Consider the following 144,179-nt stretch of genomic DNA (forward strand, 5'->3'; position numbering starts at 1 on the left):
AGTTCTGTTATTAGAGGCTCATTTCTTTAGCTTAATCCCTATTCATGGTAGACTGGGAATATGTGTCCCTTTCAGATCAATGATTTCCAATACATGCTACTCTTCATTTTTTTGTTTGTTTTGTTTTTCGTAGTGCTGGGGATCCAATTCAGTGCATGCTAGGCAAGTGCTCTAGCAATGAGCAACATCCAGGTGGGAAATACTCAAAGCACTTGGCTACTCTGGTGGAAGTGGTGTCATTGCACTCTGTACCCTCTGGACCCGCCTCCTCATCATCTGGAAAACTAAAGCAGGACTGGTCTTTCACTTTTTTATAAAAGCTAAGATCTGATTGCACATTGCATCAATTAGCTTAACCCTAAGTGAGACTTGGAAGTCAGGAGTGAGTCTATCTTTCTGCTCTTCCTTCTGTTTTCTGCTGGGGGGCACAGTGAAGGCTCAGGGGTGCAGTACTGAAAGGCAATTGGGGCAGTATCAGTGGCCACCCCATGGATCATTGATGACTGCATCAACGAAACTTTCCTTATGTCCACAGTTTAGGTGAATGAGGGTGTAACAGATGTGCATAAGGGAGCCTGCCGGGGAGAGGGGATAGAGGCCTGGGAGGGAATGGAATTTCTTACCAGGGAAGGAGCTCTCAAACTCAGAGAAAAAACTAAAGTTCCCAAAGTACACTGAGCCACTTCAAAGTGACCGAAAGATGCTTCCTTGAAGCCTGTGGCTTGCAGAAGAGTTCACTGGCATTCCTCATAAATAAAATAAGCACCATCCATGTCTCCCAGCCAGGTGATAAACAAATCTAGTTGCCATCACATAATGCCTTAATATTCTTTATTCTTCCATTTCTACTTACTTTGACCCCTTCCTATTTTAATAAAAGTGTAAGACTACAAGGGGCTTCAGAGATGTTCTAGTTACATGTCATTACTGTCTAAAAACACAAAGGCCAAATCAGTAGAATGACCTTCCCAATATGATCTATATATGAACTAATGACTATATATGATTTAACTTTGCCCCACACATAGTAGGGTTTATGTTTAGATGTGGTATCCCCCAAAAGCTCACGTGTGAGACATTGCAAGAAGGTTCAGAGGACAAATGATTGGGTTGTAAGAGTCTTAACCCAATCAGTGACTTAATCCCCTGATAGGGATTAACTGAGTGGTAACTGAAGTGCTGGGATGTGGCTGGAGGAGGTGGGTATTGGGCAGTGGCTTTGGGGTATATATTTGTATCTGGCCAGTGGACTCCCTCCCTGCTTCCTGATCATGATGTGAGCTGCTTCCCTCTGCCAAACTCTCCCGCCATGATGTTCAGCCTCGAAGAATGGAGCCAGCCTTCTATAGACTAGGATCTCTGAAACTGTGAGCCTTCAAATAAACTTTTCCTCCTCTACATTTGTTCTGGTAAGATCTTTTAGTCACAGCAGAAAAAAAAAAAAAAAGCCGACTAAAACAGTAGGACTGCGGAAAAGAAAAAATAAAAGCCAGAGGGCTAGTGTAGCTATTCATGCTCAACATACATGGCAGAAGTAGGAATAAGTTTCTCAGCAACCTCCCCCTTATCCTGCCTCTTGACCTAAAGCAATCTGGCATCTCCATCTTTCCACAGAGAAGAGGAAGGATTTCCTCATGGTATTCTGGGCAGTGAGATCTTAAATTCTGAGACAGACAAAAGGATGGAGTCATTCCCAGGGTTTATCAAAAATGAAGAAGGAAAAGAAGAAAACCATCATTCTCTAACCTGGACTTTTTGCTCAGTCCTTGGACTCCACAGGCAGCCTTGTTCACCATGTTTTCATTTAACTGGAGGTTTTCTGCCAATGGTACTTACTGGTGCTAAGAAGAAATTAGGCATTGATTACTTAAGTGTGTTAAACTACTGCTTACAAGTACACCGAGGACAATTGGCCCCAAGTGTGAGGGTCTTCAAATAGCCTCTTAAGATCCTCTAGGGTCTATGATGCCACAGTAATTTTGCAATACAGAAATCCATTTAATATCTGAACAATTAAAATCTGATTAATTTCACCCCAGCCCCCTGGACCAGTTGCATATATGCCAGGAATTGAAAACACTATTTCTACTTGAGAGCTCAGAGGCCTATTAACCAGGGACATTCTCTTCCTAAGATTGCAGCTTGGATCACTGACCCACTTCACCATTACCATACCTCCTGAAAGAAACTACAAAGACCCCCCACTCACCAGGTGCCACTTGGTTAGTGACCTAAATAACTGACATCGCCATCACAACAATTCATCACTGACATCCTGACCAGTATCAGGTTCCCACTCAATGTCAACAGCTCTTCACTCACACACAGATCGAACTTGTTTGCTTGTTCTATTTGTTTTCCCGGGCACAAATTGGTTGAAGCAATTGTTACAAAAGACCATGAAGTTCCTGACCACTACTCATAAGCACTCACTCAGTATCTATTTGCTCTGTCTACACATTATTCTGACAACATGTGCTTCCGTTCTCTTAAGTAGATTAATTAAGCAGATGTCCAAAAAGTCCCCTTTTTGTACTCCTTGACCAGTATTTACAACTCAGTGCCTGGAGGCTCTTTGTGGCTATACTATCCCACTAAGCTTAGCTTCTGTTTTTGTTGTGGTTTGGTTATTTTTTTTCACTATATACCAAATGAAAATGGAAGTAAGATGGCTGCTAAAACATTACAATGATGCCAGAGAGAAATGAAATAGAATAATCATAAAATTACATAGATATTAGACCTCAATAAGAAAGCCTGGTATCACCTACTTTGGGGCTATTAGACCTACATGTCTTATATCCCTTGACAGCAGTACTATATTAGTGCCCAACACACTAAATGATATTCTTGTGATGGTGACAATAAATTATAAAGAAAAGATGGAAGTTTGTTCAGTTTATTCTTTTTAAGAAGGTCGAGAAGTGTGCAATGCCTTTTTCCTAATTTTCCATAATTTGTAAGTTGATAGAATTTGGCACCTGAAGGGGGACATTTTAGTTATAATGATAGTCACAGCCACCACTCTGAAGTGCCTCTTCCTTTGTAGGCAATGTGCCAGTGTTAATATATATGGTCATTAATCCTGCAGGGCAGTTAGGCTGCAACATGGCCAGGCACATATCTGAGAGGGTTGGAGACAGCAGATTCATTCTGTTGTGGCTTTGGCAACTGGTTTTATTTTGAGATTTAAAGACTTTATAGATTGTCTTCTTCTTCAGAAGGTGGAAGAGTATGTAATGATTTTATTTAATTCATTGTATTAAGCTGATGTAACTTGGCCCTTGAAAGGATAAGCTTTTTTTATAATAATAAGAGCCACAACTCTTAAGTATCTACTCCCGGCCAAGCAATGTGACAGGTGTTTTAGCATAAAATGTCTTTAATCATGCCATGTAGTTATTATTATAATTCAATCTTACATGTTGAGAAACTATAGCTCAGGCAGATTATGATTGGCTCAAGGAGAGTAAATGAATAGTAGAGCCAAGACTCAATTCCAGCTTCATAAGACCCTAAAGCCATATTCTTCACGGTCCCATTCAGACTCCATTTATATAGGAAATCCCCTTATATGCAATTTACTGTTCCTGGCAAAGCCCATAAAGAAGTCATCTCTGTAATGAGTTTGCTGGTACAGTGAGAAGTTTCCTATTTCTATCTCTCTCATTCCATGGAACAGAGTTCCTAGCCAGAAAAAGAAAAGTCATTCTGGGTCCAGTAAGTCTGAGCCAAGGGAGAATTTTAATCATGTTAGAGAAGCCCATCCTGAGTGATTCCTTGACGTCACCCACTGAGTCCATCCTACCTCTCAGAATGACCAGCCTGGCCCTTGTCCACCATACTCAGCTCTTTCCTGGCAGCTGAAGCCACCCTAAAAATATCTTCTGGACCTTGGAAGGAACATCTCCTAGTGCCTACAGCAAAGAAGGTGCCTTTGGGGTTGAGAAGAGCAGTCCCTTGGGCAATAGTTGGCTCCACGCTACAAGAAAGAGAGACCAGGAGAACCCCTCAGACACTGTCTGTCATTCCTTCCATAATAAACACCTTTCTCATTCCTGGTCTGTCCGAAACCTCACTGACTTAGTGCCTATGTTTCTAAGTAGTTGGGCTTATGTGATGGCAAACTTTGCACTCCCCACCCTGACTCGAGTTTCACCAGAGAGGTATACACCAAGTTTGACACCAGTTGGTTACCCATCTCCCCTTCTTCTGCAGCATTTCTGAACAGGGATTATCAAAAGGATACAAAAAAAATCTCAACCCTTAAAAAAAAAGATAACCCAATCAATAAATGGACAATTGAACTGAACAGACCTTTCTCAAAAGAACAAACTGCCAACAATTATATGAGAACATGGTCAACATCTTTAGCCACCAGGGACTTGCAAGATTTTATCTCATTCCATCAGAATGGCAATCATCAAGAATACAAATAGCTATAAATTCTGGTGAGGATGTGGGAAGAAGGAACTCTTACACAATGTTGGTGGGAATGTAGAGTAGTATAGCCACTATGGATATCAGTGTGGAGATTCCTCAAAAAGCTTAAAATAGAATTGCTATATGATTTAATTATAACACTCCTTGTTATTTATCCAAAAGAATTAAAGAGATACATGCATACCCATGTTTACTGAAGCATAATTTACAATAACCAAATTGGATTAGCTGAGGTGTCCATCAGGAGATAAATGGATTTATAAAATGTGGTATCTATACACAATGGAGTTTTATTCAGACATAAAGAAATATAAAATAATATTTTTGCAGGAAAGTAGGTAGAACTGGAGATGATAATTTTGAGCAAAATAAGTCAGACTCAGGGCTAGGGATGTGGCTCATTGATGGAGCACTTGCCTAGCATGTGTGAGGCACTGGATTTGATCCTCAGAACCACATAAAAAGAAATAAATTAAATAAAGGTATTGTGTCCACCTACAACTAAAACATGATAATAAGTCAGGCTCAGAAAATATTACATATTTTCTCTCATATATGGTAGCTATAGGGAAAACAGAAAGAAGAGAGATGCTATGAACATAGAAGGAAAAACATTCAAATAGAGGTAGATATCAGGAAGATGAGGAGGGGAAGATAGGAAGGCTTAGGGGAGTAAAACTGATCAAATTACATTTGTATGTATATACAAATAAGGCACTATGAAATCCACCATTCTATATAAACAATATCAATCAATAAAAATAGTTTAAAAAAAGGAACACATAACAAATTGGAAGGTGGTAGAAGACGAACATCTTATACATGAGATTCCCATGATTTATAGACATGATCACCTGAACGGTGAATGCAGACAACCATATATAGGACACATTCAGCAGGGCTCCCCTCCCAGCAGGAAAGACACAGAGGGTGTCACCTGATCTAAAGAAGAGTGGTCTTGTCTCCTCACCTTCTGCCCCACTCCCCATAGATGTGCTTCCTCTTCAGAGACTGTTGTTTTCCCTCAGTTTAGCCACTTTCTGCCTCTGGCCTCACCTTCTCCAGGAGGCTTAAGTGTTCCAGCTAATAGAAGCCTCTTTCTATAAGCTCTCACCAATCCTTCCCAACCAGTCCTTGCCTCTCAGCAGTGCACACACTTATTATGGTAAGAAGAATAATGGCCTCCCCAAAATGTCCACACCCTAATCCCTGATGAGATTAATAAAATGGGACTTTGTAGATGTGATTAAATTAAAGACCTTGATATAGAAAGATCATCCAGGATTATCTAGGAGTTGGTTCCAATGTAATCATAGGGTCCTATCTATTGGAAGAGAGAAGAAGATGAGGGGGTCAAAGTGTTAATGATATAAGAAGCATTCAGTCCTAGTTTTGATGATGGAGGAAGGAGGCCACCAGGCAAGGAATGTGGTTAGACATTAGAGGCTGGCAATGGAAGGAAATGGATTCTCCCCTAGAACCTCAGAAAGAATACAGTCCTACAGACATTTCAGTTTAATAAGACCCATGAGACCCATGCTGGATGTTGGGCTTTTACAGTGTGTGAAATGATAAATTTGCATTGTTTTTTTTAAAGATTTCTTTTTTTTGATTAGACATAATACCTTTATTTTATTTGTTTATTTTAATGTGGTGCTGAGGATCGAACCCAGGGCCTCGCACATGCTAGGCGAGCACTCTACCACTGAGCCACAACCCCAGCCCAATTTGTATTCTTTTAAGTCACCAAATTTATGGTTATTTGCTACAGCAGCAATTTTTCTTTATTCTTACTTCATCTGTGGGTCATTACTCCCTAAGATACTACATATGCTTTTAATAAGCTGGTTTTATTCATTTCCTCCTTTACCTACTACAGTGACTCCTCAATACTGTTACTCCATTATCTCACTTGTTCTAGACAACTCTAACCCTCTTGACAACAATAGGATCAGGAACAACAAATGAGACAACTGGCCACCCAATTACAGCAATGTAACTTAGTTCCTAGCAGCCACCAAAGAATGAGCTCTACTATTCCCTAGTTCAGGGTCCCTTCCATGAAGGGATGGCAACAAACACAGATAGTAAGGCAACATGAGTTTGTTCATGTTCAGGTTATACCAGCAGGAGATCAAGAAGCAGGCCCAAGATGGTCTTGAACACAAAATTCGGTATGTGTATCCCTTTTATTAGCAATGAAAAGCCTTACTCCTACGATTCCACTCTTTGTCCTCTACTCACGAAGTACCCAAACCCTTCCAAGATATTGACAAAGGATGGAACTATCTGTCTGCTTCACTTGCACACAGCTTTTCTTATCACAGCATCATTAAGGAGGAGCCTAATTGGGGGAATCTGGTGGAGCCCATATTCACTGAATTTTAGTTAACTAGCTGTATATTTCCTTCTTTTGGTAACAAGGATATAAATAGTCCACACTCCACTCACTCAGATCCTCATGTATCTGACTAAATGTACTTATTGGGTTCATTATATTTTCACTAACAAACCACACAGTATATTTCCAAATATATATAGCCATATAATTAAAACTCTTCTAAACAAATGCATTTTATCTATTGATTGTATCTATTAGTTAATCTAATATATCTCCCTATGCATATTAGTTGACCTATATCCCAATCAAATTATTTCCCAAACACATCATACATTTCTTGGACTATTGGCTAGGGGTGCCTGAAGGTTAATCCCTCTGTTCATGCCTCCTCATTCAAGATTTCCACTGAGCTGATTTTTAAGGTTCCGTAAGAAGGGCTCTTTGAGTTCTAGGTGGACAGGCTGGGTAGTCACATTGCAAAGATGCTGCTAATAACTTCCAAGAAGACAGGACAGCTGGACAAGGACCAGGAGATAGCTGCAGATGGATTTTCATGAGGCAGAGGAAAACATGATGCTCCCAGTCCAGTCAACATGCTCTCTGTCTCCCCTCACAGAAGACACTATGTCATCTTTTGGTGATAAGGAGACAAAACCCAGAACATTTGTTCCCCTCTTCCTCCTATCTATTCTGAAGATTATGTGTTCCTCATATTTGGGAAGGGGTGGGGTAGTACCTTTCTGCCTGCATCACTCAACAGGAATGACATATCCTGTCTCTTTCATGTTGATCTCTGCAGCTGTTCTTTCATAAGATAGTACCTAAAGGAGCAAGTGAAAGAAGCCAAGTAGCCAATGGCCTACTGCTTTAAAAAGTACTGTAAAGACAGCATAGAGTTCACAGCATGTTATAAAAAGTCTGAGTGAGAAGGGAATCTAGGGATCTCCTAATCCAAAAACTCATGCATCAAATTGGAAACAGGCCTAAACAAATTTATCAAAGTCATACCCTCTGGGTTAGGGGCAGAAATGGAACCCTGACTCCTATCACCTCTCCCCATCCTTCACTCCATGGACAAAACAAAGCACTTTACTAAGCAAACCACAGTTCAGACAGGGTAAAGCTGCACATCATGCTAAATATATGAAGTTAAGTCATTTGGATTTGGGTTTGTTTGGTTTTTTAACTTTGAAGGGTTTTAAATTTTTATTTTATGAATATTGTCATGAATCTGATTTGGGTTTTATTCTTTAGCAATTTACTTATCTTAAGTGGTGGCACCAACATTCATTTTCCTGCTGCAAAACTGTAAATCTCCAAAAAGTTGGTTCAGGAATTAAAAATGATTTATGCCTAGTCATTGAGCCTCTCACCACAAATCACATTAACCCTGAAGCAGGCAGACATGCCCCCATATCTTCCTCTGAGTCACTGCCCAAATCCAGGGACCAGACCTCCTACCTGATGTAAAAGATAGATAAGCCATACCCTCAAAAGGAGCCCAGAAAAATACAATTAACTGAAAACAAATACTCTTAATATTCCTTTACCTATACAACAAAGATGATAATACCCATCTTATTAAACTACAGAGAATATGAAAGATAATATATGCATAGTGCATGGCACACAGATGGAACTCAACTGATGGTAGTTTTAATATTTATAATATTTTATTTTCTTCTACTTCAATATGGTTTTGTGAAACATTTCATGCATACTGCACATGCAACATCTTTCACATAACTTTATATCTAGGTTGTTAATAAAAAGCTGATGTTCTTTCCAATATTTATAGAGATTGACCCATTCTAAAGGCCTTAGCAAAATCCCCATCAGGGTTCATTTATAGTTGTCTCTCTCTTTTTAACTTCTTTTCCTTTTCATATTAAAAGTTTGTATTATTTAAGGTGTACTATGTAATATTTGCATATGCATACACAGTGCAGCCAGCTAATTAACATATATATTCCCTAAGTGGTTACCTGTGTGTGCGTGCACACATGTATGTGTTGAGAACTACCTCAAAAAATTCAAGCATTATTATTATCTGTAGTCACTATGCTATACATTAAGTCTCTAGAACTTATTTATTTCATAACTAAAAAGTTGAACCTTTTGATCATTTATCTCCCTTTCTGCCTCCCCTTAGCCCCTGGTGACCATCATTCTATTGTTTCTATGAACTGCTGAGAGCCATAGCCAAGTAGGATGCATGGCATTTTTGGTTGAAAGGTGACCCTGCTCAGGGATTAGGGTGGCTCCAGGTTTAGGGCGGATCCTGCTGGATTAGGGTGGCTCCGGGTTTAGGGTGGATCCTGCTGGGAATAGGGCGTATCCTGCTGCCTCAGGCGTCCACTCCTTGAGTTCCCGTTGAGTTCTCGCAGGGTTCTGAGAGTATTGGTAAGCGGAGCCCAGTGGAGGCAGTGTATTTTTCCCAGAACATGCGTGTAGAGTGCCGGTGAGAGTTCGGGAATAAAGAGTTGCTGTTTGAATCTACAAGGCTTTTGTGGTGGCTCGGTTACTTTGTGCCCAGCCAGACTGCGGCAATGAACTCCATCTTTTTAAGATAGCACATATAAGTTTGATAATGCAGTATTTATCATTTTGTGCCTGACTTATTTCACTGAACATAGATATATCCTCCAGTAGTAAATACAGTAGTGGGGCTGGAGTTGTAGCTCAGTGGTAGAGTGCCTACCTGGCATGTGTGAGGCACTGGGTTCAATTCTTAGCACCACATATAAATAAACAAACAAATAAGATAAAGGTCCAATAACAACTTAAAAAAATTTAAATAAAAAAAAGAAAATACAGTAATGCTATTGTTGAGAGTAATGCATACTCCCAACAGTAAGCATATAGTTTCAAATGACAGGAGTTCTTGTTTTTATAAGACTGAATAATATTCCATTGTGTATATACATGCACCACATTTTCTTTCTCTATTTATCCATCACTGAGGTTGTTTCCATATCTTCGTTATTGTGAATCTGGCAGTCACCTTGACAGCCATTTTTGCCCTTCCTCCCCTAACAGGGGCTTTATTACACTCTAAACATGTCTTAGGAAAATGATTCAGAAGTGATCACTTTTCTTCCTATGTTCTCTTCAGTAAACTCAAGGATGGAAAGCTTTGGTTTCTGCCCTTCTCTAACCAGTAAAATCAATTTTCAGTAGATCTTCTCCTGTTCATTTGATAGCTCCAATTTTCTGACAAGCTGAAGAGAAAGAGTTTAGATTCCAATACTATTGTCATTGTTGCTGCTGCAATTGATATTGTTGTGATTTTCTTCTTGTTAGCTCTGCATCATACATAAGTGTACAGAAGCAATAAATTTAACTTGAGTTCTGAACTTTGAAAGTGCTTTTTTGTTCTTTTAGGTTGTTTGTTTGCCTTACAACTGTTTGTTTAATTAACAGTTATCTTTCAGGAGCAAACCTTTTAATCACATGGAAATTGACATAAGAAGTTCCAGCCAGATTTAGTCTATTTTTATTTCTAAATCAAAGCATACAAGGAGCTGGGTATGGTGGTGCACACCTGTAATCCCAGCAGCTCAGGAGGCCAAAGCAGGAGATCTTACAGTGAAAGCCAGCCTCAGCAAATTAGTGAGACCCTGTTTCAAAATTAAAAATTAAAAAAGGCCTGGGGATGTGACTCAGTGGTTAAGCACCTCTGGATTTTGAATCCCTGATTCAAAAATAAAATAAAATACCGTACAGAATTTGATTTAAACAAATGGGAATAAACATTACAGTTGGAATTTATCACAGTGTTGTTTTCTAATCTGGTTTGTTTCAAAACTGACCCTGATCTCCAGATTTTAAGCTATGAAATAAGACAGTAAAATCAAGGGCTAAATAGTGACGTCGCTATTTTAAAGTCAGCATTTTCCTTAGCAACTTTTGCTATATCATGCTGTTCAGTACTAAATTCAAGAGAAGTTCCAGGGATAGCCCGTTGAAATCTAAGAGATTCACCCACTCAAAGTTGTAAACTTTCTTAGGTTCACACTGCATTCAGGGTGGGCTCTCAAGAGAATGGGTTTGCCTTCAGCACCAGGAGACTTTAGTCTTTAGAAGGAACCCTATCAGAAACCCTTGCCTCAGTCCTGGACACTTCCATCAGGGAACCAATTGTGCCTGGGAGAAATCTAGCTGAACAGTTTGCGCTCCCAAATTCCCCAACTTCAGACCCAGAGGAATGCAGCTGTATCTCCATCCAGATTTTTTTTTTTTTTTGTAAATTACCTTTAGAGACTGGTGAATTTGCCAGAATGAATTAATTTTCATTCATTTAACATTGGTGGAGTGTCTACTGGTGTCCCTGGCATGTTACTAATTGCAGAGGAAAATAACTTTTGCTGTTGTTGTTTGTTTTAAACCTTTGGCCACCAGCACAGTGCTGGGCACTGTGATTGACGGATAATGTCTGCCCCTCCTTTTGCTGAAGGCTACTCCAGCGCCCTCTGGAATCACCTGTGATTTGTACCTGTCAAAGATTTCATAGTGAGGAATTAGTGTCTGTTCTGAACGCTGAAGTTACATACTGCAGCCAGAGACAGCGTTGCGAACCCGCAAAGTGACATGATCAGGAAATCCGCTTCCAGAGTAGTCATTTCTTAACCGTTTTGCGGTCACCCTTGGAAAATGCACGTCAAGGACACACATCCTTACAAACGATTTCAGGAAGTTCATATCTTAGAAATATCTGGAATTTTAAAAAGGAAGTCATTTCCGCAGAAGTATTTGGCACCTGAGCGCAAGTGCGTTTCCACAACAGCCGGGAGTGGCAGTGGCCCAAGCGCTGCGCGCCATGTAGTGGCACCTCGGCCTTCGCCAATTAGTCACTAAGCTCGGCCAGGAAACCCAGGCCAGGGCTCGGAACTAAACTGCTGAAAAGCCCGAAGCCAAGAACTGGGTCTCAGGAGTGTGTGTCTGCCTCCAGGCTCCTGCGCTCTCGGTGCCTAGTGACCCGCCACCCTAAGCCCTGCCTAGCGTGCTGTCCGTGTTTCCTGGCTCTGTGCCGGACTCGCGCTGGCGTCCTGCAGGACCAGTTCTTCCTTTCCCGGGTCTCGCCGCCGCCCAACGGGAGAGCCCTGCGGAAAGGGAATCTCAGACACCGGGTCCCAGCACTGAGTTTTTATTCTCTCACAGTAGTGCTGCCCCAAAAGTTAAGGAAGAGCATCTTGGAAGTTAGGGGTTCCAGATGTCTTCTTGAGCACGGAAGCCACAAACATGCGAAGGCAAAGAAAATGTGGCGCGAGACAAGTGTGCCCTAGGAAATGCAGAAGCTTCTGGGGACTAAGAACGGGTGTGCGATGGTCATCTAACTCGGGTTAGATGCCTGGGGCCATTCGAGCAACCTTGGGGGCTAATTTCTGCTCTGCATGGAAAATACAAGAACCCTGGGTCCTTGCGTTCCCGGTCTTCCCACCCTCCCGAGCCTAGTCTCCAGATGCTGTATCACAGCATTGGCAGCGTCTTCACGGGCTGCTGCGTATTTCTCGCTGAGCGCCCAGACCTTGAAATCCCCGGGAATAGAAGTCAATCCTAATTGCGTGCGATGATGCGCGCCAGTTCTTGGGAGTGTTTGCGGATATGGTAGAAGCAGACCATAATCCTACCGGTGTGTAAATGCGACTGCATCTGAGACTTAGGCAGACTTAGGACACATTTGAGAGTGAACCCCTAAGGTTGCCTCAGAAAGCCGGTGTCTATTTTAAGTAGTGTTACTTTCCAGAGTGTGCACGTATTTGGAGACTTAGAAATTGTGTGTGTGTGTGTGTGTGTGTGTGTGTGTGAGAGAGAGAGAGAGAGAGAGAGAGAGAGAGAGAGAGAGAGAATGAGAAGTAGTATTGGCAAAGACTCCAAAGCACTCAAGCCCCCCTGCTCTTTATTCCTCCGCAATAAGGACTTTATTGCGGGTGGAGTGGGGTGCGGGGCCGGAATCAAATGCCACTGGGACATCTCAGCAAACAGCAGCCTCCGGAAGCAAAGGGGCAGCTGTGCAAATTGCTCAGACAGGCGGATTAATGAGAAGTGATGGATGGCAGGGTAGGAAGAGGGAAGGCTGGATGTCTGGATGGAGGCTTTGGGAGCATCTGTCCCTTGCACCTCTCCCCTCAGACCCAGTTGGGTATGGGAGTCCTCACGTGATGAATCTGAACAGTACCCTGGGACAGACTAAAGTGAGTCAGGGCAGCCCCACAAGGTAAGAATTCGGAAACTATCAATAGAGATCTTTCTGAATCCCCTAGGTAGACTAGGAAGCTTCTGGATCTCTGACAAGTGGAGGTTGGGCAGTGGGCTACTTTTCACAAAATTTCTTCAAGATGAGACTATGGTTCCCATTTCAAAGATGAGTACATTGAGACTCTGAAAAGTTACTTGCCCATGATCAGAGTCTGGAATGGTGCATCTGGAATTGAGCTCAGATCCCAAAAAGTTCATTTTCCCAGCTATCTCTGCTTCCCATGAGTTTTTTCCCTCTGTGGGTGATACCACCTGCAGAGTTGGGTTCTTCTTGGGCAGAGAATCCATCCTGACGCCCGTTAATCCTCCAGGCTCTGCTTGGGCAGGGGTCTAGGATCAGAATTATGTAAGCCAGGAGTCCCTGCAGTCCTGCACTCTTCCTTCTAAAATCTCACAACTGGGGTTGGAGTGGGCGGAAGTTCAAAGCCAGGAGGAAATTAAGAAGTGAAATCTATCATGACGTCAAACTGCCCTCAAATTCCCGCTCACTTTAAGGACGTTTCTCGTTCATTTCCACCATCCCCCTACTTCTATCAGTGACCTCAATGCAAATAAAAGTAGGACCGTCATACTGGATGCTCCAGGTTGGAAGCATGGGGGTGACGCAATTGGCTGGGGCACTGGACCCCTCCGCCCATTGGCTGCCTGGCCCTCAGGGACCCCTCCCGACCCACCGCGGCGGGAATAAGAGCAGCCGCTGGCGCTGGGAGTTACTGGAGCCACTGCCCAGCCCAAGTGTGGCTGCAACTTCCGCGGGGCGCTAGCTGGACGACACCGCAGCCCTCTCTGCTCCAAGTCACTGCCTTCCAGGTGAGCCGCGAGATTCCTGCTCAGGTGGTTATTGTATCTCTCCCTCCCCTCTCTTCTTCCTCCCCTCTGTCGGCATTAGTCTGTCTAGTTTATCTCCCTGCCAATCTCGGATCTCCGTCCACTTCTGTCTGGGTCTCTTGGTTAAACAGTCTGTTAGTCCGCGATTTATTCCAGGTTCTGGCCCAGTAGGACTGGACAGTGTCAGACCGGGAGCTCCTTGTTCCTCTCTCCCTGCGTGATTGCCGGCTCCGGTTTCACATTGTCCCACTGCACGTATGATATGCTAAATCTTGGGACACTTGGGCTCACCAGGCACCGCGCAAGCAGCAGGATGCAGCAGTAGCTTTCGGTAGATGGTGCGTTCGGTGATCACTTCTAATGCGTAGCGTTCTTGGGAAATTGGTTCAGAGCCTGGGCCAGAGCGAATCCGAATCCAGGGCAAATGGGCTCAACTACGGAATGGAATGGCAGCAGCCCTAAACTGCAAGCCCCAGTGGCAGGTTCTGGGAGTGCCAAGAGATGTCTTGGGTCCCAACTTTAAGACTCTGTTAAGCTTGGTTCTTGCAGGCAACAGAGTTGCCAGAGGGAGGAGCAGCTGAGCACTAGAAATGGTTCAATGTCTCAGATTGCAACTGCAGAGATATTACCTCTCTACTTATTCTCTCCCTCCCTATCTCCGGGTATGTACAAAAGCCCTATACCCCAAGACAGTTCTGGGTCTTGTTATGGGAACAGCTGTGTGGCAGAGCCCCTCCTAGAGTACACGCCAGACTTAGCCAACAGGTGTATGTGCCTGTGAGCAGCATTTGGGAAAGGTGGATAGGTCTGAGGCCTCCCCACCCATATGTCCTGCAGCTAAAATTCCTTCTCCAGCTTGCCAAACCCTGCCACATGCCCACTAGACCTCTCAGCAGTTGACTTGATTGATGAGTAAACAAAGATGAAGTGAAATATAGTGACCAGCCTGAAGCAATGCAACCAAGGAGTTGAGAAGAAGACAGGAACCAGGTCTTCTGCTTAGAAGAAGACAGGAACCAGGTCTGTGGGCTCACAGAACTTTGAATTGGTGGAACTGGTGCAGGAGATGACCTCATTCTTTCCTTGCAGGGAGTCGTCATGGGCTTCCAGAAGTTCTTCCCGATCCTGGCTCTCAGCATTTTGGTCCTGTACCAGGCAGGCAGCCTCCATGCAGTGCCATTCAGGTAAGACAGCCTGAGGACACAGCTCTACTCCCCTCCTACTTCTCCTGGAATCAAACAAATCCTTGTTTTTTTTATTGTGGTATACTAAATGTTCCTCTCTGGGGAAAATATATATAAAAGTATGTTCTCATATGTATGTATAAAATATTATACATCTTACTACTATTTAAAAATTATATGGTACACATTTTTATACCAGAAAAAGTATACATACATAAATACATACATAAATTTCCTCCAGAAAGCTGGTTTTAAGTCATTCGGTCATTATTAAATGATCATTATTAACTAGCTGCATTAACACTTAGTGCACAAAATTCCTGAAAATTTAACCATCACCTGTCTTAAACTTTTATGAACTGGCTCCAGTACACCACTGGGAGGAGGCCACACCACTGCCTGACTCCTGATGAAGACAGTGGCTTCAACCCCTGTTCATTTGGGAGTTGGAGCAGCTGCATTCTTAGGGGGAAGAATCAGAGAACCGGAAGCCTGGCTGCTTATTCCCTGGAGGAGGCAGGCAAGGGTTCAGAACCTGCACTAGGTTTGCTTCCCCTCTGCAGTTCCACCTTGGAGAGCAGCCCAGACCTGACCACACTCAGTGAAGAGGAAGCACGCCTCCTGCTGGCTGCACTGGTGCAGGACTATTTGCAGATGAAGGCCAGTGAGCTGCAGCGAGAGCAGGAGACAGAGGACTCCAGGTAAGCCTCCCCACCTGGCAAGCACAGGGCCTCTCCACCACCCCAGACATATCCAGAAAGGTGAATCCCAAGAGGTAGGAGAGAACATAATGGTCTAAATCCAGAAGTCTGTGTTCAGCAGGACCTGGGACTGTTCTCTGGCTCAGCTAAAGATAGTGGTCAGCTGGAGAGACTGTGGTTATGTCATATTTAAAAGCTCCATTTCTGAAAGTAGACAAGGTATGGAATCGCTTAACTATATGAATTTATCTTGTGATCCTAGGAAGACCTTTCAGCATAGGATGAGTTAAGACTGGTAAGGATAAAGCCTGGAGCCAAGGATGGACCTGGTATATTTCAGGAGATTTTAGAAATTCAATTTGGCCTAGTTAATCTGCATATGATGTTCTTTCACACCCACCAGGAGCCTTCATTTTATATTTGCCAGGGGAAGGCAAAGCATTTGCAGGGGGTGGGGACAGATAGAGCAGTGTCTGAGGTAGGCCTAAGGCATCTGTGGAGATATGCATGTTGTCACAGGGCCAGTAAGAGCACCCTTTCCCAGCCCCAACTCCCTGTGCACCCTAAGCCTAGAAAAGAAATCGGCCCTTGCCTAGCCCCTTGCACTGACTGAGCAGAGGAATGTGTTAACCTGCATCCACCCTGATAATCCCCCTGTCAAGCATGAAGATCTGCACAGCATGTGGAATGCCAGAAAAAGTCACCCTTCCTTACCACTGCCCTGGCCCACTGCACCTCTGAGCCCTCCTAATAGAGGAATGAGCTACCTTCCTGCCTGCATCTCCTTCCCACCTCATGGTTCCCCTGTCTGGTCTAGCCTTCTGTTGACTGCCCACGGGGGCTGCCCCTGGTGCATGGTACTGTCTGGCATGTCTTTTCCCTGCAGCCTGGACAGCCCCAGATCTAAGCGGTGTGGTAATCTGAGTACCTGCATGCTGGGCACGTACACGCAGGACCTCAACAAGTTTCACACATTCCCCCAAACTGCAATTGGGGTTGGAGCACCTGGCAAGAAAAGGGATATGACCAGCGACTTGGAGACAGAGCACCGCCCTCATGTTGGCATGCCCCAGGATGCCATCTGAACTCCCCTTCTCCTTTATAACTTTCTTTCTTGCTTTATTCCTATAACTTGATGCATGTGGTTCTTCTCTGCTTGCTCTTTAGGCTGTTAATGGTAGCTTTTCTATGGCAGAGGATGTCTGGAACCTCGGGTGGGCAGAGAGAAGGGAGAACTCACAATCTGGAAAAGAATCAACCAAGAAGATATCAGAGCAGGGGCAGTTCTCTGAGGGCCCTGGTGATTTCATAGCAAAACTTTTCAGTCCTGCTTCTGAATGTGCGGATCATTTGGGAAATAAAAATATTTTTCTAAAAAGACTTGAGCTGTGGTGGTCATTGCTCTAGCCTGCATCTCAGGTGCCATGGTGTTTAGGACCTGTGCTTAGAAGTAGTCTTAGCCCTGGGGTAACTGGACACAGGGTGTGGTGATTGGTTACTGTAACTCATCTCAAGCAGCAAGAACAAGGGCACTAAGGAGCAGGTAAGCACCTGTAGGACTGGATGCCACAACCTCTTCTCTTCTTCCAGGTAAGACCAGAGTATTTTCATTTTCCTAAGAAGGGATATTTTGTGCTGGTAACTGTGAAATGAATTCTACAGTCCTAGTGAATAGCCTTGGATATGACACTATAATTCACTCTAGTCTCATAAACCTTTGCTGATTTTTAGTCTATTTGTACAGGAAAGATTGCCTGTTACAGCCCTGTGCTCCATGACCAGTCACCCTTAGTCACCTTCGGGTTTTCTGACACTCCTGGGAATGTCTAAGGGGAGTGATCATGGCATTTTCCCTAATGGCCTTGTGATTTTCTGCTCTGATAATTATGTTTAGGAGAAACACTTTAGGTTAATTGATGCATCTCAGAGCAGCAACTTTACTATGATGGTCCCACGGGGTGGGTTCCTCCCCCAGCCCTCACTCACAGGCCTTCTTTCCTTTCTCCATTCTGCAAACCAGTGTCACTGCCCAGAAGAGAGCCTGCAACACTGCCACCTGTGTGAGCCAGCGGCTGGCAGGATTGCTGAGCAGATCAGGGGGTGTGGTAAAGGACAACTTTGTGCCCACTGATGTGGGTTCCAAAGCCTTTGGCCGGCGCCGCAGAGAACTTCGGGATTGAGCAGTTTTGAATGGACCCAGGAAGAAGGTGACTACCTCATACTGTCAGGTGGGAGGATGGATAACCATGTATTTCAAGGATGTATTCCATACTGCTAGGCTCCTTGGGCCCATATCACTGAAAAAAATCCACAAGGGAAGGTGCCCACATCAGTGTCTGGAGAAAGAACACCAAGACCCAATAGCTGAAACACTACTGAGTCCATCTTCTGTTTTTCTATTCTTTCTTTGTGACACTGAGATCATTATGCCAGGAATACACATCCTGCTTATATGCCATTAAAATTGTGCTTACTCTAGCCTTTGAGTTTGAAAGGTAAAGACATTATCCTTTTGGAGCTTATACTAAAATGCCTTGTACTTCTGAATTAAGAGCTGAGTCTTGAGTTCAAAAACTGTTGCCCTCTATTAGCTATAGGATCATGAGCCAGTCACTGACTCTCTCTGAGCCTCAGAAAGAGTAAATTGAGGGTTTAATAGAACCTACCTGTTAATATTAATATAAAGAGCAGATGAAATAATAAATGTCAAGAGCCTGACAATTAATAACTAAACTCTAGGTATTTTTTTATTTCTTGTAGGTCACAATGAAGCTAAACTCCACTTCTTTTAATGTGTAATGAAAGCAATGTATAAAAAAGTTGCCATGGAAGATATACATATTTGCATCCTTCTTGATATGGAAAACTACCTTCTTCATTTGAAAGAAACTAAAGCTGAGTGCAGAATAAGCTCATTGCAATTATCTATTGTACATCATTTTTATATTTGATTCTGTATCTAATAAACATGACAGTATGTCTCATTGGCTTATCTGATAGCAAATCTGGTCCTCATCAGCCATTCTGTTGATGTGGAAGCTCTGTTAAACCTCAGGGGGACATAAAATCAGTGCCTCTCGGGCATTTGGGGACACCTGGTAATGTTATGCCTTGATGGAACTATTTGTTTAAAGAAATGTCAGTGTTGTTGTGAACTTCATCAAAATTTAAAAAAATGTATTTTCGATACCCTTAAATGAAATTTCTGCTGCTTTTTATGCTATTGTTCCCAGGAAAGCTTCAGGGGCCTGTGAATACATTGTTGACCAGGCTGACTTCCCTGAAGCAAAGGCAACATGCTTGGGTTGGCTTCTCAGTCATGTACCCTCAGTTTTGAGTGAAACATCCATTATTCAAATTATAACCCTGTGCATATCAAAGAGAACAGCCTCAGAGGTTATCCATGTACTTTCTCTTATCTCAAGGTTTCCCTGGACCCATCTTTGTCTTTCATTCTCAGAAGAGCCCCTTCATGCACCACTTAGCCTGCAAAGCACTTTAGAAAGGATAGCTCCAAGTTCAAAATGGGGATCACAATGGCCCACCTAGAAAGATCACCAATGCCATTCAGTCCAGTTTTTTATTCTGTGAGGTACAGAAGAGTATCTTGCTTAAGGTCCTGTAATAAGTTTAACAGATACTTATTGTGCACCTGCCATATGCTAGCATTATTCTAGGCACTGGGAACTGAGCAATGAACAGATGAGACCAAACTCCTTGCTCTCATAGAGCTTACATTCTAGTCGGGGTAGATTGAGAGGATACATGCTGCAGAATCCTGGTCTCTCCATATGAGGAGGACTCTGGAATGTAATGGAGTCTCATGCCTTATTCAATGAAGTAAGTTCCCACTGTCAATATCCCTGGCATCTGGTATAATTCTAAGGTGACATGGTGGTTTCACTGGTAGACAGTCAGTTAATAGGGTTAGTTAGTTAGTCAGCCTCTTATACCACTGACTCTAATTATTTTCTCAGTATCACAGAGAATTATGTTCCTTGCGTGACCCCCTCCAGTCTGTATTCAACACGGTAGCCCACATGTCTCTGTAAAAAACCCGTCTCTCATGGGTTCAAAACACTTCAGTAACTCCCCATATCACTGAATAAACTCTTGAGGCATTGTAATGCCTCAATCAAAAGCTGACTTGATCTCTCCCCACTCACAATCCATGTTTGGCCTCATCTCCTATTTTCTCACGCACTGGCTTTCTTACTTTTCTTCAGCCTCAACCATGGCAAGTCTTTGCACTTCCAAGCACCGCTGTGTGGAACACTCTCATCTGATGGTCCCCATCTGCACCTGACCTTTACTCATATGTCACCTACCCTGGCCATCCTTTCTGAATGTACTATACCCATACAAGTACAACCTAACCCTCTTCTTTATTTTATTCTTTTTACCATTTATTACCTTCTCCATACTGTACATTTTCCCTATTTATTTTGTTAATTGTTTGTATCCTTTATCATAAATGTAAGTTTCACAATGGGCAGGGATATGGCCATTTCATTAATTGCTATACACAGAACAGTTTGCCTGGCACAAGTTAGCACTTGGTAAGTATTTATTGAATGAATGAGTGAGTGAATGAATGAAATTAAATCTTCCATTTTATGTTTGCAGTCAACTCTTAGGTTCTCTCTGGGCCTGATTTTCTTCAGTCTGAATTGCCCAATACCCTAAATCCCCAGTAGTCACTTGGATAGTGAATCCCTCAACTCTCTGAAGGCTTCAATGGTTGCCACTTTGGCAATAATTCTGTTTCCTGCCACAAGGCCTTCACACAGACTATTTCTTCATTTAGACATGTCTCTGACCCAACTCTTCCTTCTCTTGATTAATTATGACCAGGTTTTCTTTTTCTTCCCATGCAGCAAACATAAAGACAGGCAGAGAGATCTCTAGGTTTGATACCTACCCAAAATTCACATGAGCAAGAAAAATAAATATTTGTAAATATAATTAAGCCATTGACATTGAGATTGCTTTGGTGTAGTGTTGCCATGGCAATTGTTAAATAATTTATAAGATTTGGGGCAATTCTACACCAAATTCTCTGTCTCTCAGGTTCATACATTGAAGGCCTAACACCCAATGTGACTGTATTTAGAGACAGAGCCTTTGAGGAGGTAATTAGGGTTAAATGAGGTAATAAAGGTAGGACCCTAACCTGACAGGAATGGTGTCCTCATAAGAAGAGAAAGCTCTCTGTCACTGTCCATGCATACAAAGAGAAGAGGCCAGGTGAGGACACAGCGAGAAGGCTGAAACTGCAAGCCAAGACACCAATTCAAACAGCACCTTGATTTTGGACTTCAGCCTCCAGAATTGTGAGAATATACATTTCTGTTCTAAGCTGGCTAGTCTGTGGTATTCTGTTATGGCATCCTGAGCAGATTGATAGAGGAGGCATTACAGAATGGAATTATTTTTGCTACCATAGCTTGTTTTTCATCTTATTAAGATTTTGTCTCTAGATTAATTTGCTGAATGGCTAATTTGGCAAAATTTACTTGGTTCCTTTTACTAATTCATCTTAGTAACCATTTTCATTAGGTCTTCTTAAAATCATCCCAAAGGATATTCATTTTATCTCTATTCCAGCCTCCTGCTACTGATACTGAAAAATATATACTTTAGACAAATTCATTATGGTTTTTTTCATATAATGCACATATATAATACACTATACTGCATTAACATAAATGTGTATATCAATTTGTAGAAACCATACAACACTGAGTACAAAATAAAGTTAGTTGCAAAGGACACATACCAGGTTATACCATTTGTTTTGAGCTTGAAATACGCATAACAGCACTTTACATAATGTATGGATAAATATACATGTGGTAAAAATAATCATGTCATGTATAGGGGTGATACACATCACATTTAAAAGAGGGATTACCTTTGAGGGGATGGAAAGGAGATATCATGAAAAGAGATATACAGGTTGAGTTCTACCAAGGTTTTGTTTCCAAAAGTTTTAATTTCTAAGCTGTGTAGTGTGTATATGGATATTCATTATATTTGTGACTAATGGGAATAAATAAACATAGGGATGGGGCTTGTTAAAATTAAGGCAATCACCACAAAAAATAAACAATAACAAATAACTTTTAAACTAGCCATATAATCTGTTCTCTTTAATGCAACAGAGGAACTAAAGAAATAAAAAATGTATAATAAATGGACCATGAGAAAAATAATGGCAGTAATATATTTCTATATAGCTTTAAAATAACTAAATTAAAATCATCAATTAAAAATCAAGATTATTGATTTTCAAAAGGATCCAGCAATGTTTCTTTTAGTTTTTGTTTTTTTATAACTTCATTTTATTGATTAATATTTTTATGTGGTGCTGAGGATCAAATCCAGTGCCTCACACATGCTAGGCAACCACTGAGCTACAACCCCAGCCCCATGTTTTTTTTAAAAGAAACTTTTAGAACAAAAGGATTCAGAATTGATTAATTTAAAAGGATAGTAAAAGATATATGAAACAAATACAAACAAGAATAATTTGAGACAACTTCTTAGTAGGTTAAAAAAAAAAATTCAAGGCAAAATGCCCTATGGAAAAAGGATGGGTATCACATGTCAGAAAAAAGAATAGAAATAAAGGTATATTTATCATGAACACATACACACCAACAATATGACCTCAAATTACGCAAAAAAGCAACTGAAGAATTGTTCTTAGAGAATGAATGTGCCCTTCTCAAAAAGCCATATACTTCTAGAATAATCATGCCAGTGCTCTAATTCAGCTGTTTGGGATCCTTCCACAAATCCAATCCCCTATCAAAATGTCATGGTAAGAAGAAATTCCAATTCTAGGCTATTTGTGCTAGGATGGAATTGTTTTATGAGAGTTTAGTTTAAAACTCCAACTTATAGTTTCCACTTATTTCTTTTGTATCTTAATACCTATTTTCCTTTTTTATGACATTAGAGAAAGATCAAAATCTTTGATTTTAAGAATTAGTGCAATAAAATCTTCATTCATATTATTTTTTTCTAGTCTATAACAATAAAGGAATTAAATTTGCTAGAATAAAAAAAGGACTGGGGATGTGGCTCAGTGTGTTAAGCACCTCTGGATCCCCAGTACCAAAAAAAAAAAAAAAAGAAAGAAAGAGGGAAAGAAAGAAAAGAAAAGAAAGAAAGGGAACATTTTATTCTCTTTTATGTACTAAGAGTTTTTAAAGATAAATAGATATTAAATTTCTCAAAATACCTTTCAATATCTAATAAGATGATCTTCTGGCTTTTCTCCTTTGACTTATTAGTACAAGTAATACATTCCTAAATGTAGAAACCAGTAATAACAGCTAAGATTTTTGAGTTCTTACTACATGTAAGGAGCTATTCATAAATGTTTTAAGATATTAACTCATAATCTTTACAACTTTTAAAAGTAGGCACTAGTATTAGCCCCATTTATGGACTAGGAAACTGAAACAAAACTGTTAAGTGGGCTGTCTGTACAGATATTATATCAAGATGGAAATCTGATCTTAGGCTATCCAGTTCTACAGTTTGATCTTTTAAACCTTTACACTGCTGCTTGATAAACTATACTTGTTCAGATAATAGGTATAAAAATATACTACTAAATTCAATTTGTTTGTTATTTATGTAAGATTTTGTACTATTTTTGTTGGGTGTAGAATTGGAGCTATGTTAATGTTAAGAAATGAGCTGAGAAACTTTTGAAATTTTTCTGTTTTAGAATAGTGTAGATACATGGAAACTAGCTAAGTCTTAAGATTAAAATCACCTGTAAAACTTTCTGGCAGAGTGTCTGTTATTTTTTTTATTGATTTTTAAAAAATAAACAAGAGCAGAATGCATTACAATTCTTATCACACGTATACAACACAATTTTTCATATCTCTGGATGCATGTAAAGTATGTAGACATCAATTCCTGTTTTAATACATGTACTTTGGATAATGATGTCTATCACATTCCACAATCCTTGCTAATCCCCTGCCCCCTCCTTTCCCTCCCACCCCTCTACCCTGTCTAAAATTTATCTATTCTTCCCATGCTCCCCCTTCCTACTCCACTATGAGTCAGCCTCCTTATATAAGAGAAAACATTCGTCATTTGTTTTTTTGGGATTGGCTAACTTCACTTAGCATTATTTTCTCCAACACCATCCATTTACCTGCAAATGCCATGATTTTATTCTTTTATTGATGAGTAGAATTCCATTGTGTATATACCCCACATTTTTTTTATCCATTCATCCACTGAAGGGCATCTAGGTTGGCTCCACAGTTTAGCTATTGTGAATTATGCTGCTATAAACATTGATGTGGCTGTGTCCCTGTAGTATGACGTTTTTAAGTCTTTTGGGTATAGATCAAGGAGAGGGATAGCTGGGTCAAATGGTGGTTCCATTCCCAGATTTCCAAGGAATTTCCATACTGCTTTCCACATTGGCTACACCAATTTGCAGTCCCGCTAGCAATATATGAGTGTACCTTTTTCCCCACATTCTCACCAACACTTATTGTTGTTTGTCTTCATAATAGCTGCCCTGCCATTCTGACTGAAGTAAGATGATATCTTAGAGTAGTTTTGATTTGCATTTCTCTAATTGCTAGAGATGATGAACATTTTTTCATATATTTGATTGATTGTATATCCTCTTCTGAGAAGTATCTGTTCAGGTCCTTGGCCCATTTGTTGATTGGGTTATTTGTGTTTTTGGTGTTTAGGCTGTTACTTTTTAAAAAGTTCTTAAAGTTTCCAATTTCTGCCATGGTCATTTCACTTAACATTATTCTGTTTATTTTATTCTACTTTTTGCTTAGATGTATTTTTATAAAACTTGACAATTTTTTATAAAACTTGACAATTTTGACAATTTTAAATGCATTCACATGATTATACTTTTTAAATAATTTTTATAGAAGTTCCTGGAACATGGTAGTCTCTCAGTAAATATTTGTTGAGTTAACAAATAAATTATGCAACTATGAGGCTCTAATTTTATTCTCTAAGTTAATCTCTAATGTATACCATATTTAAAACATAAAGGTATCATTTAAAATAACTATAATTTTTGTTTTGACTTACATTTTAACTCAAAATTTACTTAGAAAAATGTTTTAAAATGTGAAGTGAACTTTTAAATTATCATTCAGTGATTGAGTTCCAGGATTTTTTTACAATGAGTTTTGAAAAAGTGATCACTATAGGTTTTAAATTTATTATGATCTTCTATCATGCTTATAATGTAATCTTTTCCCATAAATGTTTTAAGGTATCAGGAAAAAAGTATTTTCCCTATGATGAAAAAAAAATATCTATAGCTATCCATTTAAAAGTATCTACAAGTAGGTAATTATGGTGATTAATTATATTATTCTTGTGTTATTTTTGCCTGGATAATTAATCTTGGAAGGACTAAGAGAGAAAAATAAAGTTTCCAGGTGCTATTTTGGTTTTTCTGAATTGTTCTTTGCATTTCTAAACATTTTTAGATTATATATTTTTAATTTTTCCTTCTTTTTTAATTTTTTTAATTGTAGTTGGACACAATACCTGTATTTATTTATTTATTTTTATGTGGTGCTGAGGCCCGAACCCAGTGCCTTGCACGGCTAGGCGAGTGCTCTACTGCTGAGCCACAACTCCAGCCCCTAATTTTTCCTTCTTTTAAAGTCAGTTTTCATAAGGTACAAATGTGTACCATACAACACATACAATATCAGTACAACAAAAGTATAGAATATTTCCATCATTCCAGAATATTCTTTGTACCACTCTGAAGTCCATGTCCCCGAAATTAATACTGTATGAAATCACTAACCTGATTTCTAATACTATATATTCATTTTTAGATAGATATGGAATGTACTGTCATTTTTTTCCTTAGTCTAATGTTCATGGGACATTTATGTTGTTGGGCATATCATTATATAATTATTTGGGGGGATTAATTTGGTATTAATTCTTAAAGATGGGATGGGAAAGTTAAGTTGGAGTTATTGGATGAACACTTGAATTATTTCAAGATTTTGATTATTTTGAATGATGCTGTTATGAATTTTGACATAATCAGTCTTTCTGATAATAGTTGAAGTCATTTTTCCTGGATGAATATCTAGAAATGGTACAAAGTTCATGTAACTTAACTGTTTTCAAATAATTACACCATTTTACTCTTCTAGCAGAAATATATGATCATTTGATTTGTTCTACATATTCTTCTAATGCTTGATGTTTCAGTCTTTTTAATTTAAGCCATTCTTATAATTCTGTAGCAATATCTCATTGCATATTTTAATTTTTATGTCCTTGTTTACTAGAGATAATTGAGCATCTTTTGGTGTATTTTTTGTTTATCTTTTGTGAAGTTTCCATTTAAACATTTTGTCCATTTTTAATTGGACAACTTATCTTCATATTATTGAGCTATTGGGAACCTTTGTATATTCTACATGCCAGTGCTCCTAACTTTTATGGCATGCTTTGACTCACTTGCTCACATTTCTCTCCCTCCTGAATCACTTCCTCTGTAGCAAACCAGATTCCATGTCAGGAAACCACTCAAGTAGGCTATGGAAAGGCCCATGTGTCAAAAAATAGATGTCTCTGCCAACAGTCAGCAAGGAATGGAAGCCTGCTAATAACCATGCATGCCATCTCAGAGGTATATTGTCCAGCCCCAGTTGAGCCTTGAGATGACTAGAGCCCAGACAGAGAGTTTGACTATATCTTCACAAAAGACTGAGTCAAAACCACCCAGATGTGCATCTCCCAGTTTCCCAATCCTCAAAAACTGTGTGAGATAAGTATCTCTTGTTCCAAGCTGCTAAGTTTTGCTGTAATTTACTACAAAGCAAGAGATAACTAACAGCCATCTAAACTGTAACTCTAGCTCAATTCCCCAAATTTAGTAAGCACATCCATTGGCTTTGGATGGAGGTGCAGGTCTGAGTTCAACTTGGAGGCCATTGTTCCCAGAGGGATGTGTTATTAGATTTCTTTCTCCTGGTTCCTAAATGAAATTTAAGTGCAATGACCTAAGCTTCCTCCACTCAAGATGAAATTAAGTCCTTCTCTTCTTCTTTATTATTGTTTTTTTATTAGCACCTTCTTTCCCTTTCTGATGTCTCATTTCCTCCCCTCCTATAGCAATAGTTCATTCTTTAGGCCTCTAAGAGTCTCATGATGGGAAGAAACCCTTAGGCCATGTAGAGCAACCCACAGGATTGAATCTTCTCTATAACATCCCCTAGGTGGTATTCTAGCTTATATTTGAAATTTTTGAGGTCCATGTATCCTGAGGTAGTTCATTCTATCTTTGGATGACTCTGATTGTTAGAAAAGTCCTCCAACAGTGAGAACAATTCACTTTCTTTCCTCTCCTGCTTCATTTGGTTCTAAAGCAATTCACTTTGGGGCAGACTCTCCAGAAAGAATTGTCTATGACTGAAAAGACTTCCAAAGCAAGGATTACCTATGAATTGTCAGGAATTTAAGTAAAATCACTGTTTTTGTTTATTTGTTTGTTTACTTTGATGTCACTAGCTAGACTTCGTTTTCTATGAGCTATCTCATTGGCTGGATCCATTTTAGACTATTATCTATTTGTTCTCAAGAATGCATCTGACTGTAGGAAAATCGGGTTCTTCAATTATTTCAATCTTTACAATATCTTTGTCCTTGAAGAAATTTTTCTGAATATTCCTATATAGCCACTCCTGCATTTAAATGATGGGGCAGAGCTTAACAAATATCTTGCCCTTATCTCTGGTAGGGCCTGAGCCAAGCACTATAAATCTGGGCCTCATCTTTCCTGCTTACACTTGTCCAGGCAATGATAAGATTAATTGTTTCCATAAAGAGGGGATACTTTAGGGACTTCCTGAAGAGCTTGACTCATCTGTAGATCTAGGAAGTTGGTAGGAGTGGTTCCTTGCCTGCATAAATGTAGCCACCAATGTGTCAGGTCTTATACAAAACCCTTAATAAAGTTCATAAATCTGCATGGGATGTGCCACCTGACTATTACTACAGCCTCAATCCTTCCCATTCTGAGCCTCAGTTACAATGGTCTTCTTTCCTGCCACAGGACCTTTCCACATGATCTTGCCCTAGTCTGGAGTCCACTTATTTTCTCTATTCCCAGTTAACCCTTTACCCGTTTTTTAGATCTCAGCTAAGGGTTGCTTCCCTGGGGAGGTCTTCCCAGGCTACTGTCTCCATATCTAGGTTATATTTATTCCTTATTTGATTTCAAAGCAGGTGAACATAACTTCTTTTCAGCTCATCATTTTGGTTTTAGTTTATTTATTAGTGTGATTATTTGACTAACGTCTACTCTCTTTAGAAATTCACCCAGGAACTGCATCCGTTTTGTGCTCCGTTGTAAGACTTAACACAGTGTCAAGAATAGTTGATGCTCAGTAAGTATTTGTGGCATTAGGGAAGGAGGCAATTATAATCCACTGGGATAAATGTTATTCTTAAAGGAGGCACAGGAGGTGATGATCTAACCAAATTCAAATAGAAAAAGTTTTCTGGGAAAATGATATCATACCAAGTATCTAAAAATGCTTAGGATTCATGTGAACAAAACAACTGGAGAAGAGGTTACAGGAGACTGAATTAGCTAATCAATAATCAGATCCAAATCATGTCAAATTCTCTCCCCTCTGCAAATGAGAACGGTTGGTCATTCTATCCCCAAACAGGAGCTTTAAAATTGGATGGGAACGATCTTGTAAAGGGGTGATTGGATGTCACACAGTTCCTATGAGATAGCTAGATACCCTCCCAGAGCCTCACCAAGGAAGACCAGCTTTAGATGCTTCCTTGACAATGACTGGACTATGAGGATGGCAGAACACTCAGGGCTAGGGCTGAGGGTTCCAAAAGGAGAAGCAGTAATACCAGGTCAGCAAGGGTCCCTAAGGCTATTCATCCTTTAGTCCATTGAAGGTTGGGCCCAGTGTGGGCCCCAGGAATGCAAAGGCGACTCCACAGAACCATGGAGAAACCAGAAGACCACACACCAGACCTGGGAGCTGCCAAAGATTGTTGATCCTGCCAGGCAAGTCTGGTTTCAACCCAGGTGGTGCTAAGCTCTGCTGATTCCCAAATAATTCAGCCTCATTCATTGCCTTTCCCTGGCTCCTGAATGCTAATCACCACTCTGGGGCCAATCCAACTGTCCATGTTCCCCATGTTCATAGTCCTGACTATTCATAATTCCCTGTTCTTTGTGCCCACTTGTAGCTTATAACTTTAACCATTTGTATGGGGTCAACAGATACCAAGTGGCTCTTTCATCCTCCTTTAATCAGTATCTATTGTCATTCCTGTGGTGGCTGTTCCAATTTGTTCTCTTTGAAGTCCTCTACCACACTTTCACTCAGCAGAAGACCAGGCTTCTTACCTCTGCAAAGTGGAAATCTCAAAGAAGAAGGGACATAGGATGTATCAAGTGTCTACAGGGTACCAAACAAACACTGCTAGGAGGTGGAGATAGTGGCGAACAAGAAAAACATGGTCCCTGCACTCACAGACAGACAGGGAAGACTGACATCAAACTTAACTTCAAGTATGACTAGCAAGAGGAAAGTACCATGCAGCCTGAGATGTACCTAGGAACTAGGGAAGAAACTCTTCTAAGACATAATCTGTAATTAGAGATCTGAGATTGGAGGAAGGTGGTGGGGGGAAGGAGGGTATATAGAGAGAACTTGGACATTCAGTCACAGAGACCATGGGCATAGTCAGTATCACTAGCATGCTAAAAACCTGTTCATACCAGCTCATGGAAGCCAAGTGTTAGAATGTCTTCCCAACTCTGTATTCAGTGATATCTCATTGGTAGTTTGAAATTAGTCTTCTTGGGAGTATTCACACAGTGGAAATTAGTTAATGCTACATATCAGGGCTTTTCTTTCCAGAGAGTTGCCAGCTGTTAAACATATACAACATACAGCTGCAAATATGTTTAATAAACAGAGAATAAAGTTGGAGCACAGAGTATAAAAGATAAAATGGAAAAAGATGAGACTAAAATTAAACTTTTAGGGGTGGAGGTGGGGCCCAAACATCTGTGTTACTTGTTTACTCATTCCTTTATTCATTCACTTATTCATTCATTTATTGATTTTTGAGGTGTTGAGGATCAAACCCAGGTTCTGAAGCATGCTAGGGAAGAACTCTACCATGTCAATGTTTTTATTCATTTTTTTTTTTTTGCAATCAAGTGTAAAAACAATTGCATTAAATTTAGAGGGCATTTAAACCACAGTAAGAGGTTGGTATATGTTTTAAGATTAAAGGTGGAGGGGTGGCAATCTGTGACAAGCCATTGCCAAGTGTCTGCATGAATATAAAGGGTAAAAGTCAAGATGCAGACAAGGGGTCTATCAATCAAGTTTCTTCCAGAGAAACCATATGTGCTAGAGGATGGGGTTCTCAGGAGATTCCTTAGAATTCTGCCTAATGGAATCCACTCGTTGATCCCCAATGATTCACACACTGCCTATAAGCAAAGGTTCCAAAAGACTTATTCCACTATAATGTCAGTTCAAAGTTCAAATTTTCATCTTCTAAGTCAGTTTGGGGTACAGATTAGGCTCCAGGATGTAGCTCATTAAATGTAACTCCTTGGCACAATTTCTTTCCATCTGTGGACCTGTGAATCTAAAGAAACAGAATATTTGTCCCAACATGATGAGATGGTCATAGAATACCAGCTAGAAACATGCTGGTCTGAAAGGGGCAAAGTATGAAACGTCAAAAAACAGTAACTAATCTATGTCGATTCTGAATTTCAGCTGGGCAAACATCTCTTGACTGGGTGTCACGCCTGAGAATATTCCTCCCTGGCTCTCAGCTCCACCCTCTGAATCACTGTTCTATTTTCATAAAAGGTAGTACCTGTCTACAGTTTTGTCAGCCTTCCTCTAACCAATAGTTCTGAGGGTTCCAGAGCCTCCTTAATTTTGTGCTTTCCCAGTCCCTGCTGAGATGCCTGAGGAACAATGCTCTAAGTCTCCCAGAGACCCTCTGCTCTGATTAAAAGAACTTGAAGCACACGCTGAACCACTTAAAAGGAGCCAAACACAGACCCTTTTAGTATATAATGGAATACTTGGGTCTTAGTGGAATCAATGTGACGAACACTCTGATCTTTTGTCTTTATGAGATTTTAGCAAAATGTATTATAGCAAGTTCAGCTTTTTTCTCTAAAGCATGCTTTCCTGAGAATAAATCTTTTGATTTTTATATCTTTTACTATCTAGAGAGACTGAGAATTTTTAAAAGCATTAGGTCCTATTTCCTTTTTATTCAACATTTCCCCCTCAATTTCCCTCTTACATTTACTGTAAATGACAGGAAGAAACTGAATGGCACCTTCAATGATGTGCTTGGAAATCTCCTTAGCTATAAACATATGTTCATCACTTATGATTTCTGCTTCCTACCTAACTTCAGGAGACAATTTTGCTGAGTTTCTGTCATTTCATATCGAGGATATCCCTTCCTCTAATTTCCAAAATTGTCTTCCTCCCTTCCTTCTTAACACTTAACAGCAATGTCCTTAAAGTCCAGATTTCTACTAAGAGTCTGTTCAAGGCAATATAAACTCTCTCATGAATATTTTCCAAAATTCTTCTAGCTGCCCTCTGTCAGACTGCTACCATATTTTTAGGTATTTGTTAAGAAATCATCTCATTTCCAGATATCAAAATCTGTGTTAGTTATCTAATTACTACAGAATGAATTACCACAAATTTAGCAGCTTAAAATAAGATCCATTCTGACCACATTGCCTTACCTCCAGTCCTTATTCATTCCATGCCAAAATTATGGCAATTAACTCCTCCAGGCTTCTTGCTGTTGTTTGGCTTTCTCTCATCCAACCTCTCATCCAATCGACTCTCTTTATTTAAGTGAGAGGGATATGATCTAGTTGCTCCTCTGCTCAAAGAATTTCTTGAGTCCCTCTTGCTATGTTGTGTCCCTGCTGACACAGCTCAAAAGATTTCTCACGCCTATATTATTACCGTTACTTACCATTATAACTACCATTTCCCAAAATACGTTTTCTCATGCCTCTGTGTCACCATCTGTGTTATTTCCTCTTCCTGTAGATCCACCTACTTGTCCTTTCTCTCCATCCACTTGGCAAAATTCTCTGTGTCCTTCCTTGCCCACACACCACCTCTTCGGTGCTGCTTTCAATGACACTACCCCTTTGCTCAGGTAGGCAGAACATCCCTTCTTTTGTGCTCTAAAACTGCATTTTGCAAGGTGCGATCCATGCACCAGCAGCATTAACATCACCAGGTAACTCACATGCACGTCATGTTAAAATTCAAATTCTAGGTTGGGGGCAGAAATTTTGCACTTCTTACAAACTCTTCAGTGTGACAATGCTACTAATTTGAAGACCACACTTTGAGTAGCAAGATTTACAGCACAGGGCTGGGGTTGTGGATCAGCAGTAGAGCACTCACCTTGCACATGAAAGGCCCTGGATTTGATCCTCAGCACCACATAAAAATAAATAAATAAAAACAAAGGTATTGTGTCTGACTACAAATAAAAATAAATAAATATTTTTTAAAAAAGATTTACAGCATATAGCCCATTTTTATTATATTTCTAAATACATGATATTATAATGGGCTGACATTTATGTCTCTTCTTATATATTCTCAGTATCTGAAAAGCAAGGGTTGTTTTTCTTTTGTTTTCTCCATAATACCCCACACAGCACTCAGCACTTGGAAGATGATAATAGCATAATAACTATTTTACAAAAAAGAACAATGCACAGATCCCTTATAGAAGCTGATGAGTTCGGAGTGCCTTTTTGAGACTACAAATTGAAGGGCCAGGCATGGTGATGCATACCTGTAATCCCAGAAATTCAGGAGGCTGAGGCAGGAGGATCACAAGTTCGAGAATGGCCTCAGCAATTTAGTGAGGTCCTGTGTCAAATGAAAAGGATGTAGCTTAGAGGTAAAGCATCCTAGGATCAATCAGTAGTAACACACACACACACACACACACACACAGACTACATATTCAAGAAAAAGGGAATTGTACACTGAGCTTGGGAAGAAAGGACATCAGGGATCAACAGGAAAAGCGGTCTGAGGTCAGTATCTTGGAAGAAGGTGTAGAAGAGAGTCAAGATTAAAAAGCATCTTTGAGGACCAAACCAGGAGGCAGATGTATAGCCCTACAGAGGGAAGAGATAGTTCTAAAATCTCTAAAGTCACCCCTGAAGCCAGCATTCCCTTTAGGAATTCTTGCCAAAACAAACTCCTAAGAATCACTTTAGCTGGGATCTGGGCACCACCATCTTCCCACAGTATGGCCAAGCAAAGGGACTGGCACAAGCCGCTGAGTCACTAACTCAATCAAACACCATGAACACAGACTGACAACAGCCTCTTCCTGTATCTCTGTTCCTTCCTGTGTCTCTGTTCTTTCCTGTGTCACTGTGTTGTTTCTGGGAATAGACTTTGGTCATAGGTGGCTCCACCTTGGCTTAGGATTCCCAGTCTTTGCTCAGATTTCTATGGTCCCCAGGACAATGGGACTGGAGAGGCTGGAGAACCAGTGTAACTGGCTATAGCCCACACAAGGCATGCCTGAGTACTGATGGCCTTTCTCCCTGAGCAGAGTAGCCACAGATTCTCAAGCAGACACTACCACCAGAATACTTAGCAGTATACTGTATGGAAAAGAGAATCAGCCTGAGGTGCAAGCTAGGGGTCCAGGATCCTGACTTCCCAATTCTGCTCTGCTCTGGCCTCTCTGTGTGGCCTTAGTCAGGCCAGTTTCACCAGACCTCAGCTTCCCCTTATATTAAATGGGGGGATAGAGACCACGCGATTTCTAAGCCCCTTTATAGCCCATAGTGTATAAAGACAATGGCTGAATATGAAATAAAAACTTGGGTTTCTGGGATCTTTGTCCATCTCTTTTATCTTTAGATATGTCAATCGCTGTGATTTTGACCTTCTGAACTGTCATTTCCATCACAGGGTCTGAATCCTGTCTTGTCATCAGCTATTTTTATGCCAATCTCACATCTTGATCACCTTCTCTATGCAAGCACTGATGGGAAAGCTGTCCTAAATCTTAGGTATGTAAAAAGCAAAGTGTACCATCACAGAACCCCTAAAAGGCCCACTAAGAGACAACAAAGCTGGTACTGAAGCTAGAAAGACTACAGTTAGACAAAGAGGACAAACTGCCTAGAAGATTTGCAAGGAATTTTCCTTAGGGAACTTTCAAGAGAAAACAATTGAAACCCTGAGATTATTCTGGAAACTTAGTTTTGGACCAGAATGGCCTTTTTTTCTGATTCAGGAAAGGGTTTGGTGTTTAGTAATTCCCTCATTTTCTGGAGGGAGCAGAAATCCCCTTATTCCCTTACTTGTCCTTCTCCTTGTCACTAGGGCTGTTTGACCCTCTCTGGGGAACTAGAGGAATAGGGGGCAATGGAAGTCTCTGAGCCTAGGTGGGTTGAGGGAGGGAGAGCTGAAGCCAATCCCCAGCACGAAACTCTGACTTGCAAACCTTCTGGGCACCTACAGAGCTACAGCTTCAGCTGGAGGAGGCTTAGTGCCTGTGGTTACCCTCAGCTCAGCCTGGATGGAGAAATGAAGTTTCTGTGAAACAGAAGATAGACAATAATCAAGCTTTTGTAGCCTTGGCCTGCACACTAGCTGTGAGTATGAGTGAATATCTGTGCATGTGTGAGAAGATTCATCCGTGTGTGTACACAGTGAAACACAAGGCAGTGACAGAAGATCTGAGCCTTGTGCTAGTTCTTTCATGGACTCATCACTTTGGGCTTGGTAGGAGAGGCCTAAGCAAGTAACTTTGCTTCTCCAGGCTTGATCTTAATTTTATTAGTTTTTGTTTTGTTTTGTTTTTTTAAATGTGATGCTGAGGATTGAACCCAGTGCCTCACACATGCTAGGCAAGAACTCTACCGATGAGCGACAATCCCAGCCCTCCAGGTTTGATCTTAAAAACTGAAGGCACTGATTTAGCTCAGGGCTGATTATTCATGTGGGCCACAGGTGAGCTGCAAGGACTATAAATAAAAGATAGTGTTTCTCAACCATAAATACATAGGATGAATCACATGAATTACATTCAAAGGTGATGCTTTTATGCTCTTGTTTTCCTTCAAGACTGCACCCTTGTCCCATGAACCTGCAGAGGTGATGAAGAGTGGATAAAGAGGAGTAAAAACTGTGGACTTTTGAGACTAAGTAACCACTAATCCTGGTTTCAGCCTTCCAGCAAGAATGGCCATAGAGAAGAATTTGGGCATGGGATGTTAAAACTCTCTGGTAGTGAGATGTTCTTCCAGAAGATTCTGGGGTTTATTAGATCATAGAAAATTATAGGAGTAGTAAATAGTGATATTATGGCACTGGCTCATGGTGGCTTTCACGAGCTGATTACTAAGTGTTCAGAAACACTGGGCCAGTTATTAAACACTATTGAGTTATTGATAAAATTAAATTATATAAAATTACAATAAAGTTATATTTAAAATGAATACTTGAAACTCACCACTTCCTACTTATTTTACTTTTAGTTACTATCATCTGTGCTCTGGAAGCTACTTATGTCTATTATATCTGTTTGGTAGAAATATTATAGAATGGCGTGCTAATCTCTTTCCAACTTTCACTCAGCAATGTCACATTGGTAGCTTGAATTTGGTCATTAGTCATTATACCACAGAAATTAGCAAAGAGTGCCAGTCAGGGCTTGATTTTTTGTTTTATTGATTGCCTAGACTTAAGATAGTGTATCTTACAGAGACAAACCCACATAAATACAGTTATCTCATACTAGACAAAGGCATCATAAACATACATTGGAGAAAAGACAGCCTCTAAAACAAGTGGTGCTGGGAAAACTGGAAAACTGTATGCAACAAAATGAAATAAGACCCCTATCTCTCACCATGCACAAAACTCAACTATAAGTGGATCAAGGACCTTGGCATTAGACCAAAGGCCCTGCATCAACTAGAAGAAAAAGTAGGCCCAAATCTCCATTATGTCATCTGAGGAACTGAATTCCTAAACAAGACTCTGAAAGCACAAGAAGTAAAATCAATCAATAAATGGAATGGCATCAAACGAAAAAACTTCTTCACAGCAAAGGAAACAATCAAGGACATGAACAGAGGGCCTACAGAATGGGAGAAAATCTTTGCCACATGCACCTCAGATAGAGCATTAGTCTCCAGGATATATAAAGAACTCAAAAATCTTAACACCAAAACAACAAATAATTCAATCAATATGTGGGCTAAGGAACTGAACAGATACTTCACAGAAGAAGCAATACAAATGCTCAACACATATATTTAAAAAATGTTCAATATCACTAGTAATTAGAGAAATGCTAATTAAAAACTATACTGAGATTTTATTTCTCTGCAGTCAGAATGGCAATTATCAAGAATACAAGTAACAATAAATGTTGGTGAGGATGTGGGGAAAAGGGGACACTCATACATTGCTAATAGGACTGCATCTTGGTGCAATCACTCTGGAAAGCAGTATGGAGATTTGCCAGGAAACGTGGAATGGAACCATCATTTGACCCAGTTATGCCACTCCTCAGCATATACCCAAAGAACTTAAAATTAGCATACTCTAGCGATGTGGCCACATCAATGTTCATAGCAGCTCAGTTCACAATACTAAGCTATGGAATCAACCTAGATGCCCTTCAATAGATGAATGGATAAAGCAAATGTGGTACATATACATAATGGAATATTACTTAGCCCTAAAGAAGAATAATGAAATTATGGCATTTGCTGGTAAATGGATGGATCTGGAGGCAATCATGCTAAGTGAAATAAGCCAATTCAAAAAATCAAAAGCTGAATGTTCTCTCTGATATGTGGATTCTGACTCACAATAGGCAGGGGGTAGGGGGAGTGGAGGTTCACCACATTGGACAGAGGAGAATGGGGATAAGGAAGAGGAGATGGGAATAGAAAAGACAGTAGAATGAATTTGACATAACTTTCCTATGCTCATATATGAATACACAATCAGTGTAACTCCATATCATGTACAACCACAAGAATGAGAAATTATACTCCATGTATGTATGACATGTCAAAATACATTTTACTGTCAAGTATAACTTAAAAGAACAAATTAAAAAATAAAGATAATCTTGCCTAGACTTTACTATCTTCAGATAGTTTGGAAAAAATATTTAAAATGGAGATGAACTTAATGTTTCATGACAGCAGCTGATACACTGTGAATAGCATAGAAATTATGAGGAAACAGCCTTTCAGCATTTTTCATACTATTATCCAATTCAGCAAAATTACTCATGTCATTGATGAATGAATGAAGTTCAACCTGTCATCATGGTTTCACTTTTGTCTTATCTGTATAAACAAAAAATATTGACCAGTGCTTATGCCAGAATCATATTCTTTCATCAGTTACAAGTATAGATTTTCTATGGATATAAGAGTTCAGCAAAAATCAATAAATATTCTGTGAGGATCAATCGCCTACAAAATTTACAATAAATATTGTAGCATATTTCACTAATATTTGCAAATTGTATGCTACATAGCCCAAATAGCAGTGAAATTTATAATAAATTTAAATTCATAATTTTTCTTTCAGAGATCCAGTAATTGAACATTTACCAGCATACCACCAAAGTAGGGCTCTTGGGGGTCTTGGAAAATTAGAATTTCAGATGACAGGCATGAGTCATCCAGGATCAGACAGCCAGATGAAGTATTTGGTTTGAACCCATGTTAGAGGAGCTACTGATTCTTATTTTATTAATGAGTTTATGTATCTCTTTTTAGTCTGATATACAACAAAAGTTCAAGATATGTTTATCTCTGTTCCTGACCTAGACCAAGGTAAGATGTTGAACTGGCCTCAGGAGTGCTTAGAAGTAGGATCTTCAGGGCTGCCTGAGGTACTGAGGGCCCAACTCAGGATCCCCATGCTCTGAATTATGACCAATTTCTTCCTCTATTATTGTTACAACTTAGAGCAAAGTCTTTCTTGTGGTCGTGAACATGAATGCGTAAAAGGGCTGTTGCCCTAGAGATTAGTGTTCTATCTGATGTATGAGGGGTAAAAAATTGCTGCCAGGATGTAGGCTCTCTGTTCACCTCACAGATTGTTTCTTTTGCTGAGAAGAAACTTTTTAGTTTGAATCCATCCCATTTATTGATTCTTGGTTTTAATTCTTGTGCTATAGGAGTCTTATTAAGGAAGTTGGGACCTAATCCCACATGATGAAGATTAGGGCCTACTTTTTCTTCTATTAGATGCAGGGTTTCTGGTTTAATTCCTAGGTCCTTGATCCACTTCAAGTTGAGTTTTGTGCATGGTAAGAGATGGGGTTAATTTCATTTTGTTGCATATGGATTTCCAGTTTTCCCAACACCATTTGTTGAAGAGGCTATCTTTTCTCCAATGCATGTGTTTGGCACCTTTGTCTAATATAAGATAATTGCAATTTTTGGGGTTAGTCTCTGTGTCCTCTATTCTGTACCATTAGTCTACCGCCTGTTTTGGTGCCAGTACCATTCTGTTTTTGTTACTGTTGCTCTGTAGTATAGTTTAAGATCTGATATGGTAATGCCACCTGCTTCACTCTTCCTAATCTCTAGGGTATATAAAGAACTCAAAAAGCTAAACACCAAAAAAACACAAATAACCCAATCAGTAAACGGGCCAAGGACCTGAACAAACACTTCTCAGAAAAGGATATACAATCAATCACCAAAATATGAAAAATGTTATCATCTCTAGCAATTAGAGAAATGCAAATCAAAACTACTCTAAGATATCATCTCGATCCAGTCAGAATAGCAGTATATTATGCATAAAAACAATAAGTGTTGGCGAGGATGTGGGGAAAAAGGTACACTCATACATTGCTGATGGGACTGCAAATTAGTGCAATCAATATGGAAAGCAGTATGGAGATTCCTTGGAAATCTGGGAATAAAACCACCATTTGACCCAGCTATTCCTCTCCTTGGTCTATACCCAAAGGACTTAAAATCATCATACTACAGGGAACAGCCACATCAATGTTTATAGCAGCACAATTCACAATAGTTAAACTGTGGAGCCAACCTAGATCCCCTTCAGTAGATGAATGGATAAAAAAAAATGTTGAATATATACACAATGGAATTTTACTTAGCAATAAAAGAGAATAAAATCATGGCATTTGCAGGTAAATGGATGGCATTAGAGAAGATAATGCTAAGTGAAGTTAGAAAATCCCCCCCAAAACAAATGCCAAATATTTTCTCAGCTTTAAGGAGGCTGACTCATAGTGGGATAGAGAGGGGGACTATGGGAGAAATAGATGAATTCTAGATAGGGCAGAGGAGTGGGAGGGAAAGGGAGGGGCAGGGGATTAGCAAGGATGGTGGAATGTGATGAACATCATTATACAAATACATGTATGAAGACAAGAATTGGTGTCTTTACTTTATATACAACCAGAGATATGAAAAATTGTATTGTATATGCGTAATAAGAATTAAAATGCATTCCGCTGTCATTTATTTTTTTAAAAATCAATAAAAAATAAAATTAAAAAAAAATTTTAAAAAGGGCTGTTGCCATAAGGTTCCTGCTAAGGTTAAGAGAAAGGTGTGTGGAGTCTCTTACACCTAATGTCACTGCAGAAGGCAAAAGCCTCCACTCAGTTTAAGGTAAGCAGTATAAAAAGTGTTTCATCACATCTGGGTGGACACCTACAATACATATATGGTCCTGAGAAAGTACAACACTTGGACCCTCTTTATAAAGGGTCTATTTATGGTAAAATCTTCCCATTTCTTTTTTTGCTTTTTTATATTTTTCTTGTTTCTTCCTTCTCTGAAAACACACACACACACTAACAAATATAGATATTGATATTTTCCTTCAACATTTTGAAGATATTATTTTACCATTTTCTGACTTTCACTGTTGAGAAATTAGTTGTCAGTTTCATTGGCTTTTATTTGCAGGTAATCTCTCTTTTCATTCCACTGCTTTCAAGATCCCATCTTTGACATTAATCTTCAGCAATTTCATATACTTGTATCTTAGTGCTGGAATTTGTAGGGCTTCTTGAATTTAGAGTCATGAATTCTTATTAGTTCTGGAAATTTTGTATCCATTTCTCTCACCCACATCTCTTCTCCTCCTTTCTCCCTATCCTTTCCTTAATCAGTTGACATTAGATCAAGCTTCTTAACTTTTATATCATATTTTCTATTTCTTTGTTGCACTACTGAATCTGGGGAATACCTTTAAATCTGTGTTCCAGATCATGAACTTTGTGTTCAGCTTTAAAATTCTATTAGAACTACCTATTTATTTAAAAAATTTTATTGTTATTATTTGCTTCTAGAAATTTTATTTGGTTTGTTTTTTATATTGACCTGATAATTTTATAGACTTTTTGTTAGTTATACTTATGTTATAAACTAAATGTTTGTGTCCCCCAAAATTTACATGTTGAAGCACCAAGTCCCTATGTGATTATATTTGGAAAAAGAGACTATAAGGGTTAAGTGAAGTCATAAAGGTGGAGCCCAGTCCAATAAGGTTGATACCCTTATAAGAAGAGGAAAAGACACAAATGGGTTCTCTCTATTTCTCTCTCTCTCTCTCTCTCTCTCTCTCTCTCTCCTTCACCCCCTCCCTCTCTCCCTCTTTATTCTCTCTGTCATTTGAGGACACAGCATATAGGTATCCATCAGGAAACCAGGAAAAGAGACCTTGCTAAGAACCAAATCAGCTGTCACCTTGATCTTGAACCTCCTGGCCTCCAGAACCATGAGAAAATACGTTTTCCTTGTTTAAGCCACCAAGTCTGTGGTATTTTGTCATGGCAACCCAAGTTGTAACATGATTTTTTATTCATTTATAAATACTAAACAAATTTATTTAAAAATCCAATCATTTCTATGTCTGCCTTATATGTGTCTGCCTTATAAGTTAATTTACATTTGCTTCTTTCTGTCTGGGAACACTATCCATTCACAGTGACTTTAAATTGAATTCCATATTTCATTAAGAACGTTTTATGCTTATTCACATTAGCCTCTCTTTTTGAATTTGCTCATGTACCTCAAATATTGGATAATTTTTATATATTTAGATAGATAGATAGATAGATAGATAGATAGATAGATAGATAGATACTGCCAGCTTGTGCTAACATGCACCCATCATCCCAGCAACTGGAAAAGCTGAGACAAGAAAATCATAATTTGAGGTCAGCCTGGGGAACTTAGTGAAACACCCTGTCTCTGCTGTCATGTATAACTAATTAGAACAATAACAACAACAACAAAAAGTAAAAAGGGCTGGATATATAGCTCAGTGTTAGCATATCCCTGGGTTCAATCCCCAGTACCACACACACACAAAAAAAAAAAAAAAATTAAAGAATTAAAATAATGAATTAAAACCACCATAAATCTGTGTTGGAAATGTATTATATCCTAAGTAAGTCTATAGGTCATTATTTAATTTATTTTGCACTCCTGGGTGTGATGAATGAGCAAGGCACACATGCACAGGTAGATTTTCCAGAGTTGCTCCAATGTACCTTGTAAAATTAAAAATGAAGTAAAAAATTGTTTTTGAAACTATGACAGTTGAAGCTTCAGATCACACATCTTTCATTTTTTTCATGGAAGCACAGAAATCTTCCCAACCTAGGTCTTTATCATAATTCATAAAGGGAAAGAGCTCGCCAAGTAAAACCTCTGCAGGTGATATATAAAACATGATATATATCCAAATTCTCTCTACATTAAAGTTATTCATTTTCCTCTAATGGTTCTTGTATTAGAGTTATGTCTGTTCATAGCAGACAACACCTGTGAGTCGTTTGTTTAAATTTAGTGCTTGTTCACTTTCAATATTAGTGACTTGGACTTAAGGAATTTTGCAAGTCTGTCCTAAAATAGCTGTCTTTCATATTATAAAATTATAAAGTCAGAACTTTATAAGGATGAATAAAATGCTTCTCACAAAAGAAAAAAGAAGAGGAGGAAACAATGGCTCAACATGGTGCCATACTCCTCAGCCTCTGCTCTCTGATCTCTCTTCCTTTTCACTGATCTCAAGGATAGCTGCATGAGAAACCTTGTGTAACCTTATCTCTAAACCTGATACTGAAAAGGAGAATGTAATGACGATGATCAACATGTAATCACATCAATCCAGCCTGGAAAATGTTTGCCTTTATAACAAAGCAGTTGTAAGATAAAACTTTTATGGAGGGAAAACATAATGTGGCCCTGGCTTGGAAAACTTAGCTCTTCTCCATTCAAAATCTCTGTCATTCTCACCAGCATCCCAAAACTACCAAATAAATATGTGGTTAAACAATATGCTTGCTGTAGAAATGCAATTGCAAGAAGAGGAACCCAGCCTCCCTTAAAACAGTGTTGTTCCATAAGCCTCCCACAGATAGACTCTGAAGCTGCCCTTGCATTACCAGGTGAAGCTACATACAAATTTTATGTTAAAAATTTTGTAGTTATTAAATCACTTACTATGAGTAAATTGCACAGAACTAAGATCTTTATGTGTTTATTTAGATAATATGACATAACTTTGAATGTTTGAAAGAAAGAGCTCATAATGAAAATATCATTAGTCTGAGGGTGCAGCCCAGTGATATAGCACCCCTAAATTCAATCCCCAGTACCAGGAAAGAAAAATAGTGAAATTAGGCCATATTTGTTCCCACTCCTTCTCTTAAAAAATATGAATCTGGTAAAGTTTCTTTGGCATCTACATACCCTTCCACCTGCATTCTCCCTCTCCTTTCCACGACTCCTCCTTACACGATTATTTAATGAATTTATGCTGCTCAAGGGCACCACTGTCACTTAAAAAGAATCTCTCTCTCTCTCTCTCTCTCTCTCTCTCTCTCTCTCTCTCTCTCTCTCTCAGATTTTTCATTGCTGCTTCCAAAAGACCTGATGAGGACAATGTAGAGGAGGAAGAGTTTGTTTTGGCTCACAGTTACAGAGGTCTAATCCACAGCCAGCAGATTGCATAGCTCTGTGCCCAAGGTAAGGCCATATCATGGGGTAGAAGCAAGCAGCTCAGAACATGCCAAATAGGAATCAGAGAGAGATTTGCTTACTGGGGACAAAATATAAACCCCAAAGGTATGATCCCAGTAACCTACTTCCCCTAGTCACACCTTTCCTGCCAACAGTTACCACACAGTTAAACATTATCAGTGGATTAACCCACTAATTAGGTTGAAGCTCTCATAACCCAATCATTTCACCTCTCAGTCTTCTTGCATTGTCTCACACATCTAACCCATAACAGATAAATTTGTTATTTAATTATGGAGTCTGTTTTGTATTAAGCACTAGAATACAAAAATGATTAAGACCTGTCCTCTATTTGAAAAGCTCACAGTTTATACTGGATGGTTGAGAATATATTTACAATGTACAAAATTGTATGTACAAAATTCATAAAGTTATAGGGAAATAAAGAAGCTAAGTGGGAGCCAGAATCCTTAAGAGTCAAATATTTTATCTCTAAAAGGGATTTTGCACTTAAAAGGTACTCCAGGAACTTGCTTCTTTGATAACTTCACCTTCCTACAAGTCATCCATTTCTCTTTCTGGCTCCTCTCTTGGATACATCAAAAGGCTCAAGTCTCCCCTACATATCAAAAATCAAATTGCGAACTCCACACCCCCTGCTCATCATCTTTTCCATACATCTCCTATCTTTTAGTTCCAGCTCCATATTCATTGTTTTCAATTCCATACTGATCAGTTACTGCTTTGCTCACTACTTTTCAATTTACTTATGATATTTAAATCTACAAGAAAAGATGAGATTGCACAGGAAGATGTAGGGCTCATGCAATTCCTCAGAGGAAAGAGTAATTGTAAAGGGAAGGTGACCTCCGTGTGTTTCAGACAAGAGAGCAGGCCAATGTTTCTAGAGCATAGTGAACACAGTAGAGAATGGCAGGAGCTAGACCTGGTGATAAAAGCAGGATTCCCACCATAAGGGGTCTGTGGGGGCAGAGTAGAGTTGTGGTTTATTGAAAGGGCAATGAGAAATCATTGGATGAAGGCAGAAGGAGTGGGACCTTCAGCAGGCAAGAGACATAATCTAGTTGTTATTTCTAAATGATCACTTCAGTTGCAGTGTAGAGAAAAGATTCTTGGGTCCAAGGATGAAAACAGATCTTGCTATAACCCATATAAAAGATCTTGGTGCTTTGGGTTAAGCTGATAGCAGTAGAGATGGGGATAAATAAGTGGATAAGGCATTTATTTTGGAAATAGAACCAACAATTTGCTGATGAATTTCAAGGATTGATACTAAGGAAATCAAAGGAATCAAAGAAAGCTTCTAGATGTTTGTCTTCAGAATCTAAGTGAACAGTTTGGCCATTTGTTGGAATGGACAGTACTGGGCTAGACATAAGTTTGGGGGAAGGGAGATCTGCATGGATTGTACTAAACACTGACTGTCACAAAACTACCATAAGCCACACTTGGCACAGGTCTTCTTAGAAGGATACAGGAGAGGAAACCCAGTTTTCTAGCAGGGAACATTATAGGTTCCTCTTCTGCTAGAGTCATTGAAGCTGTTCAATAGCACTTCATTCAATTGCCCAGAAACCATTTTATCATCAGGTGACAGGGATTCTGTCATCGTGCAAGGATTCTGGATCTATATTGGTCAAATGCAGGGACTTCCCTAGCTTCATAGACTCATGGCATAAAGGAGTCAGTATCTCTTAACAATTTAAAGACTATAGCTTCTAATTTTCCAGGACGGTTCATGGCAATTACCATACTCAGGGCGGGTGCCAAAGCATGTTCTCCTACCAGGTTTCCTCCCACTCCTGGTAGAGATTACCATTCAGATATTATTTATACTACAAGCAATGTTATGCCTAATAACCATTTGACATTCTTACCCTTTTCCAGTTACTAGATACTAGAGTGCTGCTCTCAACAAATGGTGCTGGAAAAATTGGAAAGCCATGTGTAACAAAAAAAATTAAACCCCTATTTCTCACCATGCATGAAACTCAACTCAAAGTACATCAAAGTCTTAGGCATTAGAACACACCCTGCGCCTAATAGAAGAAGAAGTAGGCCCAGATCTTCACTATGTCTGCCTAGGAACTGATTTCCTTAACAAGACTCCTAGAGCACAAGAAGTAAAATCAAGAATCAATAAATGGGATGGTATCAAACTAAAAATCTTCTTCTCAGCAAAGGAAACAATGACATCATCAGAGAGCCTACAGAATGAGAAAAATCTTTACCACATGTACCTCAGATAGAGCATTAATCTCCAGGATATATAAAGAACTCAAAAAACGTAACACCAAAACAACAAATAACCCAATCTATAAATGTGTTAAGGAACTAAACAGATACTTCATAGAAGAAATACAAATCGTCAACAAATACATAAAAAAATGTTCAACATCACTAACAATTAGAGAAAAGCAAACTAAAAGTACAATAAGATTTCATCTCACTCCAGTCCGAATGGCAATTATCAAGAGTACAAGCAACAATAAATGTTGGCAAGCATGTGGGGGAAAAGGGATGATCATATTTTTCTGGTGGAACTGCAAATTGGTGCAATCACTCTGGAAAGCAGTGTGGAGATTTGTCAGAAAACTTGGAATGGGACCACCATTTGACCCAGCTATCACATTCCTCAGTGTATACCCAAAAGACTTAAAATCAGTATATTACAGTGACACAGCCACATCAATGTTTATAGCAGCTCAACTCACAATAGCTAAACTATGGAACCAACCTAGGTGCCCTTCAACAGATGAATGGATAAAGAAAAAGTGATATATATATATATATATATATATATATATATATATATATATATACACATACATATGCAATGGAATATTACTTAGCCATAAAGAAAAATGAAATTATGGCATTTGCCAGTAAATAGATGGAGCTGGAGAATATCATGCCCCGTGAAATAAGCCAATCCCCAAAAGCCAAAGGCTGAATGTTTTCTCTGCTGTGTGGATGCTAATTCACTACAAGGGGGGATGTCAAGGGAAGAACAGAGTTACTTTAGATTAGGTAGAGGGGAGTGAAGGGAGGGGAGGGAATATGGGTGTAAGAAGAATAGCAGAATGAATCAGACATTATTACCCTATGTACATACATAATTATATGACAATGGGATTCTACATCATGTACAACCAAAAAAATGAAATACTCCATCTATGTGTGACATATCAAAGTGCATTCTATTGTCACGTATAACTAGTTATAACAAATAGAAGAAAAGAGAGCTGCTTTGTAGGATGGAGCAGATTAGAAACTATAACTATGGCTATTATGCAAAGGATGTACCATGAACTTTGATGAGTTCTGACTTCTGACTTTCATAGCTGAATCCACTGAGTTCCTGTGAGTTCATGGGTGACCTTGGCACCTGCCCAAGCCCAGCTGGTAGTTTCAGTCTAGAAGCAGCCAAAACAAAACAAAACAACAACAAAAAAAGTCTTTTTCTTCCCCTTCTATTTCCTTTCCTTTTTATTTCTTCCTTTCCTTTCCTTTCCTTCTTTATTCCTGCTTGGTCTGGGGAGTTCACACCCAGGTTCCACTCTGCAATTGCTTAACCATCCCATCCAAAACTTAGAGTAAAATTTAATTTCTGTGGCAGAATTGGGAGGTAGGACCTTTACAAGGTGATTAAATCACGAGGGTGACACCATCATTAATTGTGGCCACTACGGCAGGAATGGGTTAATTACCATGAGAGTGATTTTGTTATAAAAATGAGTTTGGTTTCCTCATCTCTCTCTGATCCTGTCTTCTTGCTCTCTCCACTGCTCTCTTGCATGTGATGCTCTCCTCATGTATGACACATTCAGGCACTTTGGTATTTGACTCCAGAATTTAGACAAATAGATTCCATTTCTTTATATATCTGTGGCATTCTGCCCTCGCAACATAAAATGGATACTCCCTGATCCAAAACCTCTCTGCCACCACCTATATTGAGTCCTGGCCTCTGTGGTCACTATGTGGATAGTCTACTGTGGGATGCCTGGTTTCTACCTCTAGCCATCCTCAATTTGCTCTCTCCCCACCTCTTCTGCCTCATTACAGTGACTAAGCCCTCGGAAGAAGTAGTGCTATTATTGAGTTCAAGGAAACCAGCATTTTGTTCCTGTCCTTATAAACGAAGTCAGCTACATGCATTAGTACCCCCTGAGTCTTTGCAAGGTGCTCTGGGCACAGAAGCTAAGTAGGTGGAGAAACACCCACTTAGGGCATTAAATAGTGACTTCCACGGCATCTTGCTAAGATTCCTGTGGGCAGTTTGTTTTGTTTTGCTACACCATACTGGAAACAGAACCCAGGGGTGCTCTACCATTGAGCAACACCACCAGCCCTTCTTATTTTAATTTTTCATTTTGAGACAAGGTCTGGCTAAGTTACTCAGGCTGGCTTGCAATCTTCCTGACTTAGCTTCCCAAATAGTTGGGATTACAGATGTACACCATCACACCAGTTGACTCCTGTGGTTCAATTCAACACAGAGCATATGGCTTGTAGAAAAACCCAGCTCAGTGCAGGGCTGTAACAAAGTAATTTCTAAAGTCTCATCAAGGAAGGAGGGGACTAGGTGGGTAGGCAGGCTGACAAGCTTACAGGCTCTACAGGGAAATGCCTTAGTAATTTGGACTAAGAATCAGAATTCCCTTTGGAATCATTAAGACTGAAAATAAATGAAGTGCAGCAATGAAGCATGTTTGTGCTGGGTGCTTGAAGGTTGGGATTGCAGCTTTTCAGGGGCATGGTAATCATTTTAGCAGTATGAAGGAGGTGCTTTCTAGAAAAGTGGAAACAGAGACCAAGACAATAAAGGTCCAAGAGTTCATGCACTCATACACCCAAAAAACTTATTTACCATGAACCAGGTATGAGCCAGCTCTGAGCATGGAAGCTAGGGATGTAGGCAAAAGCAGTAGAAGATTCATGGCCAAAGGCTTCTTGGGGACAAATGAATTCAGCAAGGAAAGATGCATCCTGACTATAGAACTCAAAACACTCTGACCAGATTGCACAGTAGTCCTTTGGAGATGAGGGTAAAGTGTAGTAAAAGGCTTTGAAAATCTATGTTTTTTAATCCATTCCTATCCCACCCCTATCATTCAGAGCTCACCTAAAGTCTTTTATCTGAAAGCTACACTTCTGCTGTTCCTGCTGCCAGTGCACATCATCTTCATGAACCCTGATTCTCATGGTAATAAAGAAAATAAGTAGAAAAGGTGAGAATATCCATTTTACAGATGAGTAAATTGATACTTAACCAAAGTCACATGACTAAGTGCAAACAGAGTGATGATGGGAAAATTAATTGACCTGAGAACTCAAGAATTATTGGTTCTCTCTTTGTCAAACTAGCCCAGGTAGGTGATTTTCCCCTTGACTTGTTTCTTCGCCTGAGAAACTGTTCTGTAGGGTCCTTCCAGCTGATGACTATGAAATGATAAAATCTCTCCATTCCCTTTCAGATTCCTCACCTGAGGATCTTCCTAATCCTGATGCCCAGGCCACAAGCTAGAACAACTCAATCATAATCTGGGAGAGAGGGTGGAATCCAGGTATCAGCTTTTCATAATGCTCCTGGGAAATTTCTATGTACATCCAAGGTTGACACTCAGTGGGTTAGAAGACTTGGAGGAGCAGGCACAAGAGTTAGCCAGACCTGCCTTGCCCTACACCTCCCTCCTTACCTTCCATCACCAGCCCCCCAGATCCCTCCTTCGGTCTTAGAGCCAGTACTGAAGTTGCAATCAGGCCACATTCCTTAACTGTTTTTCCACAGTATTTTCTATCCTGTCCTTGTTGACAGCCTGAATGGACACTACAGATTAAACAGTGCTAGTGATCTTGAGCTGCCCTAGGATTGGCTTGTCAGGCAGTGGCAGAAGCTGCTCTGCCCCTGGTTCTAATTGAATAATTTACTGTAAATAGCCTCTATTTCCTCCAGTGCCCAGACTCATTAGCCAAATGGAAGTGAGTGAGGGTTGCCTGTAATGGGATATGGGAGGAGAAATGAGCTGTCCAAATGGAGTGGCTGTTGCAACAGCTGCTGAATTAAGTCAGAAACACTTAAGACTTCAAGCCCTTTGTATAAACTAGCCATCCCTGTGGAGGCAGAGCCAGGAGTCCTTCAGAAATAAGGCTGCAGGATTTATGAAAAGACTTTCAACTAGGAAGGAGCTCATGGAAAGTGATGGAGAGACTTGACCTAAGTCACATGACCAAGTGAAAACAGAGTGATGATGGGAAAATTCCATAACATCCATTCCCTCTTCCTTACTCATTTTCTACAACACTTTTCCTACTTATCATTCTTCTACCCCGCTTCCTCCACCCTTAATCCTGCTCTACCTTAGTATGGCAAGGGATTCCTCAGACCTTATTACTGCTCAATTTGAGAGAGAGGTCTTCACTGTTCTAAACTCTTCCTCTTGACTCTGGTTTCCTCCATCACTGTATGGGGAGGATCCAACATTAAGATGCTTGATATCCACTATCACTAGTGCATTTCTGGGATCCAGGACTTGGTGAAGAGGAGATGACATTTTCCATGAACTTTTCTATCTGGAAGGATATTACCACAGGGTTATCTTATTTATTTACCCATTATTAATTTGCTTATCCAATAAATTTATTTATTTTAACTATAAACAAGGTGAATCTTACATTTTTTCTGCAAGTTGCATGCAGCCCAGCAGCAGAGGTGAGTATGTACACATGGCAGGACACTATGGCTGCAGTTCTGATTCCACTGAATTATCACTCTCATCTTACCCAGAATGTTCATGTTCATGTTCATTTGGTTTTAGAGACCATAGCAGGTGGAGTACACTTGGGGGAGACTTCTAGAAAGGAAGTGAATTTGACTGATTGAGGTCCAAAACAATTAGATGGATTGGGGTTGTCCTTGTCAAGGTTAGAAAGCATGATAAAACTATGGCATTGAACATGGTATATAAGTACCCAGGAGTTGACTGGGCTTCAAGGACTTGGCAATCTGTAAGAAATATTGTTTGTGGGGATATGTGCTGCTGGAAACAGGGGAATCCCAAACTAGAAGCATATGTGCACATGGAGAGTGGGGACTCAAGAAGGGAATATGTAAGTATAGCTCAGAGCTGTTACAGAAGCACCTTAAGACTAAATCTCAGAAGAGAAATTATTACTTGAGAACAAGACATTGGCTCCCATTGCTCTGGACTATGAGTTGCATTTAAGCAGGCCCACCCTCACATGGATGATGATAGAGCTCCCACAGAAACACTCCTCATCCCCACTCTGTAAAGCTGAGGATCACAACCATGGTGAATCACTTTTAAATCATGTTCACTAATGGAAATGCATATTCATCAACTTTGTTGTCATAGAAAAGAAGGATAAGAATCATGGGCCTAGAAATGCATCAAGTGCATTTACTGTGGCATACAAACCCCCTAAAACCTAATTTCTCCTCCTGACAGCTTTACTGAAGCATAATTGCAACAACCAGGTTTAGCTTACCTCTTAACCAGCCTCTAACCAGCTTTTTCCATAACATCCAATCTATTTAAGAATTGTGTGATTTGAGTGAAATGAATAATCCCTTCCCCAATTGTAAGAGTAGGTGTAATAAATTTTAAATGATCGCAAATTTTTACAACTCATCCCATAAAGATGTGGGGACTTAGGCTGGGGTTGTAGTTCACTGGTAGAGCACTTGCCTAGCATGTGCAAGGCACTGGGTTCGATCCTCAGCACCACATAAAAATAAATAAATAAATAAAGGCATTGTGTCCATCTACAACTAAGACAACAACAACAAAATATTTTAAAAAAAAAGATATGGGAACTTGCTTTGACCAATACACAAGATGGCAGAAGTCCCAAGTTAAGGTCAATAGTCCTTACCACTTCTTTTCCTCACCCTTGTGGAACATTATGCTCATGTGAACAAGCCCAATCTGACTTGCTGAAGAGAACACGGAGAACCAAAGCACCCCAGATAATTAGCAGATATGTGATTGACACCATCCAGGATTAGCTAGTCTCTAGCTGATTTGCCAAGTGACCTGAAATGCATGAGTGAACCCAGTCAACACCATGTGGTAGAGATGGAGCCATCCCAGCTAATCCTAGCCCAAATTCCTGACCCAGAGAATTATAAGCAAATAAACTGCTGTGGGTTTTGAGTCACTAAATTTTGGGGTGTTTTGTGAAGTAACTGAGACTAATGGAAACAGTAGGCTAAGTCAATCAGAGTAAATCCTTTCCTCCTGCCACAGTTGTCCATGATACAGTCCTAAGCTAATCAGTGAATGCAGGAATTGGATCAGGAATGGTGAGAACTTCAAGCCTTTGGCTGGGAATACCAGGTCAAAGTTATTCTCTGCTCTGGATGGCACATTATTGAGTGGATCTTGGAACTATGGCAGCCATTTTGCTACTGTAACAAGAGCCAGCCTGAGAAGGAAATCAGTACGTGAGAACTCTACAGAATGCTGCAGAGAAATGGAGTTAGAACCTTGATCTGTGCTGTCTTAAACTGCACAAGAACTCACATCTCCTTTAGACCTTTTAAATTATATGAACAATAAATCTTCTAGGTTAGAGAAATCATTTGACCTAAGCTTTGGGTTATTTATAATTTGCAACTGATAAACTCTCAAAGCTTTATATCTGTTGTTTTTATGTTCTTTTAATGAACAAACTTTGATTTTCAAACAAAATCTTATATGCAGAAAACAAGAGATGCTATGTGCATTACAATTTAGATATGAGATATCCCCCAAAAGTTCAGGTGTGAGACAATCAAGAATGTTCAGAGGTGAAAAGATTAGATTACGAGAGATGTACCCTAATCAGTGGATTAATCCCCTGTTATGAATTAACTAGTTGTAACTGTGGGCAAGTAGGGTGTGGCTGGAGGAAACAGGTTACTGAAGACATGTGTTTGGGATTTATATTTTCTCTCTGGTTAGTCGGTTCACTCTCTCTGCTTCCTGGTTGGCATGTCCTGAGCTGCTTTCTTCCACCATGATGTTCTGTCTCACCTTGGGCCCAGAACCTTAGAGTTGGCCCACCTGGACTGAACCTCTGAAACCATGAACGAAAATAAACTCTTCTTCCTTTATGTTGATTATGTTGTTCTTTTCAAGTCTATTGGTCATTGACCAAAAACCTAACTTCAATACTGTGTTTCAAGTAGGAATAGACAACCCAGAATCCTAAAAGCCTCTTCTTAATTTCCTGTATTAGTTTCCTTAAATTGATGTCACAAACTGCCACAAACTGAAAGGTTTTAAACAACAGAAATATATTGTCTCACAGTTCTATGGGCTTGGAGACAGGAATCAAGGTGTCATGCTTGCTGGTTTGCCAGAATCTTCATCATTCCTTGACTTATGGATGCACCACTCCCAGCCTCAGTCTTCCATGGAATTCCCATGTCTCTTCACATCATTTTCCCTCTGTACATGTCTGTTTGTGTCCAAATTTCCCCTTTGTATCAGAACACCAATCATATTGTACTAGAGCCCACCCTAATAACCTCAAATTAACTTAGTTATCTCTATAAAGAACCTATTTCCAAATGAAACCACATTCTGAAGTATTGGAGGTTAAGACTTAGACATGTCTTTTTGTGATTTTGTCAAATCTAACCCATAATATTCCTTATCCTGCAGCAGTACCTGAGACAGTCATGCAGGACTATAGAGCACTGAGGGAGACAAGTCACATTTTTATTTATCTACCATTTTATCTGCCAAACCTCTTTCTAAAGTGTTCTTTCTGTTCTCTCTTATATTTCAAGGCTCAAGTTGGATGACACCTATTCTTTATGCTTTTCCTCCAAAAAAGCAAATAATCTCTCATTCTTCTATGTTTCACAAGACTTGCTCATATCTCAAATAAACCACTACCAACACTTTACTACAGTTAATGTGTGTATGTTGTGTGTGTGTATGTGTGTGTGTGTGCATGTCCCTAGCTGTACACTGTACTAGTGATCCAATGGTAGATTATCACTTGCACCTAGCTTATTACCTAGTAGATATTCAGTAAATATTGGATGAAATAATGTTATGTACCTAACACCTTGTATTTACTATTATAAGACATTATTCATTAAATAGAAAAATTAATTTTCTTTCCCATCCTTTTAAAGAATAATGACTTGGTGAAAGACTCAGGATTTGAGGCTCCAAGTTTATGATATGAAAATGATCTTGAGAATGAGTCGGGGGAGGAACAGTTTGAACATTGACAGGAAGTCAGCCTTGTCCCAGATTCCCCTCATTAGGCTTTTCCCCAATGCTGGGAATCCCATTACAAGAACCCCTAGTCATCAAGCACATCATTCTCTAATTGTTCATTGTAGTCTTTTGTGGTTTGTAATTACTGTTCATTAGTACTTCTCTAATGTTCATGTAAAGATCTGTATGAATAGAAAAACAGAAAAATTCCAATTGGCAAACATTCACTGGGTTTAATCTGTGAAATTGTCACTGTATTTGTGTGTGTGTTGGGAGAAAGGGAAGAGTCTGTATTTAACAGTGCCATGTTGCGGGAGCAGTAGTGGACATCCAGGAAGCTGAGGCAGGAGAATTGCTTGAGTCCAGGAGTTTGAGATCAGCCTGGGAAACATGGCAGGGGGTGGAACCAGGAATCTGAGAGAGTCTATCTCAAATTATTTTTTAAAAAGTGCCATATGGGAAGTAATCCTGAAGAGTGAAGCCCACAGGGGATGAGGAGGATGGAGAAGGAGAAGTGGCATCCACATGAAATTTTCCTCTACTTAAATAACAGTTCACATTATGGTTTGGCTATAAGGGCCCCTGGAAGCTCATGTGTGAAACAATGTAGGAATGTTCAAAGATGAAATGATTAGCTTCTGAGAGCTATGGCCTAATCAGTATATTAATCCATTTGATTGATTCATAATTTGAAAGGACCACTGTACTGGGTGGTAACTACAGGCAGGTAGGGTGTAATTAGAGGAAGAAGGTCACTAGGGGCATGCCTTTGGGGTTTATATTTTGTTCCCCATGCCTCAATATCCCTTCCCATCCATTCCCTTCCCTACCCTTCCTCCCTCTCTTTCTCTCTCATGTCTCTCTTTCTCTCTCATGTCTCTCTCACTCTTTGTCTCTCTCTCTCCCTCCCTCCCTCCTGATTACCATAAATTGATTACTTTCCTCCACCATGCCCTTCTTCCATGATGTTCTGTTTCACTCAGGCCCAGAGCAATGGAATTGGCCAAACAGGTACTCATCCTTTGAAACTATGAACCCAAAAATATTTTTTTTCTTCCTCTAAGTTGTATTTGTCAGATATCTGGTCATAGCATTGAAAAGATATACAGCTTACTTGTTCATTGGCTGCTCTGGGTTCATATGTACATCATTGCAGAGCTGAGCTTAAGAAATAAATTCAACTCCCTTTTAATGCCTTAACAGAATCTTCCTTCTGTCTTGCCTGTTCTCCAGCTGACTGAATGTCAGAACTATTTTACATAGTGCCTAACCCAGTAGGCTCACAGTAGGCAAATGCTCATTCATACAACAAATATTTAAAATATCTGTCCCATCTAATTGTGAGGATCAATTGGCATCATGAATTTAAAAGGTTGGTACCTAATAAGTATCCAGTGCATAGCAGATTTACATTGAATTGTTGTCACCAATTCTTCACTTCTACCCTGTAATATTTTTATATATTTAAGCTCTTTGCCATGCAACTTTTCAGTGTCTTCTACTTGGGTCAAATGTAGGACCCTGCTCTACTAACACTTGTCCATATGACTTGTTTTGGTCAATGGAATGTGAATGGATATAATACATGTCACGTCAGACCAAAGGCTTTAAATGTGCTGGAATGGTTTTCCAGGCCTCTTGAAGATTCCACCCTCCTCTATGAGAAAAGCATATCTCAAGTGATCACTGCTTCTTCTGCTTGGGTATAGAAATGGAATATTTGGAGCATCCTGAATCCAAGCCAAATTCTGGAGTTCACTCTGGCCACACAAGTAAAGATTTGATCAAACAAACCACAACCTATCTAGAGATTCATCAGGAAGAAAAATAAATGTGGTTGCCAGTCACTAAGATTTTTTGTGGTTATTTGTTATGCAGCATTATTGAAGCAACAGCTAACTAATAAAGTGGATATTATTGTTCTTGTTTCTTCCCAGTGAACATTTCAGCCTTCAAACTCCCCCTGAAGGAAGGAGTTCAGGATATCATACACTAGGAAGAGATCTGAAATTAATTGCCTGGAGTCTCACAGGTTATCCACGGACAGAACTGCAATGAGATTATGCGTCAATAGCAGCTGCCTGCCCACACATCTGTTTGCCCAGCGCTCTCCTGGTTGACACTTGTTGCCTACATAATTATTTATAGCTTCCCTTACTCCCTTAAAATGGACCTGATTTAAATAATAAATCATATGGTTACCCTACTCACTGGCTAACTTTGATAAAAGTGAGTTTGGAAATTATCAGTGAGATAATTTCAGTTGTAAATAAGAGACACCCCAACTCCAACTAGATTAAACAAAAGGGATTTACTGGATCACAAGGTAGTGTGGGAATACTTCTCTGTTCCTGTGATACTTTCGCCAAAGCCTGACACTACTTTTCTAGGGAAAAGTGAAGTTAGCTTCTGCCATGACCTGCATAGATGAACCCAAGAAATCAGTGAGGGGCATTAGAGGGTTAAGACACACAGAGAGATTGAGAGAAAGCTGGGATCCGGTGGAACACTGTGCTCTAAAGGAGAAACAGTGACTGAAGAGCTAGCCCAGTACGTTTATTTATATGGGGTTTCATAATCAAGAAGTTAAGGACTGTAGAGGAATTATTCTTTGTGCACTAGAAAGTTCCAGGGCTGGAAACATACTTGTAGCTATTTCACTGTTGATGCTTCCTAGGTGCCACAGGAAGCCCACTGTTCAAATTTCCACTAGGCAGGCAGGCTTGAAGTTTACAGTGCTGGTAAACACTGTAGTTATCTTGCTATGCTCAGAAGCCTCTATTCCTGGGAGCTGGCATTTGAACTCAAAGCTGTGAGGTAATGAATTCTGTGGCAGGCCCAGAATTCTGCCTCTTAACAGGGGTCACCATCACCTGGGCAGTTTTCAATTGGTGGCTTCCCACTAAGAGAAATTCGCAGGAGTGGTGTCACCTCTGTCCAGAGGTCAGTTCAAAGCAATTCTTCATTCCCTGTTCCTGACAAGCTTCCTCCTGTTTCCTTACCCACACCTCTGTGCTACATGCTTTCTAATTCATATTCTAAAAGAGAGGAAAGAATGTCCTTGCTAGAGGAACCAAGCATCTCTCCCAGAGGCTCAGCAAATGAATCCTTGGGACCCTTGGCCCAATTTTGCTCAAATCATGCCCATTCCTTAACCAAACTCTGGGCCCAGAGATGGGGTCACACTAGTCTGAAGTATATGTTTTGCCCCAAGTGCCAAGAATGGTTAGACAAAAATCAGAGTAACTACTAAGAGAAGGGAAAATGGATGTCAAGGAGCCACATTCTTATAGATTCACTACAAAGCTTGCCCTCTTCAAAAGACAAGTGTGATTTGCAATGAGTGTTCCATAATATAATCCCAGAGAGCAGGTTTTGCCATCCTCAGGTAGGATGATTAAATTGCACAGGAGTGCGGAAGGGCATTTTTTCTGTGCTACCATCTGGGCCTGGGAAGAACAGGAATCCCTGCATTACATACACCTGGATTTGAACCCATACCTCTGTCACTCACTACATAACCAGGTATGTTGCTTAACTTCCCTGAAAGTGTCTAATTTACACATGTAAAATAGAGGAAGATGAAGTCTACTTTAAAACATGAAGTCTTCTTTAAAACACACTACTTCATAGTGTTTTAAAGAATTTTAAAACATAAAGCATTTATATTATCCAGCTCAGTGCTGACCACAGAGATACTTAATTTCTGTTTGTGCCCTAATTGTTTAGAGAGAGAGTAGAGTCAAAACAAAGGAACAATAATAGCCTGAGGCATTCTCTCTACCAAAGACAAGAACCTGTTGGGTCTATGAGACACAGCTGAAGCCTACCTCCCACTGCCCTACTGGAAACATGTTGGCAAATTCCTTCTTTATCCTCTATTCTTTTTCTGGATTTGATTGCCACCATAGTCAGATTCTTCCCTCAATCTGTTCATTAATAATGTGAGTCTTCTAAAAGATCGATCTCTTTCAGAAACCATACTTTGATCTCTACAGATGCCTTCTCAATCGTTATACGTGAAATTTCTCATTTTATCCTAAGGTCCTGGAAAAAGCTCCCTCTAGTCTCTTAGGAACTAAAGTAATTTGTTGCGATGGACAGGATCAAATGCATTTGAGGGTGTAAAATCTTTCCATAAAATAAAAATATAGAAAATTATAATATTTAGTATATTTACATTGTGGGGAGAGAACCAAGATTTCTTGGGTTCCAAATCAGGCAAGCATCCTGCTCCTGGAAATTGTATTTCCCATAAATGGACCTGCAGCCAAACCTTGTGTGGCTTTTTTAAATTTCTTTTGTTGTTGTTTCTAAATAGACATTTACAAATGAGTTACAAAGATAGTTCCCACATAGCCTTTACCATAGTCCATTCATGAAAACTAAGAAATTAGCATTGGCATGGTAATATTAACTGAACTACAGAATTTATTCAGTTTATACTTCTTTCCACTCATGTCCTTTTTCTTTCCAGGATACCATGTGGCATTAGGTTGTCATGTTTCTTAGTCTCCTCTGATTCTTCACAGTTTCTCAGTCTTTCCTTGTTTTTCATGAATTTTTGTTTTGTTTCGGTTTTGTGGTGCTGGGGATTGAACCCAGGGCCTCACATGTGCTAGACAAGTGCTCTACCACTAGGCTGTGTCCCCAGTCCTTTTCATTTTTTGAAACAGGGTCTCACCAAGTTGCCCAGGCTGGCCTTGAACTTGCAATCCTCCTATCTCAGTCTTCTGAGTAGATTTACAGGCCTGTTCCACTATACCCAGCAATGACCTTGACATTTTTTTTAATGTACTAGGCAAACATTTTTTTAAAACTATCTTCCAATTAGAGTTATCTGATGTTTTCTCATGATTAGATTGAAATTATGGACTCGGGGAAGAATATCCGAAAGTGAGATGTCTTTCTCATTGCAACATATGAGGAAGTCCATGATGTCAATATCTGTCATTTATTAATTTTGATCACTTGTTAAGCCAGTATCTGCCAGTTTTTCCTGTTAACCAAAGTTACTGATTTTTCCTTTCCATATCGTTTGTTAGATGATACTTATGACATTAGCCCCATAGCTGGGAGCATTTGGGCACTTTCTTACTTTCTGTCACTACAAGATGCTCCAGGTTCATCTTGTATTTTGCCTGCCCCAGACCTAGAATCACCCTTTTATTCAAGCATTCTTGCCTCATTTTATTTGACAGTGGTATTTCAAAACTCAGATCTGGGTGCTAAGTATGCTGCATCTTTTCATCAGCTTAAATGTCCAAGAACATAGCTATTATCATAGCTTGGAGATGGATTCCTAATCTCTTTATTCCTGAGCTTTCCCCTGACAATTGTACCCTCCTCTCCCGGACATCCCTTTGTTCTTTCACTCACTCACTCATTGCTTCACCATCATTTATTGAGCTTCTATTGTTTGCCAGGTACTCTTATGCTCAACACTTAAATAGTCTAGATGCACACTGCCTGATGCTGCTGTCACCCAAATAATCTAGATGCACACTGTCTGAAGGGATGGCTCTGCTGAGATTTATTCCTAATGGATAGGAAATAGGTTAACAAAAGTGAAAGAGTAGTGATTGAAGAAAAATAATGGAAAATAAACATGAGCACCCCAAAGCCTGTGTCCAGCAAGACAATTAGAATTTAGGGTAGTTGTTTCTTAGTTCTGTTAATGAATTAAATAGCATTATTTTGTATTTGAGAGTAGCCCACTCTCCAGCAGCTATACTCACTCACTCATTGCAAACAAAAAACAGACTGTGGGAGGGCAGAATATGTAAGAAGGCATATGTAAGAGGGCAGGATATGTGCTCAAGGAACTGAAAGGGGAAAAATAGAATTTTTAAAGGTGGGGGGGGGGCACCAAAGGGAAGCACTGTACCTAGAGAAAAGGAGGTAGGGGAAAGAGCAACGAGAAATGAGGCTGGAGATGTGGGGAAGCACCATGTCCCAAAACTCCTTAACATCTGGGTAAGGGTTTTGGACATTATGCCAGTGGCACTGGGGAACCCTGGATGACTGTTAAATCAAGGATCAATTCAACCAGATAACCTGGCTGCAGTGGTGTGCTGGAAAGCAGTAAGGCATCAGATTTCTGTAAGACTAAGGAAGACTTGGTTTCTCTACTGCCTCACAGGATGGGGGTAAGGATTAAACAAGGGGCTACATACAAAACCCCTGGCATAGTATTTGGCATATAACAATCAAGATATGTTGGTGTGTTTTTTAGTTAAATAACTGTGATTCTTTTGATCTATTTTCCTGATCATATTTTGGAAAGAAAATTTAACAGTTATACCTGTGTTGCAATTTCTTTTTTTTTTAGAGAGAGAGAGAGAGAGAGAATGAATCTTTTTTGTAGATGGATACAACACAATGCCTTTATTTTTATGTGGTGCTGAGAATCGAACCTGGGTCCCACCCATGCTAAGCAAGCCACAATCCCAACAAAATATGAATAAGACTCTGACCCTTCCTTAAGACGAATTTGCCACAAGTAAAACATGACATGATATGAACTATGCTAATAACATGAGCCAAACATGTTATGGGGCAAGAATAGCATCCTTCGCCTCTTGGTTCTTAATGTCAGGCAAAAATATGTGGAACAGAGGAGTTCAATATAGACGTCTTCAAATGAATGCATGTTCTGGTGGCTCAGAGAAAGGAACAGGAGGTTTAGATGTGCTATAGGCTTAATATCTTAGAACTTTATACATATACATCAAGGACTGTAGCTTTCTTTCTGAATGTTTTGTTGGTTATTGTTTAGGGATTATTGTTAATATGAACTGAAATTGAAGAAGCTGCATCTATATTACAGATCCTGCAGGCTTTTTGACCTTCATTGACTAGAACATCATGATTATAGACACAGGGCATGTTATACATCAAGAGTCAAAGTTATCTTGGGCTATCTTTAGTTTCTTTCAATAGCCATTCACTATTATCCTCTGTAGCTGACATAACATTCTCATGACTACTAGGTAAACTCCTGGAATGCATCCCTAAGTTTGACATAGTCCTAGCCTCCAGTGCTAAAACTAAGAAAGTGAAAACACATTTGAAACATACAAAAGATCTCTCTTGATAAAGATAACATCTGAACCCCATAAAAGGGATTTCCCCACTTGCTGTAGGCCTACATGATTACCCTGCCGATGTATTTCAAAAACACATTGATTCATGACTTTGTTTTGTCCTGTAACTATAAAAGTTCATGTAACTTCCATCATGATGAAACACATCATTCAGGGCAACTTGAATCGATGTTCCTGGGCCATGGGCACTTGTATTTTGATCAGAACAAACTACTTTCTTATTTGTCTTGAAGTAGAGCTATTACTTTTTCATCTACACCAGTATACTTCCTTTTTTGTCTTTTATTTTTCATAAAAGTTTCTTCAGAGAGATTGTGTAATCACATTTTCAATCAAAACTTTCCTATCCTGAAACACAATAACATGAAAACATCAAATGTATACTGAGTTGCTTGGTTTGACAATATTACATTCCTAATTATCATATTTCCATCTGAATTACAGATAATATAAGAAAAGTTCAATTTCTATTACTGCCTTTTCCCACCATCTACTTTCACCCTAGCTACCTAACCTAACCCCTAACTAACATGTGTTTAGAACACCAGAGTAATTTTATCTCTAGCCTGAGCAATGTGTACCTGTGAACTGTTATGAGAATCCTGTAATATTGGATAAAGTAAATGATTATGAGGTCATACCTAACACTGGTCCTCTCTATTAACATGAGCAGTGGTCCCAGTTGCTGTGCTAATGTATTTTGTTTCTTAAGCAACTTGAAAAATGAGGTAAGTAATCATGTTGTCCACGGAAACACTTTCCATTACTGTGGGAAAGTTAAAGGCTAAAGTTGTCATACTCTTTATTTATGGTTCTTCAGATTTTTATGGTGGAATTGACCTTGATCAAACTGCTTACTTTTTCTTAAGGAGTTTTACTATTCCAGATGAACTCCATGGTTGCTTGTCATCAGATATGTTATAGTTAGTGGTTCCATGTGTCAGCTGTCATGAACAAATGTGATCATCCAGGGAAGACAGATATACTTCTAATAGCTACATATCCCTTCAGTTAAGAAATATGTTTTTAAAACACTTCATCTGAGTGTTTTTAATATATTTTTAAAACACTTCATCTGGTGCACACTTGTAATCCCAGATACCTGGGAGGCTGAGCAGAAGGATTGCAAGTTTGAGGCCAGCCTCAGCAATTTAACAAGACCTTATTTTTAAATAAAAAAATAAATAGGGCTGGGGATGTAGCTCAGTGGTAAAACTTGAAAGATATTTCTGATACTTTATAGCTAATCTGTACAAATTTGATAAACCTGAAAAGCATTTTTTATAAAATCCATACTCAAAATTTAAAAATATAGTTATATAGGAAAGAAAATATGAGTTCCTAATTCTCAATTAAATCCCATGTTCCCATGTCTTAGGGAGCAGAGTTGTTGTTAATAGTTTCTTGGGTCTCCTTCCAGAAATCTTTCTCCTTATACAACTGCATAAATGAAGTGCATGTTACACATTTTAACACACAGGTATCATCCCATACATACTGCTCCATTTTTTTCCACTTAAAATTAGATCAGAACATTTATATCCTTATCTTTTTAGTGTCTATATATCATTTTACATATAGATGTACCATAATTTATTTTACCTATTAGGGATCACATAAATTATTTCCTTTTTCTTCTCTTTTTCTTTCTTCCTCTTTTGCTAATAAAAATTGTACTACAGTGAATATCCATTTACATGTATTTTTTCCAAACTTAAGGCAATATATCCACAGCTATGATTTGGAGTTTTATGTCCCCTTCAAAATTCATGTTAAAACCTAATCCCTAAAGCAAAAGTGGAGCCTTTAGGAGGTGCATAGGCTATGAAAACTCTGCCCTCATGAAAGTTTAGTGCCTTATAAAAGGGCCTGAGGGATTGAGTGTTTCTCTTCCATCCCTTCAGCCACACGGGAACATCTGTCATCCCCTACAGAGGACACAGCTCCAGGTGCCATCTTGGAAGCAGAGAACAGCACTCAACATGCACTACACCTGCAAGTACACTGTTCTTCAACTTCCTAGTCTCCAGAGCTGTGAGAAATAAATGTCTATTGTTTACAAATTGAATAGTCAGTGATAATAAAAAAATTGAAGCACAAGTGAATTAAGATATCCATTCTATGAATGTCAGGCAGGAATCCTAGCACTCCTTTGAATAACATCCCTCAGTTTAAGTGGATACCCAGTTACTCCATCCTAACACCCCACAGGGTAAAGAAAAGTTAACATGTAGTATTGATATATACCTGCTCTAGAAAATTAGACAATGTTTTGAAATATCTATTGCTATAACAAACACTCCACAAACTTAGTGGTATAAAAAAAAATCAATCATTCATTTAGCTGAGAAATCTGCAATTTGGGCAAGGCTAGGCAGGAAAGACTTGTGTCTGCTCCACACAACATTAGCTGGAGTTGGTGTGGCAGAAGGCTAGAGGATCCATTTCTAGGTAGGCTTACTCAACTTTGGTTGCTGGCTGTTAGGTGGGAGCTTACTGGGGCTGAGAGCTGGGAACCTCAGTTTCTCTGTGCACAGGTCTCTCCATGTGTCCCAACTATCCTGGTGGCATGATTTCAAAGGCAAGAATTCTGAAAGCCAGAGCGAGGCAGAAGTTGTAATCCTGTTTATTATGACCCAGACCTGCTGCACTGTATTTATTGAGCTAGTAACAAGGGTTCATCCAGGTTTAAGAGACATAAAATCTAGCTCTTTAGAGAGCCAACAAAGCGATGTCTAAAAGCATGTTGAGTGCTGTTCTCTGCTTCCAAGATGGCACCTGGAGCTGTGTCCTCTGAAGGGGATGACAGATGTGTCCCATGTGGCTGAAGGGATGGAAGAGAAACACTCAAGAAAATGTGGCAAAATTTTCAAGAAGAATGTGAGATAAGAAATATTATTATGGCTACTGCTGGAAAATATAATCAGACACAGTAAAAAGATACCTTCTTCAATTCCAGGTAGATAGTTCTTAATATTGTTGATTTTTTTTGAAACCAGGATATCTAAGTTTTAGTGTTTTTTTTATTTGACATGACTCTGAAAAATAAATTTTACTAGAACCATAAATTTTCTTTCTTTCTGGAGATGTAATAATCAGGCTGGCCCTATGTAACTACTGAATGCTGTGGGAGTTGTATGATCACCAATATTTCTTTAATGAATAAAACAATTCATTTTGTTTTCACACTCACCTTCCATTTAGCATAGCACCTCATAACTATAACCCATTATTATTATCCAATATAAGATATTGAATCTTCGTTTTACTGAAGACATCCAGATGTAGAAAGGTGAAGCAGCTTACCTAAAATCACATTAGTGGTATAGTTGGGATTTGGATTCTATATCTTGAAGGCTATATCTGTGTTCTAAGGCTACGGTTCTTACCATTCATTAAACTTTGTAAAGCATAGGGTCAAGAATTGTGTTATGCCAAGGTCATCAATAGGAAAATCCTTAGCTGTGCCTCATCCAAGTGAGATATACTCTCCCAGGAAACTGTTTCTCAGGATCTTTCTTGACAGTGATGTGGGATACCTACACATTTGTATTTGAATATTAACATGCCCATTGTTCTGAGAGAATGCTCAAACCAATATAACAAAACAGGATCCAAAGATTCAATGTGGGGATAAACTAAATATTATGTTGCCTTTTCTCCATTCTTTTCCAAACTCATTTTCATGATTTTATAAAAATAATATTCTCTGATTAAATATCATATTAAGATAGTGGATTAGTAGATAAAAGGAACCACAGAAATTTTGCTAGTAGGTATAAGGAATAAATTACAGAAAGCTTCTTGCAGGAAGCTGATCCTGACCAGTGAGATGAAAAAAGGAGCTATGAGTTGTAAAGACTGTGACTCTTTAATGTTACATTTCAAATCTGGCTGTGCATCAGAATCACCTGGGGAGTTGGGTGTGATGGCACATGCCTATAATCCCAGTGACTTGGAAGGCTGGGGCAGGAGGATTGCAAGTTTGAGGCCAGCCTCAGCAACATAGTGAAAGCTTGTATCAAAATAAAAAATAAAAAGGGCTGGGGATATACTTCAATGTAAAGCCCCCTGGGTTCAATGCCAGTACCAAAAAAAAAAAAAAAAAAATCACCTGGGGAGCATGGTAAACCCCTGGTGATTCAGTTTAAGTCAGCATAGAGTAAGGCATAGGAGTATGTCTTTACCAGCATCCAGATGATGCTTCTTTGGGAATACATAGGTTTACAGCATGATTCAAAAGTTGTTTGGTTTTTTAACTTTAAAACTTTTTTTTAAAAAAGAAAGTTTTGATGTCATTCTCTCGTCATCAAAATTTATTTTTCTGGTGTTTGCTCTCTCTTGAATGCGCATGTGTGCACATGATTTACCCCCCCCCCCGCCACCCCGTCTTTGTGTAATACCAACAAGGCAATATCTAAATGTCTGTTCTTTAAAAAGAGCCAAAATTCTGATTCATTCTTTTGCAATTATCATATTAGGTTATTGTGATATATTTTGTGCTGAATCAGATGAAATTCTATTTTTATATTTTCATTGGAATTTTAACAATGAAATAAGACTCCTAGAATACGTAATAATAGGTTTATTGATATTTTAATATTTACATTTCCTTTAAGTATCAAAATTTATTGCCATTGAGCTATATCAGTACCTTTCTGTTGAACCTTCTTACTATAGAAATTACTAACCACTATAATAAATTTGATTTCTTTCAGTGTTGGCAACAACTTTGGAAACATGATGGATACTCCATTGACTTACCATAGGGATGATTTCTCCAAAGACTAAACTGTTATTATTTGACATTCCTACAACTTACTAGGAGTATCTAGAAGGCTTTTATCCCCCTTCCTTCTCCAATCCTAGAATGCACTAAGCAGGGTTACCTACAGCCATATTGAGAATTTTCATATTGGATTTGTGTGTATGTATATGTGTGTGTGTGTGTGTGTGTGTGTTTATTGGAGATTGAATTCAGAGGTACTTTACCACTGAGCTACATCCTCAGCCCCTTTTTAATTGAATTTTTAGACAGGGTCTCCCTAAGTTGCTGAAGCTGACCTCAAAATTAGGTCTCTTATATTCTTTGATTTGAGTAGAAAATTAATTCATTATTTAACTTTTTTTGATCATACACCATATTTTAAGCACTAGAAATACAAAGGTGATTATTACAGACAGCATTCTTGCTCTAATGGTGTTTATAGTCTGAAGTGACTCTGAAAAATAAATTTTACTTTAGAACCATAAATTTTCTTTCTTTCTGGAGATGTAATAATCAGGCTGGCCCTATGTAACTACTGAATGCTGTGGGAGTTGTATGATCACCAATATTTCTTTAATGAATAAAACAATTCATTTTGTTTTCACACTCACCTTTCATTTAGCATAGCACCTCATAACTATAACCCATTATTATTATCCAATATAAGATATTGAATCTTCGTTTTACTGATGAAGCCATCCAGATATAGAAGGGTGAAGCAACTTACCTAAAATCACATTAGTGGTGATTTTACAAAGTTTAATTATATAATCTGGCATGGCAATTGTATCAGTCAAGATAGTGCTGGACATAGAGAACCAGACAAAGAGAACCAAATATAGATACACACACACACACACACACACACACACATGTATAGATATACACACACACACACATAGACATAAGACACATGTGTACGTTTGTGTGTACATATAATACATTTCCATGTATGTGTTTATGCATATGAATATATAGATACAGGCTGAACATCCCTAATCTGAAAATCCGACATCTGGAATGTTCCCAAATCTGTAAGTTTTTGAGCCACAAGATAGTGCCATATGTAGAAAATTCCATACCTGCCCTCATAAAATAGTGGCAGTCAAAATGCAGGCACCAATATATGATGATTATATGACCTATGTACTCTACATCATATACAACTAGACTAATGAGAAGTTATACCCCATTTACATATGATATATCAAAATGCATTCTACTGTCATGTATAACTAATTAGAATTTTAAAAATATTTAAAAATGCAGGCACAATAAAAATATTATTTAAAACTATCTTTGTATGATATATATATATATATATATATATATATATATATATATATATATATATATATATATATGGTATACATAAAACAAATCAACAAATGTGTTTAAACTTGTATCCCATATCCAAGATATCTCATTACATATATACAAATATTCCAAAATCAAGAAATAAAATCTGAAACACTTCTGGACCCAAACATTCAAGATAAGGGATACTTAACCTGTATATGAATATAAAAAGATTTATTGCAAGGAATTGGCTTACAGAATTGTAGGTGCTGCCTAGGTAAGTCTAAAATCTGTAGAGCAGGCCATCAGGAAGGGAAGGCTGGAAACCCTCAGGCAGGAACTGATGCTACAGGGAGAATTTCTTCACAGAAATACCTTGGTTAGGAATGTTTACTTTGATATAAGGAGGTTGACTCATGTGGAGTAGGGAGGGGGAGCATGGGAGGAATAGATGAATTCTAGATTGGGAAGAGGGGTGGGAGGGAAAGGGAGGGGCAGGGGATTAGCAAGGATGGTGAAATGTGATGGACATCATTATCCAAAGTACATGTATGAAGACACAAATTGGGTGTCAAAATACTTTATATACAAACAGAGATATGAAAAATTGTGGTATGTATGTGTAATAAGAATTGTAATGTATTCTTCTGTCTTTTATTTATTTATTTATTTAAATCAATTTTTTTAAAAAAATGCCTAGGTTAGTGCTTGTTAACTGGGTGCTACAGCTTACCCAGTTCAAATAAAACTGAACATCATAGTAATGCTTAGAAAATTTAATGGTGAGGAAAGCATAAAACACCAAGGAAACATATCTAACATGTATTTTATAAGATAGTAAGGGCATCTATCTTAGTGTTAGTCAGATAATGTTTCCCAAGAGATGACAGTTCAGACCTGAAGAGTGAGTAGGTATTATTACCCAGATAGAAAGGTAAATAGAGAAAATCTTAGGATTTATCTATCTAAGCAAAGGCCCAGAAATCAGAGAGAGAAAGAGCACTAGAGAAGTAATTTTTGTTACCATCAGATTTTTTTCTGGCTCTTCCCCCCCCCCCCCCGCCCCTAGAACACTTTTAACAGAAGTCAAGATTTGACTTTCATCCTTCTTTCTCTCTCTCTCTCTCTCTCTCTCCCTCTCTCTCTCTCTCTCTCTCTCTCGTAATTATCTATATTAGATTATTTTAATGTTCTTAGTGCTGAATCAGATGAAATTCTATTTTCATGTTTTAATTTCCATTTCCAATTATGATTAGATGAAGCATCCTTTCATGCATTTATATGACATTCAAGTTTCTTCTCCTCCAGAATGCCTATTTGTACATTATTCTACTGAGTAATATTTTTTTTCCAGACTGATTACAGCATTTCAATGCTACTAGAAACTTGTTATGTTTATATACATTGCAGGCATATTCTCCCAAAAAATATAAGCCAAAACTGGAAGGAGCTTTTAGACTACAGTTTGCAGGTGAGAGCAAGGGGACCAAGTTAAGTCAGAGAACACTGAACAATCTGGATTCTGGGTACAAATATCACTTCTAGGACACAGCTCTTGCATTGAGCAGGAGCAATAGAAGCAATGAAAGGGGAAAAGAGCCAGCTCATCTCAGAGAGCACAGTATTTTTTAATCCTTCAAATAAATGATAGAATAGGGAGCCCTGAAGTTAGCAAAGCTAAAAAAATGTTCAGAAGTAGAGAATAAACTAGGAGTAACACACTAGTGAATCAACCAAGGATAGTGCATAAAGAGAAATAGAAAATGAGAAGAAGAAAATAAGTTAAAAATATAAAACATAAGCCCAGCATGGTGGTGCACACCTGTAATCCCAGAAGCTCAGGAGCCTGAGGCAAGAGAATCATGAGTTCAAAGCCAGCCTCAGCAATTTAGCGAGGCCCTAAGTAACTTAACAGGACCCTGTCTCAAAATAAACTGTATAAAGGAACTGGAGATGGATGTGACTCCTCTGGGTTTAAACCCTAGTACAAATATATAGTTATATTTACATATATATGATCATATTATATATAATAAAATAAATTCAAAGATGCAACAGCAATAAAAATGATGATCTTATTTTAAATTAAGCAAATTATCTGAATAGACATTTCTCAAAAGAAGACATACAAATGACCAACAATAATATGAAAAAAAATGATCAACACTGCTAATAAGAAACATTAAAATCAAACCACCAGGGACATCTCACCCCAGTTGCAATGACTTGTGGGAAACCAACTTTGCACGTGACTGAATCCCACTCCCTGGCTGGGTGCTGAGGTGCTCAGTCACAGAAATGTGGCAGAGCTTTCCCCACCCTTCTTGGGTTCAAGGGTCAGTGTCTTGTGCTTGGGTGTGTCTTGCTACAGCCCCATGGGTGAAGCTATGCTCACCTGCTTCTTTGTAATATAACCCCTTGTCCTGTTTAGGATAGAATCTTCCATGGAAGTGCCTTGTGTGTGTCCCCTTCTCTTACTGTGCCCTTGGGTGTGGCCTACCTAGGTGTCAGTCAACCTGCTGACAGTGGACATCATGAAGATAGACTCAGCCCCCTGAAACCTGACCCCTTGCCTCATTTGAATAGCTTCTCCACAATAAAAGGGGTCAGCGTGTGCTCTCACTCTCTCTCTTCCTGTGGACCCTTAAGGTCAGAGGAGCTATCACAGCGACCCCCAGAGAAAAAGGTACTTGTGTCTCTTGTGTGGTTATTTTGTGCAGCCCAGTTAGCCCAGTTTACCTGGAGTGACCCCTGAGCCTTTTAGTCCCAAGAACAGAAACCCGGCAATGACTATTACTAAAAAGGCAAAAAACAACACGCTGGCAAAAATGTCGAGAAAGGGAAATTCTCCTGCAGTGTTGGTAGGAATATAAATTAGCAAAGCCATAATGGAAAACACTGGGGAAGTTCCCCAAAATCCCTAAAACTAAAACTAGAACTACCATATTATCTAGCCATCCCACTACTGATTATATAAGTAAAGGAAAGGAAATAAGTATCGCAAAAAGATATTTGCCATGTGATTCTGCAATCTGTATATGGGGTAAAAATGGGAGCTCATAACCCACTTGAATCAAATTGTGAAATATGATATATCAAGAACTATGTAATGTTTTGAACAGCCAATAATAAAAAATTAAAAAAAAAAAAAAAGATATTTGCCCTCCCATGCCTGTGTCAGCAACTATGCACAACAGTCAAACTATTGAAACATCCAAGGTACTTATTGATGAATGAAGAAAATGTGATATGTATACACAATGGAATATTATTTGGCCACAATGGAATGAAATCCTGTCATCTGTGGCAACTTGGATGAGCTTGGAGTATATTATGTTAAGAGAAATATTCTAGGCATAGAAAGATAAATATTGCATGTTCTTGCTCATGTGTTATCAGAGGCTAGAAGATGGGGGAAGGAGGGATAGAGAAAGATTGGTTATTAGATATGAAAATACGGTTAGGTAGGAGAAATAAATCTTAGTGTTCTATAGCACAGTAGGGTAATTATAATCAATGATAATTTATTACATATAGAAAATAAGCTATGAGAGGATTTTAATATTCTCAATACAAAGAAATGATAAGTGTTTGTGGTGAGGGGTATTCTAACTATGCTGATTTAAGAATTACATATTGTACACATTTACCAAAATATCACACTGTGCTCAATAAATATGTACAATTATTATGTGTCAATTAAAAATTTTTAATCACTTTAAAAATGAAACAAATTTAAATTTGCTTTCCTTCCTTCCTATTGTACCCTATATAACTCTTCTATTAGCTTTTCTTTAAAAATCAACTTTGTGGATGTTTGGTTACATAAGATAAAATATATTCATTTTAAGTTTATAGTTTGACAAATTTTGACAAACTTACTACTTCAATCCAAAGGAAGAGAATGGAAAGGAGAAGAAAAATGGTCAAACTCAATTCATATAAAAGAAAAAAGAATGAAAGAACACAGACTGGCTGAGACAAAGACAAAATAGACAGAAGACAGAAGACAAACTCAACCATATCAGAAATTATATTAAGTGTAAATGGACTAAACACTTCAATAAAGATGGTCAGACTGTCTAAAGAAATATACCCTAATTATATGCTGTTTATAAATGTGAAAGCAAAAGAATGGATATGGCTGTAATCCCAGCAACTCAGGAGGCTGAGGCAGGAAGATCACAAGTTTGTGTGTGTGTGTGTGTGTGTGTGTGTGTGAGAGAGAGAGAGAGAGAGAGAGAGAGAGAGAGAGAGAGAGAGAGAGAGAAGGAAAAGAAAGGGGATGGGAAAAGATATGCCATGGGACTGGGGTTGTAGCTCAGTGGTAGAGCGCTCAACTAGCATGTGTGGTACACTGGGTTCTACCCTCAGCACGACATAAAAATAAACAAATAAAAATAAAGGTATTATGTCCAACTACAATTTAAAGTATATTTTTTTAAAATATGCCATGAAAATTATGAAGCATTATTAGTGATAAAGGATATTTCAAAATCTTAAAACAGTTCATATTCAATGGTGGGAAACAAATCCTAATTTTATTTATTTATTTTTAATTTTTTTTATGGACAGCATGCCGTCATTTTATTTGCTTATTTTTTTATGTAGTGCTAAGGATCAAACCCAGTGCCTCACACATGCTAGGGGAGCACTCTGCCACCAAGCCACAGTCCTGCCCACAAATCCTAATTTTAAATGCAACAAAACTGCATACCTTAAAAAAATATACAGCAGAAATATAGCACTAAAAGAAAAAAATAAATGAATTCATCTAGTTGGAGAATTCAACGCATTTTTCTCAGTAGTCAACAGAAAAAGTAGTCAAGAAATACAGTGTATACGAGATTTAACAACCCAATTAAGTAATTTAACCTAATTGACCTACATTCAACAATTATAGAATACAAAATTTTAAAAAATACACCATCAGCATTTACCAAAATAGATCACATGCTAATAATGATGCAATGCTTAGGAACTATCAAAGAATGGAAACATTAAGAGTAGTTCTCTGACCACTATGAAAATAAATTAGAAATTTAAAAAATTAGAAAATACACAAATATCTGGAAATTAAACAGTATGCTTCTAAATAACCAATGTGTCAAGGCAGTAATTCTCATGTGAATACAGAAAATATGTTGAACTGAAAATGAAAAGATAACAGATCAAAATTCATGGACTGCAGTTTTAAATGATTATAGAAAAAGGGTATAGACTTCAACACATATATTGAAAAAAATATTGAGAATATTCTGTTACCTCAGACTCCCTCTCAAATAGCAAGGAAAAAAGAACACAAATTAAATGCTAAGAAAAGAGAAAATAATAAAAAGCAGGAATCAACGAAATAGAGAGAAAATCAACAAAACCAAAAATTTATTTTTTGGAAAGATTAATACCATTCACAAGTTCCTAGCAAGACCAAGCAAGATAAAAGAAAACACAAATTATTAATACCAAGAATTAAAAGGGGGTATACCACTGAAGACTCTACAAATATTAAAAGATGATATTGTGAGTAATTTTGTGTGAAAATTTTTGTCAATTTTGATAAAATGATAAATTTCTTGAAAAAGACTAGCTAACCAAAATTTACACATTAGGAAATGGAAAATCTTAATAGTACTGCTTCTGATATGGAATTTGAATGTGCAGTTAAAATCCTTCCCACAAAGGAAACTTCAAAAAGAAGAAATAAACCAGATGCAATGGAACCTGCCTATAATTCCAGCTACTCAGTAGGCTGAGGCAGGAGGATCCCAAGTTAAAGGGCAGTGTGGGAATCTTAGGGAGATCCTGTCTCAAAATAAAATAAAAAGGGCTAGGGATGTAGCTCAGTGGTTGAGTACTTGCCTAGCATGCACAAGACCCTGGGTTCCATTTCCCAGTATAAGAAGGGTGGAGGGGGAGCTGGGGTTGTGGCTCAGTGGTAGAGTGTTTGCTTAGCACATGTAAGGCCCTGGGTTCCAATCTCAGCACCACATATAAATAAATAGAATAAAGGTCCATTTACAACTAAAATAAATATTTTTAAAAAAAAAAAAGAGAGGGAGAAAGGAAGGAAGAAAGAAATCAAAAACTTTATCAGAGAAAAGATACATTTCCCAATAAATATCACCAAAATTTATAAGGACATTACCAGCAAAGCAATTATACCTCGTGAATGTGAATGTGATGATCCTAAAAAAAAAGCAAATCCAAACCATCAATATGGGGTCAGGGTAGGTGGTGGAAATCATGGAACCAGACTATCTGGACCCTAAAGCCCAGCTTTACTACTTTCTAGTTTATGACTTTGAACAAGTCACTTAGCCTTCCTTACTTAGTTTCCTCCTGTGTACCTGGTGTTTATTCTGGGAACCAAGATTGGTCTTACATCTAAAAGTTAATGTAATTTACCACATCAATAGAATGAAGAAGAAATAGCATAGGTCATCTTGATAGATGTAGGAAAAATATTGATAAAATGGAGGACCCTTCTTGATAAAAACTCAGAAAACTAGAATAGAACTTGCTTATTCTGAAAAAATATATCTATGAAAAATGGCACAGATATCGTCATAGTTAATGGACTAATAATGAACTCTGCCCCTGAGTTTGTAAACATAACAAGAATATACACTATTGTTAGCTCTTTTCAGTATCACATTGGATAGTGGCAAATGTCCCCAAGGCTTTTCAGTATCAATTAAGCCCTAGTGATTTCACTTACTTTTCCTGTGAACTTAATAATTCAGAAATGAGAAACATTTCCATGAGTTCTAGATCCGTTGTTTTTTTTTTTTCTTTTTTACAGAATAATTGATCTTCCAGTTATAAAGAGCACTGCTCTTCTCTAGATAGTTCTCTGTTGCCACCTGGTGGCAAAGTGCTGCCTACTGGAAATTTACCACCGTAGAGAGGGAGTGGGGAAAAGCAGCCCTCAGAAGTCAAACTAACTGATCTGGAAGGAGAAATGCAAAAAGAGGAAGTCTGAAACCTCCCATCATGTTAGAGTACCTCCTGTATTCCAGCCCTCATACTAACAAGCAGCAGTGGAAGTGGTTAACAAAATGGACTGTGGAGCCAGACATCCTACCTAAAGCTCAGATCTACCACTTACTAGCTTATGACTTTAAACAAATTACTTGGTGTTCCTAGCTTCAGTTTTCTTGCCTGTAGAAGGAATAATAATGGTACCTACCCCATGGGATTGTAAGGATCATAACTGTCGGCTATTCACAATGGCACAGCATATCATCATTCCATATAATGAGAGCTATTGTTGCGTTTTGTAGGCTCAGGATAGAATATGAAAAAGTTTTGCACAAAACAGTACTTTGTAAAACAGTTTGGTAGTTTCTTATAAAGTTAAATATAGACTTATATGATACCAATAATCCCAATAATCCCTTCCTAAAGAATGCCACAGAAAACCAGAGCCCAAAGAATTGAAAACATAAATTCACACAAATATTTGTACATGAAAGTTCATAGCAGCATTATTCCTAATAGCCAAAAAGTGGAAGCAACTTGAATGTTCATCAACATATAAATGGATATACAAAACTTGATATACACAAAATGTAATATTTTTCAGTCATAAAAATAAATGAAGCTGAGCACAGTGGTGCATGCCTATAATCCCAGCTACCTGGGAGGCTGAAGCAAATGATCTCGAATTCAAGGTCAGCTCAGGCAACTAAGACTCTGTCTCAAAACAAAACAAAACAAAAAGGTCTGGGGAAGTAACTCAATGATAGAGCATCCTGGGTACAATTCCCAGTCCTAAAAAAATACATAAATAAAAGAAATTAAATGCTAATACATACTACAATGTAGATGAAACATGAAAATATAACACTGCATGAAAAAGGCAAATATAAAAAGCCACATATTTCATAATATCATTCATATTAAAAATCCAATATACACAATGCTATAGAGTCAGAAAGTAGATTTGTGGCTGCCTAATTGAAAACTTACATTTAAGCAAAAAGAATCTATAAAATGTTTTGGTGGCTTTGTTCATAATTATCTAAAACTAGAAAGATTTTATTATTTTTTATTTTATTATTTTATTTAATATTTATTATTTTATTATTTTTAAGATTTATTATAATTATCTAAAACTAGAAGAAAGCAAGATTTACTTCAACAGGCTAATGGAAAACAAACCATGGTATATACATACAATGGAGTACTATTAAGCAATAAAAATGAATGTGCTATTGGTCAGAATGTGAATGAATCTTAAATACATTTTGCTAAGTAAAGGAAGTTGGATCTGAAAGACTATGTTTATAGTTCAATTCATATACAATTATAGAAAAGCAAAAGTATACAGACAGAAAATAGAACAGTGGCTATCATGGGTTGTGAAGAAGGGAATGGTTAGCTAAGGAACATACCTGTGATATTTGAATGATTCCATCACCCTAGGGTGGTGGATATACAGCTACGCATATGACAAATCCATTGGAACTATATGTTACAAAATGTGAACTTTAAAGTATGCAAGGTGAAGGGGGAAAAAAAACAGGATGTTAGAGGATCCCAAGACTGAGCACAGACTGATCTGCTGAGCAAGCCTGCTTACCAACCAATGGGCCACAGAGGTAATAGTGTTTGTTGCAGGCTCTTTTCTGGGAAGTGATGCTGATTTTCCAGGTGGAGAAAGAAGAGCAGGCCTGTAGGTGAGAGGCTGGGGAGGTGCCTGCTCCAATGGACTCCATGATAAAGTAAAAGGGGAGGACTGTGAGTCTCTGAGGTTAAGAAAAGACAGAAGGGAGAAGCCTGCCCCATGGGATCTTCTTTAAAAGAGCTAATGGCTAAGCTTTATCACTTAACCAATTAAGTGTTTCTCCTAAACATAATTATCAAAGCAGAAGATTATAAGGGCCATTAAAGGAAATTATCAGGCCAACTTTTAAGAGCCCTTCCTAAAGAATGACACAGAAAACAAGAGCCCACTGAAATTCCTGGTTTCCGGATGGAAAGCACCTGCTTTTCCTGTCCCTTGTAGTTAGTCCCTTTGGTGCCAGTAAGAGACTGACAAAGACCAGAAGAATGTGGAAGTTACCCACAGTTCCACTCAGAGACATGCAGGGAGTCTCTAGAGGCCACAACCCAAGAATAGGCATCAAACATACTTCTACAAGAAAATGAAAAGTCTCTGAAGTCTTACCTGGAAGAGACTCAGAAAATAGAGCTAGTGCTGCCCTGTTTCAGAAATGTTTACCTGAGCTTCTGCACATCTGTTCATGCTGAGTGAATGGAGTCACAGGGGCCATCTGCCAAGTCTGAGATTGAGTAACCCCGAGCTGACACTGTTCCTAACCACACCCCCAAAACCTGAAACAAGGGCCAGAGCAATCACCACAGAAGTTGAGATACGGTTTTATAAACCAAATAACCAGAAATGAGGAACACACTAACTGGTGATTAGGAGCTGTTATCATGAATTCCACAGTCTCTTGTCCCATTTTGAAGGACCAGGCAGCCTGTCACAAGCAAAGTCTCCAATACCAGCCTCAAGAACAACCAAAGAACAACCACATGCATCAGGTTATATGAAGGAAGCAAGAATAAATGGGCCAAGGAACTGAACAGACACTTCTTAGAAGATGATATATAGTCAATCAACAAATATATGAAAAAAATGTTCAACATCTCTAGCAATTAAAGAAATGCAAATCAAAACTACTCTAAGATTTCATCTCATTCCAGTCAGAATGGCAGCTGTTAAGAATTCAAACAACAATAAGTGTTGGCAAGGATGTGGGGGAAAAGGCACATTCATACATTGCTGGTAGGACTGAAAACTGGTGCAGCCAATATGGAAAGTAGTATGGAGATTCCTTGGAAAACTGAGAATGGAACCAGCATTTGACCCACTTATCCCTCTCCTCGGTCTATACTCAAAGGACTTAAAATCAGCATACTACAGGGACACAGCCACATCAGTGTTTATAGCAGCACAATTCACAATAGCTAAACTGTGGAATCAACCTAGATGCCCTTCAGTAAGTGAATGGATAAAGAAAATGTGGTATATATACACAACGGAATATCATTCAGCATTAAAAGAGAATAAAATTATGGCACTTGTCAATGGATAGAGTTGGAGAATATAATGTTAAGTGAAGTTAGCCAATCCCCAAAAACCAAATGCTGAATGTTTTCTCTGATATAAGGATGCTGATTCATAATAGGGTTGGGGGTGGAGCATGGGAGGATTAGATGAACTCTAGATAGGACAAAGGAGTGAGAGGGGAAAGAAGGGGTATGGGGGTAGAAAAGACAGTGGAATGAGATAGATATCATTGCCCTAAGTACACGTATGAAGACACGGATGGTGTAAATATACTTTGTGTATAACCAGAGATATGAAAAATTGTGTTCTATATGTGTAATTTGAAATGTAATGCAATTCTGCTGTCATATATAACAAATTAGAATTAAAATTAATTAATTAGTTAATTAATTTTAAAAAAAGAAACCAGAAAAAATTGGGAGGAGTTTAGTTGGCATCCTGGGGCATCCTAAAGTGAAGATAGCAGTCCCAGATAGTTCTGGGAACCCGTGATGATGCAAGCTGCTAACTATGTCCTTTTCTTACCAGGTATTTCAAGTCTGAAGTTGATGCTAGAAAATGTATGAAAGCAGTTTAGGTCCTGTCATTACCTAGCCATTGTGCAGGTACATTGTTTCTATCTGGGGCTGTCTAGGCTGCAGGAAAAAAGACATTTCAGATACTGCCAAGCACCAGAGTCTGCCCCTATAGAGAGTCAGCAGGTTAGATTGCAGGGGGTACTTTGAGCTGGGGCAAGAGACACAACAGAAGGGCAGTTCATGTATCCTCTATTAGGAGAGCTCAGAGGTGCAGTGGATCAAGGATGGGAAAGAAAAGGGTGACTTTTTCTGCCATTTATATCCTGTCCAATCCTTTATGCTCAGGAAAAGGGATCTCAGGGCAGGTTCAGGGTCCTGCATGCCCTTTATGTCTCTGCCCAGGCAGTGTTAGGGCCCGACAGAGGCTGGTCTATTTTCTAGGCTTAGAGAGCACAGGAAGTTGGGGCTAGAAAGGGGTATTCTCCCTGATTCTATGACACAATGCACATCTCCACAGATGTCCCAGGTCTACCTCAGACACTGATCTACCTATCCCCACTCCTGCAAAGGCTCACCTTTACCTTACCAATGTGAAATAAAGGCTCCTTACAGGTGTGAAAGAACAGCATACAGCAAACAGGGGTTAACCAGGGACATTTCTCCACAGCCAGAGCCTCTTGAAAGATCAATGGTAGCCATTTCCTACCTTCATATTTATCTACATAATCCATCACAGTCTTACAAAAAGTTCCCCTGTGGTGAAAGGAAAATCTATATACTTCTATTTTATTTTATTTTATTTTTGGCACTAGGGATTGAAATCCAAGGGAGCCTGATGACTGAGCTACATATCCAGTTTTTATTGTTGTTGTTATTTTGTTTGTTTGAGACAGAGGCTTGCTAAATTGCTGAGGGTCTCATTAAGTTGCTGAGACTTTTCTGAAACTTGCAATCCTCCTGCCTCAGTCTCTGCAGTCTCTGGGATTACATGCATGTGCCACCACTCCAGGCAATGGTTTTTAGCAGTCTTTAAAAGCAGAAATTTCTGGTGGTCTAACCATAGCCACGCCAGCTGCAGCTCACCTTTATTTCAGTTTTCAGTGGAGCCTGAGAACAGTTAAGCTCCACATTCTGCTACACAGCACAGCTGGATGGACTACTGTACTGGGCAAGTGAATTTTTCCTGCCTCTCTGGGGTAGGTCCTTCTGGATAAGTCAGGGCCAGGTGGGGAGCCTTGCCTGGCCCTCTGTCTCCTGCTCCTTTTCCAGCTCACTGGCCTTCATCTACACATAGTCCTGAACCAGTGGACCCAGCAGGAGGTGCACTTCTTCTTCACTGAGTGTGGTCAGGTCTGGGCTGCTCTCCAAGGTGGAACTTCAGAGGGGAAGCAAACCCAGTGCAGGCTCTGAGCCCCTGCGCCCATGCCTGCCTCCTCTCCAGGATAACAGGCTTCTTGGTCCCTGCTTCTTCCTCTGATGATGTAGCCACCCTAAATCTCAAGGGTCAAGGCACAAGACCTGAGGATGGTGATTCACCAGGAGCTAAGCACTGGTGTAGTCTCTGAGGAATGGAACAGTGATCCCAGAAGCAGTGGGAGGAGTGTATGCTCCTGGCTGGGCTGTCTCACCTGAATGCTGCCATCTGGGACTGCCCATCTCCCTTAGGACCAAGATCCTGAGAGGCAGAAGGGAGAGAATTTCTGGGAGCCCATGATGACGCTATGAAAGAAGAGAATTAGGCTAGCATCAGACACAGCCAATCAATCACAAAGTGGACTCACTGTCGCACCCTTCTTCAGTTTTTTGAGAAAAAGAGGTTTCCCCTCACTTTCTAATGAATGGAGCCAGGCCAGTTATGGTTAAGTTTCCTGGAGCTAGGCAAAAAGCATTAAACCCATTTCTTTTTTTTTCTTTTTTTTTATTATTATTGGTTGTTCAAAACATTACAAAGCTCTTGACATATCATATTTCATACATGACGAGTTTCTGTCTGAATACCTGTATTCTCCCTGTGATGCCAAGCTGAACCCACCAGCCTAAAGAGGGATCGAAAAGTCCCCCTCTCTGTCCTGCAATCCTTGGAGGATGTCCTGGGTTTCCTCAACTTTCCATAGCCAAAGCAATTTTCTAGCTAGGAGTCCCCAAATTTCCTTGGGCTCCAGGTCCAATTTTCATATTTTTCCATCCATTTTTCCACCCTTTCCCCCATGAAATACCCCTCCATGCACCTTTCAGGCATCTAGAACAACATGTAGACCTGAGATGCAGGAGTGGGGTTGACCATCCTGTAGCCCGCCTTCTTTGAAAGACTTCAATCTCTGGGGTCCACTTTGTTCTGCATTTGGGTGGCTCCCTGGAGAGTTTCCTAGGGTCTGTGTCTTTAGGGACACTTCTCTAAGAGAGGGTGTGGCAGAGGACCCGCAGACCAGGTTTCCAGTGCTGCCTCAGCCTGTGTGACCAGGACAAAGTAATCAGACTCCCTCTCTAGGCCTCTTTTATCTGCACCAATGGGCTGCCTTGAAGTTCAAAGGTGCCCATGAACATAAATGGTTTGGAAGCTTGAATATGCAGGGAGGTGTGTCCAGATCTGAGGATTTGGAATTTTACTTGGGCTGGAGGGCCTCAGCAAGGTACTGGGAAATCTGGGGCTATCTTTCCTAATGCAAGTTGTTCATTTATTTCAATAACACACATTCCTAGTCCCACGGACATTCAATGACAGATCTAGAGCCTGCAGCTCTTAAAAGCAGCCAGGGGCTGGAAATGTGGCTCAAGTGGTAGCGTGCTTGCCTAGCATCTGTGAGGCACTGGGTTCAATTCTCAGCACCACATAAAAATAAAATAAAGATGTTGTGTCCACCTAAAACTAAAAAATAAAAATAAAAAATAAAAAAACAGCCAGCCTGGCTCTCAGCAGGAGCTGAGCATTGCAGCTTCACTTTAATGCTTCACTTTAACTCAGAATCAGGTTCCTCACCATCTTCCCAAGGCCAGAGTGCATGATGCACCAATCTGCTGGGGTCCCTTGCCACACTGACCTGACTTAAGGACTATGGAGCACAGTGCAGCATTAGGCCAAGTTCAAGCTTCCTCTGAACTGGGTCTCTACATGTGCAGAGGATGTCATGTACACTGCCAGTCAGATTCTGAGTGCCTTGGATACCTAGACCTGGCTTCTCCAAGGAATGAGTTTGTCTCTAAGGGAGGTAAGAACTGTGGAGAACTGAAAGGGAATGAGGGCTGACTGGAAGGATGATCAGGACCCAATTTACCCATTCAGAGGTTGACAGGCTCTGAAACAGCCCCTTCCTAATTAAAGGGGAGATCCAGACAAATGGTTGGGCTAATGACAAGACCAGGCAATAGCCCACTAGCAAGCGGACTCAAACCCACAGCTCACCTAACATTGGTACTTCCTCTCCTGAAACCAGTATTCTGCCCAGCACAGCACTCACCAGAGGGCCCTCACTGTAGCATAGACAGGCTGGCTGTCACACACACACACACACACACACACACACACACACACACTTCCATTCATCCATAACCTAGAAGATAAACCTTCACGAACCATCTGCACAACTGCCTTGAGCAGCGACCCAGTTTGCAAAGGCAAACCAGTCCAACTAGTTCACCTGGTATCCCCTCCCTGAGCTAAAGGACCACTTTCACTGCAGTCCATCTTCCAGTGCCCTCTAGCAGAATGAAGGAGGCACAAGGACCCAAAAGCAACCAGGTGGTCTCAAATAGATGCTCCTGAACTTACCCAGGCCCACGGGATTCGAAATGTATGCCCCAAAGGGCTTGACCGCCTTCCAGCCACCTGCTTGCTAACTCATTCATTGTAAAGCCCAGCAGCACTCATGCTGAGCACCCATGCATACGTCACCAGCAGAATCGGCCTTGGCATTCACGTACTGAACTCACAGACCATCGCACTGCAACACAATCGAGTCCAACGACGCTACGCAAGGTTCAGGCTCCTGCACCAAGCGAAGAGTTCGAGGGTAGTGTCTGTCCCACAGCCGCAAACTGCATCGGCGTGCCCTGTGAACCAGGAGGGAGAACTCTGGGTTTCTTAGTAAAGCCAGAGGTCCTAACATCCCCAGCTGTGCCTTGGAGTCAGCCAGTCTGGTGGTAGTCGTCCCTTTGCAGCCGGCAGGGGGCTCTATTTTGATACCTTGATGCCCCTTTCTCTCCCTGGGCTCAGAAAGTCTTTTGGAAAGCAGGTGCCCAGCGAATGCTCCCAGAAAAAGAGCAGGTGAACTGATTTCTTTCTCAGAAGATTGCTCAGCCTAAAATCCCATGTGCTGATGGTCCAGTGCTGCTTCAGACTCACAAAATAAAAGCCACCCTAGCAGGATAGTGGGCCAACAGTGAGTTCTGGGGAAACATGCCCAGATAAATTAGTTGAAATCTACCAAATTAAAGCCATTTTGTTGCTGCTAACTGGTGTAATTCCCAGCCAAGAGTAATTCCAGAACACATTTGCGTTTTATAGTTGGTCTTTCCTTAGCTGGGAAAGCAAACTGCTGGGGCAGACTCCCTTCACTTTATTTTGGTGAAGAAAACCAATTTCTAGATAGAGGTGTTCTGTAAGGCCAGAACTAGAGTGAGGCAGAGAGGCACTTATCTCCACTGCAAAGAGTGAAAGTGCCCACAATTTCATGAATCAGATTAATATATTTTTAAAATGTGTTGTTGTTATAGGTGGACCAATACTTTTTATTATTTGTTTATTTTTATGCGGAGCTGAGGATCAAACTCAGGGCCTCACATGTGCTAGGCAAGCATTCTACCATTAAGCCACAACCCCAGCCTCCAGATTAATATTTTAATGTAACGTTTTCAAAGCTAAAACTTAATACAAAAATAAATCCATGATGAACAAAAAGTCTGCACTTCAAATAAACACAGAATCTGAAAGGGTCAGAAATAGGGGAGGCAAGTGAGACAGGCTCATGTAAATGAGCCTCTGGTCATGTCTTCATTTAAAATGCTGATGTTTTGGTTCTTCATGGATTTTTGCATTAATGTTTATTTTTAAAGATATTGCTGTATTAGCCCAGTCAAGTTGGCATAAAATTAATTGCAATGTCTGAGATTTTAGTGTACCCTTAAATTTTATACCAGAGAAGTATGGCTCACTCACTCACCCTAATACGGTCCTGCTTATCAGCTTTTTCAAGCACTAATTCTTCTTCCAACTTGAAACGATTCATGTGATCCATTGCTTGTTGGAGGGGCTTCTCATCCTTTTGAATCAGTACTCTGTGGAATTTGGTTGGCTTGTGACTTTAGATCTCTACTGGGCTCAAGAAAAAAAAAAAGAATGACTATTGATTATGCAGCTTTTTCTCATTTTTAAAACAGAATGACACAGTTGTATTGCTTTCTAAATCTTGAACAGGAGCAGAATCCTTTTAACACCATTTCAATTGTTTTGAATTGTACAGTTCTGTGGCAATAAGTACATTCCCAAGGCTGAGCAACCATCACCACTATCCACTTCCAGAATTTGACATCCAAAATGGAAACTCTGTAACCATTAAATAATAACTCCCCTCTCCCTCTCTTCCTCAGTCCCTGGTAACCTTGCTCATTCTAGATGCCTCATATAAGTGAAATCATACAATATTTGCCTTTTTGTGTCTGGCTTATTTCACACAGCTTAATGTCTCTAAGATTCATCATGTTGTGGCATTATTTTTTGAAGCTGAATAATATTGCAATATATACACACACACATATATAAATATATATATACACACACTACATTTTTGTTTATTCATTCATGGTGATGAGCATTTGGATTATTTCTCCTTTTGCCTATGCTGCTGTAAAACTGGCATACAAGTATCTGAGTCATTGCTTTTAACTCTCTGGTATATCCACCTAGAAGTATCAATTTTTCCACTTGGAAATTATTTTTATTTTAAATGTCTATAAAAATTAAAATTGGGGAGAAAAATATTCTTTTACAATTACTGTACTTCTTTCCTAGATTTTATTGCCCCTGCTTTTCTATAACAATTGCATAGCATATAAAGTTCCTTGGGAAACAGACAGTTGGGGATTCCTATGCAGAAAATTGATAGGTGAATACCCCTGGGACTAACATCTGAAAAGGAGTGAAGAAAGGGGGTGGGGCAGAGAGAACAGATGAACTGTACAAGAAAGGTTTATCCCACAGAAGGCTCTAGAGCTGGGCTAGGACTTCAGAGTTGTGGAGCCTTGAGGAAAGAAGCCTGAGTCTTTAGATTTTCCTGGAATAGTGCCAGTTTCACTGACAAATGACCTAGTTAATCACACTGGGCCTCTACAGAAAAAAGAAAAGTACCATGCTTGGTTTAAAGCAATGGTGTTATTGGCTTGAAATTCTTAATATTTTTGGAACAAAGGACCCTAAATGTTTACATTTCATCAGTCCAAGCAAATTATATATCCAGTCCTGTCCATGATCATATATTTGAGGAGAATTATTTCTCCAGGATCTGGATAGACTAACCAGGTCTGGAAAGACTTTGACCAAGGCAAATCCCTCTGACTGAAAACCATTCTCACAAAATTACTCATCTGCAAACTACCAGTGACCTTTACTCCAGGGAGCTGAAGGAATGCAAGCCTCAGTTCTAAAGAGAGGTTTGGGGTCCTGCACTTCCCAGCAGCTTGGAAGGCTGAGGTAGGAGGATCGCAAGTTCAGAGTCATCCTCAGCAACCTAAAAGAGCTGTGGATGAGGCACAGTGGTTAAGCACCTCTGGATTCAATCGTTGGTATCAAAAAATAAAAGAAAAGAGAGGTTTGGGCAATATACAACAGCATCCACTACAAACAGCTTCAGCTGTGTAACATGTTTACACAGATAGAATTATGGTGCATATATAAACACCTGTCTCCTTTGCATCTAACATCACATCACAGACATTTTCCGTGATACTTTTTTGTCTTCATACTTATCCTTTTTTAACTATAATATTTCAAGGGTAGATGTGTTTTTGCCTAATAATTTCATTTCCCTCAGCTGCCATTTCTATATCTATTTCACTATTTTAACATCGTTTATTTTACTATCAGCACCTCAAATTTTCTGTGGAAACAAGGGATACAAATTTATCTAATGACATAATGTTGAATGGTTTTCTAACTTATTTCTGTGTAAATAATGTTAGAATAAATATCTTCCTTTTTGTAGAACTTTCCATGTTTGAGAGCATATTCTTGATGTAGATTTCTATAAATAAAATTATTAGATGAGACAAGTCATTTTTCTAGCTTTGGATACAAATTGTTAAATTGTTTTTCAAGAAGTATATTAATTATATACACATTGAAAAAGCAATAACCGTTTCATGGTATCATGGTGATTATTGTGTTTCTTTATTTCTTTGCTAATTATATTTTTAAATATTTATAAACTATATCTTTTTTCACGCATTCAATAGCTCATGATTTATTAATTTTCATGCTGTAAGCTTAAATAAATGGCACATCGTATTAATGAATAGCTTACTTTTTATTTTTTTTAATTGTTATAAAATATTTCTGGATCATTTAATAGGCAAAATAACATTTTTGACATGTGTTAGACAGAAATTTACTAGGAAAAACTTGAAATACTCGGAAGAGTTGAAGAAATTGTATAACAAGTGAGTACCTGTATACCCGATACCCAAACTTCAACATGGCTATCCTTGCTTTAAAACTTAAGTAGATATCTACTTACTCATCTGTACATGCAACAATGCATATTATTTTTAATATATCACAGAATAAGTTGCATTCAACAAGACACTTCACCCCTAAACACTTTAGTATGCATATCATTAAATAGAATTTGGTATTTGCTTACTGGTCTTTTTTTGAGGTAAAACTTTAATATAACGAAATGCATAAATCTTAAATGTACAATTTGATGAGGTTTGACAAATGCATATATAAATCTCTATCAAGATACAAGATGTTATTGTTCACTCTAAAAAAGTAATGTTTTATGCCCCACTTTTCATCAAACCCTGCCCCCAATACCTGCCCCTCCTCCCAAAAGCAACTACTGTTTTCAGTTTTTTAAATCAAAGTTTACTTGAGCCAATTCCAGAACTCACAAAAATGAAAGCATATACTATGTACTGTTTTGGGTAAGGGTTTTTTCACTTAGCATGTTTTTGAGATCCTCCCAGTTTGTTTCTTATAGAGCTGTTTTCCTCCCCCCTTTAAACTGCTGAGTAACATTACATTGTGTTAACATACCACAAGTATTTATTAATTCTCCTGCTGATGGACACCTGAGTTGTGTACAATTTTTACTTTTCTGTTATAAATTTCAGAGATGTTTTATTTTGAAATTTTATATGAATGAGGCTATGTGTTATCATTATGTTTCTTTACCCTTTGAATTATATATCTACTCATGGTCTTTGTATAATAATTTCTTGGAATTTCAAAGGTTTTATTATATTTAGTAGTCTTTTTAATAGTAAAGGTATTTCCTTCATAATGATCTTGTTTGATATTTGGCTATTTCCTTTTATTTGGCCAGCTATGGCCAATTCTCAAAAGTTACTTATAAAATAAAGCTTCTATTTTATATGATCTAAAACAATCTGAAAGGATTAACTGTATGTATTTTAAACAAGTCATTATTTTCCTTGGGAATTTAGTACCACTGTTGCCAGAATACACACACACACACACACACAAACACACATACACATCTGACACATTCACTCACATACAAAACCTTATAGAGAAACAATGAATAGTATATATTTCATTTTAAACTCAGATGTAAGTTCTAGGCTATGTTACTAAGTTTATAACAACACTTATTATGAAGTTCTGAAATTAATACCTCATGCAGTTAAGACACATTTTTTATAATTTTTAATTTGTTTTAATTAATTATACATGACAGTATACAATTATGCATTTTGATATACATAGATGGGATATAATTTCTCATTTTTCTGAGTGTACATGTTGCAGAGTCATATTGGTCACATAGTCACATATATTATAATATATATAATAATCTGTTTCATTCTACTATCTTTCCTATAACCACATCCCCTCCCTTCCCCTTCCTTAACTTCCCTCTACCTAATCTAAAGTAATGCTATCCTTCTCTAGTGCCCCCCCCACCTTATTGTGAATTAGGATCCACATATTAGAGAAAACATTTGGCCTTTGGTTTTTGGGGGTTGGCTTATTTTGCTTAGCATAATATTCTCCAACTCCATACATTTACTTGAAGATTCCATAATTTTTCACTCTTCTTTAAAGCTGAATAATATTCCATTGAGTATATGTACCATATTTTCTTTATCCATTCATCTATTGAAGGACACTTAGGTTGGTTCCATAGTTTAGCTATTGTGAATTGTGCTGCTATAAACATTGATGTGGCTACATTAATGTAGTATGCTGATTTTAAGTCCTTTGGGTATAAACGAGGAGTGGGATAGCTGGGTCAAATGGTGGTTCCATTTTCAATTTTCTGAGGAATCTCCATACTGCTTTCTATAGTGGTGGCACCAATTTGCAGTCCCACCAGCAATGTATAAGTGTATCCTTTTCACCATATCCTTGTCAACATTTATTGTTTCCTGAATTCTTAATGATTGCTATTCTGACTGGCATGAGATTAAATCATAGAGTATTTTGGTTTGCATTTCTATAATTGCTAGAGATGTTGAACACTTTTTAATATATTAATTTATCAGTTGTATTTCTTCTTCTGTGAAGTGTCTGTTCAGTTCCTTAGCCCATTTATTGATTAGGTGTTTTTTTTTGTTTGTTTGTTTGTTTTTTTGGTGTTAAGTTTTTTGAGTTCTTTACATATCCCCAGAGATTAATGCTTTATCAGAGGTGCAGGTGGTAAAGATTTTCTCCCAATCTGTAGGCTCTTTTCTCATATTATTGTTTCCTTTGCTGAGAAGCTTTTTAATTTGAATCCATCCCATTTATTGATTCTTGATTTTACTTCTTGCACTCTAGGAGCTTTGTTAAAGAAGTCAGATCCTAGGCCAAAATGGTGAAGATTTGGGGCTGCAACCAGTGTAGCCAAACTAGCAGGTTCCAGTGAGGGGTGATGAGAGATTGGAAAAAATAAGACTCACACATGCAGATCTTAAAGATAAAACATCTGGGATTGGGTGGAGTACTGCTCTCTGATGGAGAAGCAGGTCTAAAGAACTACATCAGCAATCTTTATTATATATGTCTCATTAATCAGATTAAAGACTATGCAAGCATTATTCTTTGTATTCATGAAAGTTACAGAGTTAGCAATATTATGCAGCTATTTCCTCAGTTACATTCTACAGTTGCAATGTGCAATGTTAGGAGCATTGTGTAGCTCAAGAAAGTTCATTATTTAAAGTTACTATTATGTGGGCAGGTTCAGGAGCAGTGAGCTCCTTCATTCCCAGGAGCTGTGTGACTGAGAGCAAAATTGAGGTTGTTAAGACTCTAGCACAGAGCCTCCCCGTGGGGAGCATTGCCATAGTAACCAGGCATCCTGCACCTTTGCACAGAAACTTTCCCAGGCACCAAGCATGTCATAGCCATGAAATCATCAGGGACCCTAATCTTAGACACTGGTCTTCCAATCACTATCACTGATCTCCACAATTTGGGCCTATTTTTTCTTTTCTATTAGGCACATTATCTCTGTTCTAGTGCCTAGAACAAAGATCCACTTTGAATGTTTTTTTGCAGGGTGAGAAATAGAGGTTTAATTTCATTTTGCTACATATGGATTTCCAGTTTTGCCAGCACCATTTGTTGAATAGGCTATCTTTTCTCCAGTGAATGTTTTTGGCACATTTTTCTAGTGTGATTTAACTGTATTTATGTGGGTTTGTCTCTGTGTCCTCTATGCTGTACCATTGGTCTACAAGTCTATTTTGGTGCCAATACCATGCTGTTTTTGTTATTATAGCTCTGTAGTATAGTTTAAGGTCTGGTATTGTGATGCCTACTGCTTCACTTTTCTTGCTAAGGATAGCTTTAGCTATTCTGGGTTTCTTATTTTTTCCAAATAAATTTAGCGATTGATTTTTCTATTTTTAAGAAGAATGTCATTGGGATTTTAATAGGAATTGCATTAAACATGTATAACACTTTCGGTAGTATGGCCATTTTGACAATATTAATTCTGCCTATCCAGGAGCATGGAAGATCTTTTCAACTTCTAAGCTTTTCTTCAATTTCTTTCTTTAGTGTTCTGCAGTTTTCATTGTAGAGGTCTTTTACCTCCTTTGTTAGATTGATTCTCAGGTATTTTATTTTATTTTTGAGGCTATTGTGAAAGGAGTAGTTTTCCTAATTTCTCTTTCAGTGGATTCATTGTTGGATGTGTTTGATTTATGGATGCTGATTTTATATCCTGCTACTTGGCTGAATTCATTATTAGTCCCAGAAACTTTCTGGTGGAATTTTTTGGATTTTCCAGACATAGAATCATGTCATCAGCAAATAGTGATAATTTGGGTTCTTCTTTACCTATTTGTATCCCTTTAATTTCTTTCTTTTGTCTAATTGCTCTGGCTAGAGTTTCAAGGATGATGTTGAATAGAAGTGGTGAAACAAGACATCCTTGTCTTGTTCCGGTTTTTAGAGGGAATGCTTTCAATTTTTCTCCATTTAGAATGATTCTGGCCTTGGCTTTTTAAAATGTTGAGGTATATTCCTACTATCCCTAGTTTTTCTAGTGTTTTGAACATGAAGGTGAGCTGCATTGTGTCAGATGCTTTTTCTGCATCTATTGAGATGATTATATGATTCTTATTTTTAAGTCAATTGTGTTTATTGATTTCCATATGCTGAAACAACCCTGCACCCCTGGGATGAGCCCCACTTGATTGTGGTGAACTATCTTTTTAATATGTTTTTGTATGAGGCTTGCCAGAATTTTATTGAGAGTTTTTGCATCTACGTACATCAGGGATATAGGTCTGAAGTTTTCTTTCCTTGATGTGTCTTTGTCTGGTTTTGGTATCAGGGAGATATTAGCCTCATAGAATGAGTTTGGAAGGGTTTTCTCCCTTTCTATTTCATGGAATACTTTGAGGAGTATTGGTGTTAATTCTTCTTTGAAAGTCTTGTAGAACTTGGCTGAGAATCCATCTAGTCCTGGGCTTTTCTTGGTTGGTAGGCTTTTGATCATGTTTTCTATTTCATAACTTGAAATTGATCTTTTAAAATCGTGTATGACCTCCTCATTCAGTTTGTGTAGGTCATATGTCTCTAGAAATTTGTGGATGTCTTCAATATTTTCCATTTTATTGGAATATAAATTTTCAAAATAGTTTTTAATTATCTTCTGTATTTCAGATGTGTCTGTTGTGATATTTCCTTTTTCATCTTGTATTTTAGTAATTTGAGTTTTCTCTCTCTTTCTTTTTGTTAGTATGGCTAAGGGTCTGTCAATTTTATTCATTTTTTCAAAAAACCAACTTTTTGTTTTGTCAATTTTTTCAATTGTTTTTTTTTTAATTTCATTGATTTCAGCTCTGATTTTAATTATTTCCTGTCTTCTACTGTTTTTGGTGTTGATTTGTTCTTCTTTTTCTAGGGCTTTGAGATGTAGTGTTAGGTCATTTATTTGTAGACAGTTTATTCTTTTAATGAATGCACTCAATAAAATAAACTTTCCTCTTAGTACTACCTTCATAGTGTCCCAGAGATTTTGATATGTTGTATCAGTGTTCTCATTTACCTCTAAGAATTTTTTTATTTCATCCTTGATTTCTTCTACTATATATTTATTCATCATTCAGTAGTGTATTATCTAGTCTCTACTTGTTACAGTAGCTTGTATTTTTTATTTTATCATTGATTTCTAATTTCATTCCATTGTGGTCTGATAGAATGCAGGGTATTATCTCTGTTTTTTTTTTTTTTTTTGTATTTACTAAGAGTTGCTTTGCGGCATAAGATCTGGTCTATTTTAGAGAAGGAGCCATGTGCTGCTGAGAAGAAAGTATATTTGCTCATTGATGATAAAATATTCTATATATGTCTATTAAGTCTAAATTATTAATTGTATTATTTAGTTTATAGTTTCATTATTTAGTTTTTGTTTGGAAGATCTGTCCAGTAATGAGAGAAGTGTTTTAAAGTCACCCAGTATTATTGTATTGTGGTCTATTTGACTCTTGAAATTGAGGAGGGTTTGTTTGATGTACATAGATGCTCCATTTGGGGGGCATAAATATTTATAATTGTTATGTCCTGCTTATATATATTTCCCTTAAGAAGTGTGAAATGTCCTTCTTTGTCTCTTCTGATTAACTTTGGTTTGAAATCTACTTTATCTGAGACGTGAATGGAAACCCCTGCTTGTTTATGCAATCAATATGAGTGATAAATTTTTTCCCATCCTTTCACCTGCAGCCTGTAGATGTCTTTGCCCAGGAGGTGAGTCTCTTGAAGACAGTACATTGTTGGGTCTTGCTTTTTAGTGCAATCTGCCAATCTGTGTCTTTTGATTGATGAGTTTAGGCCATTAACATTCAAAGTTTGTCTTAAATTCTCATTTGGTTGAATATCCCTTTAGTTTTCATTTGCCCTAAGATAATAGTTATTGAAAAACTATTTCAGAACTTTGATTAAAATGCTGCTTTTGGATCAATTTATGTGCAAGAAAGACAATACTTTTTTAAGATAGCCCCCCCTTTTTTTGGTCTTGACAGGGTTTGATGATTTCTAATTAAGTGTTCCCAAACTGTACAGAGATTATGGTTTTCAAAGGAGAACCTAAAGCCTCTGTCATAGGGCCTAATGCATGAGAAAGAAAATGAAATGATAGCCTGCTGTATATTAGGATATTATCAGAGCACTTGTCTTTAGAGGTGGGAATAAATCCAGACAGTAGGGTACCCAGATGGAGATTCTGCTTATTGAGTGGTCTAATAGTGATCAAATAATTCTATGTTTGGAAATCTACACCAAGGAAATTATTTCAGTCTTATAGTAAGGAAGATGTTCATTATAATATTATTCATATAGCTTTACACAATCAAACACAGGGAAAATTGGAAACTCCCACATCCACTGCCATCATTATCATCACTATTGCCACCACCAAGAATAAATAAGAACCATCATGCCACCCATTCTGCCTTGTCTCAAAATGTTTGAATAAACTTTTTCCATATAGTTACATTTTAGTAATTTCCTATCACTATATTCCAGAGATTACTAATAGGGTTTGCATTTTCCAACTCAACACTATTTGGGGGAATGTTTAACTCATAAATTAATTTTTTTAAAGACTGCACTTCAGGCAATGAGGTGGGGAGAATTCAGAGTTAAAGGTAGACTTTTCATAAGTGTCCTCAAATCCTACCCAAAAGGCACCATGAGTTTGCCAGTTCCATCTCAATGCCAGGCCCCTAACAATGCTGAGAAAATCCAAAAGTTGGGGCCTAATCTGACATGATGGAGATTTGGGCCTACTTTTTCTTCTATTAGATACAGTGTCTCTGTAAGTCCTTGATCCACTTTGAGTTGAGTTTTGTGCATGATGAGAGATAAAGGTTCAATTTCATTTTGTTGCATATGGATTTCCAGTTTCCCCAGCACTTGGTAGAAACCAAGTTCCCACACCCCTTTGTAATCAAAATCATCATTTGGATACCCTATCTCACAGGACTGGGGTAAAGCAAGTGAGGAGTTCACTTTGGAAGCAAAATTTAAGGGGCACAAAAAAACTTGGTAACCAAGAGAACGTTTTTTTTTTTTTCTTAATCTTTTTTTATTCTAATTTGTTACATATGACAGTAGCATCCTTTACAATTTATATTACTCTTATAGAGCACAACTTTTCATATCTCTGGTTGTACCCAAAGTAAAGACACACCATTCGTGTCTTCATACATGTACTTAGGGTAATGAGGTCGATCTCATTCCACCATCTTTTCTATGCCTAAGTACCCTCCCTTCCCCTCACACCCCTTTGTGTTATCTAGAGTTCATCTGATCCTCCCATGATCCCCACTACCCCAACCCCATTATGATTCAGCCTTTGTTTTTTTGGGATTGGCTTACTTCACTTAGCATTATCTTCTCCAACCCCATCCATCTACCTGCAAATGCCATGATTTTATTCTCTTTTAATGTGGAATAATATTCTATTGTGTATGTATACCACATTTTCTTTATCCATTCATCTACTGAAGGGCATGTAGGTTGGTTCCACAGTTTAGCTATTGTGAATAGTGCTTCTATAAACATTGATGTGGCTATGTCCCTGTAGTATGCTGTTTTTAAGTCCTTTGGGTATAGACTGAGGAGTAGGATAGCTGGGTCAAATAGTGGTTCCATTCCCACTTTTCCAAGGAATCTCCATACTGATTTTCATATTGGCTGCACCATTTTGCAGTCCCACCAGCAATGTATGAGTGTGCCTTTTCCCCCACATCCTCACCAACACTTATTTGTATTCTTACTAGCTGCCATTCTGACTGGAATGAGATGAAATCTTACTTTTGAATTGCATTTCTCTAATTACTAGAGAGGATGAACATTTTTTCATATATTTGTTGATTGATTGTATATCATCTTCTGAGAAGTGTCTGTTCAGTTCCTTGGCCCATTTATTGATTGGGTAATTTGCTTTTGGGGGGTTAAAAATTTTTAGTTATTTATATATTCTAGAGATTAGTGCTCTATCTGATGTGTATGTGTGGTAGAAATTTGCTCCCAAAATGTAGGCTCTCTACAAAATGTAGGCTCTCTTTTGCTAAAAAGATTTTTAGTTTGAATCCATCCTACTTATAGATTATTGATTTTAATTCTTGCACTATAGGAGTCTTATGAAGAAAGTTGGGGCCTAATCTGACATGATGGAGATTTGGGCCTACTTTTTCTTCTATTAGATGCAGTGTCTCTGGTTTAATTCCTAGGTCCTTGATCCACTTTGAGTTGAGTTTTGTGCATGATGAGAGATAAAGGTTGAATTTCATTTTGTTGCATATGGATTTCCAGTTTCCCTAGCACCATTTGTTGAAGATGCTATCTTTTCTCCAATGTATGCTTTTGGCACCTTTGTCTAATATAAGATAACTATAATTATGTGGGTTAGTCTCTGTGTCCTCTATTCTGTACCACTGGTATACCTGTCTATTTTGGTGCCAATACCATGCTGTATTTGTTACCATTGCTCTGTAGTATAGTTTCAGGTCTGGTATAGTGATGCCACCTGCTTCAGTATTCCTGCTAAGGATTACTTTAGCTATTCTGAGTCTCTTATTTTTCCAGATGAATTTCATGACTGCTTTTTCTATTTCTTTGAGGAATGTCATTGGGATTTTGATCAGAATTGCATTAAATCTGTATAGTGCTTTTGGTAGTATGGTCATTTTGACAATATTAATTCTGCCTATCTACAAGGTAGATCTTTATATCTTCTAAGGTCTTCTTTAATTTCTTTAGCATTTCATAGTTTTCACTGTAGAAGACTTTCACCTGTTTTGTTGATTCCAAAGTACTTTTTTTTTGAGGCTATTGAAATTGGGGTAGTTTTCTTCATTTTCCTTCCAGAGGATTTGTCACTGATATACAGAAATGCCTTTGATTTATGGGTATTAATTTTATATCCTGCTACTTTGCTGAATTCATTTACTACTAGAAGTTTTCTGGTGGAATTTTTTGGGTCTTCTAGGTATAGAATCATATTATTGGCAACATTTTAAATGCAAAACTTTAAAATCAAAATTAAGGCAAGTATTTGAGATAAAAAATATGTCAAATTCTTAATGAGAATCAGTATCATCAATTTTTTCTTTCACTTTAGGTTCCAGTACAGTTCAGTTTAACCTTCCTGAGTTGGGTGAGGATAATGGAATGTGCCAAGAATATAAACCTGTGCTGGATGCATCATTTGTCATTGGGGAAACACCAAAGAACAACCATAGAGAATTTCAACATTCAAAATCTGTTATTCTCACATAACTGCTGCCTTACAGGATGTGCCCTGGAGAGACAGTTTGTATCCTAGTCCACTTCTGTTGCTCTAACAAGCTTAGTAATTTATGAAGAAAAGAACCTTATTTATCTCACATTTCTGGAAGTCCAAGAGCATGGCACCAGCACCTGCTTGGCTTCTAGTAAGGGCCACATGCTAGATCTTTGGAAGAAGTCGAAGGAAAGCAGTTGTTTGCAGAAAAGGTCACATGGCAAGGGAGGAAACAAGAGAAAGCTGAATTTGCTCTTATTAAAAGCCCCCTACTAGGAAAATTAACCCATCCTCATGAGGTAGCCTAGAAGAAATATAAAAGGTAGAAAGGATAAAACAGGAAAAAATTTTTTAAATATACAACTTGAATCTAAAAACCTCATTCTAAGCCAAATAGTTCTTCTACCAGGGCTGTAACTCCCAAATTTATAGGAAATCTGTAAATCTTAAAGTTACCAGAAATCCACCCACTTATGAAAATTATTTTGAATAATGTAATTAGCCTACATAATAAGTAGATTAAGCAAAGAAGATAAATATTATGAAGCCTATAATCTAGGGTACTTTCCAAACACTACCTACTTACTGATCAGATAATGGAAATCATATCAACATAAGGATCTTGAGAACCACATGGCCACCATAAACTGTTTTGTGATCACCAGACTGATGTCATCTCCACTTACTTTCCCACACCCAACCTTCACCAAATTTCCTTTAAAAGAACCCAAGACCCCCAAAGCATCTATCAAGGTGACTTGCATTCTCCCTTGAATGTATTTCTTGATTTTTCTTTCTTTCTTCTTTTTTTTCTGAGATAGAGCCTCACTAATTTGCTGAGGCTGACTTTGAACTTGTGATCCTCCAGCATCAGTTTCCCCAGCTGTGGGGACTTCTTGCTGTCATAAATAAATCTTTGCGCCTCTAATATATCCTTAAGCTGATTTCCAAGATGTTTGCTGGGAATCTTTAAAGAGACTATCAAGCATTTGTAATAGGCAGTAGGTGCCTATTCTGTAGGAATGGATCCTATGGAAATACCCTTTGGGAATTTTGTTGTTCCTATTCACCTTTGTGTCTCCATTGCTTAGGACATCAGCACAAAGTAGTCATTCAATAAATATTTGTTTATGAATGCAACTTAAGATAATGAGGACATAAAACTCTTATCCAAATTTAAATCATAACTAGGGGGCAGCTGTTAGAAGAGTCTTAAGTCCAGCAAGTCCTGTGTTGCAAGGAATTGCCCTATTAAAAACAGGAATAGAAACTGAAATAACAATATGAAATCAGCTGCTTAATTCTAAGTAGTAGAAATAGAAAACTTGAGTAGTAAGAACAATCCTGAGTAATTGCAGACAAGAGAGACCTCTGATTACCAATAAGGAACTAAGCTGGGAAAACCAGAGGTAAACCAGAGTTAATCACATAAACAGGGCTTACTCATCACAATTCTTAAAGGATCGTACACAAAAACGCTTCATAACAGGAAAAAACTGATGAGTAAAGTAGGAGAAAAGCGTAAAACTATTTTATTTTTATACTGATGGGTGAACTCTACAGAAAATCTGAATATTTTCATGTTTAACTAAAGAGTGCATAGATAATAACGCTCCACTCTTCCTAGTCTTGAATACACAGCCTTGGTACCTAAAAAGACACCATAAGAAAGGCTGGTCTCTCAGGAGACAGGATCCGGCTAGCCCTGAATGAAACTGCCCTAACCAGTATTCAATGTCCTGGTGTTTATTTCCTAGAAACCCGGGCTCGATGCCCGCTACGTTGGTGCTCACCTAGTGCCAAGCCAGATCCAAAGGGTCGCAATGCGGACTCTGAGCTGGGCCAGGAACAGAGGTACTGACTCCAGTAGCCCAAGCGCCCTGCACTCAGCGAGCCAATGGCCATGGAGCTAGGGCGTGACCTCGGGGTACCGGGCCAATGGGAGTGAGGCGGGGCTGGAAGAGGCGCCTTGCTCTCAGGGCGGTGGCGGGCTTCGCCCGCTTGGCAGGACCAATGTGGGAACCCCCAGGGGCTGTGGCGTGCGCCGAGGCCGTCGGCAGTGCACTCTTCCTGCTGCTCTTCGCGCTGGGGATCCGTCAACTGCTGAAGCAGAGGCGGCCAGCGGGGTTCCCCCCGGGACCACGGGGACTGCCTTTTATCGGCAACATCTGCTCCCTGGCCGCCTCCGCTGAGCTTCCACACGTCTACATGAGAAAGCAGAGCCAGGTGTACGGCGAGGTACAGCCCCGACGGGCCGCGGGCAGGGAGGGCAGCTTTCCTGTGTTCAGGCCGGCGCGGGCCGTCCTCCCCTGGGGAGACCTTTCTTGCTGTTCTGACCGCCTTTTGAGGGGAACTCGGTCCGCGGGCCAGGAAAGGAGGCGCCTTCGACACAGCGACGGCTCCCAGGGGCAATTAGGGCGCGACTTTCCCGTCTCCCTGGGCCCTCGCGCCGGTGCTCCCGCGCCTGCGCCCTGGGCCCTGTGGGCGGAGCCGTCGCGCCCCCTGGGGCAGGCGCGTGCACTCAGCCCAGCGCCTGACCGTGGGAGCTGCTCCGCCCTGTGTGCGGGCTTTAGATTTCAACCCTTGGCCTGTTCAACATGCTTCTTGAGTTCTAGGACAGAATTAGTGGTTAGTAGACGGTTCTTCGGTATTTGTGATTGACAAATGACTGGTCAAAGCGTTTGCTCTGCGGATGAAAAAAAACAAAAACTTAGTTGAACGACCCTAACCTAGAAGTGAGCTCTGGTACATGATTTTGAAAAGTATGAATGAATTATTGACCAAAATCTGGTGAAGAGCCCTACAGCAGCATAGTGGGAGCCAGACTGGCCAGGAACATTCTCATAGCATGTACTTATGTGCCAGTGTCACTGTCAATTCGTTCTCATTTAAAACTTCCTATCCAGTGAGGTGCTTCTGGCTTCCCCCATTATTCACAAGTGAATTATGACACTGGAATGCTAAGTGACTGGAAAGAGAAAATGCTAGAACTCATGTTTGTATTTGGAAGATTATCCTTCAAAAGGAAGCAGAAGTTTCCAGACCCCTGGTCAAAACTCACCTGTTTTGTTTTGTTTTGAATTACTTACGTTCATTTCTGTGTAACCACAGGCTGTGATTCCTGCTTGGTGCTGGGAATAAAAAGATGAAGAAGGAAGACCTGGACTTGTTTTGAGGAGTTATACAGTCTAGTAGCAGGGAGAAACTTGATCTAATTATCCACTACAAACTAAATACTCAGAAGGAAAAAAAACAGGGGGCTGTTTGGCAATTATATTTCAGAATAATCCTTAAGTCCTTACCTAATTGTATGCATCTACTTAATTGTGTTGCAGATTTGTGCTTAAAGTAATCTTTAGAAGAATTATTCTAGGTTTCTGCAGCTCACTGTGGTTTATGTTGCAAAAGGGAAGCTGGACTTAGGTATAGACAATACATGTAAATCTTAGATTCTGTTTTCCACCTTCCGGTTCTTCAGGAATTGAGTTTATTTTCATGATTTCAATTTAATATGTTTGATCTCTTTGGGATCTTTGTACAAAACATAGTATCTCTGGAGATATCATAAGATGTGAAAATATAAGACTTGCCATTGAGTCTTCTTTTCCCAGTTGAAACTTCACCTTTACTTCACTGAAGCCTGAATTTTTCTGATCTGGGTAATTCGAATAATGATAGCCAAAAACAATGAAGTGTTGCTCAGATGTTGTTGGTTCTCATATATGGTCTTGATGGTTTAGTCAGATTTTTCATTGCTATGGCCAAAAGACCTGACAAGAACAATTTTAGAGGAGGAAAAGTTTATTTGGAGCACAGTGTTTCAGAGATCTCAGTCCATAGCCGGCTCCGTTGCTCCACAGAGATGAGGCAAAACATCATGGTGGCTGTGGTGGAGGAAAGCAACTCAGAAATTGGCACCAGGAAGCAGAGACAAACTGTAGACCAGGGACAAAATATATACCCAAAGGCATACCCACCTCCTCTAGGCACACCCTACCTGCCTATAGTTACCACCCGTTGATTAGTTTAAGATTCGCATAACCAAATCTTTTCACCTCTAAACTTTCTTTTTTTTAATATTTTTTAATTTGTTTTAATTAGTTATACATGACAGTAGAGTGCACTTATATACTTTGATATATCATACATAGATGGGATATAATTTCTCATTTTTCTGAATATACATATTGTAGAATCACATTGGTCATACAGTCACATACATACATAAAGTAATAATGTCTGTTTCATTCTACTATGTTTCTTATCCCCACATCCCCTGCCTTCCCCTCCTTTCAAAAAATATGGAACACTTCACTAATTTGCATGTCATCCTTGTGCAGGGGCCATGCTAATCATCTCTGTATTGCTCCAGTTTTAGTATATGTGCTGTTGAAGCAAGCACTAAATTTTTTTACATTGTCTCACACATGAGCTTTTGGGGGATGCATCACATCTAAACCATAACACTAGTTACTATACAAAGAACGGATTTATTAGGCCTACAAATTTAAAAGTATTTTTAAAGGAGTTGTAGAAATGGTTTCTTACAGAATAGAGAATTAAGTTTTTTATGTACAAATATTTGAACTGAAAGGAACTTTGTATTTAATATAAATATTCCTTTGGAACAGGGTGAGTTGGCTCCTGCTATAATAGTTTATGAGATGAATTATAAACATCTTGGTAGACTGTCATCACAGGTTTAGACAGATCTAATTCAATGGGTAAGAATTTGGAATAAGTAACTAGTTTTATTCCTGGTACCACTGTTTGAAATTATGATTCTGTAGAAATAATACTCTTACCACAAATCAAATAGGCCTAAACTGTGCTAATAATGGCAAAAGGGGTAGAAGAAAAACAGAAAGGAACAAAAATTAGGATATATGCAATGAAGAGTAGACATTGTTTGCCGATTGCCTTAAATAGCCACCAAACATTGACTCTTTAAACTATAGCAGCATTTCATCTTTGTTTTAGTTGTGGAATGCTCACAATAATTTCCTTTTATCTTGGGGGATATTTCTTAATTCTCACAAAGTATTACAGTTAATATAAGTTGTTTAAATACTCTTTTTGGAGGTTGAAGGCAACTATTATCTCTTGTACTTCAGGAAGATTTGTGGAAAGTAGTTTGTAGGACTTATTTGGAAATAGAATCTTATTTTTCCACTGTCTCTCTTTTTAATTTGAAATGTGTGCTTACAGAAAAAAATGTGGGCTTTAAAATTACTTATGACAGTCACTTAATGTAATACCTACTTTTGTGCAGACTGAATTTAATTCTTGTTTATAATTCTTGAAAGGAAGATAGCTAGTCTCAAGACTTGCACATTCATCTTAAAGAAAAATCTTAAATTGAAATGAACTACACAAAAAATACCATTTCTTTAGATGATCACTGTGAATGTTTAAACTTTTACAGTTACTTTAGTCGTAATCTAGATTTTGGTAAGCAAGTGTCTTTGTCAGATTCTTTTCAGGCGAATGCACTTAAGGACAATAAAATAAGTGAAATTGGTAACTAACTAATTTAGTTTTACAGCAAACATTAACTTTATGCAAGGCACTGAATCAGATTCTGTGGAGGATTCAAAGATAAAAAATTATGAAATCACTGCTTCCAAGGAGTTCATAATTAAGAGGCAGACAGAAAATAAGAATATGAATGTTTCTGGTTCAAGGTAGTATTAAATAAGGGCCATAGGATCTTCCAATCATGTGTCATAGTCGTTCAAAGCAGAGAGAAAAAGAGAGAACACCCGAAAAAAAAATGCACTGTTTTTTATGAGGAAGGTGCCTAAAGACTTGGTATGGGGCTGGGGATGTGGCTCAAGCCGTAGCGCGCTCGCTTGGCATGCGTGCGGCCTGGGGTTCGATCCTCAGCACCACGTACAAACAAAGATGTGGTGTCCACCGAAAACTAAAAAATAAATATTAAAATTCTCTCTCTCTCTTAAAAAAAAAAAAAGACTTGATATGGTTTGAATAGTATGACAATCAAGAGAAGCATTCCTGATGAGAAAACAAACTGAAGCTAAGTTGAAGAGTATGTCACACACTGTGACACACACCTGTAATCCCAGCAGTTTGGAGGCTGTGGCCTGAGGAGGATTGCAAGTTCAAGTCTAGCCTGGGCAACTTAGCAAGACCCTATCTCAAAAAATAAAACAAAAGGGCCTTGGAATATTGTAATAGATCAGTAATAGAGTGTCCTGGGCCCTGGGTTTAATCCCAGTATTGTGGGGTGGGGGAAGTGTGGCATTCACTTTGTAGTTTACATCAATAGTACTTGGTGCATGTTTTTGTTATTAACACTTAGCCTATGATGTTGTAATGATATGCTTTAATGCATGTCTCTACCACAATTCATTAATGAAACTTAAATTTACCAATTGTCATCATATGTTATTTACTATCCTAGGCACTGAATATATAGCAGTGAACAAAACAGAGATCCCTGCTCTTATGTACCTTATATTCTAGTGGGGGGAAGACAGACAACATAGCACAGTAAGTAATTTATAAAATATGTTTAAAGAGTTTAGGGTATAAATTAAGGTAAATTAGGAACCGGAAAATGCTAAAGGATCAAATTTTAAATTGGCTAGTCAGAGCAGGCCTCACTGCAAAGATAGCATCTGAACAAAGACTTTAAAGGAAATAAAAGAGCAAGCTATAAAAATATCTAGGGGATGAACATTCTGGACCAAGAGAATAACAAATACAAAGACCACAAAGCTGAAACATGTCATGTTGAGAATTATGCATAAAGAGACATGAATGAAATTAAAGGGGCCAGAAAGGAGACTGCTTTGATAGCATAAGGGAGAAATGAAGGAGGCTTGGACTAGAGTGTTAGAATAGATTACACTGTCACATAATACCTGAGATAATCACCTTTAAAAGAGGAAAGAATTACTTTGGCTTATAGTTTGGGAAATTTCAGTCCATGGCCAATTTACCCTATTACTTTTGGACCTATGGTGAGGCAGTACATCACAGCAGGAGCACATGGCAGGGAAATCTGCTCACCTCATGGCAGCCAGGAAGCAAAAATTAGAGAGGAAGAGGATAGACCCGGGTTTCAGTATCCCCTTTTAAGGGCACATCCCCATGACCCAAAGTCTCCCATGAGGTCCTACCCCTTAAAGTTTCTACCACCTCCCTGTAACACAAAAGAGGACAAAACCTTTAATTCAGAGGCCCTTGGGGGACATTTAAGGAAACTCAAACTAAAGCAGAGGTGATAAGAAGTTAAAAGATTCTGTTTATATTCTGAAAGTAGGAGTAACATGATCTCTGAGTAGTTGGAAATGGGGTTTGGGAGAAAATGTGTCACACTGGTAATTGCAGGGTTTTGAACCTGAATATTTGAAGGAAACATAAAGTGGTCATTAACTGAGAGTGAAAAATTCTGGGTAGAACTGGTCTGAAGCAAGAGGAAGTGACTTGAAGATCATAGAATGACTTCTAGAAGACAAGGAAAATACTTCATGTATTCCTGTTTACATCTCTGTCAGCGTCTTAATTAGCCCACAATAGGAACTAAAAACTATCGACTAAATCAAGGAATGCATATTCTTAATTTCGGACTGTTCCATAGATCAAAGCAGCTTAAGAGTATGTTTCTCCAAATTGATTTCAAACCTTTACCTTGAAAATAGTGTATACTAGAATATATACATGTTGAAGTAAAAATTCCTCCAGTTCTACCCTGAAATAGGAGACTACCTCAAATTTTTGAGTAAAGGTGGATTGTATAACAACTTTCTCAAGCTGTGGGTCCTCTTTGATTTTTATAATCCCTAGTGTCACAGCCTGAAGCTTTACCATGAAATATTATCTCCCACCAGCAATGTACAAGTGTACCCTTTTCCCCACATCCTCGCCAGCACTTGTTGTTGTTTGACTTCATAATGGCTGCTAATCTTACTGGAGTGAGATGGTATCTTAGGGTGGTTTTAATTTGCATTTCTCTGACTGCTAGAGATGGTGAGCATTTTTTCATGTACTTGTTGATTAATTGTATATCCTCCTCTGAGAAGTGTCTGTTCAGGTCCTTGGCCCATTTGTTGATTGGGTTATTTGTTTTCTTATTGTTTAATTTTTTGAGTTCTTTGTATAGTCTGGATATTAGGGCTCTATCTGAAGTGTGAGGAGTAAAAATTTGTTCCCAGGATGTAGGCTCCCTATTTACCTCACTTATTATTTCTCTTGCTGAGAAAAAACTTTTTAGTTTGAATACATCCCATTTGTTGATTCTTGATTTTAACTCTTGTGCTATAGGTGTCCTATTAAGGAATTTGAAGCCCGACCCCACGAGATGGAGATTGGGGCCAACTTTATCTTCTATTAGACGCAAAGTCTCTGGTTTGATTCCTAGCTCCTTGATCCATTTTGAGTTAACTTTTGTGCATGGTGAGAGAAAGGGATTCAATTTCATTTTGTTGAATATGGATTTCTAGTTCTCCCAGCACCATTTGTTGAAGACGCTATCCTTTCTCCATTGCATGCTTTTAGCACCTTTGTCTAATATAAGGTAGTTGTAATTTTGTGGATTGGTCCTGTGTCCTCTATTCTGTACCATTGGTCTACCCACCTGTTTTGGTACCAGTACCATGCTGTTTTTGTTACTATTGCTCTGTAGTATAGTTTAAAATCTGGTATCGCTATACCACCTGTTTCACTCGTCCTGCTTAGAATTGCTTTAGCTATTCTGGGTCTTTTGTTTTTTCAGATGAATTTTATGATTGCTTTTTCTATTTCTGTGAGGAATGCCATTGGGATTTTGATTGGTGTTGCATTAAACCCATAGAGTACTTTTGGTAATATGGTCATTTTAATGATATTAATTCTGCCTATCCATGAGCAAGGTATATCTTTCCATCTTCTAAGGTCTTCTATTTCTCTTTTTAGGGTTCTGTAGTTTTCGTTGTATAGATCTTTCCCCTTTTTGGTAGGTTGATTCCCAAGTATTCTATTTATTTATTTATTTATTTTTGAGGATATTGTGAATGGAGTGGTTGTCCTCGTTTCCATTTCAGAGGATTTGTCACTGATATACAGGAACGCCTTTGATTTATGCGTGTTGATTTTATATCCTGCCACTTTGATGAATTCATTTACTAGATCTAGAAGTTTCTTGGTAGAACTTTTTGGGTCTTCTAGGTATAGGATCATGTCATCTGCAAATAGTGCTAATTTAAGTTCTTTTTTTCCTATCTTTATGCCTTTAATTTCTTTTGTCTGTTTAATTGCTCTGGCCAGTGTGGCTATTTAAAGCAATCGGCAAACAATGTCTACTCTTCATTGCATATATCCTCACCTAAACAACAAATAACCCAATAAGGACCTGAACAGACACTTCTCAGAAGAGGATAAACAATCAGTCAACAAATATATGAAAAAATGTTCATCATATCTAGCAATTAGAGAAATGTAAATCAAAACTACTCTAAGATATCATCTTACTCCAGTCAGAATGGCAGCTATTATGCATAAAAACAACAATAAGTGTTGGCAAGGATGTGGGGGAAAAGGTACACTCGTACATTGCTGATGGGACTGCAAATTGGTGCAGCCAATTTGGAAACAGTATGGAGAGTCCTTGGAAAGCTGGGAATGGAACCACCATTTGACCCAGCTATTCCCCTTCTCAGACTATACCCAAAAGACCTAAAAAGAGCATACTACAGGGATACAGCTACATCAATGTTCATAGCAGCACAATTCACAATAGCTAGACTGTGGAACCAACATAGATGCCCTTCAATAGATGAATAGATAAAAAATGTGGCATTTATACACAATGGAATATTACTCAGCACTAAAATAACAAGATCATGGCATTTGCAGGGAAATGGATGGCATTAGAGCAGATTATTCTAAGTGAAGTTAGCCATTCCCCAAAAAACAAATGCTGAATGTTTTCTCTGATATAAGGGGGGGTTGACTCAAAATAGAGTAGGGAGGAAAAGCATGAGAAGAAGATTACCACTAAACAGGGAAGAGAGGTGGGAGGGAATGGGAGGGCGAAGGGGAATTGCACAGAAGATGGAAGGAGACACTCATCGTTATAAAAAATACATATATGATGGTGTGAGGGGGAAGAAAAAGAGAGAGAGAAATGTGTCACCAGTAGATTGGATAGAGAGAGGTGATGGGAGGGGAGGGGAGGAGAGGAGAGATAGGAAGGGCAGCAGAATACAACAGACACTAGTATGGCTGTATGTATAAATGTGGCTGTATAATCAATGTGAACCTGCAATCTGTACACGTGGAAAAATGAGAATTCATACCCCATTTGAATCAAATGTATGATATGTCAAGATCATTGTATTGTCATGAGCAACTAATAATAATAAAAAAAGAAATATTATCTCCTCTCTGTTTTGCCTTCATACCAGTGTAACTTTCAGTGTCAGGGTCTCTCAGCTCATCCTTATGAAATCATCAATCAGTGTTTGTTTTTTTTTCCTTTTTCCTGCACCAGGACTTATTGTTTTACTTATTTTTGTTAAAATTATATTTCTGGGAAAAGGCTTTTCTTTAACAGCACTATATTACTGTTTTGGGAACTGGTGTTCCCTCTTTGTTTAGCTGGTAGCTGTTCACTTTGTGCTGGGAGCCATTCACTTTGAATAATTCCAATTCACTTTTCTTTATTAATAACACTACTTATGGCAGGCAGTACATGCTTTTTCCCCAAGGTTAAATGTCCCTATTGCTCAGTTCCAAGGCCTACCCTCCTGCCAAAGACTCTACTGGCCGTATTGCTTGGCTGGGGTTGATTCTGTTTCAGTTTGGTCATCTTCATCACTTTTACTGATGTAACCGCTACTACAGAACTTTTGTTTTCTGTTAAACCTAACATTTTCTCCTGAAGTCGTGTGTACCATGGTTAAATCTGCTCTGCTTGTCACACAGAGATAAGGTTTGTCTTAAGTATTTTGTCTGCAGGAAGTTCTCAGGGAACACCTAAGAGGATGAGCCTCTCAGGGTGTTTTCAGATCCCACTGACAAGACAGCATCATTTCTCACTAGAGTAGGCCCTTAAATTGGGGTAGTTATAGTAGACTGCAGGGGTTGTGACATTGGGAGTGAGCCTGAGGTGAGACATACTATAGACAACTCCAGCAAGATATAGGATGACTATTCTTATTTGCTTTTCTTTTATCTGAAACACAGCCACTTCTTCTATAGTGAAGGTCTCTCTTCCAAGGTCTGATTCCTTTAGGGCCTTCTTGGTTAACTAATTAATTAATTTTAATTCATAAAATTCGAAGAGCTGAATACAAATAAGCCTACTACGATATGTTTATACTTCAAAGTTGTCTTTCAGATCATTGACAACCCCTTCCCTTACCTGTGGCTAAAGGAATAAAGGGGGAGATGGTGCTGCTTCTTTATTTATATTGGAAGTGAAAAGAGATTCCTGAATATTGAATGTTTTGAGGTGGCATGAATCCTAAAAGAACATCTAAATCAAATATTTTCTGTGATCACACTGAAGCCCACAAAATTAAAGTGTTCTGCATAGGGTCTAATATATATTTAATGTCAAACCTCAAACTAGAACCCAGGCCTCCTGAATTCAGTACTCTTTCCATTATACTGGTATGAGATTATGGTTCCCAGACACTGAATGGTGTAACGAATCACATTGTCTAAACATTGTCAGTTGAGAAATGAGTGCTTAGATTTTTAGGGAAGTAACAAATACCAGGAGAGCTGGGCTTAGCACACATGGATTTCCATGGTTATATTTCTCTATACATTCTGCTGTTTACATGTTTTTCTTCTCACAGATTTTCCGTTTAGATCTTGGAGGCATATCAGCAGTGGTTCTTAATGGCTATGATGTAGTAAAGGAATGCCTTGTTCATCAGAGTGAAATTTTTGCAGACAGACCATGTCTTCCTTTATTCATGAAGATGACAAAAATGGGAGGTATGTTTATTTTCAACTATTTAGTGATCTACTAAACTATTTTAAATCACATTCCTTATTTTAAGTAATTTTAGTTACAGTTACAGCATACAGTTGGGATCCTTGTATTGGTAACAGGAAGGCATCTATAGACTTACTTACAGAACTTAGTTTTTGAACACCTTTCAGGTTGTATTATGTAATATTTTAGACTACTAAATGCTAATTTTATTGTAGTCTAGGTCTATTAAATATTATAAATATTATTTTAAAGAATTAGCACACTTAATAACATCTTCAGGTTTTATGAAACAAGTTAGGAGTACACTTGAATCAGAAGTGTCCTTTGATGCCAAGCTTGAATACTTGGTGACATTTTTACTACCTTTTTTAAAATAAGCTTACAAAACTTGAATCAGCCTTTCTTTGGGGGGATGGGGTGTATCAGGGATTGAACTCAGGGGCACTCAACCACTGAGCCACATCCTCAGCCCATTTTGTATTTTATTTAGACACAGGCTCTCACTGAGTTGCTTAGTGCCTTGCTTTTGCTGAGGCTAGCATTAAACTCAGGATCCTCCCATCTCCGCCTTCAAAGCTGCTGGGATTCCAGGCTTGTGCCACCATGCCTAGGAGCCTTTCTTAACTACTACTCATTATGTTGTGTAAATGGAGCATTGTGGGGTTTAAATAAAGGAATGGTTTGCATAGTTTAAGGTTGAACAATGTTGTATGATTTTATATTCAACAAGAGAAAAAAGCTGAAAGTTGACAAAAATCAGTAAGAAAAAAGCCTAAAATATAGAATGTTGAAATCAGATTCAGTGGTTTTAGTTGTATAAGAATTTTTATAAGAATGGTGTTATAGTCAGCTTTTTCATTGCCATGACCAAAAGACCCAACAAGAACAAGTTAGAGGAGGAAAAGTTTATTTGAGATTCATGTTTCAGAGGTCTCAGTTCATAAATGACCAACTCCATTCTCTGGACCCAAGGTGAGGCAGAACATCATGTCAGGAATGCATGGCAGAGGAATGTAGCTTGGGACAGGGCAATCAGGAAGAAGAGAGAGATATCTCTGATCACCAGGAGCAAAATTTAAACCCAAGGGCACACCCCTAGAGACCTATCTCTGCCAGCCACACCCTATTGCCTTCATTTATCACCCAATTAATTCCTATGAGGAGTTAATTCAATGATTGGGTTACAACTCTCATCATCTAATCATTTCACCTCTGAACCTTCTTGCATTATTCCACACATAAGCTTTTGGGGGACACCTCCTATCTAAACCGTACCAAAAAAGCTCCACACCTTCTTATTCTTTGTATGTGTATGTGTGAGAGAGAGATAACTGGGGATGAAACTCAGGTCTTCGCATATGCCAAGCTATATCCCCATCCCCCACTTACTTTCAAAAGAAAATTTAACAGTACCTTGCTTTAGATAGCCTAAGAGGCATTGAAAAGAAAAAAATAACTTATACTAAATTTATACGAAATCACAAAATAAAGCAACTAATGCAAAGAAAGCACACATTTTAAAGACCAAATTCTCAAGCTAGAGTATGATACTTGAAAGCAATAAATAAATAAAAAGCAAATCTCTAACTTCTTAAGTATTCTTACAAATAACAAAGAGGCCAAAGAATAAACCACAATATAATAATAGAAAATCTTTAAGGAAATTATGAAAATGAAAGATGATGTGATCGGAGTAATATTTAAAACAAAGTACATATTTTTCAAAGTTATAATTTGTAGTTTAAGCTGTTTTTATCATGAAGATAAAATGAGTGTTAAAATTAATATTTTCATAAACAGTAAGAGAAAAAATAAGTAGATAATGATATATGTCGTTTTAAGGTACATATGCACTGACTTTGGAATTGGAAATTCATGGCCAATATTAACCCATTGTGAATGGGAAAAAGCTGCCCCTTGGGTGGGCTTAGCACTGTGCCCAGGCACACAGCTTGGCCAACATAGGGTTATTATGAACAGTGCTCCTCTCTCCCCTTAAGTATAGTTAAAAGAGCTGGGAGTAGTGGCACATGCCTGTAATCCCAGCAACTTGGGAGGCTGAGACAGGAGGATTGAAAGTTCAAAGCCAGCATCAGAAATTTAGTGAGGCCCTAAGCAATTTAGTGAGATCCTGTATCAAGATAAAAAATAAATAAATAAGGTTGGGGATGTAGTTCGTGGTTGAGCACCCCTGGATTTAATCCCTGGTATCCAAATATATGTATATGTGTTTGTATTTGTGTGTGTGTGTGTGTATGTGTGTGTGTAAAGTACTTGGTTTTTTATTTTTATTTTTTTTGTGCTAGGGATTGTGTGTATGTGTGTTTTGGGTGTATCCGTACACATACACATATACATACATAATTAAAAGAAAAAAATTTTTGATGGTACCAGGGATTGTACCCAGGAGTGCTTTACCACCAAGCTACATCCCCAGCCCTATTTATTTTTTATTATTTATATATTTATTTGCTACTGAAGATTGAACTGAGGGGCACTTAACCACTGAGCCACTTCCCCAGCCCTTTTTATTTTTTATTTTGAGATAGAATCTTGCTAAATTGTCCAGACCTCAAACTTACAATCCTCTTGCCTCAACCTCCTGAGTTTCTTGGTTTATAATCATTTGATACTGTACCTGGCTAATTAACTTTTTAATAAGCTCCAAATGTAAAAATTGTGTATAAATGTTATTTAAATGTAAATTTTGTCTATACCTTATGTGTATAAGAGAACACAACAGTTTTCATCATAGGAACACCTGTGTCCCAGTAAATAATGGAATTGCAAGTAAAGTACTTGGTTTTTTTATTTTTATTTTTTTGTGTGCTAGGGATTGAGCCCAAGGGTGCCTTATCACTAAGTTACATCCCTTGTCACTTTTTTATTATTTTTTATTTTGAGACAGGTTCTCACAAAGTTGCTGAGGAAACCTTGAGCTTGTGATCCTCTTGCCTTAGCCTCCTGGATCACAGACATGTTCAAGTACATATTACATAATACATACACTGAAGATACTGGGCTTTTCCTGTGATAGTTCACTTAAACAGGAAATTTTTCAGACTTTTTACATAAGAACAACAGATATGTTGCGGAAATTTTAGAGTTTTGTGACAAACAATATCAGTATTAGAAAAGTCTGAGCTTTATGTTTGCCCTTTTTAAAAGTTTTTTAATTCATTAATTTCTACTACATTGAGAACTGCAGACTGCACTTGACTGTGCCATTCGTACCTTTTTGGGTACCATATGATTTTAATATAAAGAAGGAAATTTGTACTCTAAATTTTATTCTCCTAAACAGAAAATTTCTAATCCTAGAAGAATGATTTTTAGGTGTTTCTTTAATCCAAGACAAAATTTTACCCATAGAATATGTAATATTTGTCTTTTGTATATTAGACTTACAGTAAAAGTTGAATGATAAAAGTTACCTGGACCTTGTTCACCAAAGTCAAATTACACTGACCAAAAGAATTATAGTTCTTTTCTTCTAGTACCCAGGTAAGGAAAAAAGAAGTTTTTTATTTGTTTGTACTGTAGATTGAACCCAGGGGTGCTTTACCACTGAGCTACATCCACAGCCCTTTTTAAAATATTTTATTTTGATACAGGGTCTCTTTAAGTTGCTTAGGGCCACACTAAGTTGCTGAGGCTAGCCTTGAACTTGTGATCCTCCTGCCTCAGCTTCCCAAGTCGCTGGGATTACAGGTGTTCACCACTGGGCCTGATGAGAAGTTTTATCTGATATAATATCCTATGACTAATGAGTAACAGAACAGGACCCAACCAACCAGTTATATAGAAAGATAATTTGCAGGAAAACAACTCTCTGTTTTTAAGATTTGTTTTCTTCAACTTTTAAAATTTCTTTTTATTCAATAGGATTTTTACCTGTTATAGAGAAGGAGGAATTATACAAGATTTTTAATTTTCTTTTCAGGCTTACTCAATGCCAGATATGGCCGAGGATGGGTTGATCACAGAAGATTAGCAGTTAACAGCTTTCGCTGTTTTGGATATGGCAAAAAGTCTTTTGAATCTAAAATCTTAGAAGAAACTACATTTTTCATTGATGTTATTGAGACATACAAAGGTCGACCTTTTGACTTTAAGCAGTTAATAACAAATGCTGTTTCGAACATAACTAATCTGATCATTTTTGGAGAACGATTCACTTACGAAGACACTGATTTTCAGCACATGATTGAGTTATTCAGTGAAAATGTGGAGCTAGCTGCCAGTGCCTCAGTTTTCCTATATAATGCCTTTCCATGGATTGGCATTTTACCCTTTGGAAAACATCAACAGCTATTTAGAAACGCAGCTGTGGTCTATGATTTTCTCTCCAGACTTATTGAAAAAGCTTCCATCAACAGAAAGCCTCAGTCACCTCAGCATTTTGTTGATTCTTATTTAGATGAGATGGATCAAGGTAAAAATGACCCATTATCTACTTTCTCCAAAGAAAACCTAATTTTCTCAGTGGGTGAACTCATCATTGCTGGAACTGAAACAACAACCAATGTATTACGCTGGGCAATTCTTCTTATGGCCCTTTATCCCAACATTCAAGGTGAGGATTCTTTTGATGATCTTAGGTAGGGATCATATATGTTTTAAAGTCTTTAACCATGTAGAAATCATTTTTAAGAATTTCTGCTAAGCTTGCCAAGATGAGAATATTTCATAGTAATGAGGAGTTTTCAATTCTAGTATTAAAAAAAAAAAAAAGCACCTCTAGGGCTGAGGTTGTGGCTCAGTAGTAGAACTCTTGCCTGGCACATGTGAGGCACTGGGTTCAATTCTCAGCACCACATAAAAATAAATAAAGTAAAGGTATTGTGTCCATCTTAAGAAAATACACTTAAAGTAAAAAGCAACTCTGAAATGGATCTTATTATGTCTATTTTATGAATGAGGATGCGGGCTGAGTGTCTGGAAGTGACATAGCTGGGAACTGGACTCTGGTTTTTCTCATTCAAGTTTTATGCTTTACTCAGGAAAATTCCTTACTGAAAGTGATATTATCCCAATTCTAAGTTTATTTGATTTTTAAATTTTCTCTCCCATTTCTGGGGATTGAACCTGGAGGTGCTTTACCACTGAGCACAGGGTCTCAGTAATTTGTCCAGGCTGGCCTCGAACTTGGAATCTTTGTGCCTCGGCCTCCTGAGTAGCTGAGATTACGGACATATTCTACTACACCCAGCTTAATTTTTGTCCTTAATCCTTGTAATATGTTGTTCATGACAAGTTACCCAGAGCATTGGCTACTGTTATAAGACATATGGCATGTATTTCAAACAAACTCCCAAATAATGAGAAATGAAAAATCTGAGTGTACCTGCCCTGTTGGATTAAAGAGATATTATTTTAGACATAATTCTAAGAGTTGTATAATAACTTGAACACTGTTTCTCTGACAGGACAAGTTTGGAAAGAGATTGATTTAATTATGGGCCCTGACAGAAAACCTTCTTGGGATGACAAGTGCAAAATGCCTTATACTGAAGCGGTTTTGCATGAAGTTTTAAGATTCTGTAATATAGTTCCATTAGGGATTTTCCACGCAACCTCTGAAGATGCAGTTGTACGTGGTTATTCCATTCCTAAAGGCACAACAGTAATTACAAATCTTTATTCTGTACACTTTGATGAAAAATATTGGAAAGAGCCAGAAGTGTTCAATCCCGAGCGATTTCTGGACAGCAGTGGATATTTTATCAAAAAGGAAGCTTTGATTCCTTTCTCCTTAGGTAAGAGAAATTTTTCCCTAAGTAAGAGAATGTTAGAATAAAATATAACAATGACTCATCACGAGTAACATTTTAATCTGAAGCATCCTGCTCTAAAATTAAATATTCTAATTCTGAAATTATATTATTGATTCTTTTAATAAAGAATTGTTTGATTATAGGTATTAATACTTTTTCTTTTTTTATTAGTTTCACATGATAGTACAATGATCTTGACATATCATACATTTGAATCAAATGGGGTATAATTTCTCATTTTTCTGAGTGTACAGGTTGCAGAATCACATTGATCATACAGTCATGTATATACATACAGCAATAATAGTGTCTATTTTATTCTGCTGCCCTTCCTATCCCCCCTTTCCCTCCCCTCCCCTCCCATCACTTCTCTCTACCCAATCTAATGTGACACACTTCTTTTTTTCCTCCTCACATCATCATACATGTATTCTGTATTAATACTTTTTCTACTCAAAATAAGCTATGATTTATTAATTAGAGTTAAAGTATTAAGAACCTCTGGATTCTCCTGGAATGTTTTTGTTTTTGTTTTTGTTTTTTTTTATTTGTAATGAAACTTTTTAGAGCTAGAAGTCAGTAACAGGTGGCTTTAGAAACTTGACAACTTGAAGTAAAACTATAACCTTTTTGTCTTCCGGTTTATTGTACTTCATCTCCAGTTAGGAAATATTGCTTTTGCTGTGAAAAAGGACACAGATCACAGACCCATGGAAGATAAACTAGAAATTCTTTCTCATTATTGAGAAAAGTACACATTTATTTAGTTGAACTAACTAAAATGGACTTCTCAAAATGCCTCATCTCAAATTAGATCTTTCATAGCTTATCTTAGGCTCTGTTGAAATGTGCAAAAGAAGTTGGAGATGAGACTAAAGTCTTCCAAAAGTCCATGATCTAACAAAAGGAGGTAAAGGAATGGTTTCTGTGTGCTGTACTGCTAATTTCTATTCTTTGGGATTTAAGAGAATCATTTAATAAGCATAACTTCCTCTAACTTTCTTTAATTTCCAGATTTCCTGAATGTCATTCAAATATTAGACATTAATTTTGGTAAATGTAAATTTTTAACATTCAGGCATGGTGGCACATGCTTTAATCCCAGCAACTCAGGAGGCTGAAGCATGAGGATCACAAGTTTGAGGCCAGCCTCATTTTTAAAAACAGGCTGGGGATGTAGCTCAGTGGTAGAGTACCCCTGATTTAAATCCCAGTACCACAGATTCACACCCAAAAACCAACTAATTAAACAAACAAAAACATATTATATCTGCTTTTCCTGTTTAGGGAGAAGACATTGTCTTGGAGAACATCTGGCTCGGATGGAAATGTTCTTGTTTTTTACAGCGCTGCTCCAGCGGTTTCATTTGCATTTTCCATATGAAGTGGTTCCAGATCTGAAGCCTAGGTTAGGCATGACATTGCACCCTCAGCCCTACCTTATCTGTGCCAAAAGACGCTGAAAGTTATAGATGTTTTGGGGAATAAGGATGTATGTTTCCTTACCCCTGAACCTTATTTAATCTAATCAGCGTGGTGTTTGGTAAGTCACAGTATCATAAAGTCAAATGAACACAGATGTGTCATTGAAAACAGCACTAGAGCAAAATCAAGTATTAACAATGATATTTTTAAAGCTTCTATGACTTCTAAAGTTGAATTCTCTATTGAGGAGCACAAAGGTTCATAAGATGCTGAGGGCCATGGATGTCCTAAGTAGAGCCACTTATTTGGTGTAAGTTTTCTCTCATCCTTTCTTGACTCCACATGGTTTCTTACCTCATAAGAGCTTGGCCTCCAAATGCCAATTCCTTTTTGACCAAGTCCCAGTCCAGTTCAATAGAAGACTGTAGAATTAAAATGCAAATAAATGAATTTGGACTACAGTGGTATTTATATATGGTAGCAGATGATTGAAGAAATATAGATTTAATGTACAGTCTACCAGTTTTTCAAATCTTGCTTCTTGCTGTGTCTTCATAGAACTATGTCATTCTTCCTATTTGTGAAGGTCTCTGTGATCCCTGAACATCTGTCCTTACAGCTGCAGTCAATAAACTGGAATTGCAATATGTATTTAGAATAAAAAAGACACATGGATATTGATTCTTTGTAGGCATATTTTCCCTGATACCACTTTCTAAATCATTCCGTCTTTTAGAGGTCTGGAGGCATTTCCATGGGCTAGTGTTCTTTTTCTAATGAGGGTAATGTTCAAATCCAGAAACATGCTTTAGAGACAGGGTAATTGTGTAAATTAGGACACTTAAAAGTAATGGGATGTTATTAATAATCATGCCATATAGCTATTTTTATATTATCATTTTTTTTTTCTAAAGTTGTACATTAAGGGTTTCTGCTTTTGTAAGTTGGTTTATGAACAGTTGCTGCTACAGAGTAAGTGCACACAACAGTGACCACAATGGGGGTGAGGCAGGGAAAGGATGGAGGAACTTTGAGTTGGACAAAGGGGTGGAAGGGGAGGGGAGGGGCATGGGGTAGGAAAGATGGTAGAATGAGAAGGTCATCATTACCCTAGGTACATGTATGATTGTGTACAACCAGAGAAATGAAAAGCTGTACTCCATTTGTATACAATGAATCAAAGTGCATTCAACTGTCACATACAACTAATTAGAAAAAATTTAAAAAAGAATATGGATTTAACCTTACTTTTGCCTTATCTATTAAGTATTTTCAATTTTCTAGCTATAAATCAGGAGTCTGGGTATCTGATATATTAATGTGTTTCTAATTGCAAGGGAAAGAAATCATGTGCAAATTTGCTTAACTAATAAGAAGAAATTTGGAGATGATGTGTGGAGTTTGGGGTTGGTGTGGCCTAGATGCTCCAAAGATTCTTTTTCTTCCCATCTCTCCATTTGCCTTCCTTATGATATCAGCTTTATCTTAAGTCTGGCTTATGGGAATACATGGAGAGTTCTGGGAGATCAAGGGAGTTTTTCAGATACTCCCCTCAAACCATTCTTTGTCCTTCAGAGGTCTTTACTGAGTCACATACACATGCATTAACTTAAAACCATGTTTTGTGAGTGGGATTATAGTTCACGTGGGCTGAATGTGTACCTAATTACCAGAACTAGTGATAAATTTGGCTTTCTCCAAAGTGCATGTGCTACAGAGGATGGTATGGTTGTCTAAACAAAAACAAAACGAGGGTAATCATGAAGAGAAGGGTACTAAGTCAGAAGGTTAATTACAATACAGTATCTCCCTCACCTGCTTTCTGACCACTTGCTTTCCAGCCCACCTTTCTGAGTCTTACAAATGTATTATTCAAGAAGCCACTTCATCTTCATTCTTTCTTTGGAGTAGCTGCTCTCATATTTGGACTTTCTCCTTCCTATAATATTTCCTGTAAAAACCTAAGTTGAACTCTATTGTTTAGGGATGCTGGCAGCCTGGCAGTCACACTGAGCAAGGCAACTTTGTGAACTGATGTGGATTGTAATAAAAATTGAGAAGGTCATGTTTACTTTTGAATGCTGCCACTATTGCTTCTATGATTTGAAACGCTAGAATACTATTTTTCTTTCTTTTTATTAACATGCCTAAGGAAATGTTTGTATTTTTCCTTAATCAGGGTAATGTGAACCTTGCAAAAAATCATAAAAAATATAGATTCGTAAACCTGTTAAAAGGTAGAAGAGCCACAATTTCAGTTAATTACATATTCAAACAGGGGCAGTGATTCCTCTTCTTTCGGGAGACAAATGCAGTATTTTCATCCTATTTTTTTTTTTACACCAAATAATTTGAATCCTGCTTTACAATTTATAAGGTTTTTCATTTACTGTCACCTCTTGATCATATGGAGGCAATTAACTGTGTTTAAGAATATTGAACTTTTGAAAACATATAAGTTAAATATGAATTATGCAGGGATCCATAATAAAAAATATCTATTTTTTGGAATTACATAGTAACAATTTTTTATTGTCATAAGAAGGCAGACATGGGGAAAAAAGGCAGGATCCATAGATGTATAAGTATAAAGATTATCATTGACGCAAAGCTAAAAACTTCCTAAATATCAGGAGAATTAAAATGATTTTTTTAAGAAAAAGCCAAGTTAAAAGAAAAGAAAAGGCCAAATAATATGAAGAATTAAGTTCTATCTATATAGTCACATGAATAAACGTAAATAAGTTTATTGCATCTAAAAAGGTTATTCATATTAGAATCCAAACTAAATTCAGTGCTTGACTATGTTGTGTAAAAGAGATACTTAAAACTTAGGTTAAAGGTTTAGAAAAAAATATACTTAGTTATTTTATTTTGAATATCATTAAAATTTTTGTAGAAATGTTCCTCTCATTATTAAAGTACTTATATAATGTAATTGGTCTACAAAGATTAAAATATTTACTATCTGCCCATTTACCAAAAAAAAAAAAAAAATGTTTGCTGAGTCTTGAGTCAGACAAACTATTAGCTAGCCTGATTAATCAAGGAAAAGAGGGAGACAGTAGAACTACTCAAAATACAAAAAGACAGGGAGTAATAATCACAAAACAATTTCAATACTCATAAGAAACTGATTGATACTAGTCAATGCAAAGAAGTCTGAAGACCTGAGTAAAATGGATAATCTTCTAAGAAAAATATAATTTATCAAAATTATATAGGACATAGTGGATGCAAGATCTGACATTTGCATACTTGAAGAGCCAGAGAGGAAAAGAGAAAGAATGAGGCAGAGGGTTGAGAATTTTCTAAATCTGATGAAAGACATCAAGCCAGAGATTTCAGAGGCCAGGAAATGCCATGCAGAATAAATAGGAAAAAACAAAGAGATGAGACAATTGCTAACTGCACTTAAGGACAATGGCATGTTGGAAAACAAAGGCATGATATCATCAAGATAGTGATATAAAATATTAACCTAGAATATTCTATGTGGCCTTAGTAACCTTCCCTAAAGAAGACAAAAGACATTATGTTAGTCAGGAGGGAGGAAATTTGGATTTGGAAGGGACCCTAGGAGGGCTTCTAGGGGAGCCAGCGTGTTTGCTTTACAGTGCTTATTTGCTCTATAACATTTTGGTTTGGTGTGTATATTTTTTAATATGAGAATATGTCACAAATGTTAAATTTACTCATTGCACTCATTTTTATATGCAAATATTTCATTTATAAATTATCTTCTAAAGCAGATGAGCCTCTATACTGAAGAATACTCAATAGTTTTTTAACTGTTACAAGTATTATACATAGTAATGATCAATAAAAGTTTTAAATATAAAAGTAATTTAAAACCAGGAGATATTTTTGTAAAATGTGAATTTTCAGCTGTTCTTGTTTGTTTTTCTGGTACTGAGTATTGAATCCAGGGGCACTCCACCACTGAGCCCCATCTGCAGCCCTTTTTATTTTTTATTTTGAGGCAGGGTCTTGCTGAATTGCCCAGGCTGGCCTTGAATTTGCGATCCTCCTGCCTCAGCCTCCCAAGTAGCTGACAGTACAGGCAAGAGTCAATGTGCACAGTGTTTTCAGCTTTTCTTGAGAAAACATGGAAGTCACGTCAATGTTGGACTGGCATTTTGAACAACTGGAGATAAGGGTTTTTTTTTTTTTTTTACAAGATATATTTCTATGCTTCACACCATTTCCATTTCATTAATTTTTGCCTTCAGGTTCCTGTATGAATATTGCTTCTGCAAGTTAAATATCCTAAGTTTTGAATGCAATTTGGTTCTTATCACTGTCTCTGAATCTTTTAATTTACCAATATTTCTTTGAAAACATACCACCTGGCTGTTTCAGAATGGGGTGGATGCAGATTTTGCAGAATGCAATTTAAGACTTCCTTTGTCTTTTTTTTTTTAACCTGACAACAGCTCCTAGAACTTTTATCCTTAGAAGTCTTATTAGACCCGCTCCACTTCATTTATCCTTTACTGATAGCAGTTATTTGAACTTAATTGCAAGGAATCATATTTTTTCTTCTTGAATTTCTCCTTAATGGTGGATTGACTGTTCCTATATTTTTGGGTCTTTTGTGTCTTTACTCAGGCTGGTAATGTGGAAACCAGAGACCTAGACAAAACTTTAGAAACCAAATACCCTCTTCACTGTTTTTCTGATTCAATTAATTGTGTTTTTAAATTAAATTAATTCACTGTTTTTCTGATAAATTAATCCTCTTAAGCTTTCCTTAAAAGAGTAAAGAACCCTCTACAGGGAATTTGGACTATATATGAATCTCTTCAAGATAAAGTGAGTTCTGGGACCCTGAACTTGAGGGACCATTTCCAAACTAAAATTGCTAATAGCTGAATTTGATGCTGTTTCATAAAAATAACAGTTGAAATTTGGATACTGAGAATATATGACAATAGTGCTAAACTTCCTAATAATTCTAAAATTTTTAGTAATTTTCCTTGAAGTTCACTAGAATTTTCTTATTAGAAATTAGATATTATTATTATCATCTACAAATGACAGTATTGTTTCCTTTCCAGTTGTTTGGGCTCTTTTTACTACAACTCTACTTAAAAATCTCCAGGACAGTGCTGATGAAAGTTGATGATAGCAAATATTCCTCTTTAAGGAATGATTCTAATATTTCATTATTATGTGATACATTTGCTGTAGTTTGTTTTGTTCATCCCTACCCCAAAATTTAAGTTCCTTTCTATTCCATGTTTGTCTTTTTTCCTTCCTCCTTTTTTTTCTTCCTTCTTTCATTTCCTTATTCTTTTTCTTTTTTCCCCCTTTGGGGATATTTTTATTGAACATGTTATTTTTTAATTTTTAAAATTTATTTATTTTAATTAGGTATATATGACAGCAGAATGCATTTGATTAATTGTACACAATTGCAGCCAACTTTACATTTCTAAGGTTGTCAATGTAGCATCACACCATATGTGCAGTCATATATGTACCTAGAGTAATGATGTCCATCTCATTCCACCATCTTTCCTGCCCCCATGCACCTTACCTCCCCTCCCTCCCCTTTGCCCAAAGTTACTCCATCTTTCCTATGCCTCCCTCCTCTCTGTTAACTCAATACTTAACACCAAAAACAAACAACCCAATCAATAAATGGGCTAAGGAGCTGAACAGACCCTTCTCAGAAGGAGATATACATTGAAAAATGCTCAATATCTCTAGTAATTAGAGAAATGCAAATCAAAACTACTTTAAGATTTCATCTCAGGCCAGTCAGAATGGCAGCTATCAAGAATATAGACAACAATAAATGTTGGTGAGGATGTGAGGGAAAAGACACACTCATACATTGCCGGTGGGACTGCAAATTGGGGCAGCCAATATGGAAAGCAGTATGGAGATTCCTTAGAAAACTTGGAATGGAACCACCATTTGACCCAGCTATCCCACTCCTTGGTCGATACCCAAAGGACTCAAAGTCAGCATGCTGTGGTAATGAAGCCACACCAATGTTTAGAGTAGCTCAGTTCGAAATAGCTAAACTGTACAACCAACCTAGATACCCTTAAATAGGTGAACGGATGAAGAAAGTGTGGTATAGATACACAATGGAATATTACTCAGCAATAGAAAGAATAAAATTATAGCATTTGCAGGTTAAATGGATGGAGTTGAGAATATCATGCTAAGCGAAGTAAGCCAATCCCCAAAAACCAAAGGCTGAATGTTCTCTTTATTCTTTCTTAAATTATGAAAGGATGACTTTTGTCAAGTAATTGCAACTATTTAGATAGTCATCCTTTTCTCCTCTAATTGGTTAATATGATAATCACATCAATTCATTCTAATGGCAATCCACCTTTGTGTTCCTGGAACAAATCCAGTTTGCAAATATATTATTTACAAATTCTTCATCTGAGTTCATGAGTAAGATTGGTTTATAATTTTTCCCTTCATATGCTCTTAGGTTTGATATCAAAGTAATGGTAGCTTATAGAAGAGATCATTTAGTGTTTTTTCCTTTATAAATAATCTGGAATATTGTTTTAAATTAGAATACTTAGTTCCTGAAGTGTAGAATTTGCCCATAAAATCATTTTACCTGGTGTGTGTGTGTGTTAGGGAGGGCAATAGATATCAACTACTGATGGGATTTCTTTACTTGTTATATGTTTATTTGGGATTTCTAACTCATTGGGGAGAATTTTGGTAAATTTTATATCTCCAGAATGTTGATCAGTCCAAACTCAGAAATTGCAGAAGTAAAAGAACTTTACTTGGGGTCTTAATTGTACTTTGTGAGGTATAGGTTCAGGTACCTCTGAATCAATGATCCAAAGAAGAGAGAGGAGGTGGGAGATTATATTGAGCAAAGAATGTTGATTTATTAGAAGGCAATAAAAAATTGTCTTGTTGGGAAACTTAATGTACTTGAGAACATGTACTGCATGTGACCAATATATAAAGAAAACAATACATGTATTTAGTTAAAATGTCCTAAAACAGAGACTGAAACCTCTTGAATATGCATCTTGAATCTCTGGGCATAATGTTAATTATTCCAGATGCCTGTGGTCAGATGCTAATCAAAGTTCACATTTGTAGTCAGTAGTTGGAGTTGTGCCTAAGTCTAGCTTCCTAATGGCCTCCTGATCCCATTTTTTTTCAAATCTACATAATGGTGACAATATAAGGACCTGCCTTAGGATTATTATATTTTTAACTTATAAATGGCAGCAGAATGCATTGCAATTCTTATTACACATTTAGAGCACCATTTTTCATATCTCTGGTTGTATACATTATATATTCATACCAATTCGTGTCTTCATACCTGTACTTTGGATAATAATGATCAACACATTCCACCATCATTAATAACCCTATGCGCCCTCCTTTCCCTCCCACCCCTCTGCCCTATCTAGAGTTCCTCTATTCCTCCCATGCTCCCGCTCCCTATCCCACTATGAATAAGCCTCCTTATATCAAAGAAAACATTTGGCATTTGGACTTTTGGGATTGGCTAACTTCACTTAGCATTATCTTCTCTAACTCCATCCATTTACCTACAAATGCCATGATTTAATTCTCTTATTGCTGAGTAATATTCCATTGTGTATAAATGCCACATTTTTTTTTATCCATTCATCTATTGAAGGGCATCTAGGTTTGTTCCACAGTTTTCTATTGTGAATTGTGCTGCTATAAACATTGATGTGTCTGTGTCCCTGTAGTATGCTGTTTTTATACCTTTGGGTATAGACCCAGGAGAGAGATAGCTGGGTCAAATGGTAGTTCCATTCCCAATTTTCCAAGAAATCTCCATACTGCTTTCCATATTGGCTGCACCAATTTGCAGTCCCACCAGCAGTGTATGAGTGTACCTTTTTCCCCACATCCTTGCCAACACTAATGATTGTATGCATAATAGCTGCCATTTTGACTGGAATGAGGTGAAATCTTAAACTGGTTTTGATTTGCATTTCTCTAATTGCTACTGATGATGAACATTTTTTTCATGTATTTATGATTGATTGTACATCATCTTCTGAGAAGTGTCTCTTCAGGTCCTTGGCCCATTTATTGATTGAGTTATTTGTTTTTTTGTTTTTTGTTTTTTTTTTTTTGGTGTTAAGATTTTTGAGTTCTTTATATACCCTAGAGATTAGTGCTCTATCTGATGTGTGAGGGGCAAAGATTTGCTCCTAAGATGTAGGCACTCTATTCACCTCACAGACTGTTTCTTTTCCTGAGAAGAAACTTTTTAGTTTGAGTCCATCCCGTTTATTGATTCTTGATTTTAATTCTTGCACCACAGGAGGCTTATTAAGAAAATTGGTTCAGATTGTTAATTGCTAGTATATAGAAGTGAAACTGACTTAGTCAACCTAACTTTGCTAATTAACTATGATAGGTTTTTGATATACATGGATTCTTTGACATTTTCAGTATGCCATGTGCAAATGCAAATAGTTAGTTTTACTTCTTTATTTTTAGTTTGTATGCCTTTTATTTCTTTTTCTTGCCTAATTGCTCTGGCTACATCTTCTTGTACAATGTTATGTAGAATAACAGCAATAGCATGTTTTATTCCTGATCTTTGGGTAAAAACATTAGTGTTTCATTACTAAATATCATGATAACTGTGGGGTTTTTGTATATATGCTCTTTATCAGTCTGAGGAAATGTTTTCCTATTCCTACTTTATTGAAGGTTTTTTTAAAAACAATCATTAAAATGTTGGATTTCTGCAAAAAAAAAAAAGAGAAAAAAAAAGAAAGTTGGGGCCTAATCTCACATGACGGAGATTAGAGCTTACTTTTTCTTCTATTAGACACAGGGTCTCTGGTTGTATTCCTAAATCCATTTTGAGTTGAATTTTGTTCATGGTGAGAGATAAGGATTTAATCTCATTTTGTTGCATATGGATTTCCAGCACCATTTGTTGAAGAGGCTATCTTTCCTCCAATGCATGTTCTTGGCAACTTTGTCTAATATAAGATAATTGTAGTTTTGTGGGTTAGTCTCTGTGTCCTCTATTCTGTACCATTAGTCTATCAGTCTGTTTTGGTAGCCAGTACCATGCTGTTTTTGTTACTATGGCTCTGCAGTATAGCTTCAGGTCTGGTATAGTAATGCCACCTGCCTCATTCTTCCTGCTAAGGATTGCTTTAGCTATTCTGAGTCTCTTATTTTTCCAGATGAATTTCATGATTGCTTTTTCTATTTCTATGAAAAATGTCATTGGAATTTTGATCGAAATTGCATTAAATCTGTATAGTGCTTTTGGAAGTATGGTCATTCTGCCTATCCAAGAGCAAGGTAGATCTTTCCATCTTCTAAGATCTTTGATTTCTTTCTTTAGGGTTCAGTAATTTTCATTATATAGATCTTTCACCTCTTTCATTGATTCCCAAGTATTTTATTTTTTTGAGCCTATTGAGAATGGGGTAGTTTTCCTTGTTTCCCCTTCTGAGGATTTGTCACTGATACACAGAAATGCCTCTGATTTATGGGTGTTGATTTTATATCCTGCTACTTTGATGAATTCATTTACTAGTTCTAGTAGTTTTCTGGTGGAACTTTTAGGGTCTTCCAAGTATAGAACTATATCATCAACAAATAGTGCAAGGTTGAGTTCTTCTTTTCCTATGTGTATCCTTTTAATTTCTTTCATCTGTCTAATTGCTCTGGCCAGTGTTTCAAGAACTATGTTAAATAGAAGTGGTGAAAGAGGACATCCCTGTCTTGTTCTAGTTTTTAGAGGGAGTGCCTTCAAATTTTCTCCATTTAGAATGATGTTGGGAGCAGCCTGCCGGCGTGGTAGACACGTCACCCCAATTGGAGGAGGGGCAGAGCAGAGCCGCCGCCCGCACCTGCAAGGTAGGCAGACCTGCGACCGACTAGCAGAACAGGCCCAGCGGCCCGCAGGCGTGGTAGACAAATCACCCCAATTGGAGGAGGGGCAGAGCCGCCGCCCGTGCCTTCAAGGTAGGCAGACCTGCGACCGACCGGCAGAACAGGCCCAGTGGCCCGCAGGCGTGGTAGACACATCACCCCAATTGGAGGAGGGGCAGAGCTGCCGCCCGTGCCTGCAAGGTAGGCAGACCTGCGACCTATCGGGAGAACAGACCCAGCGGCCCACCGGCCTAGTTGAAAGATCACCCCAGTTGGAGGAGGGGCATAGCCGCCGCCTGCGCCTGCAAGGTAGGCAGACCTGCAACCTGGAGAACAGGCCCAGGAGCCCGCCAGCATGGTAGACAGATCACCCCTATTGGAGGAGGGGCCCAGCCGTTGCCCACAAGGTAGGCAGAACACGCGACCTGGAGAAGGGGCCCAGCGGCCTGCCGGCGTGATACACAGATCACCCCAATTGGAGGAGGAGCACAGCCGCCGCCCACCCCTGCAAGGGAGACTTTGCAACTATACAAGAGCAATATAAATATATAGGTGTAAAATTCAATAACACAACAGTTTCACCAAGCAGAAAGAAAGGCGAGCAGTATGAAAAGACAAGGAAAGAAAGGACCACAAGCAATGCAGGTCACCTCAACTTTAGAGGGGTAATAGCTGCAGCAGATGGAATGTCAGATAAAGAATTCAGGATTTACATGCTTCAGATGATCTGGAGTCGCAAGGAAGACATGACATAGCAAAATCAGACAATGAAAGATCACTTTGACAATGAATTACATAAACAAATCCAAGAAGCAATATATATATACAGGGAGATAGAGGTTATAAAAAACAAACAAACAGAAATCCTAGAAATGCAGGAAGCAATAAACCAACTTAAAAACTCAAATGAGAATACTACCAGCAGAGTAGAACACTTAGAAGATAGAACATCAGACAATGAAGACAAAGTATTTCAACTTGAAAAGAATATAGACAGCTCAGCGAGATTCTTAAGAAACCATGAGCAGAACATCCAAGAAATATGGGATAACATAAAGAGGCCAAACTTAAGAGTCATTGGGATACAGGAAGGTATAGAGGTCCAAACCAAAGGAATGAGCAATCTGTTCAATGAAATAATATGAGAAAACTTCCCAGACTTGTAGAATGAGACAGAATCCCAAATCCTGGAAGCCTACAAGGACGCTGAATGTGCAAAATCATAAGAGATCCACACCTAGACACATTATAATGAAGATGCCCAACATACAGAATAAGGAGAGAATTTTAAAAGCTTCAAGAGAAAGGAAGCAGATTACATTTAGGGGTAAACCAATCAGGATAACAGCTGATCTTTCAACACAGACTCTGAAAGCTAGAAGATCCTGGAACAACATATTTCAAATGCTGAAAGAAAATGGGTTCCAACCAAGAATTGTGTATCCAGCGAAATAAGCTTCAGGATGGAATGAAATTAAAACCTTCCACGATAAACAAAAGCTAAAAGAATTTGCAGCTAGAAAACCATCTCTTCAAAACATCCTTGGCAAAACATTACAGGAAGAGGAAATGGAAAATAACAATGAAAACCAACAGTGGGAGGTAGTACAGTAAAGGGAAAAAATAATCAAAGAGGAAAAACAAACCAGGTTAAGTAACATAAATAAACAAATATGGCTGGAAGAGCAATCCATATCTCAATAATAACCCTAAATGTTAATGGCTTAAACTCACAAATTAAGAGACACAGGCTAGTAGAATGGATCAAAGAAAAAAGATCCAAAAATATGCTGCCTACAGGAGACATATTTGATAGGAAAAGACACACATAGACTGAAGGTGAAAGGTTGGGAAAAATCATATCACTCATATGGACTTTGGAAACAAGCAGGAGTGTCCATACTCATATCAAATAAAATAGATTTCAAGCCAAAGTTAATCAAAAGGGATAAAGAGGGACAGACACTACATACTGCTCAAGGGAACCATACACCAACAAGACATAACAATCATAAATATATATGCTCCAAACAACGGTGCAGCTATGTTCATCAGACAAACTCTTCTCAAGTTCAAGAGTCTAATAGACCACCACACAATAATTATGGGAGACTTCAACACACCTCTCTCACCACTGGACAGATCTTCCAAACAAAAGTTGAATAAAGAAACTATTAAACTCAATAATACAATTAATAACCTAGACTTAATTGACATATATAGAATATACCACCCAACATCAAGCAGTTACACTTTTTTCTCAGCAGCACATGGATCCTTCTCAAAAATAGATCATATATTATGTCACAGGGCAACTCGTAGACATTATAAAGGAGTAGAGATAGTACCATGCATCTTATCTGATCATAATGGAATGAAACTGGAAATCAACGATAAAAGAAGGAAGGAAAATTCATGCATTACTTGGAGAATGAACAATAGGTTACTGAATGATCAATGGGTTATAGAAGACATCAAGGAGGAAATTAAAAAATTCTTAGAGATAAATGAAAACACAGACACAACATATCGGAGTCTATGGAACACAATGAAAGCAGTTCTAAGAGGAAAATTCATTGCCTGGAGTTCATTCCTTAAAAAAAGGAAAAACCAACAAATAAATGATCTCACACTTCATCTCAAAATCCTAGAAAAAGAAGAGCAAAACAACAGCAAAAGAAGTAGAAGGCAAGAAATAATTAAAATCAGAGATGAAATTAATGAAATCGAAACAAAAGAAACAATCGAAAAAATTGACAAAACTAAAAGTTGGTTCTTTGAAAAAATAAATAAGATCGACAGAGCCTTAGCCCTGCTAATGAAGAGAAGAAGAGAGAGAACTCAAATTACTAGCATATGGGATGAAAAAGGCAATATCACAACAGACACTTCAGAAATACAGAAGATAATTAGAAATTATTTTGAATCCTTATACTCCAATAAAATAGAAGATAGTGAAGGCATCGATAAATTTCTTAAGTCATATGATCTACCCAGATTGAGTCAGGAGGATATAGAGAACCTAAACAGACCAATATCAATTGAGGAAATAGAAGAAGCCATCAAAAGACTACCAACTAAGAAAAGCCCAGGACCGGATGGGTATACAGCAGAGTTTTACAAAACCTTTAAAGAGGAACTAATACCAATACTTTTCAAGCTATTCCAGGAAATAGAAAAAGAGGGAGAACTTCCAAATTCATTCTACGATGCCAACATCACCCTGATTCCTAAACCAGACAAAGACAATTCAAAGAAATCAAACTACAGACCAATATCTCTAATGAATCTAGATGCAAAAATCCTCAATAAAATTCTGGCGAATCGGATACAAAAACATATCAAAAAAATTGTGCACCACGATCAAGTAGGATTCATCCCTGGGATGCAAGGATGGTTCAATATACGGAAATCAATAAATGTTATTCACCACATCAATAGACTTAAAGATAAGAACCATGTGATCATCTCGATAGATGCAGAAAAAGCGTTCGACAAAGTACAGCATCCCTTTATGTTCAAAACTCTAGAAAAACTAGGGATAACAGGAACATACCTCAATATTGTAAAAGCTATCTATGCTAAGCCTCAGGCTAGCATCATTCTGAATGGAGAAAAATTGAAGGCATTCCCTCCAAAATCTGTAACAAGACAGGGATGCCCTCTCTCACCACTTCTGTTCAACATAGTTCTCGAAACACTGGCCAGAGCAATTAGACAGACGAAAGAAATTAAAGGCATCAAAATAGGAAAAGAAGAACTTAAATTATCACTATTTGCCGGTGACATGATTCTATACCTAGCAGACCCAAAAGGGTCTAGAAAGATACTATTAAAGCTAATAAATGAATTCAGCAAAGTGGCAGGATATAAAATCAACACGCATAAATCAAAGGCATTCCTGTATATCAGCGACAAATCCTCTGAAATGGAAGTGAGGACAACCACTCCATTCACAATATCCTCAAAAAAAAAAAAAATACTTGGGAATCAACCTAACAAAAGAGGTGAAAGACTTATACAATGAAAACTACAGAACCCTAAAGAGAGAAATAGAGGAAGATCTTAAAAGATGGAAAAATATACCCTGTTCATGGATAGGCAGAACTAACATCATCAAAATGGCGATATTACCAAAAGTTCTCTATAGGCTTAATGCAATGCCAATCAAAATCCCAACGGCATTTCTTGTAGAAATAGATAAAGCAATCATGAAATTCATATGGAAAAATAAAAGACCCAGAATAGCAAAAACAACTCTAAGCAGGAAGTGTGAATCAGGCGGTATAGCGATACCAGACTTCAAACTATACTACAGAGCAATAGTAACAAAAACAGCATGGTACTGGTACCAAAACAGGCAGGTGGACCAATGGTACAGAATAGAGGACACAGAAACCAATCCACAAAACTACAACTATCTTATATTTGATGAAGTGGCTAAACGCATACAATGGAGGAAGGACAGCATCTTCAACAAATGGTGCTGGGAAAACTGGAAATCCATATGCCACAAAATGAAACTGAATCCCTATCTTTCGTCATGCACAAAAGTTAACTCAAAATGGATCAAGGAGCTTGATATCAAATCAGAGACAAGGCGTCTGATAGAAGAAAAAGTTGGCTACGATCTACATACTGTGGGGTTGGGCTCCAAATTCCTCAATAGGACACCCATAGCACAAGAGTTAATAACTAGAATCAACAAATGGGACTTACTCAAACTAAAAAGTTTTTTTCTCAGCAAAAGAAACAATAAGAGAGGTAAATAGAGAGCCTACACCCTGGGAACATTGCTGGTGGGACTGCAAATTGGTGCGGCCAATTTGGAAAGCAGTATGGAGATTTCTTGGAAAGCTGGGAATGGAGCCACCATTTGACCCAGCTATTCCCCTTCTCGGTCTATTCCCTAAAGACCTAAAAAGAGCGTGCTACAGGGACACTGCTACATCGATGTTCATAGCAGCACAATTCACAATAGCAAGACTGTGGAACCAACCTAGATGCCCTTCAATAGACGAATGGATAAAAAAAAATGTGGCATTTATACACAATGGAGTATTACTCTGCATTAAAAAATGACAAAATCATAGAATTTGCAGGGAAATGGATGGCATTAGAGCAGATTATGCTAAGTGAAGCTAGCCAATCCCTAAAAAACAAATGCCAAATATCTTCTTTGATATAAGGAGAGTAACTAAGAACAGAGTAGGGACGAAGAGCATGAGAAGAAGATTAACATTTAACAGGGATGAGAGGTGGGAGGGAAAGGGAGAGAGAAGGGAAATTGCTTGGAAATGGAAGGAGACCCTCAGGGTTATACAGTGGAGGGGGTAGAGAGAGAGGAGGGGAGGGGAGGGGAGAGGTGGGGAGGGGGGATGGTGGAGGATGGGAAAGGCAGCGGAGCACAACAGACACTAGTATGGCAATTTGTAAATCAATGGATGTGTAACTGATGTGATTCTGCAATCTGGGTATGGGGTGAAGGTGGGAGTTCATAACCCACTTGAATCAAAGTGTGGAATATGATATGTCAAGAAATTTGTAATGTTTTGAACAACCCACAATAAAAAATTAAAAAAAAAAAAAGAAAAAAAAAACCAAATAACCTAATCAACAAATGGGCCAAGGACCTGAACAGACACTTCTCAGAGGAGGACATACAATCAATCAACAAGTACATGAAAAAATGCTCACCATCTTTAGCAGTCAGAGAAATGCAAATCAAAACCACCCTAAGATACCACCTCACTCCAGTAAGATTGGCAGCCATTATGAAGTGAAACAACAACAAGTGCTGGCGAGGATGTGGCGAAAAGGGTACACTTGTACATTGCTGGTGGGACTGCAAATTGGTGCGGCCAATTTGGAAAGCAGTATGGAGATTTCTTGGAAAACTGGGAATGGAACCACCATTTGACCCAGCTATTCCCCTTCTTGGTCTATTCCCTAAAGACCTAAAAAGAGCATACTACAGGAACACTGCTACATCGATGTTCATAGCAGCACAATTCACAATAGCAAGACTGTGGAACCAACCTAGATGCCCTTCAATAGACGAGTGGATAAAAAAAAAATGTGGCATTTGTACACAATGGAGTATTACTCTGCATTAAAAAATGACAAAATCATAGAATTTGCAGGGAAATGGATGGCATTAGAGCAGATTATGCTAAGTGAAGCTAGCCAATCCCTAAAAAACAAATGCCAAATGTCTTCTTTGATATAAGGAGAGTAGCTAAGAACAGCGTAGGGAGGAAGAGCATGAGAAGAAGATTAACATTAAACAGGGATGAGAGGTGGGAGGGAAAGGGAGAGAGAAGGGAAACTGCATGGAAATGGAAGGAGACCCTCAGGGTTATACAAAATTACATACAAGAGGAAGTGAGGGGAAAGGGAAATAAAAAAAAAACAAGGGGGAGAAATGAATAACAGTAGATGGGGTAGAGAGAGAAGAGGGGAGGGGAGGGGAGGGGAGGGGGGATAGTAAAGGATAGGAAAGGCAGCAGAATACAACAGACACTAGTATGGCAATATGTAAATCAGTGGATGTGTAACCGATGTGATTCTGCAATCTGTATACGGGGTAAAAAATGGGAGTTCATAACCCACTTGAATCAAAGTGTGAAATATGATATATCAAGAACTATGTAATGTTTTGAACAACCAACAACCAACAATAAAATATTTTAAAAAAAGAGAAATGATTGGCTTGAGAGAACCTTAATCCTATTAGTGAATTAATCCCCTGATAGGAATTAACTGAGTGGTAGGATGTAACTGGAGAAGGTGGGAATTGGTGGCATGGCCTGGGGTATATAATTGTATCTGGAAAGTGAATACCTCTCTCTCTCTCTGTCTCTCTCTCTCTCTCTGTCTCTCTCTCTCTCTCTCCTGATCACCATATGAGCTTCTTCCCTCTGTCATAGTCTTCCACCATGATGTATAGCCTTTCCTTGAGCCTGAGGAATGGGCTGAGATAAAACTGTAAACCTCCAAATAAATTTTCTTCCTCTAAAAAAAAAAAAAAACTAGAATGATGTTGGCCTGGTGCTTAGCATAGATAGCTTTTATGATTCTGAGATATGTTCTTGTTATCCCTAGTTTTTCTAGTGTTTTGAACATAAAGGGACACTGTATTTTGTCAAATGTTTTTTCTGCATCTATTGAGATGATCATATGATTCTTATCTTTAAGTCTATTGATGTGATGAATTACATTTATTGATTTCTGTATGTTGAACCAACCTTGCATCCCTGGGATGAATCCCACTTGATCATGGTGCATGATCTTTTTGTTATGTTTTTGTATTTGATTTGCCAGAATTTTATTGAGAAATTTTGCATCTATGTTCATTAGAGATATTGGTCTGAAGTTTTCTTTCTTTGATGTGTCTTTGCCTGGTTTTGGAATTAGAGTGATACTGGCCTCATAGAACGAGTTTGGAGGTGCTGCCTCTTTTTCTATTTCCTGAAATAAATTGGAGAGTATTGGTATTCGTTCTTCTTTAAAGGTCTTATAGAACTCGGCTGTGTATCTATCCGGTCCTGGGCTTTTCTTGGTGGTAGACTTTTGATTGCGTCTGCTATCTTGTCACTTGAAATTGATCTATTTAGATTGTGTATATCACCCTGATTCAATTTGGACAAATTATTATGACTGTAGAAATTTCACGATGCTTTCAATATTTTCTATTTTATTGGAGTACAGGTTTTCAAAATAATTTCTAATTATCTTCTGTATTTCTGTAGCGTCTGTTGTGATATTTCCTTTTTCATCATATATGTTAGTGATTTGAGTTTTCTCTCTCCTTTTTGTTAGCATGGCTAATGGTCTGTCAATTTTATTTATTTTTTCAATTGTTTCTTTTGTTTCAGTTTCATTGATTTCAGCTCTGATTTTAATTATTTCCTGTCTTCTCCTGCTTTTGGTGTTAATTTGTTCTTCTTTTTCTAGGGCTTTGAGATATAGTGCTAAGTCATTTATTTATTGACTCTTTATTCTTTTAAGGAATGAACTCCATGCAATGAACTTTCCTCTTAGAAGTGCTTTCATAGTGTCCCAGAGATTTTGATATGTTGTATCTGTGTTCTCATTCGCCTCTAAATCTTTTTAATCTCATCCTTGATATCTTCTGTAACCCATTGTTCATTCAGTAGCATATTATTTAGTTGGGGTGAATTTTATTTCTTATTTTATCCTTGATTTCTAATGTTATTCCATTATGATCTGATAGAAGGCAGGGTATTCTATATTTTAGGAAATATACTTTTTTATATTTCCTAAGAGTTACTTTGTGGCATAGTATATGGTCTATTTTAGAGAAGGATCCATGTGCTGCTGAGAAAGAAGTATATTCTCTCATTGAAAGTTGGAATATTCTATATATGTCAATTAAGTCTTAGTTATTCATTGTATTATTGAGTTCTATAGTTTCTTTGTTCAACTTTTGTTTGGAAGATCTATCTAGTAATGAAAGAGGTGTATTAAAAAGTCACCCAAAATTATTGTGTTGTGGTCTATCTGACTCTTGAACTTGAGAAGAGTTTGTTTGATAAACATAGCTGCTCTGTTGTTTAGGGCATATATAATTGTCAAGTCTTGTTGGTGCATGGTTCCCTTGAGCAGTATGTAGTGTCCTTCTTTATTCTTTTTGATTGACTTTAGTTTGAAGTCTATTTTATTTGATGTGCGGATAGAAACCCTGCTTACTTCCGCAGACCATGTGAGTGGTATGATTTTTCCCAACCCTTCACCTTCAGTCTGTGAATGTCTTTTTCTATGAGATGAGTCTCTTGGAGGCAGCATATTGTTGAGTCTTTTTTTTTTTTTTTTTTTTTTTATCCAATCTGCTAATCTATGTCTTTTGACTGGTGAGTTTAGCCCATTAACATTCAGGATTATTATTGAGACATGATTTGTATTCACGGCCATTTTTGTTTATTTTTGGTATTTAACATGACTTGGTTTCTCCTCTGATTAGATTTTCCTTTAGTGTAATCCCTCCCTCTGCTGATTTTCAAATTTATTGACATAAAACAGTTCAAAATATTCTTTTCCTAATTTATGTCTTTTTCATTCTTAACATCAATATTTGAGCTTTTCCCTCTTAAACAATTGCACCAGTTTTGTCTGATTTGGTTTTGGGGGTTAAACCTCTTCACTGTACCTTTGTTTTCTGTTCCATTAACTGATCTTAGTAATTCTTTATTTTAGTTTGTATTCTTTATATGAATTTTGTTCTAACTTCTAACTCTCTAACTTCTTAAGCTGGACACTTAGCTAAATTATTAGCTTTTCTTCTAATATAAATATTTAGTGCCGTAAGATTCAAGCGCCATACCACAGTCATTGTATCTCATAAATTTTTGAAGGTTAGTACAGGCATTTTAATTATCATTCATTTCTTATGTTTAAATTATCATTATTTCTTTTTTGGTCCTTATTTAAGAGCAGTTTCTTCAATCTATGAAGCATATACAGTTTCAAAATTATTATTATTTATTTCTAATTGCCTGTTGTCAAAGAGCATGTTTTATATGATAGTCTTTGAGATTTATTGAGACTTGCTTTATAGATGACTTTAAAAATGTTTGGATATTTAGAAAAAAACATTTTATTGTTGTCACATTTTAAGTTCTATGTTGGAACTAATTGTGCTGCTTATTTATATTTTTATTAATTTGGGGCCTATTATATTTATGTGTTAAACTTCCCACTCCATATGGATTTCCCAATTTATCTCACTAAAGTTCCATAAACTCTTGATTTGTGAATCTTTTAAGCTATTTTGTTAGATATGCTTATCATTTTATGTTCCTTTAATATAAAATCTTTAACATCATGTAGTGACTCTCCATCCCTCATATAATACTTTTCATCTTAAACTTATCTGTTTTACTTAAGTTTATTCTTTAGGAACTTGCTTTGTATCTTTTTTCTCACTGTTTTCCTTCAAATTCTTATTATTTTCATATTTTAAATATGTCTACTGTCAATAGCATACTGTGAAATATGTTTGTGAAGCAAAGTGGCATAGCAGTAAAAAGCACTGACTCAAGGCCGACTACCCAGTGTGAGTTTTAGCTTCACCTATTTGACACAATTACTAGCTATGTTTCCATAGGCAAGTTTCTGTTCTTCATTTTCCTCCTTTGCAAAAAAGAAATAATAATGCCATATCTACCTTATAGGATTGGTAGATATGGAATTGTCTACCAATACCAATGATGAAATATTATATATACAAATCATAAATCATTAAGAACAATGCCTAATACATTGTAAGTACTATGCAAAAATATCTATTTAAAAAATGCTGATGGATTTTTTTTTTTTTTTTTTTGATTGGCAAGTGCAGTCTCTACATTTACTATGGGTGCAGATGTTTTAAAATGTATTCCTACCTTTTTTAAATTTTATTCTATTTCTCCTATTATTCTATGATTCTTTTTTCATCTATTGCATCTTTATTAACATATTGTTCTCTCTTTTCCTCTACTGGTTTAGAAACTATATTTTTATACATTTAATATCTCCCCTTGAAATTTTAGTGACATTGTTTAACAAAGTCTAAAATTTTAGCTTAATCTTTTTTCCTAAAATATACTTTATTCATTTACCTCTCTTATTATTAGGATTTTTGTGTTGTCTCTTTTTAAAGTCTCACAATTAATAATAATTGATTTTAGTTCATAGAGATGATTATTTAAATTTAGCTACTTGTTACTAAATTTACTTAACCTTTTTTCATCTCATTATCTTCCCTCTGGGAGTATTTTTCTTCTTCATGAAGTATATGCTTTAGAATCTTGCTAGTGAAGTATAGTTAGTGGACCAGCAATAGCAGCATAACACTTACGAGTTTTCAAGAAATACATACTATTGTGGTTATTCTGGTCGCCTCAACTTCCTTATTTTAATTAAAAATTTTCAGATTCTACTCTTTTGCCCTGTTATAAGACCAAGTTTTAAATTCAAATATCAGTTTAGGCATTGAAATTAGCTGGCATAGTTTAACACTTAGGGCTCCTGCTCTGGTTGCTATTCTAAAATGCAACAAAACCAAACCAAAAAACCCTTGGAGATTTCTCTTACGTCCAACAATGAAACCAGTTCTGTTGTGGTAAGTACATTATTTCATCTTTCTTAGTACTAACAGCCTAATTTGAGTTTCTGACTTTTTACCCTAAAGTAATGTGGCTTTTGTCTCATTACTTGACTGAACTCTTCTTGCAACTAACAAGTGACATCCTTGTTGCTAAAATAAATAGAAACTTTTTGAGACTTCATATTATTCCATCCTTCAGGCAGCAGTTAATATTCCTGATAATGTGGCTTTTAGCTTGAATGACTCCATTTTGACTTGGTCTGATCTGATGAGGCCTAGAGCAGGAGCTCAGCCCAAAACAATGGCCTCCCATAATTCTGAGTTAACAATTCAAAATTAGATGCTATTTGAATGATCCTCATAAAATATATATGTAATCATATCACTCTTCCAGATTAAAACTCTGTTTCCCATTTCCTTAAGAATTAAGTTTAAATGGCATGTCATGCTTCACAAAGGCCTTCATTAACCACTATCCCTTTCCACTAACCACTCAAATTTTCTTACACTCCATGTTCTAACCACCCTAAATCTTTTTTGGCTTCTCCATTGTCGAGATGCTTTTTCTTTTCCTGGCCTCTATATATCCTGTTTTTCGCTTACTACATACAATCATATTCAAGCTAACTTTTTGGGGGGGTTTGGTTTGGTTAAAGTTTAAGAAAGAAACTTAGTGTCACTTGCCATGAAAGATATTTCAGATTTTTCTTTTCTCTCTTCAAAACACTTTTTGAAATAATAAATACTAAAGAGAAAATATTAATGTATACTTCCATTAACATGTACAGTAAATGAACATATATGCTCATAAATATATAAAATATTTCTAAAAGAATAATCAAGAAACTAAATCATTATTTCACTTAGGGAGGAGAAATGGTTTAAGGTCTGCACAGAAGGAAAACTTATTTTCCAATATTACACATTTTTGTTTTTGAATTGAAGAATTTTCTTATGAGAATTAAAAAATAATAAATGCTCAAATTTGAGATTCATCAGACATTATATCATCAGATTTTCCAGTAAGAAGTTGAACTTTTAAGATTAGGAGTGATAGTTATTGAAATGTCTACAGTTTAGTTTTTTTAAAGAATAAATGGGAAAAAACCCATTTAATTACTGATTTTAAACCCTTAGTTTTATAATTTTCTGTATAAATTTCATTCTCCTAAATTTTGTATTTCTGTAAACCCTTTATGAATTTACCTGAAATATAAATAATAAGCATTCTGACTCAAATAAGCAGAATTTGGTGGGGGGAAATACCGAAAATTTAGTTTTGCCTTTAATAGTATATTATCCCAAATCAATATGTGATTCTACCACACGAAGAAGATTTTTGGCATTTTTCCCCTCCAAATTTTCAAAATAGATTATAGCAACTGAAATAACATGTAAATTCAAATGACACTGCTGTTGTGGGAAGCAATCTGTGAATTACATGAGGATCTTCTCTCAGTACGGTAGCCAGGGAGATTTAGGTTTGGCATCTCAAACTATCCGTGGCTCTCCCATAGCAACAGATTGCCCAATGCACATGACCTTTATCTCCACTCTACTAGGAAAATACTTTATAGTAGCTCCAGGGATGGGTGTAATCTGTTAGGAACTGAACAGCATACCTTTAACCTATTTTGGTGAAGAACATTTTATGGAAAGCCTTTGATGTTTCCCAATATAAATAAAGCAGGCTTGGGCTCCATTTTGCCATAGTATAGAAGCTCAATCTGTCTGATTGGCTTGCCCATCCTGCCCCCACTTCTGCAACTACTCTCTGTGTCCTGTGGTTTTTTTTTTCATCATTCTGTTTTTCTTAGCTTGTATTTCTTGGCCAGCCCATTCCACTGAAGGGAACCCCATTCCCACCGCCTGCCTGGGTTGCCACCCACCCAGGTCGCGAGCAAGAGGTACATCATTTACAAAAAATAAAATAAAATATCTAAAATATCAAGCTCTTAATGCTTCAGCTCTTAGCTTGAAAGTCTTCCTTTGAAAAGCTTTCATCACTGTTCTTCCTGCTACTGCTATCCCACACACTCTGTAGAACTGCTCACATTAATGAAGGAACTATAGTTGGCTCTACTTATCTTTTTTATAAAGTTTGTCTCTATGAGGTGATGAAATCTTGAGGGTAAGGGAATTTATAACTATGTAAGCAATAGCAGAATCTCCAGGTTTCTTATTTAAAAAAAAGCAAAGTGGTGAGAATAGCAGAAAACAGATTTCAAATACTGAAATAATTTTTAAAAGTAGATTTTATGGAGCGAAGTGTCAATGAGCACACATATATATTACTAAATATTTCTAGTACCAGTGATTTACAACAACAAATTAGCCACAAAAATTATTATAATAAAAACTTACTATGATTCAGTAGCAACCAAATAAGACCCATAATACGAGCTGGATAATAGCTCAGTGGTAGAGTGCTTGCTTAGCATGTGGGTTCCATCCCCAGCACACACATAAAGAAAACCTGCAATATGGCTTATGGCAATTTCTCAAGTAAGAGTACCTGTAACAGTGCTATGGATATTTAATATATTCTCATGTTCACTTCTTATGGTTATGAATTTTAAAATTTTATCAGGGATACTTTTTTCACTTTCTTTGGTCTAGTTATTTTGACATACATAATTTAGCAAGGATTAAATAACTTAAGGATTATTTTCAGATGAATTCACAGTAGTAATATTGTTAACAGAATAAAAGCACACTTCTTTCAAGAAAATAAAATATAAATAATGCTAATACAAAATTTCTCTAACATGATAGTATAGAAATTTGATTTGGTCTCTTTATACATGAATGCACATGTATGAGCTTATACACATATATGTATATATTCTATTCTGCAGGAAAGAAATAAATAGCAGAAATACATTTATGTAGGATACAAAATATATTCTAGAGATATATAAGCACAGAATATATATGTGTGTATTCATACACATGCACATATTATGAGTATAAATTCAACAATTATCAGTTAAAATTTTATTAGTAATATATGGTGGGACCAGTTTACAGATGGTGTGGTAATGGTTGCAAAAGTGGCAGAAAGGAACTTAGCACTCAATATATTTAATAAATAAAACTTAGTGATTCATTAAATATTATGATACTGTATAAGATAAAAAAAATCCCAACTCTTCAATAGATCTTTAGTTGGTATCTTTCTGACAACCCACACATTTCTAGGTAGGTAAGAAACTACTGACATTGTAGGAATTAACTTGAAAATTAATAGTTTGTCTACAAAGTTTCATGGCTCCAAAATATGAAATGGTCTTGAAGAATAATGAAAAATATTAGTTTACCATCTTGATATCATTTTGACTGCACTTTATAACTTAGAATATTTTTTACAATTAGGTTCATATCCCCAACCTAACAAGTTCAGAAATATTGTAAATATGATCCACTTTCTTTACAATCATCTTAATGTGGTAACTTAGTTATATGCTTTGGTATGAAATTATTTACTAAAATATTTCATTTTTTATATAAAAATTAAATATTTCCATCATTTGCTTTATCTCAGAAGTCAGTCTTTCAGTTGAACTTTAGAATTTTTGAGTAGTGACAGATCATTCCTGTCAAGTGGTCTTGAGGCAGAAAGAAATTAACAGAAAGATGAATGCAGTTTTTCAGGAATTAAACACATGATGCCTAAGATGTGGATGTAAAGATAACTACATATTACAATTATTTATTCAACATATGTATCCTTTAGGACTCACCATATTTCTTTTGTTCTTTATCTTTGATAGAATTAATTTCATTTGATTTTACATTAAGGCAAAAGACAGATATCTCCTTTTCCTTGGCTTTAATTAGTCTCAAATTCATCTAAGAACAGAGAAAATGATGCTAATATCATAAAAGGTTCACATCAATATTAGGACAACTCTTTTCTTCTAATAAATTTATGCTGTTTATAATAACTAAATGTTTAAAAATACTAATCCTGAGCAAGAGTAAAAACAAGAACAGTTTTGACTAAAGAATAAAATTCCTTCATTGTTAAACAGCTTTAAAATTCAACCACGGAACATAAAGTCTGTAAGACTAGAATTTATACTTCTGATGTCCATGGCAAACCTGAATACTTTGAGCAGAAATAAAACACACATAGTAGATAATACACAATAGTAAAAAGCATCAGAAATAGATGCACCTGGATTTTGTTAAATATAACAAAGGTCACTCAGTCCTTCATAGACAACTCTAGCTGGTAGAACAGCACTGAACAGTGTATGGCATTTAGCAGAAATTCCTCAGAAAGGCCACATGGATTCTTTTTAGATAGATATAGATTTTTCAAAATGTTCAAAGATATAAAAGATGCATTTGGAAATAAACATGAATTCTGTTTTCACAGAAGCAGAATGTTCTGGACACTTTGAAAATTGAAGTAGGTCACTTGAGTTTTTCATTACAGATGTCTCCTCCATGAAAAATAAAAGCTCACTGCCCAGCAAAGCATCATTTTCACAGAATATTTAAACATCAGTGAAGGCTTTGAACAAGGGCTTTGCAACATGGGTCAACTGAAACCTAGCTCTAAGAATAATTGTCTAGTACATGTGATGAAAGTGCTTAGGAGTAGGAAATTGACAGCACAGCAAGGATCCTCTCACAGTATTAAGGCCTGTCATGTGGGATTGGTCAGTTGAAAGTCAGCACAGTGAACATTAGATAATGATATCTGACCCTGGGCACTGCCCTCCAGGTTTCTTCTGTATGACTTCTTTTATTCGAACTGTCGTTCTTCCTCTTCATCTGCTTCTTCAATGACCTGAATCTCATCTGCTTGAGATAATGAAGTTTTTTCTACCTGCAGTTTATTTCCCTCAGCTTTACATTTTTCTTCTTCCTCTATGATTTCCTTCCATATCTTGTGGTTTTCAGTGAGGTGGTGCATCAGCTGACAAAATATTCGCCTTCTGCTTTTCCTTCTTTGTGGTTCTGTGAAATTTAAAACAAACATCTTCTGATTATAGCGATTATGATTGATTGATTGATTAATTCATTCATTCCACAAATGTCTTCATGCCAACCATTCTGTAAATATTTATGTAAGCACTGAGGTTATAATAGTGAATAGTAAGATAAAAATAATTCCTATGTTATGGAGTTCACATCCTAGTCGAACAATACAAATAAAAAGAATACATTAGATGGTATTAAGTGTTATGAATAAAAAGAAAACATGAAGAATAGCCAAAACTGGATAGGGGAAGGTAAGTATAGTCTTGATTTCAAATGAAAACCACAGCAACCCAAAATTAAAAACCAGTCTCTTAAGGGATTTTTATGTATTGAATTTAACACAATTGCCAAAATTCTGGTGAATATTAATCATTTTTAGAAGCTAGTCAACCTTCCCAAAGTGACACTCAAGATAGTAGAGGCATAAGAGTACTCTTTGCTGCTACCTAATCCTAAATAGGAGGCATAAGTATGTGAAGAGGATAAGGGATAGGTTCTTTATTGTCAACTTATATGTTCTGATTTATATCATGTTTGGGAAAAAATATGTAGCTAGGTATAATTTAACTTATCTAAAACAAAGGAGCAAACAATTGATTTCATTCACAATTATGAAGGTGACAAATGGGTATGCTTTTAAAATTTTCCATTTATGCTCATTGTCTTATATAGAAAAATATATTATTATAGTCTAATAACTCAATTTTAATGCCACAAAACTTGATTCTGCCTTTAGAGCCAAGAAATGTATGTTTTCCTTTCCTCCCCACTGTTTAGATTTATTTCCCAAGCCTATGTGAATGTCATTAGCAAGCTGCTAGAAGTTGTAATTCTCAACTGCCTAGTGGTGTTGGGAGCAGGTTGTCTGAGGAGGGGTGAGATGAAGGAGGACTAGCAGCTAGGATCCTCCTATCTCAAATGTTCAGATGTGGTGACAGCCCTATCATGGATGAATAGGTGAAGTGTGCTGAAGAGCACTGGCCAGAGGACATCTCCCGAGATGCTATTTATTAAATAAGAATTCTTATTGTGTAACAGTATTAACACAGTACCCAGCACAGAGCAGTCACTCAAAACATGACTATTGAATCTAAACAGTAAGATTGTAGTTACACAAGATATGACTGCTGAATCTGCATCTAAGAAACAAAGATAGAAGTTCAAATTAAATGGACATTTGTAGTTAATAACATTAAATAAATTACAGATTTTCTGAATTCTTACTAGGATTTAGATTGTCCTCCATTTCTTCATCATCCATATCTAATTCTTCACCATCTTCATCATCACTACTTTCAGTATCATCATCCTCTTCTGTTTCTATCCACTGACCCGGCAGCAAACCAGCAGCATCATAGGAGTTACACAGGGGACCCACTATATGAGTGATAAAAGATTCTTGGAGTTTTGCTAGTTGAGGAGAAGAACGATCCATGAAGGGACTGATGGGTAGACCAAGATTTGCTTCTTCATCTCCCTGAGCATTTTAAAAAGAAAAAATACATTGTTGTTGTTGTTTTAAATTTTTTTCAGTTGTTGATAGACTTTTTATTTTATTTATATGTGGTGCTGAAAATTGAACCCAATGCCTCACACATGCCAGGCAAGTGTGCTACCGCTGAGCCACAGACCCAGCCCAGCCACAGCTCCAGCCCGAAAAATACGTTTTTGTTGAAAGAGCAAACACTGAGCTTTGCTTGTAAATTATCTTTACATTTTTAAAATATAGTGTACATCAAAATAACTTTTACAAAGAAATATTTATGAACTTAATTATTCTATCATTTTAACTGTAACAACAATTTGAGAAATTCTAAGCAAATTTTTAATCTCATATCTATCTATATCAATCATTATAGATGATATTGTTAATAAAAAATATATAGCTTTTAAAATAAATATCAGCAATTTTACTAACAACCTGCAAAATTCTATAATGTCAAATATAGATTCTCTTTCTCCTTAAAAGAGGAAGGCATAGTGGATGCATTTTATAAGACACACAAAAGCAGAGTTACTACAGTTGAGGTAAGACTTTGGGTGTATAGTTCCAATTGTCTGATTCCCTTCCATTGTAGCTTCTAGGGTTCTACAGAGCACAATTTGAGATCAGATGGATGTTCTTTCAAACTCACTTTTGCAACTTAACCACATGTGGTATCGGCATGCTTATGTCAGTATCATCATGTATAAATTTTGAATAATAATCTACCTTATAGGGTTGCTATGATGATGAAAGGCAATATTATTCAAAGTGAAACATTCCCCAAATGGTACTATTAATGTTTTAGTTTTACTACCTAAATTGGTTGGAAATTAATTATCCTTCACAATGCATAAATTCTGCAGGCAAGCAGTTTTATCTGTGATGAGCCCACACAACCCAAGGAAATGACCAGAACTGGCCCAGTGATTAACTATCCCATGGTTAAAAGTCTTCTAAAAGAAATAAAACTATTAATATTTTTCAAAAAACAGTTTGGACATAGTGGTAGAGTGCTTGCCTAGTAATGTAAAGCTCCTGGATTCAATCCTCAGCATTGCAAACAAACAAACAAAAAACAACAAAAGGGCTGTTGTTATTAGCTCAGAGGTGGAGTGATTGTCTCGCATATGTGAGGCACTAGTTCAATCCTCAGCACCACATAAATAAAACAAAGGTATTATGTCCATCTACAACTAAAAAATATTTTTTAAAAACCCAGCTGGGTTTAATCCACAGGAGTCTTCAATTTCATAGGTATACCCCAGGAGCCTGGCTTTTCTAAGCCCACGGCACTTAAATAGCTTTAAGGGTATAAAGACTGTATAATTAAGATAATAAATAGAAAGAAGTTCAACAGTATAGCCAAAACAAGAAGGAAATTTAATAGTTCTAATAAGAGATAACTAGGACTTTCATATATAGTATAGTATCAGATAACATTTTTCTCCTTTATCATGACTAAAATCTATGAAGATGGAGTGAAACTGTTTGAGATAATATGTTTAGCACTAGATCTGGATTTATAGCCAACATTACTGAGCATTTCGTGTCAGGAACTATTCCAAGACTTTTACATGTATAAAATTTATTTAATCCTCACAGCAATCTTTATGAGTTAGGTATATCATCATGCATATTTTATCAACAAGAATACTGAAGCATAGAGAAGTTAAGTAACTTACCCAAGGTCACATTGTCAATGAGAAGGAAAAACTAGGGTTCAACCTAAGGCATGGCTTCTAAGTTTGTTTAGTAAGTATTAACTCTATATACTCTAAAAATAATTTAAAGTTGTTTGTAAATGAACATTTCTAATGTTATTTCACTAAAATAGTGGGTTTTCTAAAATTGATAATATATCACTACATTTTATTACCAACTTATGCAGCTAATGAAAAATGAATTTTTCCTTAGCATAAAATTCCTCTTTTGTGAATGCAAAATCTACTGGAGAACTCTGAGGTAAGCTTCAGTTATCACTGAAAATGAATACAGGAATATGCAAACTGTATGCTATAATCTTACAAAGATAATCATTGCCCAAAATTATATATGATTTAAATACATTAGAATAGCAAAATATTATAATATTGGAATACTTATATATTTATGTGATCACATAGAATGGTATTTGTAACTTGAAAAGGTGGCTAAAAGACTTTTACTATACAATCTGGGGGTAACCAGGTATGCCAGGTAAGCACACATTGTGAAACAGAGTCAACTTTGTTATTCCTGTTTTTTGCTTATAGTAAGAAAGCCCTGACACAAAGAAGGCCTCATTCAGTAGACATTTTGATCTTTCCTGATTATTATGGCCAACAAGGATTCCCAAGGAATCCATTTCATAAGTTGTATTTGATATTTTGGAGATAATGAAATGTGAAGCTTGTGGGAAAATCATTTTACTTCTACATTATGTGGAGCCTCAAGATATGACAAAAATGGGACAGATTCTGCAAATTGGTAGGATTATTTTAAAGCCAAGATTTAAAAATCAATGAAAAAAAGGAAAGAGCATATTTATATCTTTGAATCCTTGAAAACTACAAAGTATCTACTCTACAGATGTTGCTAGCCCTCTAATTTTTTATTCTCTGCTAGAATTTCTGCCCAGTTGATGTTTCTATGGGACAGTAGTTTGTATTTCAATAGTACAATTGAAATATTGTTGATATTCTTTAAATATAGTCTGAGCAAATCCTGGAATCACCCAAAAGCCACTTCTTTTAGAAATCAGTTGTTCTAGGTTATAGATTCTCAAGGTTGAAAGGAATCTTAGAATTAGTCTCTTTCCCTATAGATTCAACTCACTTCAGATAGGCAATTAAGCCTGTCATTGCTTTTAATTTTAGCAGCATAGACAAGCAGAGCTGAGAAAATACTAAGAACAAGAGAGAAAAACAACACTTTCTAACCCTTTTCAGTCAAAGCAGTCTAACCCTTTTCAGATTTCAAACACCTTAGTGTAGCTATCTAAATCCCCAAAAATACTTTCTTCCCACCAATCTCACATTTCAACTTACCTGCTCATAAAATTCATTGACAATGCCCTCTGTCCATTTCAAATGCAAGTCCCGAACTTTTGCTGGGCCATTTATATCTGCAAGTTTAATGCACACCTGGCAGACCAAGAGACGATCATTTTCACTACTCCATTCTATACCATTGCTGTTTACATCATTGGCCTATTTTGGAAAAACAGAATTATTTTAGGTTCTGAAGTTTTCTAATAATAGTTGTTGGGTTTTTTGTTTGTTTGTTTTCATCAATTACCTTAAAACTGTTTCTTGTCCAAATGATAGGAAGAAATTTCTTTTTCTTAAATGCCTTTTTAAATCGTTTAAATCAGCATATACCATAAAATGGACTTCAATGGGTTAAATTACCCATTGAAGAGTTTATTTCAGTGGAAGCATACCTTCCTATAAACAACCAACCATGGATTTCAATGTTTGTGATTATCACAGAGAATAATAATTTATTTGTATATATGCATGTGTTATATAATATATGTATGTTCACACACACATATATATACACCACTATCAGAATTGTAAGTATTTCTACCTCAAAAAAGCATAGTTAAGGAGTTAAGAAGTTGGCTGTAGTTCTGAAAGGTGAAGTGATATAGTTAAAAG

General features: G+C 37.7%; 3 protein-coding genes and 1 non-coding gene across 4 annotated transcripts in view; 2 read left to right on the forward strand and 2 right to left on the reverse strand.

Annotated features, from left to right (window-relative positions):
* Positions 1–14,968: 14,968 nt before the first annotated feature.
* LOC114098258 (calcitonin) lies at positions 14,969–95,762 on the forward strand. Its single transcript, XM_071616961.1, has 5 exons — positions 14,969–15,054; positions 15,618–15,755; positions 16,642–16,813; positions 17,776–17,860; positions 95,659–95,762. Exons 1-5 carry the CDS (start codon positions 14,969–14,971, stop codon positions 95,760–95,762), a joined length of 585 nt encoding a protein of 194 aa, XP_071473062.1.
* A 134-nt stretch (positions 95,763–95,896) lies between these two features.
* Positions 95,897–113,731, forward strand: Cyp2r1 (cytochrome P450 family 2 subfamily R member 1). The gene is made up of 5 exons (XM_027942345.2): positions 95,897–96,139; positions 105,712–105,853; positions 109,798–110,430; positions 111,284–111,613; positions 112,919–113,731. The coding sequence occupies exons 1-5, from the start codon at positions 95,915–95,917 to the stop codon at positions 113,092–113,094; spliced, it is 1,506 nt and encodes a 501-aa protein (XP_027798146.2). The 5' UTR covers positions 95,897–95,914; the 3' UTR covers positions 113,095–113,731.
* Positions 98,197–98,303, reverse strand: LOC114098291 (U6 spliceosomal RNA). The gene has a single exon (XR_003583725.2). It is a non-coding gene; the product is annotated as a U6 spliceosomal RNA (small nuclear RNA).
* A 22,563-nt stretch (positions 113,732–136,294) lies between the features above and the next one.
* The window catches only part of Pde3b (phosphodiesterase 3B), a 174,885-nt gene continuing 167,000 nt past the window's right edge, over positions 136,295–144,179 (reverse strand). Inside the window, exons 14-16 of the mRNA XM_027942347.2 lie at positions 143,565–143,726; positions 140,277–140,529; positions 136,295–139,028 (exon numbers count right to left, since the gene is read on the reverse strand). Of these exons, the coding sequence (XP_027798148.2) occupies positions 138,814–139,028; positions 140,277–140,529; positions 143,565–143,726 (630 nt within the window). The 3' untranslated portion in view covers positions 136,295–138,813. The remainder of the gene's footprint in view (positions 139,029–140,276; positions 140,530–143,564; positions 143,727–144,179) is intronic.

Source organism: Marmota flaviventris, chromosome 9 (assembly GCF_047511675.1).
Source record: "Marmota flaviventris isolate mMarFla1 chromosome 9, mMarFla1.hap1, whole genome shotgun sequence".
NCBI lineage: Eukaryota > Metazoa > Chordata > Mammalia > Rodentia > Sciuridae > Marmota > Marmota flaviventris.

Excerpts from the sequence above, each read along its gene's own strand:
- LOC114098258 (XM_071616961.1), top strand. The coding sequence starts at position 14,969 with ATGGGCTTCCAGAAGTTCTTCCCGATCCTGGCTCTCAGCATTTTGGTC. Across the intron at positions 15,055-15,617 it reads CTCCATGCAGTGCCATTCAG|TTCCACCTTGGAGAGCAGCC; the intron begins GTAAGACAGCCT and ends TCCCCTCTGCAG. Across the intron at positions 17,861-95,658 it reads TGAGCAGATCAGGGGGTGTG|AAACCCGGGCTCGATGCCCG; the intron begins GTAAAGGACAAC and ends TTTATTTCCTAG.
- Cyp2r1 (XM_027942345.2), top strand. The coding sequence starts at position 95,915 with ATGTGGGAACCCCCAGGGGCTGTGGCGTGCGCCGAGGCCGTCGGCAGT. Across the intron at positions 105,854-109,797 it reads GAAGATGACAAAAATGGGAG|GCTTACTCAATGCCAGATAT; the intron begins GTATGTTTATTT and ends TTTTCTTTTCAG. Across the intron at positions 110,431-111,283 it reads CCTTTATCCCAACATTCAAG|GACAAGTTTGGAAAGAGATT; the intron begins GTGAGGATTCTT and ends TTTCTCTGACAG.